At 44.8% G+C, this 143,261-nt stretch overlaps 3 protein-coding genes across 3 annotated transcripts; 2 read left to right on the top strand and 1 right to left on the bottom strand.

The window, feature by feature from the left end:
* Positions 1-345: 345 nt before the first annotated feature.
* Positions 346-10,687, top strand: KLF11 (Kruppel like factor 11). Its single transcript, XM_030448431.1, is given in 7 exon segments — positions 346-573; positions 2,969-3,095; positions 3,098-3,222; positions 4,322-4,838; positions 4,841-4,936; positions 4,939-5,328; positions 7,279-10,687. Coding segments are annotated over 7 exon segments (1,602 nt in total). The 5' UTR covers positions 346-531; the 3' UTR covers positions 7,584-10,687.
* A 5,690-nt stretch (positions 10,688-16,377) lies between these two features.
* CYS1 (cystin 1) lies at positions 16,378-32,252 on the bottom strand. The gene is made up of 3 exons (XM_030447580.1): positions 31,845-32,252; positions 23,070-23,119; positions 16,378-17,739 (listed from the first exon to the last, which is right to left on the bottom strand). The coding sequence occupies exons 1-3, from the start codon at positions 32,250-32,252 to the stop codon at positions 17,634-17,636; spliced, it is 564 nt and encodes a 187-aa protein (XP_030303440.1). The 3' UTR covers positions 16,378-17,633.
* Positions 32,253-59,205: 26,953 nt separating this feature from the next.
* Positions 59,206-64,682, top strand: RRM2 (ribonucleotide reductase regulatory subunit M2). The gene is made up of 10 exons (XM_030447666.1): positions 59,206-59,378; positions 59,461-59,538; positions 59,833-59,970; positions 60,132-60,248; positions 60,721-60,854; positions 61,863-61,957; positions 62,746-62,879; positions 63,296-63,400; positions 63,533-63,646; positions 64,025-64,682. The coding sequence occupies exons 1-10, from the start codon at positions 59,250-59,252 to the stop codon at positions 64,175-64,177; spliced, it is 1,197 nt and encodes a 398-aa protein (XP_030303526.1). The 5' UTR covers positions 59,206-59,249; the 3' UTR covers positions 64,178-64,682.
* The last annotated feature ends 78,579 nt before the right edge of the window (positions 64,683-143,261 follow it).

Below are 143,261 nucleotides of genomic sequence, written 5' to 3' on the forward strand. Positions count from 1 at the left end.
CCCGCCACACCCCGCGCGCACGGGCATTCCCGGCCGCCGCCCCGCCCCCGCCCGACCTTTCCCCCAGTTTCCAGTGCGCGCTCCCCCTCTCTCCTCGCCCCTCGCTCGGCCCCGCCCCCTCCCGGCCTTCCCGCCCGCCCGCCCAGCCTGCCCACGCGCCGCCCTTCCCCGCCGGCAAGCCCCCCGGCACGCCGCGATCACGCTCGGCCGCCGCCGCTCATTGGCCGGGCCTGGGGCTGCGGCGAGCGGTGATTGGCGGGAACCGCTCCCACACCCCCACACCCAACCTACCCCCCTCCCGCCCGCCTCGCCCCGCCCGCGCTGTCTGGCGCAGGGAGCGTCCCCTGGAGCGCTCACCCAGGCGCGGGCTGCTCGGCTGCCGGGCAAGGGGAGGAGGCGGGGGCGGTACCGGCTGCGGCTGCTGGTGGTGCCGGTGCTCCTGGTGCCGGTGGAGGAGCTGCTCTCTGCGTGCGCGAGCTGCTCCGGCTGCCGCTCCCCGGTCACACAGCCGCCGCCCGCCGGAGTCGTACCATGCACGGCTCGCCCTGCCCGGAGATGGGAGATGCGTCCGCGGTAAGCACCGGGCAGGAGGAGGGAGGAGGGGGCGATGACCCCCGTGCCGGGGGCAGCCGGCACCGGTCCGGCATGAGCACGTGCGCTGTGGGTGATCGGGCGCGGAGACCGTTACTGCCTGAGCGGGGGCGGCGGCGGGGGCCCCTCGGGACCGTTACACCCCCGGGGGGCGATGGGCGTCGGCGGCACCGTTACTCCCTCGGGCAGGGTGGTCGGTTGGGATCAATACCCGCCCCGCGGGGTGATGAGCCGGTGCCGTTCCCTCAGGAACGGGTGCTGCCCCGACCACCTGCGGGGGGGTGGGCGGCGGCGGCGGCCCTCCCGCAGTGCCATGCGGGGATGGCGGCAGTGTCAGGGCGGGAGTTGCCCTCCGCCTCCTCCTCTTGCCTTCCCGCCATCCGCTCCTCGGCGGCGCCGCCCGCCCGGGAGCATTCGCCGTGAGGCGTGGAGCGGGCGGGCGTGGCGGGCTCCTGCGGGCGGGAAGAGGCGCTGCCCGGGCTGGGGGGGGCAGCGCTGCCGGGACCGCCGTTGCCCGCCTGCCGGCGCACGTAGGGCCCCGTCAGCCGGCGGGGTGATGTGAGGACAGGCGGCCAGGCCGGTGAGCTATCTCCTTGGCAGCGCTCGCCTTGAGAAAGGGTTTTTTTTTTGGCTTGGTTTGTTGTTTTTTTTGGGAGATTTTTTGTGTGTGGGTGGGGGGTTTTTTGGGTGGTGTTTGTTTGGGGTTTTTTCAGCGAGAAATTTTTTTTTCATATTTCTTTAGGGGAAACTGCTGTCCTGAGACATAGGGCTGGAAAAAATAAATCATCTGGCTTGGCTGCCTGCAGTCACACTTTGAGGAACACTCGAAGGCTTTCACGCCTTAGTGGCAGAGCCCTGTCTGGTGTGGCTCCTGTTTGACAGGCATTCTTGGTCATGCTTTCAGAGAACATTGGTGCTGGCCCTCCTTCCTTTCCTTGCATTGTTTTAGGTGGAAATTCGTAGCTGTCTCTTTCAGAGCACTTCATAGAATTGCAGAATGGTTTGAGTTGGAAGAGACCTTAAAGTTCATCTAGTACGTAACCCCATTGCTGTGGGTGGGGACACTTCCCACTAGACCAGGTGCTCAGAGCTCCATCCAACCTGACCTTGAACAGTTTCCAGGCAGGGGACAGCCTTTCCTGGCTGTATGAATGTCCTCTCTAACCCCTGTCATAAAGAATTTCTTCTTTTTGTTCAGTTTCAACCTACTGCCTTTCAGTTTAAAAATTGCTCTAGAGTGATTTATCTCCTTCCTGCCCCCAGTCTTGTCATCTCTGTTTGTGGTACCTCTTGTTTTAGGGCCTCTGTGGAGTTCAGTATTGGCATTTTTGGGTCCATTATTTTATCCACAGGTTTGCCAGACATGTCCCTGTAGTGGAAATAATGTCACACAGCTTTGCATCTTTGTGGTTTTGTTGAGCCAGGATCATTCTATGTTACTTTACAAAGCTTGGTAACAAAACTCATTGACATGGGTGTGTGAGTGATGTCACCCAACAAAGCATAGTTCCCTCTAGGGCTTTAGGCCATGGTTAACAGTGTGGTGGTGCTTGCTGTTGCTTTTTTAGTTAAACCCTTTTGCTGCAGGTGTGTAACCACTCTGTATAACAGGATTAGGCTCAAGAATCTTGGTCCATGCCTCTGAATCCGGGCCTTAACAGTCTGTTGGCATCTCTAAAGTCTGGAAGAGTGAACACTTAGTTGAGACTGAGCTGGCACGTAAGCATAAACCAATAGTGTAATGTCCATTTTGGAGCCACTGCTCCACTGTCTGTCCTTTCACAGCGAAGCCAAGTGTTTTGTGTGCATGTGTGCACATGCACAGATTTTCTGTGATACTTGCAATAGGAAACATTGATGTGATTACATTTATCTTCATGTTCTGTGCATTTGGAGATACCTAGCACCTATGTAATATCATGCCTTTCTAAAGTACAATGTAAACAATTCTCACTGCACTTAAAGACTATTTTCCTTCCTTCCCCCACCCTGGTAAAAATAAGATTAAAATGGTTTTGCAAGGTGTGGTCCTCTGAATTGGTGATCATACCTTAAAGCATCTTTCTGTAAGATGCTGAAATCTGTCCTCTTAATGTGACCAGAATGAGATTAGTGCTGCATAACAGTTCTTTTGGGCCCAGGGAACAGTTTTATCTAAACCAGGTTGGAAGTAAGGATATTTTCCTCAAAAAAAAAAATAACAGGGGGAGGGAGATGATCTGTTGGGGGAGGGGAAGAGTGGATCTGGTTGGTAAAAGTCTTGCCAGGGGCTTGGGCTATGTTCCAGATGACCTTCATGGTGAGCAGACAGGTATGTGGGTGTTGCCGGCTTTGTATCCTGACTTGTCCTAATAGCCAGTAATCCAATTACATCTAGGTTGACATTGTGGATATCTATGAGTCTATCCGTGAGAGGCAGCGTCATGACAGCGAGAGGTCTACCTGCAGCACCTTGGAGCAGAATGACATTGAAGCTGTTGAAGCACTTGTTTGTATGAGCTCCTGGGTCAGAGATCACAGAAAGGTGACATGCTAAAGATAAGGCCACTTACGCCCTTCTCGGATTCTGGCGATTTCACAATGCATGCTGAGGCTACGTCTGAATTACCAAAGGACTATTTATCTACACTGGTAAGAAAAAACATTAATTCAAAATTATTATGCTTGAGGTTTGTGTGTTACATCTCTGCAATGTTTTAACCTGGCTGGAAAAGAGAGCTTGCTCGTGTAATCCTGTGTAGAATACCTGCAGTACATCCCGTGCTGTTTGTATACGTGTAGAACAGTCAGGTGGGCATGTTGAGTTTGGGTTTCTTGCAGTCTCTGGAATGGCAAGTATAGGGGTTTGATCCCTTGTTACATCCAGATGTGAAAGCCCTTGCTGACAGGTTATTTAATTTGACAGGTGTGCTGAGGGTGCTGTCTGATGATTGTTGTAGATTTCTTGAGTGCTTTGAGTAGCAATGGCAAAATGAGTCTCAAGTAGTTGCACTGACTTATCTCCAGGCACTGTATGAGAAGGACTCTTGACATTTGGCTTCTCTCTGATAATATACGAGAAAGTAGAGATTACCATGTTACTTCAGGAAGAAGGAGAATAACAGAGGAAAGAGGCTGAGACAGTATGGCAGCTGGTTGACGGACTTCTCTCATACTCCTGCTGCTCAGTGTGGCTTTGTTTCTTGAGCACACAAGAGACAGGCCTGAGTTTCCATGGTGAAGGAGAGGTGGTGACAGCAAGAAGAGCGTAGAGAAAAGAGGATAAGTAAGAAGGGAGAGAGCAGTTCCATGTTGTTTTAATCTCAGAAGTACAGCCAGCTGATGGGATGGTCATTGATAGAAGATCTAGGGCTTGTTTTAAGCTGTAAACTGAAATGCTAGAGTATTGTTATCTGTGCAAGTCTGAGTTCTGTGAACAGCAGAGTTCTTGTAGCCTCTTACAGCTGTGCACATTACTGAGAAGAAAGGAATGAGAAGGTTTGGGGTTTTTTTGTAACACAGTGAGTAGTCATGCAATGGTTTAGGCAGGTTTACACCTGCCTTCCTTTTATTAATACGCTTTTGAGCATATGCAGGATGGCCATCAGATGATGTATTCTTTAACCAGTTTGTCCCAAGAGGCAGGTTTAGAGATTCTAGAGAGGGGGTGTAGTTTTGTTTGTTCACAGTAAAGATAGTGAAAAATTGTAATATGAAATTACAGTGCTGTGTAATGTTTTCTTTTTTGCAGTGCATGACCCCTCCACACAGCCCTGACTTTGTTGAGATATCAGCTGCTATGCTCCTCTCCTCACAAGTCACTTACTCCAAACCAAGGACTGTCATGGCAAATGCAGCTGCCTGCTCAGTCACATCAGCGACCAGTGCCTCTCCCATAACCAAGCCATCTGTTATCAGCATGGAGCAGCAGTGCAGCCAGAAGCCCACAACGTCTGAATCCTTTGCCTCTCAGCCTTGCAGGGCCATGGCAACAAGCGTGATACGTCACACAGGTGATAGTTCTGCTTACCATCACATTCCTGCTGTGCAAGAGAAAACAAAGGTAACTTCAGGCTACAGCACTTCCATAGACTGGTGTGGAGCAGATGACCGAAGACATTCCAGACTGCCACAGGACACGTGTGCTGTGGATGATTTAGTTAACAAAGCCTCCCCAGTACATCAGCCTTATTCACATGACTCCAGTGATATTTTGACCAACAAAGGACAACAACCAGTCCGTCCTGTTTTGCCACAGACCCACTTACCAAGAATTGTGAGAATGACTTGCAAAAAAGAGCTACCCCAGTGACACCCACCCCAGTGACGTCTGCCCCTGTTTCAAGCCCCCAGGTTCTCTGTCAAATGATCCTTTAAACGGACAAAGCAGCATGATCAATGCCTATGTCAAGCCTTCAACTCCAACAGTCTCAACTCCCATGAAACCTATTTTACCGCAGACAGTCCCACTCTCTCAGCCTGTACTCATGGGACCTTCTGTGCCTCAGGGGACTGTCATGTTGGTTCTTCCACAGACTGCTGTTACACAGACACCACAGTGCCCACAAACAGTCATGACTGTTGGGAACACAAAGTTACTGCCCCTTGCCCCTGCTCCTGTGTTCATTGCTTCTGGTCAAAGCTGCACGCCCCAGATGGACTTTTCTAGAAGGAGGAATTATGTTTGCAACTTCCCTGGATGCAAGAAAACGTAATTTCAAAAGTTCCACCTCAAAGCCCATCTTCGCACTCACACTGGTGTGTATGACAGGACAGGTCCTTTGTCACTGGCTCTAGTTTACGTTGGGGTGCTGAAATGCAAATTTTTGGGGGGGAGGAGGTGGGAAAGGGAAAAGGCAGGTGATCAGGAAACTTCTGCTCATCTCAGGAAGGAATGCTCATTCTCTATGGACAAGCAAAACAGGACAGACTTTGTTCTGAGGCCTCAGCTGACCCCATAGTGTTAGTTGAATTTCACATGCTTTAGTTGGAGTGAAGCTTTGTCATCTATGTGTGTGTGTTTAGATTTGAGTGGCATCATGCCATTTGGACTAGATCAAAATGAATTGTGCAAGTCCCTTTTTTGGGGTCACAGAGAGGTCTGGTGTAAGCAAACCATAGTACTCACAGTTGGCAGAAAAGAGGGAAGGATAGGAACTGCACATTTGTGTAGTTCTGTCTAGGCCAGGTTGGAATGCTTTGGGCTACTGTGTTAGGAAGTGGAGCTGCTACAGGAGCATAGTAGTTTATTCAGTTACAGCACGGGAATTTCAATGGTAAATGAAAATTAGTTGTAATTAATACGAGATGATTTGCTCCATAAAATCTGGTCATGTGGGAACAGCATGCGTATGTTTTACTTACCCTTTTTCTGGCTCCGAGATCCTGAGATGCTGAGGGGCTAGCATAGTGGGAGATGGTACAGAACAGTTCCTTCAAAAGTTTGTCTAATTTTGTTTTTCCTTAGCTTTCCCCCCACCCTTCCTTGCCCCACAGACACTGTGGTTTAATGGATGTCAGTTTCTGTGGCAAGATTTGCATTATTTTGCAAGCATGTCTTTACAGTTCCTTTAGGAAAAGAGCTTAAACGCCTTATGAAGCTGATAATCCTTGTAAACAAGAGCTCAGAGGTAGAATGATGCTTCTACTTTTGGCTTGAGAGTAAGTGCTCCAGGCTGCTGAATTAACTTGGCACTGCAGGATAAACATAGTTGAGCACAGGTGCCTCACTTTGAGTTTGTGCTGCTGCTGATCCATAGGGTAGCTGTGTGTGTGTGTGTCCCTTTATCCTGATGCAGACTAGGACATCAGGGTGGTGAAGCACACTGACCCCTCGTTAGCCAGGATGTGTTACAGGATTGGGGGGCAGAGTAATTGAGCTTTCTTTCCCCATCTTTCTTTTCTCCCTGCATGCTCAGTAGGTAGGTGATATCACATACCACAAACTTAGAACTTTGCTCTCCATAGCTGAAATAAGAACGTTTCTGCAGGGCTTCATTTCTGCTGGACGCTTTTGTTCTGCTCTGGAATGTTACCATAAGTTTGGGTCATGTGATAGTTGTTTATCTTGAGATTTACAGTGTTTGTAGGCTGTAGGTCATGTTGTTTATGATAGATCTGATGTTAAGCAGGATGAGCAGAAACTGATGTGGACAGCTGTCCTGACTGCCATCATTCCTGGGCATGCAGAACATTCCTTTTTGGACCTCCAGCTGTGTGGGGCTGGTAGGGCTGCTGGCAGGACTGTCCAGTCCTCAGCAGTGCCCACTGGGGTGGTGTGTTTGTGTGTAGGTCTGGGTCACTGGAGCAGCAGGACTCCGAGGCTCGGTTCCGTACTTCATGTGGGCCCACAGTACCTGCTGAGGATGTGCAGCAGCCATAGAGCTATGGGCACACAGGGAGGGGGGGAAGAGGGGGCAAGGTTCTGCTTCTACTTCAGCCAGTGGATAACTTTATGAAGAATCTTTTTCTTTAAACTGGGGTTTCGGAAAATTAAAAAAAAATAGCCTTGATGAAACAACATTTAAAGAGATAAGAGGGAATAAACAAATTATACCTTTTTTTTTCTCTGAAACACAAGTTTAAGTTAACATTGCACTCGTGAGCAGTTCCGTGGAATTCATGAGTTTTTGCAAGGCAGCATTTTAGTTCTTGGATAAAACTGTAACGTGTCTTCTCAGAAGTTAATGATGCTTTTATGTCGTGCAGGAGAAAAGCCTTTCAGCTGCAATTGGGAAGGCTGTGACAAGAAGTTTGCCCGCTCAGATGAGCTCTCGCGCCACCGCAGGACTCACACCGGAGAGAAGAAGTTTGCGTGCCCCGTCTGTGAGCGTCGCTTCATGCGCAGCGACCACCTGACGAAGCACACCCGGCGCCATATGACCACGAAGAAGATCCCCAGCTGGCAGACAGAGGTTGGCAAACTCAACAGAATTGCCACAGCAGAGAAACCGAAAAGCAGCAACGCTCTGAGTATGCTCATCCCCGTCCCATCGTCAGTCTGTCAGGGCTAGGGAGAGATCACTGTACAAACTTTCTGAAAATCAGGAAGAGCTCTTGTTTCTTCAACAGGACTGATAATGGCTTACCCCCACGTTTGTGCATACTTTAGTTTCCTTGATGTCCTCTGTTTATAATGCTATGTGAAAAATCATAACTTTCTTTGTCCCTTCCCTATTTGTTTTTTCAATATTTGGGCAAATGCAATCACCAGCACTTCAGGAAAGCAGAACTCTTTGAAAACTATTTTGGCAATAGGTTAAAAAATGTCACTTGTAATCCTTGCTGTTAATATTTTGATGAACAGTAAAACAGGGTGATTTTTAATTTTTATACTAGTATTTTCTATACCAAATATATTTTGTATTTATTGATTTTGGTCTTTATGTGCAGGCAAATTACTTGACCTGCATTAGTAGGGGTGTGCAGGATGAGACCCAGAGTTTTGGAAACTCCTTTTCAGTAAACTTCTAGAATTGCATTCAGAGTGTTTTGTAAACTTGTAATATTTGATAACTTGCAGTGGTTGGGATGTTGACACTTGCAGATCCTCATTCCACAATGGACTGGTGCTGTTATACCCTTCTTATGCAGGTGACATTGAAGGTTTGAGATCCAAGTGTGTCATCATTTTTAAACCAAACCAAATGAGAATTTCTTTCAGAAAAAAGTTGAACATTTTATAAAATCATACCTTTTGCAAGTGGAAGCCACTGTCATTTTCAGTGGAAGTTTGACAGACTGGGCATTCCAAAGTCCACACTCTACTGGAGCAAAATTAGGAGGATGCAGACTGCTCCAATGGAGGTAGAAGCACAAACACTAGAAGTTTTTACACTAAAAATTACACTATGTTTAGTCCTACTAAGCCGGCATATCAAAATCTACAGAAAAAAATGTCAAAATGGCAAGATAACGCATGAATAATTAGCTGGGTCTCTGCTTATATTTTTTTTTAATACAGGAGAAATAGAAAAGTAAGGTTTCTTTATGTATTGTGGATGGTTGTGCACCTTAAAGGAAGTTGCTCAAGGTTTTCATTTAACTGTATCAAAGCACCAGAGGACGTATTAATCATGTCTTGACTTAAGAAATAGCCACCATGTCAACTTGATAATGCTCTTCATGTGGCCTTATACTTCACAGTACTTTGTATAAAATCACCCTTTTCTATTAAATGAGATACTGTCCCTGTTGAATGGATTTTCTTTTACACCAAGTGTAAATTTGGCTAAGCAGTGGAATCTCTGGCTGCAGGAGTGCTATGTTGTAATGGCATGAGTGCCAACACCAGGGAGTATGAACACCAGGGAGTGCCAACACCAGGGAGTGCTGGCAGCAGTGCAGCAGGACGTGCACACGTGGGGTGTAGGTGAGCTGACAGCAGAGCTGTTGTGCTGTGAAGCACCAGGTGTTCTGCTGGGAAACAGCTCAGCTGCCATCTGAGATACTCTTGAAACTTTTATTCCTTCTGGACTCTTCTCCCTTCAGCCACTCCCACACTGAAGCTTAGTTGAGCACTGAGGAGGACTTTTATTCCTGGATGTGTAAAATGTGGAAAATTAGGAAAGCGCTGTCTCTTGTACAAATTCTAAAATGCTGGTCTTGCTTCTCGGTGTGGGCACAGCACAGTTTCACCTATATACGTGCAGACTGGATCTCGGCTAGGATGCCCCTGAAATCAGCAGAGACCTCTGTCAGTTTAAAGCAGAACATGTTGTTATTTTTTACGTTTAAGTCTGGTTATAATTAACGGTATCAAGTTTTCAAACTGCACTAATTGGAGTATTGTGCAAAGTGTACTAAAGTTTCTGTGCCTGACCTTTAATGTGTCCACACCCTGTTCACTAGACACAGGCTGCAGTCCTGGTGACCCCTGTACCTGCTGGTGAGTGCGTGTGCAAAACCTCACTCTGTGCGTTCCAAAGGGCTCAGCTGGAACCCCTCTTCCCAGTTAAGTGGATGCTTGTAATGTTGTTCTGTATCAATACTCAGCTTTCCAAATCCATCTGGTGAAGAAAGACCATGCTGCTGGTTTGGGGGGGTTTGTGTGGTGCTTTTTTGTTTGTTTGTTTGTTTGTTTGCTTAGAAGTCCCTTCGAACAAGGACTTTGACTTTTGGGTGCCATTTTAGCATGCTTTTAACTGGGGGAAGAGCGTCCTGTTTCAGTCCACAGTAGCCAACTTAGTATGTAATTTTTTACTGACGTTTATGGTGTTCACCTAAGCAAAACAGTTTGGAAACTTGTGTAATAAATTAATAAGTTGTCGTGTTAGATTGCTGCAGTGTAGGGGGAGAAAGAGTGGACTGGAGGACATGGAATTTCAAATTGTTGAAATTTCAATTGTTGCTTATGTGTGTCGTGATGGGGAAAAGAAACAGCTCCATTTTCATAAGGCTCACTTACCTTGTGAGGCCTTGTAGCCCACTCCTGCAAAGTGTGTGCTGCCTCCCACCACCTGTGTCTGGGACATGCAGCTCTTCCTCCTGAGGATGTCCGTGACCAGTTGAGCTGCACTGTGGCTGCCTGAGCTCTATTTGTTCTTTCGATTCCTTCCTGCTGCGTGAGGATTATTTATGGATTAAGCATGACTGGGATAACTGCTCTCTTTGCACTTTACTGCCTGAACTCTTGTTCGGTCTTTTTATTTTGAGCCTATATTTTAGAGAAATGGAATGACATTTTTGTAGCTGTTTTTGACTTTTATTAAATAAAAAGTATGTAATGTGACTCATTTTAAATCATAAAAAATTGTGAATTTTTAGGTTTCATACATGACCATTCCAGAACTATGTAAATCCACCTGGATTAGGTTAGGTATCTAGGCCAGTTGAAGACTTTGGGGCTTGCTAGTTCACTTCCCTGTAAAGGCAGAACTTTTTGGGTCCTGTTGTAAATTGACCAGTACTTGTCCATTTATAGTTTTACACAATGCTTGTGTATTTTCTGGAATGTGTACACCACTGCCAGCATTGGGGTGTTTGCATGCTGTCTGAAAACAAAGAGTTGTGGGGTTTGTAACTGTTGTTTCTAGCGTGGCCACCAGAAGCTGTCAACAAAAGGGGATGGATTGAGTGCTGCTCTGTTAGTGTTACAGCTGTGCATGGCATGAATGCTGGAAATAAAGGAGAGTTGAGAATTTTGACTCAAGTTGGCTGCATTAGCCCTGATTCTTCTGTTCTGTGTACCTGTGCTCTTGTGAGGATGTGGCTCCAGCAGGCTGGGTGTCAGGCATCTCAGTTCTCAGCTGGGCAAGGGTTATCCAGCCATAGTGACAGTAGCAGCAGCTACTTTAAATTTGTAAGCATCTCTGTTCCCACACTGCAGGGTTTCTAGCTGGCTCATGTTTTAATGGAAGAGAAAGGGAAGAGAGGGTTTAGTACCTCCAGCTTTCTGTCACAGCCTTTCACTGCAAGGTGACTCAGTCTCTGCAGTCAGAGCCCTTGGATAGCAAACTGGGAGTGGTGATTCAAAACTGAAGAATATCACATTGTTCTTGCAAGAGCTTGGAAGATGAAAGGAGAAGAACCCATGGATGATCCTGCTTCCCCCTCAGGAGACCACCTGGAAGGGAAAGCTTTTAATGCTCTGGCACTTTGGCATGAACTCTTCAGCCCAAGGGCTCAGCAGATCTCCATAATACTTTTGACTCCTGGGGAAGATCTCCTACCTGCCTGTTCCCACTACTATTTCTCAAGGAAGGTTTTTCTGAGCATTACGTCATACCTTAAACAATATTTTTGGGTCAATTTTTATATTGTCTCCCTCACTTTGCTTATGTGAAACAGGACTATGGAATTCTCAGTTCTATGCTCATCTTTCTGTAGAGCCAAGCTGTCATCTGAACTATTACCTGCAGCCAGGAGTGTACTCGGTACATATCCTGGTGGGGCTGGAGCCTGGAACAGCTCCATCCTGTGAGAAAAGGCAGCTTGCACGTGAGGCAGCCTTCCTGGCTGCTCTGCTGAAACAGGCAACACATGAACTAAAGTCTTTCTACCTTGAAGCCCTTGTAAATACATGAAAACAAGCAATTTTTTAAAGAAAAAAATGGATGTGTGCTTAAATGGATCCATTGGCTTATTGCTACATTTGCAGTTGGTTGGGTCAGCATTGCTCTCCTGGCTGTGGTTGGGTCAGCACTGCTCTCCTGGCTGTGGTCACACAGCCAAACCTCCAGCTCAGAGACGGCTCCCTGTGCCCAGCTCACAGACCGATGAGCACTGATCCGCTTCTGGCTGGGATGCTGGGGGTGAAGCTGTTCTGAAACTGTGGTGCTGGGTGGGCAGAGGTGGTGTGTGCTGCTGGGCAGTTGCAGTTTGGATGTGCTCCTCTAGCTGAGGCTTCAGCTCTGGCTAACTCCATTTCCAGCTGTGAAAGCTGTGCTCAACATCCTGCATGTGATGGAGGTGGCACTTCATCTGCCATCTCTGGTGAGCCATATCCTGCCTCGGGGTTGCATCTGGTTTGAGTTCATCTGCTGGGATACATCTTGTAACTGGTTTTAAAGCTTCATCTGTGAGCCCACCTACCTGTTTACCTTACACTTATGTCTGGCAAAGCAGCTTGAGGCAGGCAGGCTATGGCCACAACAAGGCAAATTTCTTCCATCCATACAGAAAGAGTAAATCGTGACTCAAACCCTGGCAGCCTGCAGGCTCAGGAGATGGTGTCACAGTTCAGGAAGATGCTGCAAAACCTCAGCATGTCTGCTCGCTGTCCATGTGGGGTGTGGGATGACCTTCCCTGCAACCAGTGTGTTATCACTGAGGCATTTTCTTTCCAGTTTAGTTTTGTCCTCCTTCAAATGCAGGTTTTCTCAATTTCTGATTCAGTCTTAAAGCACAGGAGGAAATCTGGTGCCATTTCCATCCTGATACGTGCAGAAGACCGTGGACACATCTTGCAGGGCAGAAAACTGGAGGAAGCTGGAGCATACCCTTTCCTAGGAAACATTTTCCTAGATGAGAAGAATATGTTGGGTTTAGTTTCTCCTTTGTAGTGTCTGTGGAGTCCAGAGTCATTTCCTTTTGTTATTGTTGTCCAAATTAACCCACTTCACCTTGTGTAAATACTTGCTGTGTCCTGCGTCCAGAGTGAGGGAAGAAAAGGAACCAACCTTGCTGTGGATGCAGTCTATGCCAGGCAGCTGATCTCCAGCTCCCTGGCCATGTGTGCTCGGGAGCTCCAGCACACTCATGTGGCACAACTCCAGGGCTGTACCTCCTCCTGGACACTGGCTCCATTTCAGCTCCCAGGTGAGTGTGCAAGTACCTTGCCTGAAAGCTTCTGGGGGTTTGATCCTCAGAGTAAGGAGGGTAAAGAGCATTGCTGGGGTGGTGAAGGGAATGGGAAGGTGTGTAGATGACAGCAGGGTGCTAGACATGACATGCTGGGGAGCTCTTGCCAGGTTAGATGCTCTGCCCTCTGAGGTCTTGGCAATGGGATGGTGGGAGATACATTTGTACAGGAACCATCCTCACATCCACCAGGCAAAAGGACCAGCATTCAAGGTCCAAGGGCCAGAGATAATCTGTGAAAACCACCTATCCTGAGGAGCTATGGTGATGGTGACTTGCTGTTCTTCTTCTTTCCAGCCACCTCACCCAAGCATGGATCAAGTCACAGTTTTTTTCCCCACTCAAGTCTAACTACAGCTCCCAAATGAATTCTTGAAGCCTGTAGGAGATTTCACTGGACAGCTTCATGCTAGGTAAGACAACCTGGTTCTTAACTGCTCTGTCACTTTCCTGTTTCCTTAGTTTTGTTTTGGTAAAAAGCTCTGCCCGTTTTCTGGGCTACTGAAAAGAAAAAACTCTGCATCCTTTGCAGTGCTGACATAAAGACATCTACAAAGAAGTGGGGGAAAAGGACTCACAGTATTTGTTTGTACATGAAGAACCTGATTTGAGTGAAATCCAGGGTCTGGGTAAGTGTGCAAATCATTCCTGTAGTTATAGCTTTGTCAAGTTTGATTTTTTAAGATCTTGGGTTGATTAATTTTAAAAATACAGGTTTAATACTTTTAGCACCAGAACCTTTTGGTTGTATTCTTATTGTATGGCCAGGTAAGAAACCTCCAGAACTCACAAAGCTTGGAAGTGGTATCATCTGTTACTGCACTGAAGAGTAGTTTGTCACAATTAGCTGAAAAAATTACCCTCTTCAGTCAGCTCTCAGCAACTGTAGGTTTGAGGTATCTTTAGACAGCCAGCTGGCCAGCAAGGGCCTCATACTCCTTTGGACTGGTATTTAGTATCTGTCTTTGTGAGATGGATAAGGTAGAAATTTGGTTAATATGCGTGGTCTATTGTTCTGTTAACGAAGAATAATAGTTATCAGCTCAAAACCTGTACTCAGCTACCTTGTCATGCTGCCTGTATCAGAGAGGAGGGCAGTTTCTAAAATGATGAGCCCTGTTTAATTTGAGCAGAACTGTTTTGGGGAGAGGAAGAAGTACTGGCAAGACAAACTCCTGTTTGTCTTCCAAGTGTTTGTGTTTTGTTATAGAGGAATACAATGAAAAGAAAATAAACTTTCTTGTAATTCAGCCAGTGGAATGTCAGCATTCACTACCTGAGATGTGGTAAAGTGAGCTCTGTAGTGCAGCTGTCCTTTTTTTAAAAAAGAGCAATTAATTCAAGAAGTTCCCCTTGAAATTACTTGTGGAGCCAGGTGCTTCATTACAATTATTTACTTGCAGAAGATCTAATATCCTATTTTCCCTGATGGATCAAAAGTAGGGTTACACTGAGACCAGGTAATTAAAACTGTGCAGTTGTGCCTTCTGAGGTACCAACCTCACTGCCCCCCTCCTGGTTTTGGTGCATGGCTTGGCACAGGTTTGGTGCAGGTGGAGGAGCACAGTTCCTGAGAATTCCTGGGCAGACTGGGGAGCAGGCTGGGTACTGCCACCCATTCTGCATGGTGTTAGATTAAGAGCAATGGTGGTGAGTTGTTCTGTGCAGGCTGGCTCTACCTATTTGAGTCTCCTTCTCTGGAGACTTTCAAGACCCATCAACACATTCCTGAGTGACCTGCCTTAGTTTTGGTCCTGCTCTGGTAGAGAGGTTGGACTCAATTATGTTCAGAGGTCCTTTCCAACTCCTGACATTCTGTGATTCTGTGATTTGCATCCCAAGACTTCTTCCTCCTACCTTTTCCCTGGTGTCATGATGGTCCCAGCTGCATCACTCCCTTCTGAACCTTCCACTGTTCTTGTGGCTCCTCCTTTTCTCTCGGTGGTGCTGAGGAGGTTACCTGTGAAACCCATTAATTCCAGGTGCAGGAACCTACTTGTCCCTTGGCTATTTGAGAAGCTAATTTTTGTAAAGAAGCTTTGTCGTTTTCTGTGTTCAGTCAAGAGATTCATTGCAGCCTAACAAAAATATGTTCAGTTTGGACTTAACTTTTATAATCACTTTCTGCAAAACTGTTAATACTTTGGCTTTCCTGGAGGAGACCCTGAAATGTATTGTAGAGCTGTTACCTGAGCCAGACACCAAATGCAGCCTCTGAGAGAGAAATTCTGTGAGGGCAGCCAGGGCAGGAGCAGGAGGACCCTGGTGGGGAGGCAGAGCCCCTTTTTCCCCACCTGAGCTGCCAACTCAGCCTGGGCTGGGGGCAGCTGCCTTGGTGCCCTGCCCTGTGGTGTTGCAGTGGTTTGACAGCAGAGCAGCTTTTCATCTGGTTTGTTGTGTCACCAGAGGCCACCTAAAAGGATGGCAATACCTGATGGGAGAGGTGCAACCAAACTCTTTGAAGCAGCTCCCCAGGTGTGCCAATGAGACCCTGGGGTCCTTGGCACAAGGAAGGGCCTGGCAAAAAGAATGAAATCCAAGTTGAATGAAATACAAACCATCAGAGTGGTGTGGAGGGTATGGAGTATGGAGTACCGTGGTCACCTATTGTGCTGGAGTCAGCAGGTCTCCTGTGTTTCTCCTGCTCTCCATAAGCACGTTCTGCTCATCCCAGTAAGTCTCTAAGGGCTATTGCAAACCAATACAAGATCTGGGAGATCCAGCTGCTGACACTTGACACACTGCAGAGAAACTGTTCCTGCCACAGCTCAACAGTATTAGTAGGTCTAAAAATGACTACTCCTGCCAAAAAAATAATGTGCTATCATACAAAATTGGACTTTTTGTTAAGAGGGTTGGAGAACCTTTGCTCCAGAAGGAACATCTACTCTCTATACTGGCACTTTCTGGGCTAACATGGTGTCACAGAATGCTCTGGGTTGAGGATTCCTCTAGTTCTAAGCCCCCTGCCATGGTCAGGGACACCTTCCACTAGACCAGGCTGCCCAAAGCCCCATCCAGTCTGTCCTTGGACATTTCTAGGTAGGGGACAACCACAATTTCCCTGGGCAACCTGTTCCAGTGTCTCACCACCCTCACAGTAAATTATTTCTTCCTTATGGCCAATCTAAACCTACTGTCTTCCAGTTTAAAGCCATTACCCTTCATCCTATCTAAGTACCCCGGCTGGCTTGCTGTGAGCTCTTGCCTCTGAGCTCACGTAGCTTTGCAGGAGATCATCCCCCTTTCTGCTGCCCACCTCTGCAGGCTGCTTGGCAGCTCCTGAGCCCTCAGGCAGAGTACCATGGCCAGCCTTGCTGCAGGAAAGGTAACCAGAGCAGGAGAACACATGCCAGGAGTGTAACCTCATGTCTGCCTTGCAGCACTCCTCCTGCCATACTCCATTTTCCTTAGTCTCTGCAAGTATCATAAGAAAATTTGCCACATAAGCTGGAGAGCCTTTAAAAAACATTTGAAGCCTTTATTGAGGGCTACATAGTTTACAGATGTGTTTATTTCTGGTTGACATATACCAGAAATTAAAAAGAAGTTAAAATACAGCATGTTAAGAAGAATCCTGCTGTTTGATCTTATAAAGTCCACATGAAGATTTCATCTGATATCTTTTATGCTTCCACTGAAGACAGAAATAAGTTGACTTTCCTCTTCTGATAATAAACAGCTACTCATAACATATTAAGATGCAGGTAAAATAAAGGCAGAAACCCTAAAAATTCCAGGCTTCCCTGTCAGGGAGCACTGAAAGTACAGCTATCTCTGCAGAGCTGACTTTCTGTTTTACTTGCGGTCAGCTAGTGGTAAAAGGTAGTGATTGTCTCCTAGGTTATGGTAAAGGATAGCGATTTGTCTTCTAGGATACTTACAAGAAATAACTGGGAAAGCCAGGACTGATAGTTCTGAAAACTGATGGTGAACAGCTGCACTGCAATAGTGTTCAAGCCTCTCTCAAAATGAAATGATAGCTGCTGGCTGCAGTGAGGCAGCTCCAGGGATGTGTCTCCTGCTTTTGCTGGAGGATCCATGCCAAGGAGCCCCAGGTACCAATGCCAGGATCCTGCCCCAAAGGAATCATACAAATTCTATGCTCCCAAGAGCTTTCTTTTCTTAAGTGGTGGGATTTTAACTCTGGGAAGATGCTACATACTAACTGGATGGTGGTCTCACTCCTCTTTTCATCTTACAGTCCATACTTGGGGTGAGGACCATGTTTGAAAAGACAGTGTCAAATTCATACTTGGACCAGAGACTTGCACAGCTCAAGGAGTGAATTTAGCCCATTTTAAATGGCAGGAACATGAATTTCATGCAACATCCCCTAAAGTGAGAGCTGAATCAAATGATTTTGCTGCATTTTTTTCCCTAATAAGACAAAACAAGATCTTCCTTCAATACACCATGTCTCAACATTTCTATTCTAGTATGCCACTTTAATTTTAGCACGCCTTCATTTGTAAATACTATTTAGAGATGAGCTTCTAAATATTGATTCACAGGACGGATTGGTCCCTCTTCCAGTGGCACCCATCAGAAATCAACTGTTGGTGAGGATCTTCACCCTGTCACTCAAAACTTTCCCATTTGTGCTTCCTAAGCAGTCACACTGCTTCTTGTGCTCCACCTCTCTTTGTCACCCACCTCTCCTGTGCCATCCCACCATGTGAGGGGTCATTTTATCAGCAGCAGCTTTGCTCCAGCTGGACTTCCAGGAACGTGCTTGAAGTTCCTGTGGAATGTGGCTGTGCTCAGCGGCAGTACTCCCGTTCAATGCTTGCCATGAGCTCCTCCTCTGCATAATCATAGGAGATCGTGGTCTGCCCTGATGGCTTCTTGCTGTTCGTGTGTGGGCACCTACCAGGGAAGAGAATGCTGTATTGGAGTCATGAGAGAAACAAACTCTGAAGACATAAGATGACCCTTACTTCATATTTTTTTGTGAATGGAAAGATCGAGCTGCATGTGACTTGCCGAGACACTGATACTGTCAAGCCTGGTTCCCATACCACACAGGGACATCACTTGCTGACATTTGCTACCACTTGGCATCTATTTTAGTCTATGAGTTCATTACAGTACAGCCTTTACAATGCTTCAGACCAAGCTGTCACGACCTTTTGGTGAGTTAAGTTCAAGGCCTGGTTAAAGCATTACATAACCTTCACACTAGTCACTAGTTTTAAGGTTTTATGCAGAAAGAGATTTTTTTCTTTCATATCTGTAAGGGATTTGAATTTCAACCACAATATGAATGCAGCTACCTCAAACTGCTCTTATGACTTATTTTCACATCAGCACAACTCTCCCATGTGGGGAAACTGTTGTCTGATTCAGCAGGAGCTGGATGGGGTTTATTTGCATTACACATAGATGTGGTTTATGCTGGGTGCAAGGGACATCTGTCCCTACCTGCCTGAGGGAGAACAGTGAAAAGTCTTCTGCAACCTTTGACCACTGCAACTCACACTACCAAATACATCTACTTGACAGTCGTAGTGGATCAAGGGTTGGACTTGATGGTCTTACAGGTCCTTTCCAATCTGGATGATTCTATGAATCTATGCTCTTGCCCTCCAGGATTCAAGAGATGGGACATCAGTGTAGAAGAGAGTGCTGGTCCCTGACCTCCTTGTAGAGAACCAGGAGGTGAGTAAGCCAGGCTATCAGGTCAGTCATCTCTGGAATGTGGGACACCTGGCTCCAGGAGATGGAGGTAATGGTGAGGTGCAGAGATAAGTGGAGACTTAAGCTGGTAAATCCAAACTATAATATCACTTGTTATGCCATGTCAACTGAGAATGGTGGGCTTCCTTTGTGGACATCCACTGATGGAAAACAAATAAGGAATAAATAAATGGGTTTGTATGGCAGTTTGTTGCTTGCCAAAGAGGAGAGTGTTCATATCCAATAGCATGGCAGTAGCTGTGTCCCAGGCATGTTAGTTAGCATCAATTGACTTACCATTTCCATAGGGATGAGCTCTCTCTCATCCTTGGTCCTGCAGCTGGGGTGAATTTGGTCATTAGCATTCTCTAATGAAAAGCTTATGGACCTATCTATGAGATCAAATCTCGGGAGCTGCCCCAAAGCAGGTAAGTAAATGTAGAATCAGAATTGAATAAAAGAGTCCTGAAATGCTTTTCTGAGGAAACTTTGTCATACAGGGGAGGTGCTGTCTTTTCTCAGCTGTCTTTGATAGCCAAGGACTCTTCTCCCTGGGACCGGAAGCTCCCACAACCTCCCTCAGCCAGGCAGCAGCCAGCACCCTGATGCTGTGAAGCAAGGGGCACCAATACAACCTCTCCTCTGTTCTTACCTGTCCATGTCAGAATGGCTTCTGCCCAGTCCAGCTGCCCTGACCAAGCTGTGTCAATGCTGTGCCCCCAGCACATCAGAAATAGTTTGATGTTTTTCCTGGAGCTGCCTGATGACAAACTGGTGTGGCAGCTGGGTCATGTGAGTGTCCTACATTTATTTACACTGAACCATGCCCTTGATGGCAACTCCTCCTGGCAGTAAGTGGGATTTACAGTGAAGTCTTCTGCTTATTCCTTTTATTAATTTTCCTTCTGGTGGGCTGTGAGCAATCCAGTTTCTACCACAGTAAATGAGGGCAGGGAAGAAAGCTGGAAGTCCACGAGCTTGAACCATACAGCAGCAACTACAAAGTGAGAACTGGGAAAATGCAGAAATCTGACTTAAACACACAATATATTGGTTTAAACTCCACACTGTGAGAATCCTTAAACTCATTTTGTATTACGTGATGAATTAGAGGCAGAGCTCCTGGCAGCTTGCTAGCAGGCCCACAGAAGAGTCATTGTTTCTCTAAGCAGTTACATAACTTCCCTCTGTTAATTATTCTTGATTCTTTGGCTTGCATGATGACCTCCAAGCATGGAAGAAAGTCTCCAGGTAAAATTTTCACTCATTGAAACACAGATATGCATTTAAAAAGATGAAAGCAAACCCCACCTACCATGCACATCCCAGAATTAAGAGGAATAGAGAGGGCTCTGTTTCTTTCACAAGCAAGTTGCTGCTCTTGTTCTTTCTCTTGTAGTGGCAAAGTTCTGTATCATTTAATAAGGAAATAATTTTCTAAATGAAATGTTCCATGTGGCTAAAGGGATAAACTTCTCCATCCTGAGGACAGTGAGCAGAGGAACACCCTCCTTGGAGGCTTTCAAGAACTGATGGGACAAAGCTCTGAGCAACCTGTCCTGGGGCAGGAGGCAGGATGAGGGACCCCCTGAGGCCCTCCCAACCTCAGCCTTGATTTCAGTGGTGCAGCTCCACTGCCAGCTGCTCCTGCTGGCCCTTGAACTGGGAGGCTGTGGCAGGGAAAGCCTCAGGACAGGGTGTGGGCAGGACAGGAGCTGGTGGACCACAGGTCTGCTCCTGGGCCAGCAGGAGAGGAGGCTCCTTGGCTGCCTCAGCAACACACAGCCAGGGCTACAGATCAGGGCTTGCAATCCACGTGGGATCAAGCTGAGGGCTGTCAGACTTTCTGATTCAGAAAATAACAGATCAGCATGTGGAGGGGGGAAATTTTTCAAAGCCAGATATTCTGGAGGAAAAAACCTGGGAAGGAGAAATGCGGTTAGGGAGTGAGCTGAAGAGCACATAAGAGGGGCATTTGCAGTACAGAAAAAAAGGCCAATGCAACTCCATCAGGATTATTGTGCAGACTTCTGGGTATCTTATTACTAAAAAGTTATTAACAGCTTGGAGGGAGTTCAGAAAGCAGCAATAAAAGTGATTTAAGGAGCTAGAGCGTAGCAATTCAGGAAAGTGAGAGATGTGCTCCAATTCAGCTAAAGGCCTCTCTGTGTTTAAAGATTATTAAGGGAAGGAGAAATTTTAATTTTCTTTTTTTTAATGGGAAGACAATGAACTATGCAAAGAGGAGAAGGAAATGCAAAGGGCATCATTAGACTGAAAGTGAGCAAAAGTACCTCTGAGCAAGCTCCCAGTGGTGGGGATAGCTGGCAGTGCCAGGTCCCTGGAGCCAGGCAGCTGCTGATGTGGGGGAGAGCTGCCTGCAGGCTCTGGTGACAATGTCCCTGATGAGCAGCAAAGGCGACAATCTCTGCAGCAGAAACCTTAGTTAAGTGGCTGAAAACTAGGCTGGGGTAAATCTAGGCCACTGGTTTTTTATTGTTTTGCTAAGGCTGGGAAAGTCCAGGCTTAATCATTAAAATGCCTTCTGCAAGATCTTGCAGCTGAAAAATGGGTCAAAACAACGCCCCAGTCACAGTGACTGCCTTGGCAGCAGCTGTCCCATCATTACAGGGCTCCCAGGCTGTGTCATCCCACTCAGGCACCACCAGATGCTAGAGAGCAGCTCACAAAAGAATTGCAGGGGGAAAGAGAGGTAACACAGCAACATCAGGAATACATCCAGCTGTGTTCCTACATCCTTCAAAGGTGTTTATTAGGGTCTGGTTTAGGTGCTTATGTGGTGTCACACAGGAGTATTTGCAGCACAGGAGGTGCACGCCTACAGAACCTATCTGGTGTGAGTGCTCTCTTGGCAGATAGTCCCCATATCTAGTTGTTTTTTTTCTCTGTGCTTGACATTTATTTCTCTTTAATTGGCTTTATGGGAATTTCTTCAGTTAGAAACTCTATCAGGATGTTTGTAACATGAGTGTTTATCTAGAACAACTCTAGCTGCAGATAGGTAAAGGATGGGACACCCAAACACATGAACTACTGTTTCTGGGGCTTGATCTGATTTCTTCAAAATGCAATTTTGATATGTGCTTGACAATTAAAAAAAAAAACAAAAAAGAAAAGAAAAAAAAAAAAGAAAAAAAAAGAAAAAAAAAAAAAGAAAAAAAAAAAAAAAAAAAAGGAAAAAAAAAGAAAAAAAAAAAATTTGTAAGCAGTTCTAGTCAGCCAAAATTGCAGCCCTGATCATCAAGGGCAGTACAGACACTTCCCATGGGAGCTGCACTGTGGGGCTCTGCAGTGAGCATAAAGTAAATGTTACCTAAATGAAAATAAGCTTCTGCTCTGCCATCCCAAATCAGAAACCAGTCTGCTGTCCCAAGTCTTCCCTTTGTTTTTCAAAGAGGAAGGGAGAAGGATGGCCCTAGCAGGGGACAAGAGGGGTCAGGGAGAGCCTGGATCTGTGTAGCCTGGCTGTGTCAGGCTGGGTGTGCAGCCCCAGAGGACACTGCTCAGTTGCCAGCATAACCCAGAGCCCACCAAGGATGTCAGAAAGCCCAAGAGTGGTGACAGCCCCTGCAGGCAACCATAGGAGCTTTGCTGTTCAGAAAGCTGGGGACAGAATTGTTTCCTGAGCACTCCTGAAGCCAGCAGCCTCTCCAGGAGGGCTCTCTGCCAGCTGGGAGGGAGGAGGAGGCTGATGCTCGGGTGTCACATCCACCAGTGCTGCTCCCCATTAGTAGGTCACACAGCCTGAACTGCAGCTCAGCCTCCTCTCCAGTGCTGCAGGAGTGGCCGGAGGAGTCAGAGATTAACACTGGAGTCACTCCTTAGCATAAGAAAATATTTTAAGATAATTTTTCAAGCTTTTTTTGTTTCTTTTGTTTTTTTTTTTTAACACATATGTCAAACTGTTCCCTTTGCTCTCGGTCCATCCTTGGAGGCACAGTCTGCTTGGTAACTTTTGCTTGTGGAAGATGAAATCTGAGATTTATTTTTTTTATGATACCCCATGCAGTAGGTCCCCTCCATTCCCCTGTCCTTGAGGGAGGCTCATGTCTCTACCTGGTGCAGCATCGGAGTGCCTCATGCGTTTTCATTTATGATTCCTGGGGACCAAAGAGACTTTATTCTCCTTTTCTACATGCTGCACAGCCCACAGATGACCTGCAGGTGAAGCAGAGCCTGAGCTGCTCCCCAGCTTTTCACAAGTTCCTTCAAGATGCCATTGTGACAGGCAGGAATCTTAAATTCTGCACTGCTCATGACCAGGGATGAATCTCTATACTGTAGCAATATGGATTTTTTTCAGGCAACACAGCTCCTGTATTTTTTTTTTCAAATTGCAAAAGAAGTGAGAATATTTAGGGTTATAAACCATTTGAATCTATTCCCACCTCTTGTTTGCACAGCAGGAGGCATGCAGGAGTAGTTTTCCCCTTTATGACCCCTGCCTTCCATCTGCTTTCCCAGCCTGAAGATAAAACAAAGAGACTTGGGGTACTCACTGATGGTTGGCAGTGTTCTCTGGGTCTGGTGGGCTGCTGGTTGACAGAGCCTGGAAAAGAAGAACAGTCATGTATTTCAGTTCCCACACTGTAAAGTTGAGGGAGGTGACTCTGCCCCTCTGCTCTGCTTTGTTGAGACCCCACCTGGACTCCTGCATCCAGCTCTGGGCCCTCAGCACAAGGCAGACATTGATCTGTTGGAGTAGGACTGTGGAAACAGAGGGCTGGAACCCCTCTCCTATGGAGAAAAGCTGAGTGAGCTGGGGTTGTCCAGCTTGGAGAAAAGGTGCCAGGGACACCTTACTGTGACCTTTCAGTATATAAAGAGAGCTTATAAAAAAGAAGCACAGAGGCATTTTAGCAGTGCCTGTGAAGATAGGACAAGAGGAAATAGTTTTAAACTGAAAGAGTGGACACAAGAAAGTTTTTATGATGAGGGTGGTAAGACACTGGAAGAGGTTGCCCAGAGAAGCTGTGGAAGTGTTCAAGGCCAGGTTAGATGGGGCTCTGAGCAACCTGATCTGGTAGATGTCCTTATCCATGGCAGGAAGATTGGACTAGATGAGCTTCAAAAGTTCCTTCCCAGCCAAATAATTGTTTATTTCTACGAAAACTATCTCTGGCTGTAGTGAGCTAGGGCAGGGCTGGTTTAAACCCTCAGCCAACCTCTGTGGAGGCAATACAGGTACAAGAGACTCCCCTTTACTGACCACTGTTCTGCTGGTCCTTTTCAGAGTCTGGGGCATCTGGGTGGCTGTGGGCTATGGAACCAAAATCAACAATGTTAACTCATTAGTCAGAACCACAGAATGGTCAATGGGCATGGTTGGAAAAGGCCTCTAAGATCACTGTATCCAATCATCAACACCCCCCCCCCCCCCAAAAAAAAAACCCTCCAACAACAACAACAAAACCGAACAAACAAAACCCCAAAAAACATCATCATCAACAACAAAAATTATTACTATGCCCACTAGAACATGTTCTGAAGTGAAACCTCTCAGTTTTCCCATGAATTCACACGGCTCAGCCAGCTGACAAGTAGCAGCATGAAAATACCTGTGAAGGAAGGAAGTTACAGCAACATGGACTCAATTCTTTTCACTTGGCAGAGCTGCTCCCCTGAAAAGATCCATGTGGAGTGAAACATCCACCTTCCCTACCCTGAAAGCCCAAATGTCTCCAATGGGATACCAGGGGGACAACAAAAGCCAAACCTAATGGCATTTAAGATGAGAAGATGGTGGGACCTTGTGTGTGTTTGAGTCCTTTGTTGGACCAGTAATAAAATGAACCCCCTGCAGCCATGTGCTATTGAAAAGAAGGTAACTTTGATCTTCTTCCACTTCTTTACAGTACTCTCATGAGGAAAGGGAGGAGGACGGGCACAAGGGCTGTGGCTTTGCACAGAACTAGACTTATTTTGTCTTGTCATTATTTTTCCTGAGCTGCAGACTTGAAGCTGGTGGGACTCCTTCATGCAAGTTATCCTGGATCTCACCTCTACATCAGCTGTGACATGTTTCTGCAGGGCTGGATGGAATCAAGTGATTCCTCAGTAAGATCATGTATCCAGTCTTGAGCAGGCTCAGTCCTGTGCTGCCTTGAGTACCAGCAATGTATGGGACTGGTATTGGTGAGTGTGGGAGCTACGGAAGGGAGATACCCCCACATAGGCAACACTGGTACAGGGATGATGGCTTTATGAGCAGTTTTGCACTGATTTCAATCAATTGCTATCAATCAGGCTGGTATGTGCCATCTGCTGTATAGAAATATTCACCTGGCTGTCTGCCATTATTGCATGGCACTTAATTTTAATTTAGAAGAGATGTTTTCATTACACTTGTTCCTTATATGCTTCTCATGCAGATGGAGAGGAATTGAGGTTTAAACACAGTGCTCTCAGACACTGCTAGGCAGGTGGGTGTTTGGCACCAAACTGTTCAGCTCTTCCTTGCTTCCTGGGTGGGTTTTGTGGTGCCATGGTCACCTTTGGCTCCTGTGCTTGAGCTGGTGAGGAGGGCTGCAGCAACAACACCATCTTCATGGCACTGGGTCAACACCTCTTCCAGGACAGCCCTCAGTAGCTTCCATTTCTGGAACTAGGGAAAGGTGTCTGCTATCCACAGTCTTTCATGTCCTAGATATTTGCTTAAAATTACAAATTACAACTTTATGAAAGTCCTGTAACATCTTTGATACCTTTCCAAATGCAGTCCACATCCTTTCAGAAGAGGCTCTGTTCTTTGGTAACACTTTGTTTCCTCTGAAAGAGCCTGAACCATTCCAGCAACAGCTCCTGGGTCCAAGAGGAGACGAGGCCATGTGAGAAAGCTGACAGTGAAGGAAGAGAGTTTCTGCCTGCTTATTTAGCATTGTTTCTTGGCAGTCTCCCACGAGTGACATGAGCAAGCAGCAGTGCCAGGAGGATGCCATGCCAAGCTCCAAGGACTGACTCCTGCTGGGAGTGCACCCCACAACCCATCCCCACATCCTCACCATCACCCACCAGGCTACTGCTGCCACCCTTCTTTCCTTCCACCAGGTGAAGAACTGCATTCATCCTTGGCACCAAGAAGAACACAGTTCTCCAGGACTGATCCAATGCACAGTGAGAATGCAGCTCCCAGCACTTCTGGGCAGAGAATGGGTTTGGATCAGTTTAGAAGTGGGGGTGAATTGTACAGTAGGTTTTCTTTTTCTTTCCTTGTGGCTGACTCCTCCGTATTACGAGCTGTACGTGCTGTGTGGGTGGAAGACAGAATTAATTAGTCATAAGGATGGAGCAGCTCTGGTTAGGAAAATCTGCTTCTCCATGCAAAACCATCTCCCACCTTCTCCAGGGGATCTGTCAGCAACAACGCTTATTTCCCAAGAGAATTTGGCACTGGCACGGGTAGATCTCTACTGACATTTAATCCAGTGCATCAGGAAAAAACCTGGGAGGAAGCGAAAGCAAAAGGCTCCTCCAGCCTCTGCCTTTCCACCTCGATCAGAGCCTTCTTGCTCGGGGAGTGGCTCTGAATCCCTGCAGGGGAATGAGCCGTGGCGGTGCCCATGCGGCCGGGAGCAGGCGGGACAGGGAGCAGGGGCTGGGGCAGGCAGTGAGACATCACAGGACCTGACCCCACCCAGCCCGTGCCGACCGCTGTCATCTATGGGTTGCAAAATCAGCAGATAATTAGTATTAGCCCTTTATGTGGGTAGAAATTATGTGCACGTCAAGACACTTTAATATTATGGGTTCCTATCCTGCAGCTAAATAGGTAATTGCTGGCCTGGCTGGCCTGTGCCCTGTTAAGAGATAAATGAAGTCATCTTCTCCTTTCTGCAGCTTGCAGTCATCTTTTTATTACTCATCCAGACTGCAGCGTGTCTCCTTGTTTTCCATCCTGTTCCCAGCTTAGGAATCCCATGCTGGGGTCTGTTGTGCTACAAAGCCCCACTTCACCACCTTCTCCCAGTTCAGAGATTTGGCTAATAAGCTCACCCAGCATATACTGAGGTTTAATTTAAGGTAGGGAGATGTGAGGTGGAGTGGTTTGACAGCTGCTGCACACACACCTCTGCTGTCCTTTATGTCAGGGCACAGCTCCTGGGAGCAAGGTGGAGCAGAGGGCTGGAAGGAGCAGCCATGGCTGTCTCCTGCATGGATGAACCAGGGTTCCTGGAGTTCAGCTTCCCATTCCCCCAAGCCAGTGCAAGCTGTGGCTGGTGTTCTTCACGCCCTTACTCTCCTGGCTCCCTGCCTTCTCCCTCTGCCATCTCTAGCAGCTGCTGGTGAGAATCCCCTGCCTTGGGCCTGCAGGGTGATCAGGAGCTGGGCATCTTTTGGGGATTCCAACCTCTCCCCGGACTACCTTGAAACTGCTCAACCACAGCCTCAACTATAGTCTCAGCCGCAATGTCTCCAGTGTCTCTCTCAATTCAAGCTGCCTTTTGGGGATGGGTCCCTATGCCAACCCCAAGTCCTAGCATTATTTAGGAGACTGAAAATTGTCCCAGGCCAAAACCATGCCAGGGACTATCATAGCATCTCAACAGAGATGCCCAGCAGCTGTTGTGGTATGTTTTATCCTGAGATGAACATAGCCCTGAAATACAGTAGAACAGAAATATAGCCATATACATACACACCTATAGTAGAGATACAGACCCTGAGTGGTCCCATCACATACAAGGGAGTGTAGAGAGTGACTAAGCCACCAAAAACTTTCACACTGGAGCAATGTGGTGCCCTGCCAGTGCTGCTTTGCTGGGCTGTGGCTTCACAGCAGAGCTTTTCTGCAGAGTGTAAGGCAGTGCCTCCTACCCTGACTGCTGCTGCCAAACCCCTCCTCACAAACAACCTGTGAGCCAGAGCAGGGGCACAGTCTGAGCTTAAGTAAAAATCCCCCCTTTGGTGGGGAGGATGAGGATGTCAGCCAGGGCACATCCCAGGGGCAGTCTGCAGCAGAGCTGTGGATGGCTGAGCTGGTACAGCAAAAGGGCAGCACCCTCCAGCAAAGCCAGCAAATGATGTGGGTGCCTGGGTCAGTCACTGCTGCCAAAACCAGCCCCTCGTGAACCTGCAGCCAGAGTTACAACTGGCAAAGAAAATCAAGCTTCCTAAGCTGTCAGTAGATACCAGAGGGGTTGTGCAGCCCCAGCTGCATCACAGGCAAAGCACTCCCAGCCTTGCTCTGGTCTGCAGCAACATCCTCTGGCCAGAGAAGGAATTATGAACAGGTGGTGGAGGGGAAGTGGGCAGGCGTGCAGGGAGTTCCCACTCTTCTCCTCTCCTGCCAACTAAAACTTCAGTTCCCAGCTATTTTGCACGTGCCCTGTGCTTAGTTTTTAGATCAGGAATGGTTTCAGGGCAAAAGCGACCCATGCTCTGCTGATTGATGTTGGGGAAAAAATACCTAGTTCAGCAGTTTTCCAAGTCCAGCTGCAAGACAGCTGTTCTGGGAGGTGATACTGTGTGAAGGGACAGCACAGCTCACTGCTCATTGGGCTCTGGTGACATTTCAGATGTTTTTAAAAAGACAGAGAAGAAAAAGTGAAAGAAAGGGAGATCTTTTGCTCAGCAACCACCAGATCCACACCTGGACACTAACTGCAGAATATGAAATAATTTGATTTTTGACATTTCTTGTAGCTGTTTGGAGTTCAAGGAGGCTCAGATGTTCAGCTGGAACCTGAACCTGGACCTTTTCTGTAGCACTGCTCATTGCACAACCACAGGAGAATGCCTTGACTCAAGGGCATTTTTGACCACTAACACAAACAGGAAAAAAATGCTGAAACACATTCTTAACAGTACTGAGTTAGAAAGATTTAATTTCTGTTGCTGGAAGCATATTTTAACAAGAGTAGAAAAATAAATCTGAGTTCCTAAAAGAAACTAATGGGGTATAACATCAAATGTCCCCACAGGACCCCTACATGCTTGCAGCTAGGACCAGCCAGCCACAGGCAGAGCTTTGAACACTTGGGTGCTTTGAAAGTGTATACCTCTAGAGGATGGTTAGTACACCCTCTACCTGTGTTCTTCCTGTGCTGCAGCTGGGGTGATCAGCTTACTGTAAGCACAGTCTCCAGGCAGGAGGAGTGACGGCGCCGTGGAAAAAGCTGTTAAAAGCAAGACTCTAACATGTCTGTGTGGTTTTTCCATTTCAGAAAACCAATAGGGAAATGCCTGCAGCTGCAGCCTCTCCCCTGGTTTCCACAGAGAGCTGCCACCCTTCTCTGTGCTGTGGCAGAATATGCAAAACCACAAATACTTTTTCTGCACTGAGCAGGAATGACAAAAAAACCATGTACAGCCATCTGGAATAGAGAGCAAACCTGCAGACAGACATTTGGTGCTGATAAAGGGGCACTGGGGTCTGCTCTGAGCTAAATTCAGGTTTCTCATCAGGATTTGATCCCCAGCCACTCCTCTCCACCAGCTCTTGCCAATCGTTGCTGCCAGCTTGCTGCTGGATGAAAAAGTGTATTTGGTTCAGATGGGAAACCACAACATGCTCATCATGCCCAGGAGAAACCCAACCACAACAGCAGAGAGCTGTATCCTGCTTGCAGGCAACCACTGTCTTCTGACCAGTGGCAAACCTCTCCTCCCATTGGCCAGAGCCTTGACTGGCTATTTCTCATCAGACTTTTCTACTATATCTCCTTATTGCCTTTCCTCCTCCCTGCTCATCTTTCGCTCATTAGCTCTGCTCAAATAATCCATCCTCTCTTCTCTGAAGTTTTTTTGCCTGTTCTCCAGACAGCACAGCTGAATGGTGCACAGCAAGGAACTTCCTACCACAAGACGGAAGTTAAAAATGCCTGGCTGAGAAGCCAGCACAAATGAGAGAAAATTCCCTCAAAATCTCTAGCAAGAAACCAGTGATACAACAGAGCTGGTATCCCTTTCCAAAAATTTCCCCCCACCAGCCTCATGGGAAGGGTGGGACTGCAGTTTGCACAATGATCTAAAAGACTAAACTGCATCCAGTAAACACACAAAACCTGGTGCTGCAGACAGTTTCCTCTCCTTTTCTCAAGCTAATCACATTTTAAGACTCAAGGAGACAGAATGGTAAGCCCATGACTGCTGTCTCAACTGGACTATGGCCACCTCAGGTTCAGGTAAAGAAAGTGTTACCAAAGAGAGCTTCAACTTTGCCCTGAAAATACCTTAGACATCTCTTGTATATTTTTTACATCTTTGAAAAATACTGGTAATTCTCTGACATATTTCAAACAACCTCTCTGGGTGCAACCAAAAACATGAACTTCCTTCCCAAACAACAGACAGCAGCAGGTAGAAGAGGAAGCACACCAGGGGTTCTGCATCACCTTCACCTCATGGGTGGCATAGCTGTGTCTGCACCCACTTGGTCACACTGGGTGACAGAGGCCCCAGATGCCTGCTTCTGGCTGAATTTTGAGGACCCTCACAGACACCTCTGTGCTGCAAGGCTTGATGGTGTTCCCACCCTTGGTTTGCATTGAGTGTGACCATGACCTAGTGCAGTGGAGGTGGTGATATGGGTACCTCACCATCATTTCTGCCAGAGGAGAAGGCTTGCAGTGGGAAACTAGGCACATCTTAAATTCTTTATCCTTTCTGGTTTGCCCTTTGTCATTAGTTCAATAGTATCTACAGCCACGGTATACTTTCTCTCTTCTGATTTTCATAGCTCTGTTGCCTTTCTGATACATAATCAGTCAGAATATATATCACTTCAGAATTAAAATACCATTGTATCCACAGGAAAATTCACAGCCAATATAGTTATTTTTAAGGATTCATCCATGACATCCACATGTAGAAACAGAGGGAAAATGGACATCAGCAGCCTCTAGTCCCATAAATATTAAACAGGAGCAGCCAGGAGGACTGATCACCAGTGAGTCACTCAGAGGAGAAAGTGGTGCTCAGCTGAGCTCCTATTTATACCACAGGAGGCTTTAGAGTTAAAAGAGCAAGGAAGAAGTATGACAATACCAGATTACTTTTTTTTTTTCCCTTTCCAAATTTGTAAAGCTTGTCTAAAAAAAGGGTTCTCATACTGAACCCTTCCAAGTTTCCTAATAGCAAAATTTATTTCCCATTAAAGTTATCCTTACCCTATGGAAATGCAGTTTGGCAATGGAAACATTACACTACTACAGAGCAAAACTGAGGCATGCAAGCCAGAAAGTCCTGGGTCCTAAATATTAATTTCTATTTTTAAATTTATTACTTTAGTCTGACAACTTTTGTGCGTTTACACAGAGCAGCATTTATTTAACAAACAGCACATAACTTCCAAAGCTGCGATAAGATGAAAGAAGCTGGTGATTTTTGGCCTCATCACCAGAAGATATAAATGCTGCTGTTATTTTTGGACAGGAAAAAAAAAAAACAACTTCTCGTCAGATAAATCCACTATTTGTTACACAGCAAGATACTAAAATGCTTCTTTAGGAAGAGCTGGACTGCAGCTGCAGCAGATTGGCAAGCACTAAATGGCAGCTCTACATTCACATTTAAAACTTCTGTTTACAAGACTGAACCAGAGAAAAGCATGAGCTGCATTTTATAAAGTTAAGCTATTTTCATAAGGGAGGAACAGAATTTTTCAGCCCTTTTTGGGGACCATGCACCAGAGAGAGAAAACGCAAGGAGCAGAAGCAAATGGTGATGGAGCCTGGTTTGCCAGCTAAGATAAAAGAATTGTAGAATCGTTTCGCTTGGAAAAGATCTTTGAGGTCAAGTCCAACCATTAACCCAGCACTGCCAATTCGACCATTAAACCATGTCCCTAAGCACTGCATCTACCCAGCTTTTACCACATCTACCCCCGTGTTGGGGGTTCCATCACCTCCCTGGGCGGCCTGTTGCAGTGCCTGATAGCCCTTCCCGTGAAGACATTTTTCTTATATCCAACTTTTCCGTAATATCCAATCTAAGCTTCCCCTGGCACATGAGGCCAATTCCTCTTGTCCTATCGCTCGCTACTTGGGAGAGAGCCCGACCCCCGCCTCGCTACAGCCTCTCTCAAGTAGTTGTAGAGAGCAATAAGGTCTCTCCTCGGTCGCCTTTTCTCCAGGCCGAACAACCCCAGTACCCTCAGCCGCTTTTCCCAAGATTCGTTCTCCAGACCCTGTACCAGAGGGGCGAGAGCTTGGTGCCGGTTGCCTTCGGAGGAAGCGATGCCCGCAGCCCTCAGCCTCGGCTGTGGAAGCGCTCTTCCGTCCAGCGGGGACCCCCTGTCTCCGGGGTGTCCCGGCGGGGCCGGGGCGGGCACTTACCGCCTGCTGGGGCGGGATCCCCCCGTGCTCCCCCGCAGCCTCCCCGCAGCGCCCGCAGTCCCGGGGCGGGGGGATGCTGCCTGCAGCCGGGGCCGTGCGGCCGGGGGCGGGCAGCGCCGCCGCCTCCTCGCCCTCGGTCAGCACCGTCTCCAGCAGCTGCCAGTTCTCCGCCGCTGCCGCTCCGCCCGCGGGCACCGCTCGCCTCTCCGCTGCCGCCCCCGCCGCCGCCGCTCCCCGCCGCCGGCTGCTGCCGCTGCCCATGGCCGCGCCGGTGCCGCAGCCCCGGGGCTCTGCGGGCGGGGGGGGGGCAGGGGGGCAGCGCTCCCGGGACCGCCGCCTCTCTCCCGGCTCCGCCGCCTCTCGCGTCCGGGGCGGGCGTGGCTCTTGGCCGCTCCCCGGGGCCTGCATCTCCCGGAACCCTGTAGGAGGGGGAAGAATCCCACCCAGCAGAGGCCCAAAGGCCAAAGGAAGGATCGGGTGATGCAGGGGAGGGATGCGCGGACGGGTCTAACCGGACTTTTCAAGCCCCTCAGAGCGAGCAGGCTGCCTCGCTCCACTTGTCCTTCCAAAACCTTCCAATTACGCTGTTATCCCAGGCTGCCCCAGCCTCCTGTTGCTTACGCACATCTCCCGGAGCTGTAGGGGAACATTGTCATCTTTAGGGACCACACAGCAAGCCAGCAATCCGGAGCTAAAACCATGCACACCATCCTCAGACAGATCTTTGCAAACCTTTGGAGAATAAGGCAGCTGGGAGGATGTAATTTGGGGTACATCTTGAGCACTGAGTATTATTTCTGGATTTGGGAAGCATTTCCACTATGTCATTAACCAGCAAAAGGAGCAAAATTTCAGGAAGCCCTCATGCAAAGGAGGGGACAGCTGGGCATCTCCTCAGCCCATCCCCATGTCAGGAGTCACTTTCTGCTTCCCAGCATCCCATTGAAACCATTAAGCAGACACCATAACCATCTTCAACTGCTTCCTTCTGTCTTTGCTTCCAACAATATTTATGCAATTGTGGAACACTCTGGGAGGGATTGCTCCAATTAAAATGTGGCAAAGCTGTCATTTCCCCCCTGGGGATGAGAGCAGGGTGGCTGTTTGGTTTCTGTCCCCTACCTGTAGTAGTGGGTGAGTGGGAGGGAGGGGGCTCCCTCAGGGCTGCTGCTCCCCTCTTTCCAAACCAGAGGCTGATAAAAGCAGGAGGGGCAGAGCTGTGACTCCCCTCACTGCTTCTCATTGCTGAATGCAGTGATTGCATCATTCATTCTGCTGGTTCTTCCAAAACCACCCAGATAAAGCCCAAGAGCTCATAATGGAGGAGCAAGAGCAGAGAAGGCAATGAGTGGTCAGATAGTTTCCAGAAGGATATTCTGCAGGCAGAGGAGTTCAGATGGCAGTTTGGGTGTGCAGTGTTACATTCAGGGCCTGGTTCCAAGGAAGAGGAGGTGACTGAGAAAATGTGCTGGATCTGAGATAGGTCTTGGAGGGAGTGATGGGGACAGGATACTGAGGGGGAGATGGGGGAGCTGAATGTGAAGTTAAATAGCTCCAAACAAAATATGCAACATATGAAATGGCAGAAGGATGCAAGGTGAGGAACTGCTATCATTCTGCTCTGATCTGGCAGAACATGCCTTATGGAGACCTTCTTCTGGGCAGGGAGGCCAAGGCTATGTCTGCATAGACCATCAAGAGGTTAAAGGTAGTCTCCCTGTCCACCCTGTGGCTCCAGGAACTGGCACATCTCATGTGCATTGGTGCAATGGGCTGCTCCTACAGGAGGAGAGAGGAAGGACAGGAGAAGACTTTTGACCTTGGCTCTGCCAACTGCACCAAGGTAGGCAAGTCCCAGGTTTTAACTCAAACTTCTTGCTTGAATTAGCCCAAAGTACATAATTTCATCCTGGGAAAGAACATTCCTGTAGTCATATTGTTTTTTGGATGTGTTTCTGAAAGCAGAGGAGGCAAGCTGGGGTTTTGGGCTGGACAGAGGAGATGTCATCAGCCTCCAGAGGCCATGATAGGGCTCATGGGGACACAGGGCTCTCTCTGCTGCCTTTTCCTCAAGTGTTTTCTCAGGCTGCAAGAGGTGGCACTTCTGAGTCCCCTCCAGCGTGGGCTCCTGGGGGACTGCAAGTTGAAGTTCACCAGGGTGGCAAATCCCTCCCCAGGGGGAAAAGATCTGCAGGCATCAGGGACAAGAGCATTCCCAGCAATAAGTGAGGAAATTCCTCCTCCTCCTCCATCCTTGCAGGCTGTCTCTGAAGGACTGGAGCCTCCTGAAAGTTTTCTGGCTGCCCCCATGGAAACAGTTCATTCCAGGGCAGTTCCTCAGATTTGCTTGGAAGGGATGCATAGGCTTGCTGTCAAAATGAGCCAGATGCCTTGTGTTTTGAAGCAGCTTGTTGCTGGAGCCAGGAAGATGTTTGAGCAGTGGTGACCCCAAATGCTGCTGTGGCTTAGCAGTGACACTGAAGGAGTCACTGCCATACTTGTCTGCTGCAAAGACTTAAGGATTGCTGAGAATTAAAGAGAAGATTTTACAAAAGCTAAAGCACGTGACTTCTCTGGGAAATCAAAGAAAATCAGCTATCAGATTCCTCTTCATAATGGACTGATGGCTTTTAACACCATTTCCCAGCAGGGCTAGTGGATAATACCTTGGCTGATCTTCAAGAGCAAGGGTTGGAAGTGTGCAGTGCAAGTGCCAAGTCTGGCATGTGGAGCAGTTTTGGATGGCCCCCAGCCAGGCTGGCAAGGAGCCAGGAGCCTTTTCATCCAAAGTGCAGTGCTGAGAGAGCCAACAGCATCAGCTCTCAATTTCTCCTGAGTCCTGTGGGAGCCCAGGAGCTCTTCTGGAGGATGATGCAGAAGTTGCCTGGTAGGTGGCCTCTTCTGACTCCTCCTGTGCTGGAACTCTCAGCTTCTGCTCTGGGAAAGAAAAGGACATATGCTGTATGTGGAAGGTTGCCTACCTCTGTCAGACATCACTCTTCAAACCTGGCAGTCAATAAAAGAATTCATTATCAATATGTATAAAAATATGCATGTATTCATGCTTATACACACACCGATACTTATACATATTAACACCAAAGTCTTACCCAAACCATCATGTTTATCTGAGGCATACAGGATTATTTTAAGTCTTATTTTAAGACCTTTTTTGCTTCTTCATGAGTCTTTGCCCTCTGGCTTCAACCCCTGAAGCAACCCCCAGGACACAGGACAGATATTGGTGGCTTTAGCCAGTGCAAGGACCAGCACAGTGCATCCCCCATGCTTGGCAGCATTAATGTGAGGAGGGAGTGGGGAGGAATGAGGACAGAAAAGGACACACTCTCTCCCCCCGGACAGGTTGTCTTGGCAGAAGAAACTCTCCATCAGGGTCCCAGCACTTGGGAGGGGTGTTGTTCAGGCTGTTCACCCTGTGAGTCATGATGAGCAGCTGTGGCCCTACCAGTAGTTGTTGTGGGAGCACCAGAGAGCAAACATACCAGGAGTTTCCCTGCTGGGTAAAATAACAGGCTCCCTCTGATAGAGTAACCAAAACAGAACCTGGGGAGCTCTTTTTTTTTCAGGTTTTTGTTCCCACTAGAAATTCTCTAGTCTATTTGCAGTTAGTTCATTGAAAGAGCTGATCTTGTAACAATAAATACCACACCACATGTTTTTATCATCACAGGTTTTATCTTCTTTCTTAATGCTTGCTATATTTTCAGCAGGTTTCTAATAGAAATAGACAAGGTCCCTTGGCATAGGAGCTCTGGAAAGCTACAGGGTTTTTGGGTTTTCTTTTTGTGATCATCTACATTAACCACAAAGAAGATTATAATTCAAAGTTAAAGCACAGCATATCAGAATGAAGCTCTCCCACTTGCTCACTAACTACAAGGGTGGTTTCTCCTGTGTTGTCCAGACATTCCAAGGTCCCCCCACAGGGTGTCCATTTCCCTGGGATGTGGCATGGATAGATGATGTGAATTCCCAGTTGTCCCTCACGGTGGCACAGATGCTGGCCAGCTACCAGGACCTGGACAGTCCTGTCTTGCACCATGAATTGGGTGTTTGGAGTGAGCCTTGAGATCTCAGTACAGATTTTTACAGGGCATTTGTTGGAAGCTGCTCAGGGAATGCTGATTAGAAGTTTATTTACATTTCAAAATATCTTACGTGGGTTTTGCCATGCTCTAAGGAGAAAGTAATAAAATCTGGTCTCCATGAAGCAAGGGAGGAAAAACCTTCATCTTCCCCACTGCAAACTGCTGGACTGGTGTTACCCTTCAGTGAACAAGTTTAGTTATTAATCTGCTTTTCTAGCATTAACTTGTGTGTTGCAAAGGCAACATGCACATTGCTCAGATCAGAGACAAAAGGTATCATCTGGATTTCCAAACATTTTCCCAGATGTTGTCTTCACCTGGATTTTCAATTTTCTTCAGTTTTAACCCCCAAATCCTGCAAGATTTAATTTCTTTCTAATTTTGACAGCTCTTCAGGCCTTTGCTTTGATGTGGAGACCTCATGTCCTGTGAGTCTGAGCCACATCCTGACCTGATGTGTTGTGAAATAGAGCGTGGGGAAAAAGCCAGGCTTGAGAACAGAGCACAGAGCCAGCATCCATCTGCCTGGGGACACGAAGGGGGAGTGGAGGGAAGGAGCTGACTTTGCTGCCACAAGCTGTTCAAAGAAAAACAATTGCAAGAGAGAAGCCAGTGAGACACAAAGAGGAAAGGTCCAAGAGACTGAAGTGGAAAGTTGTGGTTAGGAGTTAATCCTCCTAAACCAGCTCCATCTCAGTTGCTGCTCAGGGTGCTGCCACCTGTGGAGCACTCCTTTCACTGGATGGAAAGGAAAGGTGGGTGCTTTGCAGCAGGGGAGAACAGGTCCCTTACTGGAGAGCTGTCCTACAGCAGGATGGGGCAAGACTGCAGTGGGGAAACCACAGCTACAGGAAGGATGGAGATTGCCCCTGTGTAATTAGTGAAGCTGGGATTTTGGCCCAGAGTTTGACTCATCTAATTACAAAAAAAAAAAAAAAACCAACAAAAAAACCTGCTGAGAACAGATGTTTAAATATAAAAGCATCTTTTTTAGGAGTGTCCTTTCAACACATTTTGTATTTTACTGCACCCCAAGCATTGTCAGTAAACAATTTTTTCCTTTCTGCTTCCCACATTTTAAGGGAAGGGTTCTGCTTTGTTCAAAAACAAGAGAACAAAGACCCAGGAGTTATATTCCCTGTGTTTCACCACGTTGCCTGTGTGCAATCTTTCCTTGGGGACTGCAGAGTCTCACGGTGTGTGAGTGCTCCCAAAAGCAGCAGCTGCAGCTGCCTCCTGCCAGGGCATCTCTGTGTGCTGGAGAGGCAGCTGTGACACAGCTGGATATGATGATATGTCCCACATGAGCAGCTTGTGTGCTCACAAGACAAACTTGCTTTTGAGTCCCTGTGAAAGGTTCAGACTATGTCCAGAAGATGAAAAAAGCCAAAATCCCACTGCCATCCACAGCAGGGGAGGGATGGTCTTCAGCATCCTGCCAGTGAGACACAGCACCACCCAGACAAGTTGGTAATGATGCATTCCCAGAAGTGATTTGCACCTCATATTTCAAGTTAGTGACCACACGATGGATGTATATATCAAGGCTGAGAGACAATTCAAGCTATCTATGTGGTGTTCATACCTCATCAGTAGCACAAATGCCCCACAGGCCCCACTTGGCTTCTTCAAGTTTGGCTTAGCTTCCACTGGGCATGACTCCTTTTACCCTGGCTCCTGACCCTGCTGGCCTCTCCAAACAGGGATGCCCTGTGGACCCCATGATCCTGCCCCATTCCAGGTGGGCTACCTGCTGGGCCTCTTGCTGTGGCCGTGTCCTCTGGTTTTGTTCTGTTGCTTGAGGTCAGACTTTGTGGGTAACCCTTAGAAATGGCTGCTTCTAGTTCTGCTGGATAAACACAAAGCTGTAGGGAAGCAGAAAAGTTTCACAGAAATCTTTTGAGTTTATGAAGCTAATTGGCAAAAGATGAACCTCCCCTTCCCAGCAGAAACTTTGTTCTTGTTCCAGTTCTGTGAGATTGTTGCTTATCCTCAGTGTGGACAAGGTTGCACAGTCAGTCTCTGCAGACTGACTGACTTCAGAAAACCTAACATCCCCAGCATCTTGCAGGCCATGGAGTTTCAGCTGAGCAAGGTTCTATATCCCAGGGTTCAGCAGAGTCAAATACACTGTAGGGTTGCAAAGTCCTGGGGTGACAGTAGGCAAGGTACAGGTGAGCAGGTAGGTGACACCGGTCCTGGCTTCTGATAGCAGAAGCTATTTTGCTGCCTGAGCAGCATCTGATTCTCCAGTGGTTTCTGCCCTGTCCTGGGAGAAGGCACCAGGATGCAGGAGCACTTCTATAGAGTCATAGAATTATATTGGTTGGAAAAGACTTTTAATATGGTTGAGCCCAATCTTTAACCCAGCATTGGCAATCCCCCACTAAACCATGCCTCTCAACACCACATCTACACATCTTTTAAATGCCTCCAGGGATGGTGAGTGCCTCACTTCCAGGCAGTCTCTCCTCTTACACCTCCATCTCTGCTTTCTGTTCCAGCTTGGTAGCCTGGAGCCCTGAAAATGAGGTGATGGGAGATCAAGAACAAGCATTGACTACTGTGACTTGAGACACTGTTAGTTCTGCTGGCCTCCATCCCTATACCCTTTCTCACTTCTGAACAGGGGCTCTTGTTATTAATAAATATTCTGCTATTCAGCTCTATGGAGCTGGGGTCAAGCCCTGTTTGTGCAGAGAAGCTGCTAGAGTGGGACCACCAAATATAGATGCAACCAAGCTGGTTTAACTTGCACAGAGGGATAAAAATAGCTGTGGTTAATGTCTTTCCAGCAGGTCATGAAACTGGTATTCAGACACACATCTGAGCTCTAGGAGCTGACCAGATGACCCCTTGGCAGCAGGGCCATGCTAACTGTGCCCTTAGCCTGCTTCAGCCTTGTGCCAAGTCTGTGTCTCTCAGAGGAGCCAGGCTAAAAGCACACACTTGGGTAATGTCAGGTTTTATAGCTCAGGCCATGGAATAACTTGCTGAGTGGCTGTAAGGGGATCCTGCCTGGTCCTTCATGGTATGCGTGACCTACCCTGGTGCCAGCAAACCTGTGTCTCCTAGAGAGCAGATGAGGCAGACAACCGAACTAAATGATAACGCTCACATCTTTTCCTTACTGAAAACCTCAGGTTCTTTGCTCAGGGTTACTTCCAATACTCATTTGTAAGACTGCTAATTACTCCCTTGAATATCCATGGGTCTGCTGAAGACATGACCTGGCAGTGCTTCTGAAGGACAGTGAGAATCAGGCTGTGGTCACCAGCCTGGAAGTTCTCTGGGCAAGTGTGAACCTGAGGAGCACAGGACCTCACTCCCGGGCTGCCCTCTGGGATGTTCAAGCTACAGCTAAGACTGGGCAAGTAGATCAGGGAGGGAAATAATGGGCTGGAGTGAGGGGAGTGAGGGGGAAATAGGAGGAGAGCACCAAAGCCTGATTTCTTGAATGATGGTAATCATGGGCCTGGAGCAGGCAGTAACCACAAGGTCCTTCCCAGACCTTTCCTGTGACCCTGTACCAAGTTTGTCAGTGTGGCATAAAGCTAAAGCTGCCAGGTCCTGATGGAAAAGACCTCCCCACTGGGAGATGGGGACACAATTGATGTGCATCCCTGATGCCTGCAGTGTCCACTCGTGGCTTGGACCAGCCCCACACAGGACCACAGTCCCAGCCAAGCAGGCTGAGGCAGCAGTGGGTTCTGAACCTCAGCTCTCTCCCAGTTCAAAGGAGCTCAATGCTATGCTGTGGGTCAGGTTCATTTCTAACAACTCCTGCAGGAAAGTGTGGCAAATCCTGAATTCCAAACTGTGTGGAAAGTGCAGGAATGCAAAGTGTGGGGAAGATCCTGCAGGTCATCTACCATTGTGGGAGAAGCACTGGCTTGCAAGGAAAGCCATAATCCAGTTTTCAGGAAGGCACTGCTGGCTGGGTCCAGCACCACATCAGCTCCAGTGGGAGCTGGAAATGTTCCCTCTGTGCCCACCCTGGCACCAGTGAACAGGGACAGGAACAAGAATGCTCAGCAGAACAAATCACCACTCAAGGTTTGACTCTGGACACGAGATCTGGGCTGCATGCTCAAGCCAGGGCTTGCTGGTGGACTTGAGTTCAATGCCTGTTCTTCTATGAAGTTTTAAGCATCAAAGGGTGGAACTGGAGGGAGAAATGTGCTCTGCAGACAACAGAAAGCTGGAGGTAGATAGTCATGTTTGTAAATGATGGCCTTAGTGGATTTGTCACCTGTGTGTCACTGAAGATTGAAAACCTGAGCAGAAGAATGGGGGAGATAGAGTACTTGATGACAGCAGACCCCAGGGAGCAAAGATGGTCTGCACAGAAAAGTAATTTCAGACAAAACTATGGGACGCAGACGACACTAAGCTGGGGGGGAGTGTGGATCAGCTGGAAGGCAGGAGGGCTCTGCAGAGGGACCTGGACAGACTGGAGAGTTGGGCTGATTCAAACTGGATGAGGTTCAACACAGCCAAGTGCTGGGTCCTGCACTTTGGCCACAACAACCCCATGCAGCACTACAGGCTGGGCACAGAGTGGTTGGAGAGCAGCCAGATAGAGAGGGACCTTGGAGTTTGGATTGATAGGAAGCTGAACATGAGCCAGCAGTGTGCTCAGGTGGCCAAGAAGGCCAATGGCATCCTGGCCTGTATCAGGAACAGCGTCGCCAGCAGGTCCAAGGAAGTGATTCTGCCCCTGTACTCAGCCCTGGTGAGGCCACACCTCGAGTACTGTGTCCAGTTCTGGGCCCCTCAGTTTAAGAAGGATGTAGAGGTCCTGGAACAGGTCCAAAGGAGGGCAACCAGGCTGGTGAAAGGACTCTAGCACAGGCCCTATGAGGAGAGGCTGAGAGAGCTGGGGCTGTTCAGCCTGGAGAAGAGGAGGCTCAGAGGAGACCTCATCACTCTCTACAACTACCTGAAAGGAGGCTGTAGCCAGGTGGGGGTTGGTCTCTTTTCCCAGATGACTTTCAACAAGACAAGAGGGCATGGTCTTAAGTTGTGCCAGGGGAAGTTTAGGTTAGATATTAGAAAGAATTTCTTTACGGAGAGGGTGATCAGGCATTGGAATGGGCTGCCCAGGGAAGTAGTGGATTCTCCGTCCCTGGAGATATTTAAAAAGAGACTGGATGTGGCACTCACTGCCATGGTCTAGCAACCACAACGGTGGTAAAAGGGTTGGACTCAATGATCTCTGAGGTCCCTTCCAACCCAGCCAACTCTATGATACTCTATGAAAGTACATATTCTGGGATCTGTGAAATTACTTACTCATTACCCTTAATTTCACACATTATTTTCTTCTACTGTTAATCTGCTTTTCTATAAGCCTGAAAGGTTTATTACCATGATGTCAGGCATGACCTTAAATGAACTTCTAAGGCCTGTAATTAAAAAACCTGTATACAATCCCACCTGGACATCATCTCTGCAAAAATCCTTCTGTTTCTTACTGTAGGGCTCCAGTCCCTGTTTAGCCAGCTCCAAGGTGGTATGAAATGTCCAGATGAGTTTTCAGCAACATGTCAGGAGTACTTGCAGTCAAGTCTGTGTTTCTAAAACACAGGGAGAGCTTCACAGAAGGAGGCCAAGTGCCTGAGGTATTTCTAGGGATTAGTACTCAAATGACATCTGACAGCAATCAAAAGGAGGCATGGTTTTGCCCAAGAGATATCAAAAGATCTGTTTGCTGAAGGCTTTTAGTGATCTCCATTAGCAGATGGTGTGGGAGCTCGTTGTCACATCTGCTCTTCATATCAGCTGCCTTGACCCCAGGAGAGACCAATGCACAGACCTGGGTCAGTGAAGTGTTGCAACCAAAGACATCCACAGTTAGAACTCAGGTCTCACAATAAATGGCACAGCTTTGGATGTCTCTGTTGACCAGTCCTGAAAAATTTACTGGTTTAATTCTAGAAGGCATCAAATAATTTGTCTTTCTTCCACTCCTAAGTTCAGATAGCCATCTGAACCAGGCTTGTTTTCAATGAAGGCAGAACATTTTTTTTAATTTTTTTTTTTTTTTTTTTTTTTAATAACGGAGCAAATGGCACTCCCTGTATCAGAGACAGTTAAACCAAGTTGACTTGAAGCCACTGAGTCACGAGCAAGTCAAACTTTTGCCTAGTACCTGCTGCTTCTGAGACATGTCAGGGCACCTGTAAGAGCAGAGCATACTTATGTGGGAATAATAGGTTGCTTAATAACAGGAATTTTTTTGCTGAGCTTTGTGAAATGCCCCATACACAGCTTGGGTATTAAAGGTCTGGAGACACTGCTGTAGCATGTGATGCTAATTATTACAAAATGAAGCTGTAAACACATGGTTTCCCTGCAGAAGCATTGGGAAACAACAGATAATGAAGCTTCCCTGCCCCTGCTGGGGTGGATGGGCTTCCTCCACCCTGCAAAGGGCAAAACAGAGAGCAGAGGTGGTTTGCTGGCTGCTCCCACATCCCCAGAAGAGCTTAGTGCTAAGTCTCCTAATAATGTGGCTAGGTTTTTGTTTTGATAAACAAAAATTAGGGTTTTTAAAATTACAATGATTATTATTAAATTTCTGATTAAATAGACTTATTTAATTAAAAGTTTTTTGGTTTTTTTGGTTTTTGGTTTTGTTTTTTTTTTGTCATTTGGGTTTTTTGTTTTTGTTTTTTTTGTTTGGTTTTTTGTTTTGGTTTTTGTTGTTGTTGTTTGTGTTTTTTTGTTTGGTTGGCTCTTTTGTTTGTTTCTTTTTCCCCTTTTTTTCTAAAACCTCAGCTACAAAGGCCATAGAAGAGGCATCTCACACTCCTGAGCCAGCAGTGGGCTGTACACCTTATGACTAGACGGCAAGTTTTTGCTTTACACAGCTCTAGATTGGTAATGGTTGGTGAATGTCCACAGTGTTTCTGCAGGATCTCTCACCTGGGTTTAGTTACAGGCAGATCAGTTATGTCTCAGCTAAATGCACAAGGTAAATGGATTTTGCACAAGGTAAATGGATTTAACTGCAAAGGTTTCAAAGCAGTGGCAATGTGGCATTTGTGCTGCTGTAATATGGCTTCCCATAGAGCAAGGCAAGGCTTCATCAACCTCTGGCCCTCACAAACCAAGTGCTTTCAGTCTGCTGGAAGAGAAAAAATGTGAGAAAAGTGGTTAGGCCTGGCAGGGCTGTTCTATTTCTGGTAACACAGGGCTCCGAGCAAGAGAAGGTAAGGTGAGGTTTTAATTGCAAAATGCTAACGCTGAGGCAGGCTGCAGTTTTTTCCAAGTGTGAGTGGTTTTTATGCTACAGATTAGGGTGCAGGGCTGATGATGAGTACAACCATTAGCACACTAACTGCGGCCGTTTCATCTCCAGGATCTCATTTGACACCTCAGTGTAATAAGGTTGGAAATAATAAATTGTGTGCTGTAAAACCTTGCGTGTGGACTGACTTTGTGCTGACAGTGGTGCATTTCCCAGTCTAATGCCATGCTGCTTTCAGCTGAGTCAGTCCACAGCACCAGTACAAGTCTTCACTCCCAGCTGGCAGGAGCTCAGCAGCTGTTTGGCTGATGGTAGCAGATCTTCATCCTCTCTTTTCTTCTAAGGGGTCCCCAAAGGACTTTTACCTTAGAGGTGTGAGCCTCAGCCTGTTGTGGCAGTAGGCTTGTTTGACTTTTGCAGACCTATTGAAGTAGTACAAAAACTCTTGGGGTCCATGGAAAACATGCAGTGAAAAAACTTCTCACATCTACCAATGTATTTTACTGTCGTTGAAAAACTATTTAAGCCACCATCTTTGCTTTTGCTCTTTCACCTTAAACTTATGCTGTGCCTAAGATGGAGAATCCCCTGATCTTGAGCTGTATTTATGCCCATTTAACATTCCTCATTCCTTGTTTTCCTGGACAGCCAAGCTTAGAGAAATAACTAGGATCAACCTTTTTTTTTTTTTCCCACTCAAACCACCTTGTGGTAAGGCAGGATGAGAACTGAACTGAGACTTACCAGCTCTGATGTCACGGAAAAATAGTTGGAGCCAATTCCAGTTGTTTGGTAACAGGCAAAAAGAAGGCAAATATTTTATTATATTAAACCCCCAAAGTCCTCTTCGGAGTGTATAAAAAGACTGGATGGCTAAGTGTTAGTTGGGAGTGTCTGTATTTTATTTTATTATTAAAGTTGCTGGATTTCTGATTGTTATTGTTATTGTTTTTCTTTACAAAACTTGTCTTTAACCCAAGGTGTCAGCAAGGTGACAAGACTGGGCTGTATTCTTCATTCTGCTGTTGATCTGTTCTGTGAATGAACGCATCTTTATTTCTTTCAGGCAGGTACTCCATGTATAGCACCCACCCACCCAGCATCTTGGGTCTTCCTGTGCCCACTGAAGATGTGGTTTGAGCCATGCAGCTGTTGGTCATGGAAGTGACCTGAGCAGCATCCATGACCTGACTCTGGTGATTGGGGGTGTGCATCTGCCAGAGCATGATGCCAAAAGTACAAGCAGATACTCCAAGCACCGAGCTCAGTTGTGTGCTTGTGTCCATCCCCACATGTCTGAGGGGTGATGCCTTCTCCACACACCCAGGAGTAACTTTCTGGTCCCTGGGTTACTCGATGGTGTGACTGGCACAGGATGGACAGAATGACAGATGGACACCTGGGCTCATTGCCTCAGCCACTCTCTCTGCCTGCTTTTTGCAGTGTTTCCAGCTCTTCCTTGCAAGAGCAAACTGAAAGAGGACATAATCAATGATCTACCACCCCCACAGACAGAGAAGTCCTAAACCGAGGCTGCAAATCCATGCTGGGAAACCCCATCACATTCCTGCAGTGCTTTGGATGCCTCTGCAGCAGGACTGCTTACAAATCCTGTAATCCATTAACATTGACTGCTTTAATATTGTACCCAGGTTACCTGGATTTTATTAGCTACAAGAAGGATGACTTTCAGGGTGTGCTGCTGTTCCAGGTGTATCCTTAAGCTGTAGTTTTCAGGCGTCAGGGGAGCAAAGCCCCTTTTTAGGTTGGATTTCATAACATTTTATAAATGAGAAGTGAATGTGTATCATCTGAAGGGATATGAGAACTTCTTAGTGGAGAAGTTGAGAACTTTGATTTGCTATTTAACAACATTGCTTTCTTTAGATTTTTTGTGGTATTCTGATTTCCATATGGATTTCAGGCAGGGCTATTTACTAGTCTCTATTTTAAACATTTTTAATCATACTGAAATAATGTCATAGAAATCTACACTGTGCTACAAACCCAGGCTGGTACCAACAGGTACCAGCCATGAAGTCTTATGAAAGACTTCATAATGTGGAGGGTAACTGGCAGCAGAGGTTTGCTTTGGGAGGAAGGAGAGTATGATTTCAGCTTCTCTTTCTTGGCTTGTTTTTTTTTAAGATTTGTTTTTACTCTGGTTCTGGAAGAACGTCCCATAAAGAGGTTATTTAAGTTTGAAACAAGGTTTCTTTAGCTGACCTGGCAAAACTTTCCCCGAGCTCTTGTTTAACATGAACTAGACTCATAACCAGACTTTTGAAGGCATTTTAAGTAGAGCAGTAATCATCCTGAAAGGACTGTGAGTGGAAGACCCTCCGCCCTCCCCCTGGTGAATAAAAACCGCAGCCATTTAATGCTGTGAGAGAGCAGTGAGCTTCTCTGGATTAGAGAATTGTTTTTTCTAGCTTGCTGCCTAGAAGTTAATTCAGTTTTATGTCCAAAAAAACCCAACAAACAACTCCCAACTTCACCGTGTTTTTTCTCTCTGTAAATCCAAACTGACAGGAGTCTTTTTTTTTTTCACAATGCTAAATGTAAATCAACCATAACTGGTTGTACAATGTTATAATAGATTGAGTAGGCTCAAGCAAACAGCAATAAAGAGCTATCTAAAAATATGATAAAATGTCCCTGCTGGAAGCCTGTGAAAAGGAGATAACACAGAGCAGGGAAACATTTGTTCAATTTGTTGAAAGAAGTCACTGTTTTCTGTCACCTCTGCATTATGGTGATTCATATGAGAACATCTCAAACAGTGAACATCCAAAGTGTGTTACCTTTGGGAGTCAGGAGCAGACTCCACGGGTGCAGCTCTCAGAGCTGACACTACACGGTCTGAAACAAAGATGTACATGGAAACTGGCCACTGCTTCAGCCCACTCCAGACACAGAGAGGTGGTGGAAACCTGATCATAACAATGGGGTGTGCCTGGGAAACCCTCTATTTACACCAGAACACATCAGTGATGGTACTCAGGGTGGCTGTTGCCCAGCATTGCTCTGAACACAGTTTGTATCTCAAGACAAGGGATGGAGAGGGATGCAGAGCTCAGTGACACCTCTGCCCTCTCCACGGGGTTCTGGTCCCCTGGGGGTTAACACCACTGCTGACTGCTTCTGTTGGGCAGTTTGGCTGTAGCCATACAGTTTTGAAGGCTGGCTTTGCCTTCCTCTTCCTCTTTTAACCCCTTGGGGATGCTGTAGCTGCAGCCTGGGAAGTGGCAGGTTATGGAAGATGAGGTTTTCAATTTGCAAGGTCCCTGTCCAGCCCTGCCAGAGCCCCCAGGGGGACAGCCATGGCCTCGGTGCTGCGTACTAAATCCCCTGATAGTGGGACATTGTCTGAAATTACAGAAGCAGCTCAGAGGTTTGCAGCCTGCCTGCTGCTCCCAGCATGGGCTTTGCTGTGGGCACATCCGCTCTTTGTGCACCACACACAGTGGGGATCTGCCTCCTCCTGCCTCAGCTGCAACACCCAGGGCTGGTGTTAGTCCCTGCCCTAAATTTATCTGGCTTAGACTAATCAATAGACAGGGAGCTGATTGTATCCACGTCATGATGGCTGTGAAAGGCTTTCCAGGCTGGGTCCTGCAGTCCTTGTTCAAACGAAGCTGTGAAACCAAGGAAGAGAGTCTAGAGCTTGGCCAAGCACCTGCACCAGCATTGCTTGGCTTCTGCAGGACTGCACTGCCCCTCAAATCTCTACAAGAAGATCAGTGAGCCTGCAGGAGATCTAATGAGGAATGGGGATGAGGATAAGGGACTGAGATACCTGCTTGGAGACGCCGGTTCTCTGGACTTATGCTGGGCTAGATGTAACACCCCAACATAGCATTAATGGTGGCAGCTATGTCCTCAGTAGGTTTATCACACTCCAGCCACTTCATGGAGAAACGGACAAAGAGCGAAAACTCCCTCAGGAATATCTGATGAGAGAGGTATTTATTTGCTCTCCTGCTCTTGGACACTGTATTGTCCCAAGGTTTTTTTTTCCCTCCCATTGGTTCAAGGTTGGACTGTTGTGAGAGGCTTTTCAAAGAGCCCCCCAGAGCTTTTGCAGTGTTTTCTAGAGATGACCACATTCATCTCATCACCTCTGGAAGCTGGCGATGAGCTGTAGCTTTCAGGGGGACACCAAGTCATTTTCTGAAATCTGGACTCATCCCACGAAATTAGAATCAAAACCCCAGCTCACTGGAGGCTGAGTAAGGGCTGGTGGAGGGAGGTGTCCATGGCTGCTCTGTGCTCCTCCATGGTCAAGGTAGGCAGCCAAACACTTTTTCTGGTGTGACAGCAGGATGGTGGTTACTCTTTACATCATCAGGTACTTGTATTAATGCCCAGCTGCTAAATATGTCTGGGTTTGCTGTATTTCTGTTCTGCCTCATCAGAGCAGATGATGGCTGTTCATGTCTGTGGTAAATGGGAATAGGGCCAGCTAAGCATCACTGAGAGAGGTAATAAACTTCTCCTGAGCTGTGGTTGCTCCTCCAGTGCTTGCTAAGCAAACTCAATGCAGCTTTCTTCCCACTTAAAACTTTACATGCTTTACGGCTGCAGTCAGTTGGATGGACTTGAAAAATGAAGCAGCTGTGGGCCTTCCAAAGTAATGGATTATGCTCCTCATGATCCCTGACTTCCCTTGGAGGTAATGCTGGCCTTGATGCATTTTTGCTTGATGCAAATCAAAGATGTGTTTTTTAATGCTGAGCCAACTGACAAATAGAGGCTGAACAGGGACTCAGCATTAGACTCCTGCCAGCTGATGTGAGCCACCTCCCAAAGCCCCCCTCTGTGTGCTCTGATGCAGATTATTTTGTCACAAAGGTGCTGCCACCAGCACAGCCCCAAGCTCTGCTCCAGGAGCAGAGTGCAGATGCCTGAGCTGCCAAACAGTCGGACAAGAAAAGCTGATTCCCCACTAGCACTGCAAGAAAGGACACATGGAACCAAGATTGTGTTTTTATTAGTGCCTCCATTTGAAAGCAGCATGAGCACGTTAGCAAAAGGCACATTTTCCTCTTAGCAGTCGTGGGAGCAGAAAATGCTTGGCTGGAGATTAATGTATATTTTCCCTAGTGTATATTTTCCCTAATCACCAGCATTACTGTGGGAAACAAAAGTCTGCACTTTGCTCTCATTTGACCAGGATCATTCCTCTCAGCATTTCAGTGCTCATGTGAGTATGTCTTTGTTTGGCCTTTAACTAATTCATAGAATCATAAAATGTTAGGGGTTATAAGGGACCTCTAGAGATTAACTCCAACCCCCCAGCCAAAGCAGGATCTCCTAGGACAGGCCACACAGGAACACATCCAGGCAGGTATTGAAAGACTCCAGAGAAGGAGACTCCACAGCCTCTCTGGGCAGCCTGTTCCAGTGGTCCTTTACCCTGACAGTAAAGAAGTTTCTCCTCACATTGAGGTGGAACTTCTTATGCTCCAACTTAAACCCATTATTCCTTGTGCTATTACTGGGCACCAGTGAAAAGAGATTGGCCTCATTTTCTTGACACTCACCCCTCAGATGTTTATATACATTAATAAGACACCCTCTTATCCTTCTTTTCCCAAGGCTAAAGAGCCCCAGTTCTCTCAGTCTTCACAGAAGAGATGTTCAGGTCCCTTAATCATCCTCATAGCTCTCCACTGGACTCTCTCCAGTAGGTCCCTGTCTCTCCTGAACTGGGGAGCCCAAAACTGGATATAGTATTCCAGGTATGGCCTCACCAGGCCAGAATAGAGGGGGAGGAGAACCTCCCTAGATCCGCTGGACACACTTTTCCTGATGCACCCTAGGATACCATTGCCCTTCTTGGTCACAAGGGCACATTGTTCACCCATGGAGAATTCCTTGTGATGGCAGGGACCTGGGAAACTGGTGATGGCTGTTATCCTTTCTGCTTTCTTCCTGTAGCACATCTTTCTCTGAGCTTTGGGGTTATTGCTGTAGATTATTTACAGGCTATTGAGAAGGGTTCTGTAGAATTAGTGTGATGGGACACATAGGGCATGACCACTGCCTTGTATTCCACATGTGCCAAGCAAATGGCTTTGAATTTACAAGATAGGACCAGGCTCAGGGAAGGTGCAAGTGCTTGTGCTGAGATGCAGCATCACAGCAGGCCCAGGACAAGGATGGGATGGAAGGACCTTCAGCCTCAGCAGTCCCATGCCCTGAGATCCTGTCCAGCCTCCAGGAGATGTGAAGGGTGTGCATCCCCACACTTGCTCTGGCTTTGCTGATGCAGGACTCTGCTCCCTTGTGGTTTAACCCCACAAAGGAATTGGCTGAGCTCTGTCTCCTGGGATATTTTAGCTACATTACCAGTTTCTTGCTTTCCCTAACCATCTTCTTATCTCCCACATAGCTGTAGGTGTGATAAAAGGGAATCACTTTGGAACAAAAATCCCAGTCCCCAGACCAGATACCACATGTCACCCTGTCTCATAGACTCCCAGAACTTGCTGGCAGATTTCTCCCAGGTGCTCTGGCAAGCATCCTATTGCAGGCTGTGATCTGGTTGAGGAAAATAAGGGTTAGGACTGCAAGAAAGGACTATCAAAACTTGGTTAGAAAGAAAAAAACCCTGGCAGTGGTCCTCTGGGACCTCTTGCCACAGGAAGCAGGCTGGTCTTGCAGGAGTGGGATGGGCAGAGCTGTCAGCAATTTTCTGTTTGGTGTCTTACCACATTCTGAAATATTTCCTGCTCCCTCAGTAACTGACAGTGTTGTTACCTGTGAAGGAAACAGCTGAAAAAACTCCAGACCCTCACGTTTTAATAAATATTCATATTCTGATGTTCCAGGGGGGAGGGAAGGGCTGCAACAGGAGCAGCCACATAGTGCCTGTTTAAAGGTGGTGAGACTGAAAACTCAACTGGGACAGAAAGACTGCAGCTTGCACCCCTTTTGGCCCATCAGCTGGGAGCTGGGGGAGTGGAAGAAGATGCTATGAAGAACTTAAGTGTAGGGATGTGCACATTTAACCCAGTGCTTACCTCCATCTGGGGCATTTCCCTTGCAAAGTGCTTTGATGATTGCCAGCATGAGCTGGGAGAGCATGTTCTGCCCGGGGGCAAGGGCAGCTGCTGGCAAGGCTATTGTAGGATTATTTCTCAAAAAAAAGACATCAGGGCACGTGAATGTCAGGGACACCAGAAGAGAGGTGAGGAGCTTTTACAAACTTGGGCAATTTTTTTTTTTTTTCCCTAAGAGATGAAAGATTTTTTATTATTTGCTTTTCTTACTCTCCGTGCTATGTGACCGGATGCAGCACCCAACAAAACCCCGCCACAGGCGCTGTACATCTCCCCCCGGAGCTGCCTGCCTGTGCCCCCCGCCTGCTTCCATCCCCCGGAGACCCTCAGAGGCAGCTGCAGGCAGCTCCCGAAGCCCTGACACTGAGCTCCGGAGAGCTTTGGGGATGAGCTCTGCCTGCGAGGGGCTCGGAGTGATCAGCAAACACCGCACCTCTGGTGCTCAGGGCTGTGTCCTCGGCAGCGGGGCTCCAGCGGACTTCTCAAGCCTGGTGCTGATGCTGCGGATGTTTGCAGGGACTCCGTGGGGTCTGCAGGGGGCAACGCAGCCTCGGGTGGCGGTGGGAGGCAGTGGGTGGGTGTGTGGGTGGGAGGCGGTGGGAGGCAGTGAGTGGGTGGGTGTGTGGGTGGGAGGTGGTGGGAGGCAGAGCCTTCGGGGCCTATCCCGCGGCGGGAGCGGAGGGAGGGCTGCGGGCTGCGGGCTGCGGGCTCCCCCTCCTGTCACTGCCCGGAGGACATGGCACAGGGAAACGCTGGAAACCTGCTGGGGAAAACTTGTCTCTGTTACAGAATCACAGAATGGTTTAGGTTGGAAAGGATCTTAAAAATTATCCAGCTCACACCCCTCTGCACGGGGGGACACCTCCCACTAGACCAGGTTGCTCTGAGCCCCATCCAGCCTGGCCCTGAACATCTCCAGGGAAGGGGCATCCACAACTTCCCTGAGCAAACTGTTGCAGTGTCTCACTACCCTTATAAAGAATTTCTTCTACCAGAATCTTCTTCTGGTAAAGAGCCTCTCTCAATCTTTCTTATAAGCCCCCCTTGTACTTTGAAAGATCACAACAGGGTCTCCCTGAAGTCTTCTCTTCTCTAGGCTGAACAACCCCAACTCTTTCAGCCTTTCTCCATAGCAGAGGTGCTCCAGCTTTCTGTCCTTTTGCTGCACTTTTGTTTGTTTTTTTAAACAGTGTTCAGGTGCCTGAGTTTAAAAATGGGTGATCTGAACCAGCAAAAACATCTCTGGGTTGTTTTGCTTGATAAAAGCACAATTATTTCACGTGGTGTCTGAGATCTGGAAGACTAAAATGCCTTCATTCAAGCTTCCAAAAAAATTTACCCTGGACTCTTCAGAGCCCTGAGCCAGGGCTGTGATTGCTGCCTGTCCTTGCTGCTTTCTAGCCAAGTGTCTGATCTCTGTGTTCTGGTCTCTTCTGCTCCTGTTCCCCAGCCCATGCATGGCTGCTCTGCTAACCCATGGGAAGACTTGCTCCCCTTCCAGGCAGTGGACTGCCAGGAAGGATCATGGCGCAATTGGACTGGATTAAAAAGTCAGTGCAGTTCCTCTGCATCCACTCTCCTTCCCCTGTGCAGCTTTGCTGCTCCGAGTTCTGTGTCTGTGTTCATTAACTTTGGAGCCAAACATTACTGAGCTCTGCAAAGAAGGAATTACAGACAGGCTAACAGCTGTAGAGCAGTCTTATCCCTTTTTTTGATTGTGATCTTGGGAAACCACTTCAAGCCCAGTCTGTCATTTACCTGTGTCCTCACTGCATGGAGATGAAAGCATCAGGTCTCATGAAAAGGGATGTGTATCTGGGATGTCAGGATACTGCCAGGGAAGGGATGGTGTCATGCGTGGGTATGTGCTGCCTTTCAAAGCCGCTTTTGTGATGGGGTCTGAAGCACTGGGCTCCAGATTTGAGGCAGTTTGGGGAAAATGAAGCGGGAAGTGGATGAAGTAGCCTGGTGATCAGCAGGACAAGTTCAGACATAAGCCACAGGGACAAGGTGGGGAGGGGGAAGGATCCTAGGGAAAAGAGGGTGTACATTGTCCTGTCATGAGGAATTCATGTGGCAGCACTGGAGAAAAGGGAATAGATGGGAAGTTAAAACTAAGGCTGAAAAGGACCACAAAATGAATGAAGAAGAGCTGGTGACAGCCACAGGGAAGGCAAATATTGCAGGAAACTGAACAAGATGCAATTCTGTAATGCAGTGTACGCAAAGAAGGGTCCTATAATGTCTTGCTGTATTCATCTGTGATTGATCTAGGATTCTTACAAAGAAGCTTTCCCAGTACCTGCTAAGAAGGAAACACCAGTAGTAATTCAGCCCCAGAAACCTATCTGTTAACAAAACAAAATAATCCCTCTTCCCAAAGATTAGTGAAGGAAAGGAGGAGCAAATGGATCTATTTAAGGGTTTTAGAAGGACGGGAGTATGGGAAATGCTGTATCCTTTAAAGAAATTATTTGTGTCTCAGTTTCACTGAAAATTCTAGAGGTCAATGAGATGTGGCATTATGTGGTGGAGCAGGTATAGTAGGTCTCTTGGCTAAGAGTTGTCTCCTGGCTTGTATTTTTTTCGGCTAAAGTTACGTGAGAGCAGCTTGTTTTGCTGAAACAAAATGTCAGCGATTGATTTATGGACATTTTAGTTTTTAAAACTTCATCTTGAAGATTTTTTCCACCTTTTCTTCAACTGGGTGTATCATCAGGCACAGCTGGGAGGAACTAAGTTCCTGGCACGCCCTTGAGCTTGCTGTGCAATGAATGAGCATCTTGAGGGGTTCCAAACAAAAGGACAAATAAAATAATCTATCCTAATCCTTTTACACTTGGTGAAATTCACTACTAACTGCTGAGCAAATCATAATGTGCCTGAATAAAACTGTCACGTGAGGTCTTGAAATCATGACCAGGAACTGAGGAATCTATCATGTCTCCAGGAAAGCTGATTCAATGTGTAAGTACCACTGATGAGAAATATTGCCTTGCTGAAACCCACTTTCTGGTTACTGCTCAAAGCTTTAAGAATTTATTAGTTTGGTTTTTTTCCCCATCAGTTGATTACAGCAGCATTTGGTCATGGTGGTTATCAAATTGTTCCTCAACTTTCTCTCAGAATAAGGCATCTTTGTTCAGCGTCCTGCTCCAGGGCAGGTTTTGGAAACCTCCACTCTGCCCTGGGGTTGTCATCTGAAGTGCTCCCACCTTGTCCCCTTTCATCCCTTTGCTGCTGGAACTGGGCACATTGAGTGTGTTAAGTCTGAGATAATGACAGCACATGCAGGTATCCAGATGCAGGTCTGCCTCTCTATGTCAGGTGGCTTGACTCAGTTGCCTGAATAGGGACATTGATGCCATTTGAAAGGCTCTTCAGGGTGACTGAGATGTGTGGCTGGCAGGGGTGACATGAGATATGAAAGACCTTTACAGATCAGCAAGGACAGACAGGATGCTTTAGGATGTCTCAGGTATCCTTAGTGCCTACACTCCTCACCCACATGTAGACACCTGCCTTTGGGTGGCTGAATCTTGAACTGAGCCCTCCAGGGGCTGCCTCATGGATGCTCTCCCAGGACATGCATGAGGGAGCAGTGCTGCCTCCATGGGTGACCTTTCTTGTGTGACCTCTTTGTGTGACCTGGTTTGTCCCCTGATCATGAGTTAGCCTGGGAGGCTGCTGATGGAGCTGCTATGGATCACCATCCAGGAGCCCTCTCTGCAGGGGCAGTACAGCATTTCAAAGGCCTGATCTTCAGTTTTCTTCCCCAGTGTGTGCTCTTGCAGTTAGGAACATTAACAGCAAGGACAGAGTAAGACAGGCAGCTTTTACACTCATTATTCACCACCCACCACATCTACCATGTGAAAACTTTCCAGACAATCTCAGGACACTGAGCTGATAATGATATGCCCCTACAATGACTTCTGAAATCTATCAGTTAACCAGTTTTAAGTCTTTCAGTGTCACGAAACCGTAAATCAAATGTGCCCTTATAAAGCAAGGGAGTCAGTTTGATCAGTGTGTCTGTGATGCTGAAAGGATATAATGTATGACTGTCTTTTTTTAATCTCTTATATTCCCATACAGGCCTCTGTGTAATTTAATCAGACTTGCATCAATTTATCCACCTGTGGTTATCCCTTTGAATGTAAGTGGAGTATAAAACCACTTTTCTCTGTTTACGTGGTCCCCTGGATACTGTGGGCACTTGCTTCTATCTTCCTAATTTCCCTTTTACCTCTTTTTCCCCTGGTTACAATTGCCATTGTCAATTATGTCCTTCATACATATGTGTGTGCCTATCTCATCTTTCACTTGAACATATTCATAATCTTACTGCCGTTTGCACACAGGGACTGTCCAGGTAAGCAGACCCTTGCACCTTGTCCTATTACCATGGGCTCTCAGCTAGACCCCGCAATTAAATTTGCCCTGGCAGAGCAATAGGACACAGTATGGAAAGAAATTGCTTTTTCCAGTACCTTTTTCGGAATAATTGCAGTTGAGCCCTGACAAATACTGAACTTTCTCAGGCTCTGCAGAGAAGTGTCTGTTTGGCAGATGCCTCTAGAAAAATGTGCAATGCTAAATCTCTCTGTTTTCTCTGTCCTGCTGGAAAAATCTCAGCCTGCTCAGCCTGTGCAGAAGCAATAAGTGAGATGCATCAGAAACGCTGCTGAGCAAACACCCTGCTCAAGGTGAACAACATGATCCTTCCCAGAAACAAGGGGCCTGGGGCTGTTCCTCTCAGAGGCAGATTTGGGCGAGTAAGTGCTGAGGAATGTAACCCTGAGGAAGGTTCCCTGAACTACTGGTCCACAGTGACTGACAGGCTGCCACAGAAGGAATGACCTGTAATTTTCCATGTGTGGCAAGAGATCAGACATATTCTCTGTGATCAGAGTACAGGAGACAAGACCAAAGCCTGCTTGTGGCAAGCCACTGCTGGGCCAAAAGTCTTCTGCTGATGCCATTACCTTCTGCTGCAGGAAACAGGAAGGTGGTGTGGGCAGGAGTGAAGAGTGGTGACCTTTCTGAACACACATGTGATTGCAGTGCCAGGTCTCACTACTCCAACTCCACAATGTGCTCATAGATCCTGAGGAAGACACCAAAATCAGAGATGCTTTTGCACATTACTGACTGCTGGTGACCGGTAAGTGGAGCTCATTGGAAAGCTCAGTTTTTCCAGCTCTTGGAAGTCTTTTAGAGCTGATTCCTCTACCTGGCACTTGTGGGACTCTGTCTGGAGCTCTGTGCTCAGCTTCAGAAACAGCAATGTCCAATTCCACCATTATAACCCCATATATGGTCATGTATTACCTGCAGATTCTGCCCTGAGAATTGTAAATGGTCTGTAAAGACCATTCTGTGTTGAATAGACAAGAAATGGGGTTTAAAAAAAACTAAAGACAGTGGAGATGCTAAGCATGTGAGCATTTTTCTTTTCAGCAGCTGCTCATTACCTCCAGCGACTGGAGCAGGTTGCTGATGATGGGTGCCCTCAGCCCCACAAATAAATTGGCTATGTCAGCAAACGTAATATCCATCTAGAATCAGGCTAATAAAGATTTTGTTTTGTTTTGTTTTGTTTTGCTCAGGATTTTTTGTGCCTTGGCTCAGCAAGGAGAGCCCTGAAGTGCAGTTTTTGCAGAGTCCTCCCTCCAGTTCTAAACCCTGCAGCAAGTGGTGGCAAACCTATAAACAGAGAGCCAAACTATATGGGCAATTTTTTTTTGTTCAAATCATTCAAGTTTTGGTCTAGGCCTTACAGCCTGGATTGGTTCTGGTGGGTTGTGGAGCATCCTTCTCCTCAGCACAGCTGGGTGAGTGTGAAAGGAAATGCTGAGGGTAACCAGCAAACCTATTGGAGAAGGTGGCTGCTGAGATCACAGCTTGTGACTTTGTACTGGCTCACAGTCTCCTCCTGTTCATCCACCCTGTCTCAGCTTCTATTTAGAGTATTTAGATTTCTTTTTGCTGCATGTGAAACTCAGGTTTTGGGATGTGCAGGCCTAAGCAGTGACCCTCCAGCACCATGCTTTTAACAAAGATCAGACCTTCCAGACTAATCAACAGGTAAAGATTTTGGGATTTGGCAAAGTTGAACGTGGCTGGATTAGGCCATGCAAAGATATCACCTCCCTCAAATCAGGGGAAAACTATCAGCAAGTGCTGTGTCCTCAGCTAGTGATGAGTTAACCTGTGTCTGCCATGTAGTTACACTCACCAACTTTTATCAGTTGGACCAGTTACTGCAGCAACAACATGGAGTCATTGCCTACGCATCAAGTAGATAATTTGCTTTAAAATGGAAGAAAACCAGTTCTCTAAGCTAGGAAGACCCTGCCCTGAGCATTACCCAGTGCTACCAGGCAGGTCAGCTGAGAGCCAAGGCTGTATCCATCATGACAAAGCAGACAGTGTGGGGGCTGTGAGCTGTGCCTGGTGGGAAGGGGCTTTGCAGTGCTGGCACCGAGGTACCACAACAGCAGGAACTGGGGCAGAAGCTGTGGCTGAGCTCCCCCTGCGGCTGATGAGACATAGCAGGGTGCTGGGGTCACTCCTCTGGCTGGGACCCTGGGGTGGGCAGTCTGGAGACCTGTATGAGCAGCACACTGACACAGCACCCCACACCCGCCTCACCCAGTGCCCCGGGCTTCTCTTCCTTCCACCTTCCTGAGTGCCTAAATTCCTGTAAATAATGAAGGTGTGCAACTAATTAGAACTAGGGGACAGGCTGGGTTTTTTTAAGCCCACAGTAGCCCACTCTGGGCCAGAAGAGCAGAGCACCCTTTCCCACACCCCAAGAGGGCTGGAGCCCTTCAAAGCAGGACAGCAGCCTGTTGCCTTCAACCCAGCTCTGGCAAAGGAGCTGGCTTGAAAATGCTGGTCCCAAACTGCAGTTCTGCCATGGGATGTGTTCCTCATTAGCTCCTCATGCTTACTTTCCTCCATGACACCACTGGTAGGTATGCAGCTAAGTAATGCCCACAACATGTAAACCTTAGGGATGTGCCTCAACAAACAAATGTAATTGGGGTCAGCTGCTGTAATGGGGAAATTTGGTGCTAACACATTCACAAATACTATTTTCTGCAGCTGCAGCAGCACGGAGCTGCAATGAATTTCCTCACAGGCCCTCTCTCTCAGCTCTGCCAGGTGTTTTCTCCCCCTGCAGAGCCATTGTTCCCAGGGCAGAGCTTGGATTCCCTGCCATGGGTTTCTGAGAAGCGTGTCTGAGCTGCAGAGATAGCATGGCCATGGCATCACCTTGGCAAGAGCCCAGGGCTTGTGGGCTGGTGGCTCTGGGCTCCTTTATTGGGAGTGGGAATGAGGGTGGGGATGGTGCTGCTGTAGCTCTGCCAACCCCCCCAGCAGCAAGCAGGAGATAGCGGGACACTACATGGGTGCTGCCTGCCACTCCTGCCCCTGGGACACACTTCCCTGTGGCAGGGCAAGAGCGTGTCCATGTCTGTCCAGGCTGCCCACTTGCATGGGGCTTTGTGGTGTTACAGTCCTGGAATGGAGATGTATATTTAGATTTGTATATTGGGAAGAAGAAGGGCCAGAAGGCCCTACAGAACATCTCCTGGGTGGGTTCCTGCATCAGTCTGATGCCCTAAATAGGACCACAAGCCTGATCTCTGCCCTGGACGTTTCTGGTATGTCCCAGCTGGGGAGAGCTCAGACCCAGATTTCTGATCTCAACACTGAACTGCTGAAAGGAACAATCAATTTACAGTGTCACAAAGTGCTTCCAGAGGGGAGTACTCTTGCTTTTGTAGCAAACCTACTCATTAAAGCAGTCAATTCAACACAGTTCCACTACACAGTTCAAAGGACAGCACTGACTCTGAGGGGAGTCAATAGTCTTCTGCTGTTCTCCTGCCTTACGTGCTTCTCTTCCCAGCAAGTGTGGTGCAGTGCAGGGTCTCACTGTCCTGGTTCCTGGGAGTGTGTGCTCAGATGACAGTGACAATGTGGAGTCATTCAAGGACAGTGCATCCCACACAGCAGAAGAGCCTCCACGTCTCCTGAAGCTTGTGGTTTCATTAGAAATGCTTCAGGGAAAGCATTTTGAAAGGCACAGGCCCTCTGTGGAGTTGGAGGAGGAAAACAATACTGTTCAAAAGCAATTGGATGAAAATAAAATAAATGCTGAAGAGATTCACCTCCTCTTCATACCCGTGTTCTCTCTTTTTTGTGCTATTTATTTAAATGCATAGAGCCAGGTGGCACAGGGAATGTTTGCCCAGGAAGCCAGTTTCTGTTTCCAGATCCAGAAATCAGTGTTGAAAGTGAAAACGAATCAGTAGGTAAGAGAGGGGGGGAGATTAAGGCAGGGATGGGATGGGATGGGATGGGATGGGATGGGATGGGATGGGATGGGATGGGATGGCATGGCATGGCATGGCATGGCATGGCATGGTATGGCATGGGGGCAGTATGGCTTTTCTGGAGTTCTACCTTAAACCCAATTTATGGCTATCCCTGTGCCTGGAAACAAGTTTTCCACTTTCCTATTGTACCCCAAACCGTTTAAAAGCTCGAGCCCCTCTCTTTACAACAGACCACGCGTGCCGCAGTGAGAAGGCTGCGCTGGAGCCTGTTCTGTCCCCACCCGTGACCCCGCAGCCCCCCACGCCCCTCAGAGGATTCCGCGCCAGAACTCAGGCCAGGGAAAGGGCGTGGCCAGGGGCGTGGCCTCGCCGCTCTCCCTCCTTTTCCTCCGCTCCGCTGGCGCCAAAGCGGTGGGCGGGCGCTTCCCCCTCCACAATAGGAGGAGGGGCCTTGGCGGGCGCGCCAGCCAATGGGAATGCGGGGGCGGGAGCAGAGGGGGCTGTGATTGGCCAGATGGGAGTTCTGGCGCCAAGTTCGAAGCGGATATAAAGGGCGGCGCGGAGGCTGAGTGCTCCCGCCACTGCTCTCTGCCTGTGCCACTGTTGCTGCCACCGCCGCCATGCTCTCCTCCCGCACCCCGCTCGCCGCCCGCCACGACCAGCCCTGCCTGTTGCCCATGAAGAGCCAGGCGCCCGTGATGGGCCTGTCTCCTCTGAAGAACCTGGCGCTGAACGACAAGGAGAACACGGTGAGTGCCATCCCATCCCTCTCTGCCTCTCTCGCCCGGGAGCGCCGCAGCGGTTTCACTCTGCCCCTCTCCCTCCCCGTAGCCGCCCGCGTTCACCAGCGCTCGTGTCCTGGCCAGCAAGACTGCCCGCAAGATCTTCCAGGACGGGGATGGGAAGCCGGTGAGTGCGGAATTACAGGGCACCGCGACCGCCCTTTATCCCTTTCCCCCGCGGCTCCTGCCCCCTCCCCCCTCCCCCCCCGCCGCCCCTTTCCCCACGGGTGCTCTCACCCTTCTTCCGCTAAGAAGGCCACCCGTGTCCGTCTGTTCGTCCTTGTCTCCTGCTGCTCCCAGGTCCTTCTAACTAGGGGGACTGCGACCCGGCTGACTGCCGCCCTCACCTTCCCGCCAAAGCTCCCCCCCCCCCATTCGCGGCGCGATCCCGCCGCCGAGCTCCATCCGATCTGCTCTCTAGGTGTCCCGGGGCGCTGAGGAGGAGGAGGAGCCGCTGCTACGGGACAATCCCCGCCGCTTTGTCATCTTCCCCATCCAGTATCACGACATCTGGCAGATGTACAAGAAGGCTGAGGCTTCCTTCTGGACGGCGGAGGAGGTGAGGGAGGGGGCGGATGAGCCCCCGGCTCTGCGGCTGCTCCAGCTCGCAGTTCCCGGGCGGTGCATGGAGCAGCCTCGGGCTCTGTATGGCTTCGTATTTGAACCCCGCGTCTGCTGGCAATGATTGAATACCTTCTTTTTTTTCTTGCAATGTTTTAGGTGGACCTTTCCAAAGACATCCAGCACTGGGAGTCCCTGAAGCCTGAGGAGAAATACTTCATTTCTCATGTCCTTGCCTTCTTTGCTGCCAGCGATGGCATCGTCAATGAAAACTTGGTGAGAAAAAATAGTCATGGCAAAATCATAAAATGGTTTGGGTTGGAAGTAACCTTAATGACCATATAATTTCCAGTATCCTGAACACTTTCAAGGAGGGGGTACTCTGTGATTCTAAGAAACTGGGGTTGCTTTTATAACCTAAGTTAGCCCATTCCCCCACGGGGCACAGAACACTGCCTTACAGTAAAACTTGGCTGGCTTAGATCTTCTTGCTCTGCTTCTTACCCTCTCAGTGCTCTTTTAATGGAATCTAAGTAAAATGAAGGTGTTTTCATTTTTTTGGGACCTAAGAACAACTCTAACTTGAAGCTGTGAGAGGCATACTGCTCTTCAAATTGTGCTAAATTGCCCACGTTTGAAATTATTCTAAAGAGAATTCTATGGGCTGGGAAAGAGCTGTGATAGCATCAGTGCCTCAAACTTGAAATTTAGTTATAAACGCTTCTGCAAACATATTTATTTCCTCTAGGTGGAGCGATTTAGTCAAGAAGTACAAGTCACAGAAGCGCGTTGTTTCTATGGCTTCCAGATTGCCATGGAAAACATACATTCAGAAATGTACAGTCTTCTTATTGACACCTACATCAAAGATCCTAAAGAGAGGTTTGTATTGCTGGGTGAGGAAGGGTTTGAAACTCGTTAAGTGTTATTTAAGTGATGCATATCAGTCACTCTGACTTTAAAGGCTAATTTTGGGATTTAACTAGATTTACATAAAATACTGCTGTTGCTTAAAAACAGCTTCGGAGCATCCTGCTCTTCTGAAGTGTATGAGCAAGAACCTAGTTTAAGGGTGAAACTGAAGCCACTTGATATGGAAATAAAAAAAACTGTAAAAGATAACAGAGCTGTCAAATAAGGGCTTAAGTTGTAGTAAGCTCTCATGGATGGCCGTGCCACCTAGTTCAATGCTATATAGGAAAGTTCATCAGAAAATGATCCTACTTTTACTAAACTGTAACCTCTAAAAACCCAGTGCATTTATTTAACAACTAGCACTTCTACATTGTATGTGTTGTCCCTAATTACCTAAATGGTCTTTTGGGAGAGTGAGCATGTTGCATTTGTCAAAAGGTCTTTTGGTATGGATAAAAAAATATAACCAAAATGTATAATATGGAATCAATTAAAGAATGGTATCTTAAAACTAAACAAAGATATTTGAGTAGTCTAAGCTTTGAGTTATTCTGATGTCTTGTCAGACCAACATCCTGTTGAGAGAAGTGTTGTGTGGCATAGCAATGCTCTTTGCAGTCGACAGGTATTTTGCTGCTACTTTGTAGAAAGCCAGCCATGACACACATTCTGATATGCTTAATTCCAGAAGTGTTTTAGGAAGAGTTGCTGCCTTGAGCTTTGGTCCCTTGCTAATTGAGAGTGGAGGTTGGTTAAGTTTAGAAAGCTTTGCTCAAGTACAATATTTGATGAAAGACAAATCCCCTTGGTGTTTTGGGAATTTGTGTGAACAGGTGTTGATGAGTAGGAAGGTGATAGGAAGGCGACTTAAATATAAAGTGAAGTTGCAAAGCACTTGTAAGCATACAAGACACATCTATGGCTATGAATACTTTAACTGTGATGTCCAATTCTAATGAACCTTATCCTTCTCAGGGAATTCCTATTTAATGCCATTGAAACATTACCATGTGTTAAAAAGAAGGCTGACTGGGCCATGCGTTGGATTGGGGACAGAAAAGCAACATATGGTGAGTACATTTATTGGAAGCAAAGTGAAATTCCTCCCCTAATAAAAAAAAGGAATCACCTTTTCTCCAGACTTCACAGTTCCATGGAGCTGATTGTTGTCACAGAGGGGAGAGTACATGCACCCTGGTATTAAGGTATTGGTATACTTCTGGAGAACAAAGCAATTTTCATTTTGCAGATGAGCTACTAGTAGGAATCTGTAAAACTGCTGGCATTTTGAATAATGGTAGCTCATGTGACAATCTTGTATACCTGGCTCTATTCTATGACCAGCTGTAAATTGCTGTCATGTGTCCAGAACATGCTGGCCATCTGTCTTCAGCAGACATGTACAGTTGGAGGATTTAGCTCCTCTGCCTTACTCATTCTTTAAGTCTTGCTTCAAAGATAGGATGAGATGATACAGATCATTATTTCACTAGTACTGAAATATTCATGGCCAAAGTTCCTTAATCGAAGGTGAGCTGACACTGCCGTAAATCAGCTGCTAAAACCACTGCCCTCTTGCAGTGTGCAATGCTCTAGAAAATGGTGTTGATGGTCAACCTGGGGGAGAGACCTTTGGCTTTAGATACCTAGTAACTACTTTTGTTTTAAGGTTTGAAGGTTTTGCATACTGACCAGAAGCCTTTGCTGTAATAATTTTTAAGGATGGGCTTATAGCACCTTCGAGCAGAAACTTTAATCTCCTTGGAAGACGCTGCACTTCACTGGTCTATTTGCAACTTCTGGCTACTAATCCTGTGTAGTTTTCTGTGTCATATTACTATCAATCTTTTCTTAACAGGAGAACGAGTAGTAGCTTTTGCAGCAGTGGAAGGAATCTTCTTTTCTGGCTCTTTTGCATCAATTTTTTGGCTGAAGAAAAGAGGATTGATGCCTGGACTGACTTTTTCTAATGAACTCATCAGTAGAGATGAGGTATGAATCAAATTCTAGAAGTTAGGATGGTAATATACCATAGTAGCTCTAAGAAATTATATTCATTTAGAACCTTTATTTTAAATCAGGAGTATGTTTAGAAAGTCTTTAAAGCTCACTAAAGTGTGTATAAACATGCCATCGTGATCTTGCAGTAGAGCATGAATGAATCCAGCATTTTACTTCTGAAGCGGTTTAAGGGTTCTCACAAACTCAGTACATCTTGCCATTTGGAGCAAGTGCAGCTGCCCCTGACTTGCCCTGTGCTGCCTTTTGGTTGGGCAGAAATTTGTAGATAACACTTAGTGTGGCAAGGGCAAAAAGTTGCCTAGATACCGGGCTTTTTATTCTGTGCCTCTGCTTTGAGGGCCCTTTTAACTCTGTTCTTGAAATATTTTTCTGAAACTTCTTTCCAGGGCTTGCACTGTGATTTTGCCTGCCTCATGTTCAAGCACTTGATACACAAACCATCAGAGGAGAGAGTAAAGGAAATTGTTATGAATGCTGTTATCATAGAACAGGTAATTGCCTGCTCCTTGTTTAGGAACTTGATCGCAATTAGATAGAAAGCTGGGGAGCTGTTGGGTATAAAATTAACAGACAGTACAGAGTGAATACAGTTTCTGTACATAAAGTGCTTCTATTATCTGCAGGAATTCTTGACTGAGGCGCTGCCTGTGAAGCTGATTGGCATGAACTGCACTTTAATGAAACAGTACATAGAGTTTGTAGCAGACAGGCTTATGTTGGAACTGGGATTTAACAAGGTAAGGCTCTAATACACTGAATCTTTCATGGGGAAAAGATAATTTAAAGTTTAATTTTCTCCAGAAATCCAAATTCTAAAATGACTGCAGCAATGCTGGTATAAACAATCTAGCAGCCCTGCTGGCAGGTCCTGTTCGGAGACCTACAGAAGGAAAAACAAAAGCATGCTATGGAAAAACTGAGTGGTGCTGTGATTCTGTTGACTGGAGCTAAAAGACAGGAACAAATACAGCAGAGGAGGCTTGGGGCAGATTTTTGTTCAGTCTGCAGTAAGCCTGCTGAGACTGTCATTAATACTCCTTCCAGCTGATTTCTAATGCTCACAAGTATTCAAGATGTGGGTGCCTGTAGTGACTGGAATTTCCTTTGCATTTCAGATATACAAAGCTGAGAATCCTTTTGACTTCATGGAAAACATCTCTCTGGAAGGCAAAACCAATTTCTTTGAGAAAAGAGTAGGTGAATATCAGAGGATGGGAGTCATGTCCAAGCCCACAGACAACTCTTTCACCCTGGATGCAGAATTTTAAATGAACAGGCCATATGAGTTAAGTGTGTATGCTCCCCTGCTTACAGGGAAACATGAAATACAATGAGTCAGTGTGACTTGATTCTTGTACTGAAATCCCACTCTTAAAGTGTGGTGATATTGGTACTTTCCAGGAAGCTAGCGTAGCTCCAGCATTTAAAATCCCTTATTAGACTTTGCTAATGGTGTTGATTCATAGAATGCTTAGATGTATTACAACATATGCTACTCCATTTTGTGGAAGATACAGGCACCTTCCTTCTACAAGATGGGAGGTTATGGGCAGTGACCATTAGCTTCTGTTCTCACAAACACAGCAACAGTTGAGAAATCCTACTCTTAACATTTGCTGAATACTTTGCAGAAAACTCTGGAGGCAACTACATGACCTCACTGCTTTTTTAGCAGGTTTTAAGTTTACCTTTTATACTATTGTTTTAATAGTTTGTACATAAACCTGGCACTTTAATGTTGAAAATAAAGACCTGTCTTGTAATAATTGAGAATATGAAAATGAGTGCAACAACTTTTGCAACCTGAGGTTTCATGACTTGTGCTTCTTTCTGGGTATGTATATTGAAATGGTACTGTGAATCAACCTATTGATTTTAAAATCTATCAGAACAGGAAGAAACTTGGTTGGAAAGGTAAAGAACTTAAATTGGATTTTCTGGCTTCTGAAAAGTAATGTGCAGCTGGCATTTGGACTGAAATTGCTTTTTCTTTTATGTCTAAGAACAGTATTTCATCTAAGAGTAATAAAGAGATGGTTGGAGTGAGCACTGTACTGACAAAGTTATGTGCTAATTTCCTTCTGAAATGCAGACTAGAAATGGAAATGCATGTTATGGAGGAAATAGCTGCTTAGATGTGGTTGGTAGATGTCAAGTGATGTTATTCTTTGCTCTCTGACTTTTAGATCAGCTGTGCTAAATATGGTGTTCCTGGGTAAATCCAGCCAATTCAGACTGGAGCAGTATTCTTAGCTTCTGCATCACACAGTTCTGTTGTTGTTTTAATGCATAACAGTAGTGAAAACCAAGTATGGGCCACACTAAACACAGAGCAACAGGAAGAAAGTATGCTTAGTGAAAATTTGAAGGGCACATGTGTAGCTGATAAGGAAAAAAACAACACAACTTCAGTATTTCCTTGATAGATAAGAATCATGGGGTTTGCTTTTCTCTGTCTTTTGAAGTACAATACATATGGAACTTTAAGAGATGATTGATGCCTTGGTATACAATTAACTGACCCTAATGGTCTTTGCTCTTGATGGCATTGGAGATGATGGTGCTAGACTGCTCTCCCCTGGGTCTGAAACTGCGGGATGTGCACATTTCCAAGGCCATCCAAAGGAGAAAAATAAATAATTTAAAAATCTTAAGCCTGAAAGACTGGAATTCAAAGTGGAAGATACAAGACTTAACAGATGGCTCTCTAATGTCCCTGTAGCATTGATGTTGGTAACAGGTCAGTAATTGCAGTGATCTGAAGAGTGTATTGGCAACTGCTACAAGGGCATGCTGGATGCTAGACAATTTTTAGGCACTGAAACAATGCTTGATTTAAAGTTAGGTTCCTGGCTAAATACCAGTTTTGCTTTTATCAGAAAATGGCACTGCTTTTTTGTTGACTTTGTAGCAAGAAAAATTTCAGAGTTAAATCTGACAAAACATCAGATTTCATTGCACAGGGCTGTGTTTAGAGCATTAAAGACAATAGAGAAATCAAGGGCCAAGATTTAGCCACCATTCAATTTGTATCCAAATCTGTTAATTTATATACTTGTAAATGTAGAAAAAGGGTAAGACTCTGAATCTAAGTAGGGTCTAGCTATATCATAGCTATTTCTTACCATTTGATTCTTGGTATGTGCCATGGATCAATGCATGGAAATCATTAGGATGGAACACTAATTTGTTACCCTTAATTCTGGATGGATGATATGAACTGTAATTGTATTTTTGAAATATAAAGAGATTGCTTGGAATGAATGTGTGATGGCCAAGTAATCACTTGTAATGGCAGGCAAGAAGAATGTCCCTTTAAACCAAGCATTGCTCTTGTATGGTAATAGATACTGTAGATGTGGACACATTAGAGATAGATTAGACAGGAATTAGAAGTGATTCAACAAAACAGTAAGACATTGTGGCTGGTATTAATCTTGGTGCCACTGATGTCTAAATGCCTGCTTAGTTTTGGTTTATGTATTTGCTTCAATGCAAATTGGTTTTTAACTTTATAGTCTGGAAAAAAGCTATCCATCTGGTCCCACCAATTTTAATTCTCAGTTTTCACAAAGACTTAAATCCCTTGCTGCCTAGTTTGCATAGATCATGTCCAAGCCTTGATAAAATACTTATTTACTGAAAACCGATTACTTTCCAATTTGACTGAGATCCCAGTTGTTTTGATGCTTGATCCTCTTAAGCACTGTGGAGTTTTTATTCTAAAAAAAAACAATACTCAAAAATAAAGTAAAAATGAGTGACCCTTCAGGGTGTGTTTTGCAATGAAGTTTGGGGAACCAAGAGATATTTGAAATGATGAAAGTGCTGGGGTTTTTTTGTTGTTTTTTTTTAATCTACATATGAATCAACAGCTGTCTAGTAGAGGTTTGGCACAGTAATTACCACAAGTGAAAAGTGATTAGGCTGGCAGAGGAAAAAAATACTAAAGGATCCACTGGATATATTTGGTGGTGCAATACTGTCTGTTAATCTATACAGGACTGATCCTTAGCTCTCACATTTTTTATTGTTAAAATGAATTGCTTTTAAGAGCGGATAAAATGGAAGAACAGTAAGCTCAAGCATAGTTTCTCTCATGTTTATGTCCTACTGTAATTTCTTAAAAACAATTAATAGCATGGGGTCAGGAAAGCTTCCAGAATTCTGACATTTTGACTTGAAACTCAAGTTGCATGTCAGGCATAGAAAACCTTATGCTATGTGAAGGAGTAAGAGCGGCAACCTAATGTCAGCCTTGTCCTCAGGAAGCAGCTGCAACATTAGAGGGTAACGACAAAAAGAAAATCCCCAGATTTCACAACTTTCCTGGAGTGATTACAACAATTTTGTGCCCAGAAGAGGTCAGAGAACAGTTGCTGCTGATGCCTGCAGCAGGGCAGAGCCAGCCCGGGGGTCTGGGGGTGTATGAGCAGTGCTGCGGGGAGAGCAGCCTCACACTGCCTGGCAGAAAGCTGGGAATCAATGGAGCTCTGCTTGTTCCCTGCCTGCCTTTCAGCCTGCTAGGGAAAATTTGATTGCCAGCTGTTGATTACCTCTTGGTGCTTTGTGCCTAGTGACTTTTAAGAAGTAAATGCTTTCAGAAAGGGTTTGAGATTTATGGAGAGCCAAGTCTTCTGTCCTGTTTACTGATGGGCAGCTCTTTTTTGCTTCTCCTGGGAGTATTACTGGCATTCTGTGAGTACAGACAGTTTGGTTTCTGTGGTAAAAGTATTTGCTTTAAGTATTTGCTGAAAGATGAAGTTAACAGGAGAAAAGTCTGTGTGTCAGATCCTTGTGTTAGTGGTTCGACTTTTAAATTGATCATTCCAATGATAATACTGCTACTTTCTGATCCTGCAGGGAAATGGAGGGAAAAGCAGATTGGTTCAGGCCCAATCGGTACCAACCAGGCCTTGGTTCACTCACCCTCACTGAGGGACAGGGGGGACAAAATCTACTCAAAGGCTCATTAATTGAGATGGGGACAGGGAGATTTTCACTCTTTAATTACTGTAACAGGCAAAAACCAGATGGACTCGATTTGTGAAGAAGGAATTTGTTTATCAGGAGAAAAAGAAAACCTGACGAGATCTGAATACCTCCCTGTGCCCCCCTTCCTGGGCCCGGTTGCCTCAGTGCTGCCTCCCCCTCAGGGCACAGGGGATGGGCAGGGAGGGTTTAGTGTCATTTCACCTCATTCCTGCTGCTCCTTCCTCCTCACAGTCTCCCCCCACTCCAGCGTGGAGTCCCTCAGGGGGAAGAGTCCTTCCTGAACTCTGACACAACTCCCTTTCCCCAGATGCAGTCCCTCAGGAAAAGACTGCTTTGGGAACAGTCATCTGGCAGATTGTCCTCTGCAGCTGCAGATCCTCATCTGCCCTGCCATGGTCCTTCACAGGCTGCAAAACCACATCTGTCCCACCATGGTTCCTTAGGGACTGCTCCACTATGCTCCTCCATGGACTGCAGGGGAACAGTCTGCCATCTCACTACAGGCTGTGTGTGAGGATATCTGCTTGGTCACCTTTTCCCTCTTCATCCTCGCTGACCTGGATGTTTCTGTTTTGGCATTGCTCTCATGCCCTCTGCAGAGCTGGTTTTGTTTGTTCGGGTTTTTTGCAGGTGCATTTTCTTTTCTTAAATATGTTACAGAGGTACATCCAGCTTCCCCTATCTGCTCAGCCTTGGGCAGAGGTGGGGCCAGGACTGGAGATGGGAGCTTCCAACTTCTCACAGGAGACACCCCTGTGCCACCCCTCCTGCTTCCACAACACCACTGCATTAGCCCAAGACAACTTTTTATCCCTTTAGAGTGTATTGTGGACTTCAAGGGTGAGATCTTGGACTGCTGATCAGAAAAATGGTGGTGTTTTACCATCTGCCCTTAGCAGTGCGAACATGGCATGGGATGAAAAAGGAATACCAGTTTTCATTCCTATGTCTGGGTGTGCAGAGAAATACAGAGAAACCTGCATTCCCTTTGTGATCCAGAGGTAAGAAAAAATCAGCAGTAAACCCCAGGGTGTCGACTGGCCTCCAGAGCTTTGGCTTTGACTCCTGACTTTAGGTTTCTCCCATGCCACACTGTGCTTTTGAAGAGTGAACTTAAGAAGAATGGGCTGTCTTAAAGCCTTCCCTGCTGTGGATGCTTATCTTCTGTCTCTAAGTACAAATTGAGATGTGTCAAAGGAATTTGAAATGAGCACTGTCCTGCTTGTAGTAATTTTTTTAAAATTTCAGCTATATAGAGAAAAACACCCTAGTGGAATGTCTTTTAATTTCTTTCCCATATCCAAATCCATTTTCTGCTTCTCTGGCTGTAATACAATGTGCAGATAGTTCCACAGGCAATGTTGCTTTGTCCATCAGATGAAGATTACAGTGAGTTATGAGGAGATGCATAAGCCATGCAGCACTTGGGAGCATTTGCCTGATGCTGAGCATTTGTGTGCTGAGGTTCTTCCTTTGGCTTAAGGGTGAAGACTGGTGTTAGATACACACTGGAGGTTCTGAGATGCAGACTGGGGAAAAAAGCATCCCAGGGCAGTTTCTGCTACCAGTTACTGGTAAGTAATTTGTATTTCCAAGTATTGTAGGTTTTACCTGGAAGTAAGGGGATAGTTTGCAATTCTTAGACATCCAAGTCTCGGAAGTGCTGAGCTTCCAAAAAGGTTGAGCTGTGTGTGTCTGTTGCCTTTTGGTTAGGGAGTGCTGCTGCTACTGTTACAGACTTGTATTTTGAAGTGCTGCCCACACAATCCAGGATGACTTGGATGGTCCTAGCAGTGTGGTAGAGTTAATTTTTTGCTAGATGCTAATTTTAATGAGTATCTAGCAAATGGATTGTCAGATAACTAAGCTAGCTCATGGCATCCAACTGAACTGAGAGATAACTAAGCCAGCCTGCTAGTTCAGTAATTTAAAGACTGAGATGTTTGCCCCCAGAGGAAGGTGCTTGCAGGTATTTTTTGCAGATGGACTAGTATATAGGCAAATGAGTTCTTGGAGTGTCAGTATGTCCTGGATGTATCTTCAGATCCCTGGCTCCGAAGATGCTGCTTGGGCTAGAGCACTAGAGAACAGTGGAGAGACTCATTTGCCTCAAAGCTCTCTTTGGTGCTCATGTGCATCTTTGATCACTTGAACATTTTAATTTCATATTTTGCTGGCCTTCTCTGTCACCTTTAGCCACATTGTCAGGTATTTTTCTATGTGCCTGGGTATGGAGCTGCCTATTTGCTTGCCTTTTACCCAGTTGTCAGAATCCACCTGGATGTTACCCCAGTGACTGAGCTCAGGGGCAGTTGCAAGCTCTTGTAGATCTAGGTCGGGCAACAGCAAACACCAGCCCTGCTTTTCCTGTATCATCTAGCATCCTTCTGCAGCCATGTGTGCTGCTCTACTGCCAGGGACTGCCACAAGTCTGCCCTGTTGGCCAAGGCCTTCCTGCTTCCCTTTGGAAGATGTTGCCTTATTGAAATTATTTTGTCAGAAAATGCTGTTTCAGAATTTATCTCTGGAGTACTCAACCAGGAAAATCCTGATGTAATTCAAAATCAAGATGAAGCATTTGGCTTCAGCAGTGTTTCTTGTGGTGACTTTATCACTTCTTTTGTGTTCTTTTATGTAATGATTTTGTTTTGATATGATCTAGGAGCTTTCAGAAACAGTACTTGTGTCAGTACTTCAGAGCTGATCTCCATTCTCCCAGACCTGGATCTTTGCTCTGAGAAACACTGAAATGTGTTTTCCCAGGTCAGGATACAAATAGCAGTTTTGAGTTGCCACCTGCTTTAATCTCAGTTCTGTTCATAGCAGAGAATATGCTGACATCTGGATTTCCATTCACCTCTGTCTCTCCTTGCTATTTCATTGAATTATTTGTTTCCTCGAATTTATTTTCAGGGTGATTCTAACGTGACATCCCCACCCCTCCCTAAGGAAACCTTAACTCCCTACATTTATCTGCCTTAAAAGTCAACATTAAGCAGACAGCAGTGACTTTGCAGGGAAACTGTGAAGCAAAAAGTCATCAATAGGTGAATGTGAGAAGCAGGTTTTGAGGCAAAGTGTGTTAGGAATGAGTAATTCACACAGTATTGTTAGCTGGGCCAAGCATTCATTTTTTGCCTTGGCTGTAACTTTTTGTGATGCCACTTAAACACAATCTCAGCTATAAGAAGTTAGTGTAGTGTAATTGACTCATAAATATTAATTGTATATTGGTGCTTTAAGCACAATGCACTGTAGGTTTATTGAAGACTTAGCAATAACTTGGCTTTTTCAGTTTCTGCTTCTGAAAATGGTATCCCATTCTATTGCTAAAACTATTACAGATGCTCTCTATAATACTGTAAATATCCAGATATGCAGACTTCAGAAAAGTTATTCCAATCTGGGCTTGTTGCTGTGGATGAGCTAAGACTGTCAAACCTTAAGCAACTGAGCAGGATTATTTTTTAACAAACATTTTCATAAAATGGTTATCCCTTTTCAAGTTGAAAAGCTATTTACTATGCTAAGTAGGTTAATTTCATGCAAAGTTTTTAAATCTTGCCACCTTTTCATTATTTACCTGTGCTACTACATTTCTAACTACTAAATCCTTGGGATTATATATGAAATACTAGGATGACTTGGCTGCTTTTAAATTAATTAAAGCAGAAATGTTTCAAATAAAATGTTAAATATTGCTGTGTAGATATTAAAGAAGCAGATGAGATTTCACCACTTATATCCTCACATTACATGCAAGCCCAGATTGAGACACATTTAAATATGCTTATACACTCTGAGGGCAGCTCTTCAGGCTCCTCGGGGGGGGAGTCAACTTTGTGCCATCGAGGGAAAGTTCTTCAACATGATGAAGTAATTTTGCTGGAAGGAGCCATTTAGGAATGGGCTTTCTACAAGTGCTCCTCATGGAACTGGTCCTGGCTGTCCTGTTGAGGTGAACAGGCAGGGCTTGGTTGCCAGGGTGCCCCCTGGTTCTGGAGGACATCCTCAGGCAGATGGGTGCTCCCCTGACCTGCCACCTCTTGTCTGGAAGTGACTGTTCCTCTGCTAACTCAAATATTATTTCTCTTGGAGTTAGGCCCTTGCCACAGCACTTAATCTAAAAGTTTATTTTGGAGTAATTTGTGCCGGATGGCGTGTTAGCTATTGCAGCACTACATCTGGCTGTCACCAGGGGGGTTCCTTGGTCAAGAAAGCAGCTACTGTTCCAGCAGTTCAGGGAACAGGGCCGAGCACCGGCTGTTCATGAAGTGCCAGGTGACTGTCACATCTGGGGGGCTGCCTGGGCTTTCCTTCCATTTGTGAACAGAAGTATGGTCTGTATTCGTTTTGCTTTCTGGGTGCAGGACAAGAGGTTACATGTGTAAATCCTACTCTGCACAAGGTTTTGAAGCAGATTTTCTCCTTCACTGTGCTCTCCTTTGCTGTGCCTTTTAGGGCAACTGCCTGTTCTGCAGCATGGGTTTTTCTCTTGTAATATCACAGATGTGGGACTATGTGAGAGAGCATTTTAACTGCTTAATTCACTTAATTCACTGTGCAACACTACAGCTGAGGATGGGAATGATTTTCTAGTAGATGTGCCATGTTAGTGAATGCCAGAATTCTGTTAGTGCTCTCTTGCATCCACTACCCTGGGGGTCCCTTTCTGAACTATGCTGAGCTCTTTTTTTTTGGATGCTGGAGCTGTAGCAAGAAAGAGTATAGGTCCTGTGGGGAAGGACTTGCCAAGATGCAACAACCAAGTTCCCTCAGCAGGGGAGAGATCCTAATGTCTGTTAAACTTCTTCCTTCAGGAATCAGTCATGTATCTCCATCTACCGTGCAGCAGATAAAAATGATCCAAGCAAAATAGTGGATTTAATGGGATGAATGGGAAGGTGTTATGAGAACTGTGAGGGGAGTCTTTGTTTTCTGCTGATCATAGAACTGTTTTCAGCTTGTGGTAATGTCAGTCCAGAAATAATTTGTATCAGGTGCAATCACACAGTGAAGTGAGGATGAGGTATTAATGATGGGTTTAGTAGGTCTGAGCATTGGTGGATACCCTCCTGCTGCTGGACAAAGCACTAGGTGATATTTAACCCAGATAGAAGAAGGTTCTCATTTCCAGTGGCTTCACCTGAAGGGTGCATCTGAATTGCTGAGAAAACCATGGATTGCTGTGTTGGTAGTTAATTTAAAATGGGCTATAAAAAATATTCTATAAGCTGAGATCTTCTGAACAACTGCATGGGGTTCCCTGTGGTGTGGTTACTGAAATAGCTTTGAGGAGCAAGCCTGTTTCCAGTACAGGTGCCAGTATAGGGTGATGCTGGAGATGTGGCTTCTGGAAAGGGCTGGAATCAGCTGCAGTGTGATGTCCAACCTCAACTCTTCCTACTGCAGCCCCACCTCACCTGGGCACAGCAGCATCAGACTCTGAATGTGGTGTGTACCTACATCCACCCACAAGGACTCCAGCAGCCAGCAAGTGTGGTTCAGAGCTGCCACAAATTGCCTGGCTGTGAAAACAGAGTTTTATCTGGCTTAGGTGAGCATTTTAAACCATTTTATTTGGAGTCAGTTGTGCCTTGCTCATCACATATTAAAAACATAAAAGGTTTATCTTGCATCCTACACATGCAAATGGGCAAAATCCAACTAAAAGTGCCATGGTAACAAGCTGGAGCAATAGAGGCTGCAGTGCTGCAGGTGCTGAGCCTACAGCTGCCCTAGGTAATCGCTGCGCTTTGTTGACAAAGCATGGGGTTCTGAGTCTTGCTCTAAATATTTGCCAGAAAGTTTGCTTGGGAATGGTGAATATTATAACACAAGACAGCTAAAAATAGAGCTCTCACTGGTAATTTTTCGGTCTTTACTTTCACAGTATGAGATGTGATTTTCAGAAGAGCTGTACATCTGTGTCCCATCCCCCCCCAACTCAATCACAGCGCCTTTGCAAATCAGGCCCTTTGTGCCTCAAAATCAAGGTCTTAAATGAAATAGAAGAGAGTGATGAAAATAATATAGACCTTGAAGTCATACTAGCAAGGGTTCTATTATAGGAGTTGTCATTCTCCAGAGCCTGGAAAGGATGTCTCGCCTTCGTGCAGGACTAAGCTTTTCAAGTTGTTTGTGCCAATGAGAGACAAGAGACTCATTAAGAGGAACAAGTTGGCTACTGTGAACCATAAATTACTTGATCCTGCCCTTACTGAAGTGAATGGCATGACTCTGTTGCCCCTACGAGGGTGAGAGCAGGCTGTGAGGCTCTTTCAAACTCTACCCTAATTAACTAACAGCTGCCTTAATGTTTCCCAGAAGGTCAGGGTGATCTGTTATGTGCTGAAGGAGCACGCTTGGTCCAGCAGCTTTGCAAATCCTGTTGGAGACCCCCTGAGAGGAGAGTTAAAAGCATTTCCTTTTAAATTTAATTTATTTATTCATTTTTTTTAAAGGGCCTTTTTTGCCTTGGGAGAGCCAACAGCCTTGTGGTAAGGAGGCTGCTTCTCAGTTTGTGCTAGAAGCTTTGCTGAGGCAGAGGGGAAGCTTAGTGTTATTTTGCTGTGTCCTGGTGTTGGACAATCTGTCTTCCTGTGCATCCATTGACATCTTTTCCCACTGGGTCTGGGGACAAGGGCCCTGTTCTCATGGGGCAGGGTCAGTCTTTGAGCTGGAAAGAGATGTTAGCACTCTTAAATTTTTCACTTTCTGAAGTGATAACTGCAGTTCCTCAGAGTCAGGAGCCAAGCAAGTGGTGAGCGAACTTCAGGCAATTAAGGTTCGAAGGCATTTCTCTGCGTGTTGATGTTTATTTTAATGGTATTTCAGTAACTATATATACTCACTCTTTCAAAATAATGTTTTTTTTTAAATTTAGTTATACCTTAAGGTTGAAAGAAGGGGGTTTTTTTTGCCTAGTTATGACAACAGCTGGAGACAGAAGAAGAATTGCCAGTGCCTTCAGAGGAACCTTGATATTTCTAACAGGAAGCTTATAATTAAACTGAATCACCATCATCTCACTGGTGTTACTCAGACCCATGTGTCCAAAATATATTAGCATTTTCTTGCATCTGTGGCTCCCTCCACAGATTGCTAACACTTGTTTTTTTGTCAGCTCTACTTGAGGAGTGGAAGCAACAGGTCAGCCTGGAAGCACGATGCTATCTGTCCTTAGCTGAGGTTTCAGTGTTGCTACAGCCCCTCTGCATAACAAATACTTTGGGTTGCAGATTCCTGAATAGGTGAATTGTTCTTTTTGGGAAGCCTGTAAGAATCCCCCCCAGCCCTTCTGGTGTCTTCTAGACCTTTTCTCAAAAATTAGGCACTTGTTGCTAAGTCTTCACTTTTCAAGAGGCTTCCTGTACTGTCTCCAAGAAGAGTAATTTCCCACAAAGCAGCCACACTTCCTTAGTCTTGATCTTAATTAGGACAAGTATATGACAAATAACATTGCCCTTAAAAACTTAATGAATAATTTCCCCAAACAGTTGTTAATTATCACATAAACCCACTGTCCTCAGTCTTCATTGACATGGTACAGAAGATGAGTCTTTTTTTTAAACATCAGACCATCAAAGGAATATTTTTTTATCTTGGGCAAAGAGCTGCTGACATGGAGCAGGTACATGTGGCATGACAAGCAAATGCCACACGTGAGTTTTCCTGGGATTAGTTTCATGTAAACTTCCATGCATACAGCAGAAACATTTGTATCTGGGCTGGTAACCCCAGGCTCCCTTCAGAGCTGATGAAGGAAAAAGGGGAACTCATCTGGTCAGTGTCAGATACCAGCTTCCAGAGGGACAGAACATTCCTGAAAAGTCCTTATTTCTTTCCCTGGATGGTACTGGTGATTTTGGTGTATAACTCCTGTATCAGTATTTAAATTTGCTCAGGCAAATTCCAGCTTTACAGTGCTGGAATCACAATCTCCCTGATACATCTGAAACTTGTGGGCTTTGTAGATTGGATTCTTGGTGCTGTCTGGCTGCTGGTTCCTCACATCATGTTGGGGTCCAGCCTTCTCTAATTCAGCTTCTGTGTCTCACATAACCTTTTCCAGACCTTTCCTGAGCAAGCACTCTGCTGCTTAATCCTTGGGGTTCTGATTGCTGAAGGGTGATGAGCCTAAGGGCAGATTACATTGATAGGCTGGACTGTGAGTGGCAGGCAGGAATGGTGCAAGGCCCTATAGCCAAATCCAGCCCTGCCCATCTGTCAGAGATGGTCTTCAGAGACTTCCAGGCCATTGTTGAGCCCTTTGCAAGGCTGCTTGTTGTCCTGGGCTGGGAGCTGTTGCAGCCTGGTTTCAGCAAAGGTTCTTAGAGAGGCACAGAGAAGGCATTAATCTGACAGCTGTTTGGGTAGGGGAAGTGCTTTGGCAGGGATGTTGAGCTCAGTGATCTTCAGAGGTCCCTTGCAACCCCTGTCATCCTGTGATCTGTGAGAGCACCATAATGCCTACTGAGACCCACAGTCATCTGGCCTCTCTGCATCAATTCACCTGTCACTCAAGTTCCCGAGTGTCTGTCTCCCAAATCCACCTCTTTTGATACTGATCTTGCCTGTTATGATTTTTGATTTGCATTTTTATTTCCTCCTTGTGCGACCTGCTTTCCTCTTGTCTCTTCCCTGTGCTTGGTCCCTCCCACCTTGCCCTGATGTACTGCTTGATGGTGGTATCAAGGCAGCTGAAATGAAGGGTGCAAGCAGTGTGGTGTTCATATTGATTTTTTTTCTGTTTGATGCTTGTGTCTGCAGAATGGGGCCAAAAAGGGAGAGGAAAGGAGTGTTGGAACATCTCTGCCTAGGTGGGTGCAGGCAGTTCTGATCTCGTGCAGAATGGATTCTCAAGCTCTGTCTGCTTTTGTGCTGGCTGGTTATAGGAAGCAAAGCTCTCTGAACAAAACCTTTCTCCTGGAAGAGCATATGAGAGAGGCAGACTAAAATCTAGGTCATGCTTAATCTGTCAAAGATTAACTTGCTGAGTGGATCTTCATAAGCACATGATGGATGTGAGGAGCATGTAATGAAATCAAATGAAAGTAGTAGTCATTATGGATGTATAGAAACAATTTATTTACATGTTAGCTTATGGATTTACTAACATGGAAACATTTATGTATTTTGTGATTACTATTAACTCTTTATGTGAAGACAGAACCTTAATATAAACATTCCTGCTATCTAACAGTGGTCTGCTGCTTACAGAGAAATGTTTTGTGTTTTCTTGCTCTAATGATGCTGTACTGTCTGTCTGTCATTCTCTGCTTTTGCTGCTGATTTTTTTTCACTCTTCACTCACTTCTATGACAAGACCTCAAACAGAGAATCCCCTCTGTTCCTTGACTGCTAATGTATTTGACAAGTCCTTGGAGGAAAGAAACTCTGAAACTTGTGATATTTTTTCTTTCCACTGACAGGATCAGTGATAAAGATGAGGACTGTCCCTCTCATACCATCTGCTGCTCAGAGATGCACTCTTTTCCAAAACTGGGCTTCCTTTCTGCTACACCACACTTCAGAGCTAGACCTGAGAGAACTGGTGACCATTACTTAGGCTCCATGTTTGCAGGGATGCCCAGGCTTGCCTGGGACTGTGGGACAGCATCTTCCAAGAAGCATTGCAGGTGAAGACTGAGCTTTTTGGGAAATGTTGTTCTGGGCAGCCTGATGTGTGGAGGGCGTAGCAATTTGCTGACAATGCTGAGAATCTAAAATATAAGATACAGCAAATTTATTACCAGTCTCTTCTTTGCAACAACTTTTTGCATTGTAAAGCAATGAAGCAAATTATTAGATCTGTGAAGAAACAGCATGGTGATGCACAGTCTTCCCTCAGGTGGGAGTTAAAAAAGCAATCAAACACATCTTTTTCTGTCTTGCAAAATGAACATGCTTCCTTCATGGATTAAGGGGACAAGCTGGCCTGGCTGTGCTCTGCTATAGCTGCTTGGCAACACCAGGGTGCCTCAGCATGGGGGGAAAGCTCAGTCTGCTGAAAAATTTGCAATCAGCAAAAGGGACTAGAAATTACTCCCCATCATGCATGCTTTGTCCACCTGCTACAAAGCAGCCAGCCAAAGGCTAATCCCTGCTGGAGCCTCAGCCTGAGCCTCAAATCCATCCTTCCTACCTGCTAGATTTCTTCTAAGTTCACAGGGCTGGTTAGGACAGCACTGAGGAGCTGATACCTGCCTCTGCTGCTTCCCTGCATGAAGTGTCTCCTCGTGCTCCCCTGCCAGCCCTCCTCATGGTGCTGTGCTCTCTATGGATTTTATTTTCTGCCTCTCAAATTTATTCTTGCTCAGGCTCAATAACTGAGTGTTTAGTGGGCCATGGGAGAACCTCTGAACGTACATCCATGCTGTAGTTCTGAGGGTGGTTGGCTTACAGCTTGTGGGCAATTTGAATGAGTGGGGAGACCAAGGCTGACTGATGCTGGAACTGCCAAGTCCTTTGAAGGCTTTCCTCTTCTTCTGCAGCTTTGAAGAAGCTTGAAGGTTTTCTTCTTCTGCCTCCAGCACCCCAGTGCTGTGGCCTTTGGGAGATGCTGCCTCCCTCCTCCCTATCCCTGCTCTTTGGCTTCTAAGGCATGTAATGTGTATTTTGAGACTTGGCTGCCTGGAAGCAGGAGTTTTTCAGGGTGAGGGAAGCCAGCTGCTCCTGCTGAGGTGATGTGAGCATGAGTTCCCAGCTGGGAAGTCGAGGTGTCTGAATGAGCCCAGCCCTGAAGGACTCTGGAGCCTGGGATTCATTTAAGCAACTAAATTCTGATGCGAGCTCAAGTCCCAGAGGCAGCTGAAGGAATTGGACCAGGCTCTTCCATGTTCCAAATAAAGCTCCCAGCTACTGCTGCATAAGAGGCTCTTCTTCCCCAACCTCTGGCTGGTAAGGGTAGGAACATTTATGGTCTGTGTCCTAATGCCTAGTGCTTGTCTTTGGAGCCTTCCATGTGTGGTCAGTCAGTGCATCATTATACCCCTATAGTGACATTAGCTTTAGAAAACCATGCTCAGTAGGACATGCAACATATTTCACATTGCTGCAACTTTCCCCAGCTCTCTTGCAGTAGAGCCTTGCTCTTCGTCCTGTCTCTTCCTCACCACAGCAAATGACCCCCTTGCAAAGCCCCCCTGATGCTGCAGTGTGACAGAAAATTAAAGCAGAATTAATTGCAAGACCATTTTCTGTTGTTGTTACTGAAATGAACAGAAGCACCTGGAAATTAGGTGGAGGAATGGATAAAACCAAACAAAATTGAAGAATCACTAAAAATACTGAGGTCTTCTGGAGTGCTTTAGTAATGAGATTAACAGTGAAATTTATTAAAAGATGTAAAAGGCAAATTAGGTTAGAAGACAAATAGCTCCTGATCTTTCTCTATATTTTACTGAGTTTGCCTTTGAGACTTGCAGGGAGGAGAGAGAGCTACAGTGAATGAAATATGCAGAATATAAACAAACACAGGTCATGTTTTATTCAGTTTAAGGATAGAGGCAAGATTTAAATTACTCAGGCTTGGATTCTGAATCTGGGAGCTATAGGTTCCAAGAATGGCATAATCTAATGCTATATGGTCACTTAATGATATTTAAGCACTTGCTGTTCACAGGCAGTATTTCTTAATTGTGTTGCAGGGGTAATTTAATTCAAATTATCCCAATCATCTTCATCAAGATAAGGTCAAATCCTAAGGTGGGAAAAATCTTAATATTTTTGTCATTATGTAGATAGAAAAAAGAATCTGTTTTAGAATGTGTAAGGTTTAGCAAGCATTCAAGCCTGAGTGGTGTGATAAAGCATTAACAGAATGAAATGGGTTTTAGGTATATAAATATGATGTTTGTTAAAAAATTACCAGCAGTGCAATTAAAATTTTAGCAGCTACCTCTTAATGATCACTTTTCCTTGCTGTCTGTAGAGATTGGGCATTTTTCTTTTTGGGTGCTCACTAACTCTTTCATTTAATGCTCTAGAGCTTGTTAAATTCATGGAGCCTTTGTGATGATTCAGGAGTTGCCTCAGGTTGCACTTAACCAATGATCTATGGTGGCATGGTTGGTGTCCACACATCACTCTTAGGTTTATGCTCATCTCTTCACCTGGAGAATGGTGTACAGGAGGAAGTCCAAAACATGGTTTGCCAGCCATCCTCCTCCTGTCCTCCTCCCAGCAGGCAAGGGTAGCATTAATGCCCTCTTGGTTTTGAGGCTGCACTGTTCTCACTGGCAAAGGTTCCATCTGCACTCTGGTGCCTTCTGTTAATCCTCCTCACTTCCTTAAAGCCTCTGTGCTTGTGTGTCCAGGGGAGATGTGTTTCTACTGAAAAGTCTTGGATTATGCTTAGGACAGGTCTGCATGGGGAGGGAGGATACTTTTGTAGTAACAGCTCTATATGGAGTAGCAGCAGGTCACAGCTATGTCCCAAGCACAGTTATAATTTCACAGGTTTACTTTTGTGTGCTCTGGGATGCTTTCAGAGTACATACCACCAGTGCTGAACAACACACAGTTCTCTGAGCTCTCACATGGATGTGTGATCCCCATAGCCTCGCTGGGTATCTGGAGAATGGCTTTCTTAAGATGCCATGACCTTCTTCTTGGCCTTTGCATGGTTGTTGATGACTTTAAAATTAAGTCTTGTCAGAACCAGGGGGACCAGGTGTCTCTCCTTGTTGCACCTCTGGTCAGGGGACATGCCAGGAAGTTGGATATTTGCCTGTGAGATGCTGTGTAACTGAAGGGCTTTGGCTTCTGCAGCACCAGGAGAATATGAGCAAAGCTTCCTCTTTGTCTGACCCATCAAGCTTTTTGTGCTGAGACCAAACTCCTTCCACACAATTTATCAGGGAAGTTTTTTGCTCATACACTGTACATCAGTGTCATCCTCACCTCCCCATTGCTCTGTGACCTCACATGTTGGACATGGCCCTGGCTGGTGAGTGGTGGATGTGGTAGAGGAGTGGGCTGCAGGTTCATGCTGATGATGGGGCTGTTGTGTCCATGCCAGCCACAGCCCTTCAAGCAGACAAGGTCTCTGGTGCAGCTGGACTGGTGGGTGCTTAATTCTTTTCCAGGCTTTGTGAATTTCCTTTTCTTTCTTTGAAGAGAAGCTCAGATCCTGATTATGTGTGCTGCATTTCAGACAGGTATGCTCACAGTTGTCACTAGCTGCAGAGAAGAAACTGTGTCCTTATTAAATGAAAAAGAGATTAAAAAAAATGAAATGAACATGTACATGACTCCACTAGTTCAAATTAAAACCCAGACAAAGGACTTTTCACTTTTTGTCTGACTGACTTGGGGGGGGCAGGGAAATAAAAAGTTACTCTAATTCTGTTCTGAGAAACATCACTGACTGTACAAATGCCACATTGCACTAAGACCTGTAAATCACACTTCATTTCATAATTAAAAAATGAGTTTAATTGGGTCCATCACTGCTGCAGCAGAACCTGGCACAGGCAGGTATGATCCAAGGGTTTCAGTCTCCTGGCTGTAATCTGCCACCTCTACCTCATGCTTTCCTTTTTGAAGCTGGACTCATCAAGGGAATAGGCTAACATGCAACCATTACTGAGAAATGATTGATTGCAAAGAAACCCAGGAAAGCATGTTTTCTCTGTGCTAAACCAGAATTTTGAATTTAAGTCCAGGCATAAACTACTGCTACAGTAGGATGCTGAAGAAACAGGTGGGCTTTCTGATTCTTGGTCTCTTTGGAGACATTGCATTTCTATCATTTGCTTTAATGAGGCCTTGGATTCCATGGCATCAGTTATAAAATGTATTTTTGAGTATATCTATCCTGGAAAATTTTAGAAGTGTATTTTCTGCTTTGGTGCATCTCTCTTCAGCAGGAAAGAAGTTCTGTTGTGTGGACAATATGCAGAAGAGTGCTTTCAAATTTTACTGGCAGAAGTTAGGCATTTTTGGTTTAGGCTGACAGTAGGCACTTCAAATAAAACAACACTGACTGTTTTGCCATCTCTGGCTGTATTTTTTTGGCTTCTTCCCTGATTAAAGTAATGAATGTTGATTTAGTTATCTTGCTGTCAATAGCAAGCCACTTGCGTGAGAATGAATATTGGCAGGAGCTGTTAGATGGAGATTGGAGACTTTTCTAGTGTCAAACAAGAGATAAAAGGGTTTGTGGACCAAGCACTGTCCAAGTAGCTGGTGCCCCCATGCTGACTGCCTGCAGCCCACCCTCCAGGATCCCTGCAGCTCAGAACATCAGGTGTGGGCACTGAGCCAAGCTGAGCTTCTCCTCCAGTGCTGTTGCCTTCTTTCTGCTCATACTCCTTGTGCATGTTTTTTGATTTCTTTCCAATGAGTAAGGAAATGAGTGAGCCTGCTGGTGAGGTCAGGTTTCTTTGGTCAGTGCTGGCACTGAGAAACTGGGCAGTGGCTTTCCTTGCAAACCTGCAGCCCAACAGGCAAAATGAGCATCCCTTCCAGGTCCCTTGGAAGTTCCATCTCACGTGTCTACCTCACAGTTCTGATCAGCAAGGGAAAGCACATCCTCATGTGGAGCTTAGGTTTAGGATATGCTAATGGAGATGAAAAATCAAAGCAGCCATGAGTCTGTTTTCCTCCAGGCATGGGGTGCCATTCTGTACCTGGGTGCAGCCATAGAGGTCAGACCTCCAAAGGAACTGCAGAAGATACCCCTGGTCCCAGGGGTGACCTTGAAGACAGGGGCCTTGTCCCTTGTTGTTAAGGAGTCCTTCATCTATTGTGCCTTAAGTCTTGCTGCTGATTTATACTTTTGGCTTTGCTACCAGAGAGGACAACTCGTAGCTTGGTATCTACTTTTTTACATTTTTAAAGGGAATTACTGAGTCTCCTCAACCTCACCTTAGAGGTAAGCCTCTCCCCCCTTATCTGCTGTCCTGGTTTGGGCCTGGATAAAGCTAGTTTTCTGAGCTTAATTTCCTGAAATTAACAGCAAATTTCTCAGTCAGTGAGACTTCTAGGACTGGTAACACTTGATGTTTATAGTTACAGCTAGAGACTGGTGTGCAGAGCCAAGAACACTGCTCAGTTCTGAGGAACATCTTATCCTCCAGAAAGAGAAAAGGGAATAAAGAGGTCACACCTGCAACCCTGCTTTAGGGAGGAGTGGACAAGACAAATGACCAAAACTGACCAGAGGATTCCATCCCATACATGTCACACTCAGTATAAATTTGAGGGATCATGAGAGTCAAACCCCTTTGCCTTCACCCTTTACCTTTTCTTCATGTGTCTTCACTCTTTGCTTTGGCATCCTGGGAGGATTCCATTGCTTTGTCTGCCTGTGGTCCTGATCTGTTCCAGCCTGAATCCATGTGTTCCTGGATCCGTGTGTTCCTGCCTCCAGCTCCTGACTCCAGGAGTCGAGCCTGGACTTTCCCAGGGCTGTGCTGCAGCCCCAGTGGTGACGTGAGCATTACTGGGGGGAGGGGAAAGGAACATGGTGTCATTTTTCTGTATATTTGTACATATTTAATATATTTTCCTTTTTTTATCATTACTGTTTCATTAAAGCTGTGTATTTAGTTTCCAGCCTGTAAGTCTCCCTTATTCTCTCTCTTTATCAGGGAGGGGAGAAGGATTATTAGAGAGCATCTGTCATTTGGTTAATTTCTGGCCCAGCATTAAACCATGACACCTGCCTGGCCACCAGCCTTTCCTCAAAGGCCATGGTTTCATGGCCACTGATCATGCTTTTTGGTCTCTGTGGGTTGGTCCACACTGCATGCCCAAGGCTACACTTGGTTTTCCTGATGAGATCTTTCCTTCCTGATGAGCTTTTGGTTCCTGGGTGGTACCTACCTGCAGCCCTCCCAGGTGTTTTTTCTGCACAGTGTGGATTCACATAGTGTTTGTCAGGCATTGCTGATTTGTGGTCATGCCCTCACCCTTTTCTATTTACTTGTTGCTTTACCATCTCCCTCTCATCCTGTATTTATCCAGTGTCCTCTTAAATAGCATCCAATTTGTTTTCAGCTTCAGTTGTCTGATTGTGTTTTTTTTTGTTTGATGGTTTGCTGGTTTTCTTTCCTTTCTTTCTCATCTAAAAATATAAGCTATATGGCCTGAAAATATATGGTTATACTTTATGTAAGGGAAGAATAACACTTTAAGTGTCACTCTTACCTTTCAACAGATCTAGATAGCTGCCTGTCTTTTCTGAGGCTGCCTGAAATTGCTGTTAACCCCGTGGAATATTCCATCAGAACGGTGCCAATTTCCTTCCACAAACTCTCAGAATAGCTGCATTATAATACTGGGTAATTAAGTTGCACTTCTATTGCCCTTTTAACCAAGGGTGCCATAACCTTGCTGTAAACTGAAAATTCATAAGGAAAGTTTACACCTGTGTCCTGGCCTGGTGAGGTGATGCAGTGATAATGGGGACCAGCAGTGTCCCCTGGGGCGTGTGCCATAAATGCTGCTGTGGTGGTAGAGATCAGTGCAGATGGATCAACTGGGCTGTGTATTGCTCTAAAAGGGAAAATGTTGGCTCTGTGAACTCCTGGGTCTTGAATTTCTGCAGTGACAAATACCTGTTTCACTGTGAAGCTGAGCTCAGTGTCAGAAGTGACTTCCCAGTCATCTGGTGCTATATAGCATGTGCTGTATTTTCCTGCTTTTCTTCCTTTGTAGATGTGCTTTATTCAGATGATTTACCTGAGAACCTGAGCTGATGCAGTGATCCGGGGTTCCACAGCCCAAGAAGAGCTGTTTGCTACCCAAAGGTGGGAGCAGAGAAAAAGGCATGGACTAGGGAGCTGCACAGCCCCTGTACCAACATCCACTCTGGGCAGCATGGGACTTGCCAGGGGCTGTGGTACCCCTGCTGAGGGTCTTGCAGACAAGATACTGAGGTGTGTTTGGAGATGAAGCCATGCTGACTGGGGTCTCGTTGTCCCTGGGAGGGCAGTAAGGCAGGTGTGGATGTCTCCTGCAGGAGAGGACAGCAGCAGAAGCAGATGAAAAGATGGGTGCTGTGAAGTGCAAGGAGCTGGGTGTCCATGGTGGCTTCTTTCTTGGTGTCTCAAGGCCTTTAGCAGTATTGGCTATTCCCTGATGTCTCCAATATCATCAGTGGAGACAGACAGGTGGAGTTTCTGAGCCTCAAGAGACATCCCATGTGTGCTTTTGAGGCCAGCATGCTCAGTGCAGCCTTGGGGTGGGGGAGAGATGTGGTGGATGGAAAGGTGGCAGCTCCCTCTCTGATAATTTCAGAGATAAGCAGATAATTTCTGCTTAATTCCTACCTCAGTTTCTTGAGCACGTGCATTTCCCAGGGCTGTGAAGGGACTTAACTGTTATGAAGATTAAAACCGATACAGAAACAGCAAGGGTTAGAGTGATGTGTCTGCTCAGCAGAATGTGGAGTCTGGCAGGAGGCACAGAAACGGCAGTTTTAATTATAAATGAATTTATAATGCAATTTTCACTTAATATGTCTGCACAATATTTTTCCGTGGGAACTTCCAGGATGCTGTGCTGAACAAATTGAGTGCAGCTTTCACTAAGTTTTACTACGTTGCACTAAACAATTGCATTTGTAATTCAGCAAATTCTTGCTCAGTGAATAAATTTGGGCAGTCAAGTGAATATACACCCATAGACACTTTTTGCTTGAAATTTAGGTTCCATTAATAAATGTGAGTAAAAGACAAAAATTAAAAAAAACATAGGTTATTTCAATAATTGGAACAGTAATGACTCAAATTTAATTGCATATTTTTGAGTTAATCATTCATGTGAAACTTTCTAAAGAAAGCCTCAGAGCCAGACACCAAGTTACAGTAGTAGGTTGCCTTTTGCAAGAGACACTGCCTGGAAATAGCAGGAGAGGAGAAGTTAGCTCATAATTTCAGGTTTCTGGACTTCCCACTGAGTCATTGAATTCCAGGTAAGAAGATCAATAAAGTCTAGTTCCTTGCCTCTGAATTGAAATCCAATTCTGGTTGCAGTTTCAAATGATGGCTTTTTAATTTGGGGGGAGGTGGGTGTGCTCACAACTTCATGACCGATCAAATGGCAGATCTTACGATCAAGCATCATTCCAGAGGTCATTCAGTTGAGGTCAGGGCCTCTTTGCAGACTGCTTTAGTAGCCATCAAGCCATCAACCTGCAGAGAAGCACTTCATGTTTGCTGATTGTGTTAATTTTTTTTGTTTTTTTACATGGGTGTAAGGTGAAAAAAGGTGCTGTATATTTTCTTCTGATGTCTTTTCTTTGACCCTTCCCCTCTCAGAAAGTGAAGCTGTAACAGAGGGAATATGGGAGAGATGCTTTATCCAGATGATCTTTCAAGAGCTGGTATAATGCCTGCAGGATATGGTGATTTTTTTTGTTGAATCTACTGTGAGTTTTAGCTGGGAACGAGATGTTTCTCATGCTGCTGGAAAAAGCTGATATGTTTAATTATAAGAAGGAAGTGAACAAAAAAATGAGGAAACAACCTCACCGGTTTATCACATTGGATTAAGCAGTGAAGCAGACAGGGAGAAACAAGTGCTTAAATATTGCTCAGGGAGCAGTTTAGTCAGTAAATAACTCCATCATCTGTAGGCATTTGTGAGCAGCTGATGTTTATTTGGGTTTACTAGGCAAGTTGGAAGCCCAGGGTAGGATAAACTTTGTCCTGTGGACATGGAGCTGGGACTTGTGTGTGTATCATGGCTTCTCCAGCCCCTCTGTGACTGGGAATCCTTCCTCTGTTCCCCTTTGCAGAAGGTGAAAACAGTGGCAATTGCTCAACTATTCAGAAGCTACAAAACTCTGTAGAGATCTAAATCCTCAAATTTTATAAGGAAAATAGCCAGGCAGTGTCAGGCCAAAGTGCAGCAATAATATGAGTTGCAGTGGTTGGGCAGTGCCTGGCAGAACCCTGATTATCAAGTGCCAAGGACACTACATCTGCAAAGTGGCTGATGCTGAGACTGTCTTCTTGGTGATGTCTCTGTATCTTACACTGTGTCCAGACTCTGGTCCCACCAGAAACTGCTGCCATGCTTTAGTGCTGGCTGTCAGGCTGTGCTGAATACATCATCCTCAGAGTACCAAATGCTTGTGACACAATGCAGATTTTTATGTTGGCTTAAGTCTTAATTTGCTGACTCCTACATGCAGAGACTGAGGGGTGGGAGCAGCAAAACCTGGACAAGACTCCAGGAAGCTTCTAACTAGAATGCTTTTGTTTTCTGCCTTGTACTTTCCACTTCTTTCTCTGTAACCCATCAGTCTCTTCACAATAGTCATAAACTGGTTTGGAACCATTGCAATAACTGCTTGTGTTTTGAAATTATCTGGCAATGTGGCACCAAGATTTACTGCAAATCTGTGCATTTGAGTTGTATCAGATCTTAGTGACTTTGATGAAAACCTCCATGTAATAGGTAGGAAGATTAAGGAAGGACTGTATATATTAAACTGCTGTGCTGAAAAATCTTGCCCAGATCAGGCCTGGATATTCCAAGTCAGTGCTCCTGGGATTGCTCCCAACCAGGGAGCTGCATGCTGGAGCTCAGAGGGGAAAAATTTAAAAGTCTTCTATATTCTGCTGTTTCACTGACCAAAGTGTTCTGCTCTGGGTTAGGTCCACCCCAGGCTCTCCTGGGGTTTAAACGATGTTAAGTCATTCAGGAGCTGTGATAGGTCCTAGGTACTTTTCATGAAAATAGCCAACACCATCAGTCTGCAAATCAGATTTATTTAGTTTAAACAGGTGATGCAGATAGTGGGGAGACAGAACAAGGGACACACCTTCAAATTCATCCACCTGTCCTATATCTCTGATAAATCTCCCTCTGGAAGAACCTTTAAAAATCCCTGCCTTGTAAAGTGAGGAACTTTTGGGGAAAGAGCTGATTTGGGGAGCAGAGAACCATTAGTTTCTTTTGTGAATTGTGAGGTATTTCTGAGGCCTCCCCTGAATGTTTTGATGTAGATGATTTGTATCAGGTGCTCGTCTCTTAGACAGGATTGTAGAAGCCAGATCCTGATCTGCAGAGTCCACAGCTGTGAGAGCTGCAAAAATTGATGGTTAAATTGCTTGTTTTTAGAGGAAGGCAAACAGAGTGGCATGTATGAAATACTTCTTATAAGAGCAATGCTGAAGTCTCCTTGACAAACTTGGAACCTTGTAATCATCTTGTGTATCAAGCCCCTTTGAGCTGATTTTATTTGGAAACCTCCCCCATTCCTGAACTGTACAGCTCTTTGGATGCTTTCCTGGCTGGATGCAGCAATTGTCTTTTGATTGCTCAGTCAATAGGCAGCCAAAACAGAGCTTACCCAGTGCTGGATGTTAACAAGTGTAGAGGCTGATCTTGCAAGCTCTCCTAATTGAATTCTGCTTAAAACACAGCAATCAGTCATCTGGTAGGATTAGACCTATAAATTACCCCCGTGTCTTCCTGTGTAACTGCCCATGGACTGTCACACAGCTATGAAAGTGTCCTGCAAAGTGATGCCCTTTGCAGATGACTCTGCAATGTGAGAGAAGGGCCTGTAGCTGACATGTTACCTGAATAGATGAACTCCAGGGTTTTATGTCCTTCATGAAGAAGTCTGGGTGAGTTCAATGGGAATGAAAGCAGCAGTGAAACTGTAAAAGGCATTATTTAAATTCTGCAGCAGTTTTGTCCTCTGTATGTGGTCTCTGGATCATCCTAAAGAAGAACTAGTTCTCAGTCAAAATCTAGTAAGTATTATGAATAAGATGTGATATATAACTTCTATGGGCACAGTCCTGAAGGCAGCTGGTAGCTCTCCTGCAGGATCATGGGAGCCTGGAGTGGAAGGTGGATGGATGCCTCCACAGCCTGCAGGGATTTGCAGAGCAGCAGCTTCTGGTTTGAAGATTTAATTTGACGCTATGCAAATCCAAGAAATCAAAGCTTTGACTTCCTCTCCCTTTTAAACACACTGTAGTGATTCTGCTAATGCACAAAGCTGAACACCTAAAGGGCCTCTAGGACATGAATCTATTAGGTTTTAGGTTTCCTTGGAGGAGAGACTGTCCTTTTGTTATCTCAGACAGTGCCTGTTTTCTTCTTTGCCCCAAAGGGAGGGTGACTGGTATGAGAATGCAGACTTCAAGTTTCTGTCCATAGAGTGTGACCCGATTTCAGTGAAGTTTTCAGTTTGCAGGTTTGACTTCCTAAAAATTATTTTCATTACTTATTCAACAAAATACCTTATCTGGAAAATTCATCATGTGTCAGGTTCTGTCAGAACCACCTACACAAAAATTGTTAGGTTTTCCTAATATAATAAGAACTAGGTAGAAACATCTGAGCATTTACTTAAAAGCTGATAGTCTGGCATATTTAAAAATTAAGATTCCTGTTCCTCTAATTTTAGCATCCAGAACTGCTGCCCAGGAGCTCACAGGAGGCCATGTCATTTCCTTGCAGTCTCTAGGTCATACTGCCTGGTTTTTATAATTGGTACCAAGCTGGGCATCTAGAAGCATCCAAGTACTGGGTCTGAAAATCCCCACAAAAGTTCATTCTCATAATGCATTTGTTTTTCATATAAATATTCTTACCCAAAGTAGCACTGATGAGAAAACTGACGGGGGAACAGAGCTTTTTTGGTCTTGCTTGTAATTAAACACAGCAACATGGTTGGCACAGTGAAGTGCAATCCACTTCTTTAATCCATTCAGGTTTTAAATCTATTTTGGTGTAAATCAATGAAAGCCAAACAAATTGTGTTTAATGAACAGTGTGCAACACAAGTATTATGGTGTGTTGCATATGAGAGCCCTGTGGGGTAGAGATGATGTGCTTCTTGCTGTCATTTGGTTCCTTTTACAACCCTGGTCTTCTCCCAGAAGTTTCAAGCTTCGAGTTCTGGACCTTCCCACCTCATTTCATGTATGATTGTACAGCAGCTTTGGGTGGTCAGGATGAACTGTCTCAGGGGAAAAGAAAAACCAAGACAGAACATTTATTATTATTTTTAAAGGTAACCCAGATTACTTGACCATGTTTAGGGACTGATTACATGAGGTCCTAAACCAGTGGATTGCTGGCAACAGTCATCTTCAGGGAGCATAAGGAATGCTGTTGAGTGGAGGGTTGTGTTGGCTGGAGGTGGTTGTGTTCACTGTGAGAGCATGAGTGGGGTGCTGAGACCTGGTGAGATGCTCTCCCTGTGGACTGGATCTGGGTTCCGGTTCCCTTGAAGGTTTGTACCCCCTGGCACCGCCACTGCTGCAGGTGGTGGATGGGGGTGGGTGATGGCTGGGACAGCAGCTCTGTGCTGCTGCTGCTGCTGCTGACCTTGACCAGGCCCCCTGGTCTGACATAATCAGGTGGTTGTTGTCTGGAGTAGATTTTGACCTTCCTTTGGACTGCTCTGCTTGCTGAGGAAGTACAAGTAATCTGGTGAACAGCTGGGAACTGTAATCTCTGCTGCCAGGGCCATTAGGGCTAGCAGAGGACAATTCTGAATTGCTTTAAAAGCCAGTTGGTGCTCTACCTGTGTTAAATTCCCTGCTTCTCTCCCTTTTAGTTTATTTTTTTTTTGCTTCCTGAGCTTTCCTTCCTCACTTCAACACCTTTTTTATGTTATTCCTCAAGTAAAACATCTCTTTTGTTTATAGACTGCACTGCACTTCTTCTGGGGTTTGGAAGGAAGCACGGGAGCATTGTTGGGAGAGCATTTCTCCCTAAGCCAAGTAGTTTTCCAGCAAAGGAAACTTATCAAAGGAGCTTATTAAACTTATTAAAGGAGCTTATTCTTCTGTGATTACCAGACTACTTATTCTACTTAAGAGCATATACAAACCTGAGCATCTCTCTTAATGAGACCCTCCTGTACCTACTGTGAGACTGCTTTCTGTTACTTTTGAGTGCCTCTCTTGGTGAGAATGTGGATGCTGCAGTGCCATTTTGGGGTGGATGAACTGCAGCACTTTCCACTCACTGGATATAGCCATTCCTTATCTACATCTGCTGTGGAAAGTTTCTGGGATCTTTGTGTTGATTTCCTCAGAAGGATGGAAACTCGGGACAACCCAGGATGTTTCTTGCCACAATGTTAGATGGCAGAATAGCAGCAGGAGCATAGCAGAGGTAGGGTTTTTTTCCTCATGAAGAAGACCTGTGGGATTATCTGAGCAGAGCAGCATTACTGCTTTATCTAAGAGTGAGATTTAGAAACAGGATTTGGGTAATAAATGCAGGCTTCATGGTAGTTATTAAAGCAAACACCAGAGTAATGAAGGGTAAGCCTGCTGCATTTATTCATGGATAAGAAGGTAACAGAGCAACAAAGAAATACTTTGTCAGAAGAAAACAGCTCCTGCTGTGAGTGCTGTTTAATTGCAGTTGCCTCTGGGGAGCTGGACCCTATCTGTGAGGTACTACATGGGCATGGGAGAAAGAGCCTGTGACCTTTTTCCCATATTAAAGACTCAAGTCACTACAACATAATAAGTTGCTGCTCCTTATCCTCTGGTACTTCTCCAAGTATTTGCTTTATCCATAGCAAACATGGACTAATTTGGGTTAGTTTAGAGGGTCATCTGAAGTCTGACTCACATGTCCCAGAGGCTGGGAGTGCACACACAGACTATCACTGGGACCTAGAGGAGTCCTGTGAAGCACAGCAATTGAATCATGACTCTAATACCTATTTTAAGATAACAGGCAGGCCAGCATAACAAAAGAAGGATACATGGCAAAAGTGATACTATTAAATTAACAGTAGCTGTCAGATCCATTCCAGGAGAGTCCCTCTGCCCTGGGATACATGAGGCTGTAAAGGAGAGGGAACTCTGTGTCTAAGAGGAAGTACAGGAGAAGAAGAACGTAAAAAAGCCAATTAAAATAATTTATGCTTTTGATATAACATGTTGGAAGGAAGGATCCACCAGGTAGGTGCCAGATGGATAATGGTGCTGCCATACTAAGGCATTCAGAAAAATTCTGAGCGAACAAGGGCCATATAGTACTACTGAAGCCAGCAGTCACCAGGTCATGGTGGAACTATGGCTTCCTTAGAAGCTGGTTTGGATTTTGTCTGTGACTGCCTCAGCTTGGGTGGTGGTAAATTTTACAGCAGGTTTAGGAAAAGCATTTTAACTAGAAAGGGAGTAAAGCACTAGTACACCACCTGGGAAAGTTATAAACAGTCATCACCAGTGGTTTTGAGAACAAGTTATGTGAACCTGTGCCAGGGACAGGATCCTTTGCTCTCTGTCTTAGAAACCTTGCTTCTCTATCACTTAGATGATTTTTTCAGGACCTTTTCAGTGACTGATTCAGATAAAAGAGTAAACTATAATGAATATCTTTTTTCTTCCTGTAATTAGGAAACTAAACCATCAGCCATGAGAGATCCAGGAAGACAACCCCAAACAAGGCAAGCTTTTTGTTGCCCTGAGTTCATTCCTGCTGTGTGGAATGCTGAGTAGCAGAACCAGAAATGGTGGTGGTCCCTACCCACAGGTTGGGGTTAGGTTAAGGAGGAAGCTTTGAGATGAGGTTTAGGCAATGTTTTGACTACTGATGCAGCAAAATGTGTATCTGCCTTTGTAAAGCTTGCTCCAAGCCATTGCCTCTGGTTCACCAGCCTGCACAGGGGTGGAGGAGTGGAACATCTTTAGGTTTATTTCACTTCCATGGAGTTGCAGGTTAGGTGGGACTGTGGGAAGGGGTTTCTGGGCAGGTCCCACATGTACACCCTCTAAATGGGCTGTGACTGGGTACACCATAAATTTAGGTTGTTCTTAACAGGGAGTCATCGTAGTAAATCCACTGGTTAATGGGTTAGTGGGACTATGTATGAGCTTCTTCAGAGCTTCTGCCTCCTGGCTCCTCTTTCAACCTTGATTCCTAGGCCAAGTGATGGATCTGATTTGAGTGTTGTAACATCTGTCAGGAAGGAAGGACTGAGTTCAAGCCCAGGTTTTCTTCTGGGTCACAGTAGATGATGCACAATCATATTGCTACAGCCTTTAAACTGGTAAGAAATTCCAAGATTTCTAAGAACTAGTTGATAGAAATTAGTAAAACCCTGGCATCTGTTAAAAATGTTTTGTGCAGCTCTTACTGTGGTGTTTTTTGCTTTGTGGCAGTGGCTCTGTCATAAGCTAAAGCATCAATTTGCCAGATGCTGTGTAAACAATAAAACAAAAGGTCTTGCAACAAAGGTTTCTTTGTAAAGATAGGTGTGCTTTGGAGAGATACAGAAGCCATTATTTGATATAATATGTCTTTCAAGCACTCAATTTAACTCTCAGGTGCATATGTAGATCTTTCTGAAGTAGGCTGTTAAACTGATACTTTTAATAAGGTCAACAGTCTTATTGTAATGTGGTAGAGCAGTATGAATGAATAATGCTCACATGAAATGGACTTAATTTTCTTGTCATGTCATAGGTCATAGTCACTTAGGTTTGTTCAGTTTAATTTCACCAAAAAAAATTATACTAGAAGGCATCATGGAAGGGAACTGATTGTCTTGGAAACTGAAAGAGGTTGTGTGGGAAAGTAAATCTGTGAAATTCAGTCCTGGATTGAAACCTGGGGTAAACAAAGATCAGATGTAGAATGTTGTCTTACCTCATTTGAGGCAGTCCTACTTCTTGTCCTAGCCCTTCTGAAGGTATCTCTAGTGGAGTCAAGATCAGTAGATCAGGATGGCTGTAACATCATCAGTGAGGGGGTTCTGACAGTCTCAGTCTTGTCTGCTTTTGAAAGCAGCTGCTCCAGTCTCAGCAAAATATTCAAAATTCTTGAGGGATGTTCAGCCTTGAGGTTTGATGGAAATGACTGAGAGGACATGAAGAAAGAATATCCAGGATGGCTGGGATGGATGCTCACTAAATGCCTCCTCCAAATGTGGAGAGTGCCAGGGGTGAGGGAAAGCCTACAGCCATCACTGCTGCCTTGTCTACTTCAGAGTCCTACCTAGAGATGTCCCCACAGACCTGTCAAAGCTAAGAATAATATCTGGGCTCCTCCACACTTTTGTCCTGTCTTATGGGTATTTCAGTCTCCCTCTGCTATGTCTTAATAAACTTAATTTTGTCTGAAAGGAGTGAGAAGACTAAAGATGATTTCAATGTGAAGATTGACCTCTCTAGGGTCAGCATGGTCAGAGAACCAGAGGACCAGATCCCAGAATATTGCTTCAGTTGCTGTCTCCTGTCTTCTGAGAGGGAGGAAGAGACATGAGCCAAAAAGCTTCCTTTGAATTATCTTGAACTTTGAAGGTGTGAAGATTTTGATGTATTTATGTAAAGGCTTCAGTTCTAGGAACTGAATTAATACTGTGTTTTTCTGTTGCCTTCAGCCAGTCACCTTGTTACTAAGTTACCTTGTTCTACTTGAGCAGGATTTGTGTTTACGTGTAGATCAATTTTAATGAAGCTGGTGCATTGTACTGACCCCTTGGTGGTTGTCACTCACCCTCACTGCATTTCAATGTGTTGCTGCTTAGGGATAAGGCTGATTAACTGATCTCTAGCTGCTCTTCAGCATTTCTGTATCATCCAGCAAAGTCTGTTACAAATATTTCTCTCCTCTCAAGGACTGTCAGCTGTAGCAGCTGGTATGAAGAGAGAAAAGCATGCAGAGGAGGTATGCTGGGCATCTGTGGTTTCTTACAAGTCTCTTTCTCTGACAAAGATGAAAAAACTGATTTCTCTCTCCATTTTAGTGCTGCTCTTCGAGTTGAAATGGAGAAATCAATGATGGAATTGGAGAAATGCTCTTATCCATTTGTGATTTGACCTTGTGCTAGTCCCACTAACCCATTAACCAGAGGATTTACTAAAATGCCTCCTTTGAATTGCCGAAATCACATTTAAAATGGTAGCTTGATTGTCTCCTTTGTCCCTTCCCTGTTGCCCCCCTCCCTTGGACTCTGTCGCTGTCTGCCAATGTGTGACTGCCTGTCTGAGGTGAGCCCCAGCTGAGACCCTATTGGGAAACCCTAAATAACAGGCAGGAAAAAATGGCTTTGGAGAGGCAGCTCCTTAAATCAGCTGGTGGCAGCAGTACCAGAGCTCTGCCCCATACAGGCATCTCCTCTTGCTGCTGCTCCCTTGGTCTGAGCCTCTCTCATGGCTGCCCTGAATGGGTGCTCTGGGGGGAGGGCTCTGTGGCAGTGCCACACTGGATGCTGCAGGGAGCTGGGACATGAGCTCAGCTCAGGCACCAGGGCTGGAAGTGCAGGATGAGCACAGGCTGTCTCTGTGGGGTGGGAGTACCAGCATGGGACTGCCTGTCTGTTCAAGGTCAGGTTCTTAATGCAGGTGCCCCAGTGCAGGTGTCTGGGGCAAGACTCATAGAACCACCATTGTTTGGGTTGGAAGGGACCTTAAAGAGCATCTGATTCCAATCCCCTACATGAGCAGGGTCACCTCCAACTGGACCAGGTTGGTCCAACTTGGTCTTGAACACATCCAGGAATGAGGCATCCACAGCTTCCCTAAGCAGCCTGTTCCAGTGCCTGACCACCCTCACACTGAAGATTTCCTTTCAAATATCCAAGATTAATCTGTCCTCTTGCATTTGTCCTCTTGCCATTACCCCTTGTCCTATTGCTACCTGCCCTTGTAAAAACTCCCTCCCCAGCTTTCCTGTAGGCCCCCTTCAGGTACTGGAAGGCTGCTATAAGGTGGCCTTGGAACTTTCTCTTCTCCAGGTTGAACAACCCTAATTTTCCCAGCCTCTCTTCATAGAAGAGGTACAGCAGCCTTCTGCTCATCTTTGCGCCCTCTCTGGACTCACTCCAACAGCTCTGTGTTCTCCTTGTGCTGGGAGCTCCAGAGATGGACACAGGGCTCCAGAGGGGGTCTCACAAGAGCAGAGGGGGAGAATCACCTCCTTTGACCTTCTGGCCACACTTCTTTTGATGCAGCCTTGATACCAAAAAGCACAACAGACACGGGGTGGGATTGGTGCCCATGGCCAATGCCACAGGAGGGTTTGTGTGAAGGGAGACTGGGGCTGTCTGGTTTGAAAAGGATCTGAGCAAAAAAGGCTGGGAGAGCAGTGTGGAGATACTGCATTGTGGTGCCAGAGACCAGCTGGGTGTCCTTTGTTCTCCCTCCTCACCCAAGAACCAGGGAAATACAGTGAAAATGGAGGTTAATGAATCCAACAGGAAGGAGGTGTTAGTTACTGTGTGCCTTCAGTGAGGCCAGGAGCTTAAAGTTATAAAAAAGCAGAAGCAGACACCTACAGGTGTGATGAGACAAAGACAGAATGAAGTTTGTGTGTCTCCTGTTTCATAGGAAATGCCAGTGAGGCCACATGCTCCCCTCTGCAGAGGGTCAGTCAGTCTTGGTTCAACAAATGGTGGGTCAGACACCACCCTGGGGGCAGAGACAGGCAGGGGTTCTGCGTTTGTTTCACTGCTGAAAGACAGATGAATGCATTCAACTGTGATACTTGGATAGGTGAAAGTCTAGCAGAGAGCTTTCTCTGGAGGTGCAGGGCCACTGGAGTCTTACAGGGAAAACCAGACCTCAAAAGTGTTTAAAATGCATCACTCCTTTTAACGCTTCCATCAAGGTTCTTTTTCCACAGCAGCCTTTTAGTGGCCACCATGGCACCTGAAGCTGATTGTGTCTGCAACCTGGCTGAGGGTGGCAGCTTTTGTGATGGGCATTGGTCTGCAGAACCTGTGTTGGCTACTGGATCTGGCTCTTACATCTCTCAAAGCACTTTCAAACCCTTAAAAATCAATGCAATTATTTGGACACTTACTTTTTGAGGCAGATGGACAGACAGAGGCTGCTGCAGCCCTGGCCCCTTGCTTGAGGCTCAGTGCAGGGGAATCTCCCTTCTCAGAGATGCTCAGTTGGAGGAATGGTGTGCTCCCTGCCCTGCTCCATGCTGGGATCACACAGAGGACCAAGTGGAGGGTTTGACACAACATCCTCTGGCCATCCCTGGGCAGACAAGGAGCAAGCTGGTCTCCTCCTCACCTGCAGTGGGTGCTGATGGCACGGGGGGATGGGACACAGCTGTTTTTGACTGATAAAATGTTAGGTTTTGAAACGTAGATTAATGTAAAAACATTCAGGCTATTAGGTTGTAACAGAGCCTATTTCTCCTGCTTCAGTTTTCTCTATTTTCCTTTATCTTTTCTACCTTTTTAGTCTGAGTGTGCAGGGTTCTGGAAGCCACAGAAAGCTTTGGGTCTATGTTGGGGCTGTGTTAGCAGCTGTGGGAAGGAAACCTTGCCCCAGCCTGTCCCTCTGGCAAGCCACCTCTGGCAGCCATCCCCTGCAGGCATCTCCAACAGATGGGCAGTGTCTGAACAGCAGCTTTGTGGTAATTGAATTAAAAATCAGCACAGTTTCGTAGAAAAAACAGGCTTTCTTAGCTCTGCAACTAGCTTCTTTTTTTCCTTTGTCCTCCCTTCATAATTTGCACTTTGCTGTTAGAAAAGAGTAGAAAAAACTTTTTTTAAAGAAAATATATTTCCTTTTTGAAGTAAAGGAAAAACATTTCCACTACTTTGAGTGGTGTGATTTAGCCATTCCAGAAAACTTTTTAGCATTCTTTTCAACTGTAATATTTTTATTGAGTTGAGCCAGGAAAGAGTAATTTTAGTTCTATCCCTTGATGAATCTGCTGATGTTGTTCCCATTATTTTCTCTCCTTGATAGAGGCGATTGACATGTGATTTTCTGCCCTGGGAAGCCTCAGTTGCCACCAAGGGCCACCGTCTGATGGGATGTCACACTGCTCAGTGCTTGTTAAGCTCCTGTGACTGGCAGCATCTGTGCATTTGAAATAGCATCTCTAAATCCATCCAGGATACAGAAGTACCCTAAAAATTGTAGCTTTTGTGTGTGTATGTACTGTATGTTTTATTTATAAAGCTTTTAGAGATAGCAGCTTGTTCTCTAATTTATTTTGGGTTGGTGAGGGGGAGGAAATCTCATTGGCAAGATAGGGAATTCACAATCTGAATGTAAAAGGAATGTGAAAAATAAAGAGAAATTTTAAAAAAGTCCAAGGTTGTGGGACATATTTGCATGAATAATAATGCTTCCCAAATGATAAAGGATTGTGTGTCATCCATTTGTAGAACTGCAGAAGCTGCCATGATAAAACAATACGTCAAATTTTAAGCAGCATGGAGCCTGTGTGTGTCACTCATCAGAAACAATTAAAAAAGAGGAATAATTGCCAGCCTGCTAAGTGAAAAGTGACAATGCCACACTCAGCTTTCTTTTGCACAAGGGACAGTTGCTCTGGACTCCCAGTTAAGGGCCTGCCTATGTTTGATGGGAAACCAGGAAGGCAGAGATGGGACAAGCTTTGCAAAGTTTGAAGAACCAAACCTGTGCTATTCTGAACCAGTGTTTAAGACTCCCTCACATATTTCCAGGGGCTTGATCGTGACTGGTGCTGCTGGTATTTGTTCCCTGCTGGGTGTATGGAGTTGACACAGTACTAAACTGTCAGCTGCTTTTGAGCCACAAACCCACTGTTTCTCTAGAGCAGCCCTGTACATCTCACCAGGACTGTGGTTTTTGGTCTTCCCAGCGGGACAGAGCAGTCTCTTGCTTTTGGAGAGTTTGCAGGTCTAGCAGAGGAAGAGATGCTTGAAGGCCTGGCCCCGGTTTTGGGGAACCTTTACTGGCAACATGGCTTTTGGGCAGCACAGAGATGGATCGGGACATGTCAGAGTAGACCTGAGCCTACCTTGAGGAAGGAGAGAATTATGGACTTGTTGATCCTCTGGGATTGCTGCCATTTCTGTACTGCACCACGGTATGACCCTTACTGTCTGAAGATGGAACTGGTGTTAGAGATGCAACAAATGGGTCAGTTTCTACAACTGCTGGAAAGGCAGCAGAACCTCCTTTCCTTATTCAGCCCCAGCCTGTTTCTCTCTGCTATATTTGTTTCCAGTTGCTACCATGTGTTAGTGCTAAAATAAGAACTAATTGCTCTCTACTCATGAGCTAATAACAGGCCACTCACTAGATGCAGATCATAGCCAAATGCATATTAGCCATTCCATATTGCACTTGGTGCAAGTACTTTACTGGAGGAAACAAAAATTTCTATGAAATTTCTTGAATAACCCTTTTGGGGTTCTTGTCAGAGGTCCTTTGACCCAGGTGTTCGTTGCTCCTAAGTCTTTCTGTGCAAGGCTAACTGTGGACAAGACTGTCATTGAATGTTATTTTCTTCTCATGTGTGTTCTTTCTAGATTCAGAGTTGCCTCTGGAGTTTCTTGTGTTTGGCAGACAGTGCCCACAGTGCTTCTGGACTCTGCTGGGACACAAAAATACAACAGGTGAGGGTGCATGATGATTGCCACTGGAGATTAGGCTGACAGTGTCAGTGTCAGTAACCTTGTCCTGTGAAGGCTTCACATCACTGAAATATATTCTAGGCAGGAAAGCATCAGCTGGGCATCTGAGCTGTTTACTTACATCTTGCCTGGAATTGTGAGGAAGGAAATGGAACTGGTAGTGAAGACCGAGCCAGTTGCACATCCTTTGGTCCTTTTGCCTTTCAGGTGTTGCCACTGTAGCTGAGAAGATGCTGCTGCTGTCCAAAAACTGGCAGCAGCATCTTGCTCTACTGGACTGTGAGAAGCATTCCAATCCTAGGGCAGGATGGCTCCTTTGGATCCATCCCCACAACAAGCCCACTGCACATATATGACTCTGGAGTGCTGGCTGGCCTGATGGGAGTGCCAGCAATTTTCCTCACAGAGCTTATCAGCCCAAGATCTGGCTTTAAGTGTACAAGTGAAAACATCTCAAATGTAGACGGAGCCATTAGCTTTAAAGGTCAACATTGAAGCTGTCTGTATACACAGTACAGAGGCTCCCTGTGTTAGGAAGTTCTTGTAAAATTAGACTGTGAAAAAAACAAGCATTAGTGTGGGAGAAAATGGATTTGCTGGACTGTGCTCAACAAAACAGTAGAGCTGGGACTTGCATCTGAGCAGTACCAAGCTATCCTGGGGCCTGGCATCACGTGCTGTCAGGCTGCTCTTCATCTGCCACCCCTACATGTCCTTTCTCCTTGTGTGCAGCATGTACTGGGACTTTCCTGAGTCCTCCGGGCTCTGAGTGCCATAGGGTCTGTGTGGATCATGTGCAGCAGTTTGGGGCATGTGCTCATGTCAACTGCCTGACTCAGGTGGCAATTGCTCTCATTTTAGTGGAGGGTCCTTTTGGTCTTGCTCATGATTTTTGGGGACTGCTGAGCATGGGTGCAGCTGTGATTTGGCCAAGGGCTGTGAAGTGTCAGGGCCTTCCTGGGTCAGCTTCATGGAGGGGAGCTCTTTGGGCTGATCCTGGCTGTCCATACTGTGGCTGTGTATCTCCTCTGTGCATGGCTGAACTGTTCTACACAAGATTTTAGGCTGGCTTCCTATGGAAATGAAGCTTAGAGTTGCAGTCTGCTTTCCTGGTTGGGGACAAGCAGTCCTGTGTGCATACAAAAACCATTTCCAGCAAAATTGTACAGAGGGGAAATGATCTCAAAGATGCAATGTCCTCTCAGGGGTAGGGATGGGGAGAATCCCTCTGGTATGCTCCCATGAGGGTAAGGCTGCTCTGAGAGCTCAGCCCTGTTAGATAGCCAGGAGTCCATGTGCCAGGGTGTGGTTATGAATTTCCCAGCCTTGCAGCAAACTTCTGCTTGAACTTGCATGTTGTTAAGCCATGAGGGAATCCTGCCATAGCATAGTAACCAAACTCCACTGGTTGTGGGATTTTGCTTTGCATGGTTTTTGGTTTTCTTTTCATGCTTGCATGAGAGAAGTCAAACTGGCAGTGACTGTGTGCTGGATGCTGGCAGGGCTCAGGCTGCTGGTGCTGGGGCAGCCCACAGGCAAGAGCTGGCCCTGCCTTGGGGAGCTCTGGGCAGAGGCAGCAGCAGGGGTCATGAGGGGGGTGTGCCTGATAGAGGTGCCAGAAGTCTTAGATGAGAGCCCATGTCCAGGTTCAGTAAGCTCAGGATGCATTGCCAGATACAATAATTTTATTTCCCCCACCTCACCTTAGAAAAGACTTTTCTCATTTGCTTCTCTCTCCTTTCTGCTCTCATTAGTCGTAGGTTTGTGCCATCAACTCTAATGAGCCAGATTAAATATCCCTTTTCCTTCTTGGAAAAAATCGTTTTTCTTTTGCAAAGCACTTATCATTTCCATGATCTTGAGTACAGAAGATTTACATCTGCATAACCCAAGGGGATATGAAACTGCAAACATGGTGAGCTGGAGAGGGAAGAGGGCATGGTGGGTCACCCAGGAGACCATGCTGGGTGTGCAATCACCTTCTCAAACTAGCCAGAGCACACAACAGAGGCTACACAAGCCTCATGCTTTTATGCTGGCTTCAGGAAAAAACACTCCTGGTCTAAATTTAGCATGGTTTGGGCAGGTAGTACCCAGCTCCATTTTTGAGTTGGGATTATTTTACTTCTGGGAATTCACTGATGTGTTCACATCAGAGCCCTAAAGCCAGATTTACTGAATTGACAGAGCAGGGTCTTCATCAATATCACAGAAGAGGATTACAGAATAAATCACACTGATACTTTCAAAATTTTATTCCTTGTTACTGTGTGACTTCAATAAACTCAGACATTGGAAAACTGAGCTTTTTATGAAAAAAAAAGTCAGAACTATAAGAACTTTAAGGGTTTTTTTTTCTGAAATAAAGGCTGGAGGCAAGAGGAAGGGAAAGTCATAAAATACTGACAAGCTCTGCTTTTAATGCTGATGCAATATCCCCTGCACAGCTCTATAAATGATATTTTCATAGAATTTTTGAAAGTCTTGACTTCAGAAAGTCTTGTGGCCCATTGGGAGTAACCGTGCTTTATCCAACAGAAGAACCCTAATGGGCATGTTTCTCCTCTTCATGTTGCCAGTGATCTTTAGGATCAGATGCTATGAAATGCTGGTCTGGGGCCTCCAAGGAGTGGTGGCTGAAGCTGGGGCTGGGTGTTTGGGGTGGAGAGCAGAGCACCTGCTCCAGGCACATTCATTCTCTGGGATCTGGTGACTCATTGGAGCCTTGTGGGGGACAGGGGGACCCTCACTGCAGACTGAGTGACCTGTGCTTTGCTGCAAGAAGAGTACAGTGGGAGAAAAGCTGAGAGCCAGCTCTCATCATGCCTTGAAGTGTCATAAATATTTTCTTCATGTTTGGGTAGAGGAGCGTTTGGAGCAGTATTTATTCATGAGGCTCTGCTGATCCTCTGTAGTTTTCTATGTGTAGATTCCACAGCAGGCATGTCAGGGAACACAGAACATATTTTTTAAATTTCATGGAGATCAAACAAAGTCACATTTGAAACACTGTGTGAAGATGAAGGTTTTTCAAATTTAAAGAGCTGGATTTGGTGTGGGTCTTTGTGTCATGTCATCTCTCAATGTTTTCATGTCAGCAGAAAACACAAGAGCAAGGCTCCCTGACCTTGAAAAGAAATGCCCGAGGCAAAGACTCCTTCATGCAATTTTTAATACTCTTCCTACTGACTTTTTTTTTTTTCAAACTGCTGTAGCACAGTACAGGTTTGAACTAATGAATGTCACACTCATATGGGGCAGTTCCAAAAATGAAAGACCTTGAGTGACTGAACTCTATTATTGCACTATACAAAGATGTTATCAACATCACCTATATTTCTGACTTTCAAGTGTCTTGCTATCTTCTAGTTAGTCTGTCTGATGCGTGAGAGACACACTCTAGATCTAGTTTCAAACCTACTGCTTAAAACTTTACTCAAAAGAAAAAGTCATAAAAGGGAGCATTATATGCTGACTATTTTTTCATTAATTTCATTTGCCTTATTTCTTTTATTTAAAGCAGTACTGCTAAAGGTTCTTCTCAGCAGTAATGTTCCTTCCTAATACTGGGGAAAGGGGGTGATTTTCTCCAGATCCCCTTTGAAGGATGTTTTTTCAGCAGATCTCTGGAAAACATGGATGAGATTGCCATTGTGGCACAACCTTGGGTGTGTTTTGTACCTTTAGCAAGGTACCTCAGTCATACTACTTCTTTCCTGGAGGAGAAAGACCTTTCAGACATCCTCCACAGTGGATGCATTCCCTGGCTGAGGGGGGCAGCAGGGTCCAGTTCTTGGACCATATAGATTTTGCGGGTCCTCCTCTCATGACATGTTCAACCCAGGCACAACAATTTGATATGATGAGCTGATCAGGTAGGGATTTATTGTTATCAAGGCAGGTGTTAGGGATGGAGTTTGGTCCCTCCTGAAGTTAGAGATAAAATAGTCTCTGATTTGAATGAAGATTGGTTTCTCTCTTTTTGTTTTGGGCAGGAATGTGAGGAGGTAGGGTTCACCTTTCAAATCTAGCAGGCTCACCGTAAAAGGCAGTGGACTGGGACTAGGCAGATACAGTCCTGATTCTGCCACTGGCTTTCTGGGGCACTGAAATAAAGTCACAGTACTGGTTTTTCCTTTATTTGTGATTTTCTTTCAAGACTGTTCCACTGGTGTGTCTCTTTTTCAGTCTTATGTAGTGCCTGGTCGTTTCTTTGTCTCGCAGTCAATTTATTCTCTGTAATAAATTTGATTTCCTTCTCCATATCCCTTCCCCTGCCACTTCTCAGGTTAGTAAAGCTTTTCATGATTTTCGTATGGCACTTAAAATGCTGGAATACACATCCTGCCTGAAATGAATGGGGTGTTTATAGAAATGGATAGAGAACAGCATTTTCTGATGAAAAATGACTTTATTTCAGTGGGGAACATGAGTAGGTATTTTGGGGAGCTGCAGTGTGATCCTTGTATGCTTGTGCCAGTGGAGGTGTGGGCTTGCAGCATGCAGTGAAATGTCTGATCTGGTGGAGATGCTTCTGTGGCAGAGTTTCAGAGCTCTGTGGTTTGAGTTCACTGCAGCTGTTTCACCTGCAGGGTTCAACAATGTGCACAGATTACAAAACCACACTTTTATACTACAGAAGAATGAGATCTGAGGAGTTCTGCCTATTTGGCAGACATGTGGATGACACAGGACAGTAACACCAGCAACACCAAAGATTTCATAGTCATGAATCTCCCCTCTCCTTGGGAGAAGAGATGTTTAAGCTACTTTAGGAAGTGAAAGCAGTGGGCAGCTCATTGGTGTTGCTTAGGCAGCTGTAGTGATCCTCCCATGCTGGGACTGATTAATCTCTGGTCTTCTATAATACAGCCTGAGAAGCAGTGAGTGGGTGTTTTAGGATATGCATGGCCTTTTGGTTGACAGAGGAGATGGATCTTAGCAGAAAGCTGCACCCAGAGCCTAATGGTGTTCCTGGAGCCTAACAGCCTAACTGTTAACAGCCTAACTGTTCCTGGAGGTGCTGGTGGAGTCTGGCCCAGGGTCTGCAGCCCATGACCAGGTCCCTCAATCCCCCTGGTCTCCAGCTTCTGCAGCAGGAGCCAGGGAAACTGCTTTCTGCTTAAGCTGCTAGGAAATAATGTTACTTCTTCCTCTTTTTAGTGCTGTCAGTCATCTAAAAAGGCTATTTCAATAAAATCCCTGTGCTGTGGGACTAGTGAACTCAATTTCTTGTTCAGGGCTGTTGTCATGCTGGGGCCCTGAGCCTCTGCTTCATGGTCTTGTTCCTCCTGACCAGCAGCATTTCTTCTGCCATGGAGAAATGAAAGGGCCTTGGATTGTTCTTGACAGCATCTCCTGTAGCAGCCAATGGGTGATGTGACAGTCCTGTTTTCTTTGTGTTGCTTCCTGGCACAAGTTCCCAGGGAGGTCTGGCATGGTTGAGAAGTTTTCCACCAACTATGCCCTGAAACTGTTTGCAGTTGGAGCTGGAAAAATTAATTAAAACAGTCAATCAAGCCACCTATGTAAATTGGAACTTTTTAGTGGTTGGCAAGGTGTTGGGGTTTTTTTGTGATGTGAGTCCTGGGCTCTCAGTTCCCTTTCATTTTCCTTCGCTGTAGTCTTTCTACACCCTCCTACCCCAGTCCCACATCAGTAGCAGTCCAGCCTGGAGGAGGCTGCAATTACTTAGGCAGAACTGGTACAAAAAATGGAGGTCATGGCTTATGAGGAAATGCTGGGAAGAGGTACCTGTTCCCTGTAGACCACAACACCAAGGACATGTTCCTGTCCCTCACTTTGATGGAAAACTTGCAGTTATTGTCTTGGTCCTCACTGATTGCACCAGGGTTACTGTTTCCATTCCAGTGCTCCCAGTAACCTACAGTTTGGAGGGATCTGCCCACAGCCATAAAGTTCCTCTTGTTTTACTGTCTCCCAACAGCAAAGTTCTCTAAAGACAAAGTAGAAAATACTGGAAAAAAAAAAAAAAGCACAAAATCTAGTTTGATTATATCTTTCCTTTTGTAGAGTTTTCCCCTGAAATAGGTCTGGTAAAAAAAGTGATCTTACCTTGTGTGAGCTACTGTTTTGAGTAGAAAGTATAATCCAACAAAGAGGAAAAAACATCCAATAATCTTCTTTTAAAATAGACACACAGACTGGTTGTGCCTGGGTTATTTTAGGCTGTGTTTTTCAACACATTTTGCAATGGCAGAAGAAAATGCAGTCTATAATTCTGTGAAGATTGTTTTCATCAGAACATTTCTCATTTATTTGAAATTTATCAAGAAGAAATACAGCCTTTCTTTCCTTCATTAAATGAAAGTCCAGGCTAGAAATACATAATATTGTCAGAAGCAAAGAAAGATTCGATGGTTATATGACTTTTTTATCAGAAAAAATTGTTTTCCAGTAAACAAAATACCACCAACATTTTTTTTATAAGAAAGGAAATATATTAAATACTCTCACTTTATAAATTCCTGCAATTGCAAATGTATTTTCTTCACCAAACTGTCTATACTAAGAATTTGGTTATCTCAGCTGTACTCCCTCATGTCTCAGCTTTCCAGTCAAGATGCTCAGCAGTCCTGAAATTAGTACTTAGTAGCCTTAGCAGTCCTGAAATTACAATAAGTTATAAAATTTTACAATTTTAAAGTACTTCTTCCATAGAGGAAGGTCAACCTTTTATTTGTTCTGTGGAGAGAGTTAAGAGCAAAGTTCTTTGAAGGGTAGAGAAACTCATCACTGAACCAATACTGAGTTTTTCCTGAGTGCAAGTGGTCATGCCCCAGTTGGACACATTTTGTACAAGCAGGAGGAAAATCCAACAAGTAGCTGCATATTCTGTGTACTTGGTAAGTGGCTGCTTTTCAAACAAACCAAAATAATAATGTGAAAAGATTATTTGGATTGTTAAAGAGAAACAGTATTTTTCTCAATGATAAAAATGAGTCTGGTAACAAAGTATTTCTGATTGAGAGGTGGTGTGAAAACTTCTGTAAACAAATCAATATTTAATAAGGGTGGAAGGGAAGTTGACGGAAGTAACTAGATGGGCATTAGGAAATGCAGCCAGTTGTTGAGGAAAGATAAAAACAGCACTTAAAAGAAAAAAATCTAATGAGGCTAAGGAGTTGGCTGCCCTACACAAATAACATTTATGTCTTAAAACCCGAGGAAATGACACATCCATAAAATATCTGTTATCAGTCTGCAGCAGTTATCAGCAGATATGATTTGTTCTTGGCCCAGAGTTTGTCCAGTTTTATATCCATGGACATGATGTCTTAGGCACCTGTCTGAGATGAATCTCCTGCTGCAGGTGCCTGTTCCTCTTCACTGCTGGTGAGAGGAGCTCTCAGTGACATGTCAGACTAATGCTGGAGAAAGCTGAGATTAATACCCCTTTTACAGCATTGAGAGAATTCTTGGTCTGTTACGAGTTTGGATTAAAACCCATCAGGTTTTAGGGGGAAATAATGATGATGCTCACCTTGGGTTTCTTGATTTATTTTGCTTTATCTGTGTTTCTTGGGTTTCTTCCATAGGTGGGAAGTACAGGAACATCCTTTATGATAACAAGAAGTAAAAGCAAGGGTTCTCCCTTCAACATTTAGACCTACAACTTGAAGCTTTATGGAAAAATTTCTGTGGCCCCTGTATTAAATTGCAATGCAACTGTAATGTCTCTCTCCTCACCTACAGTGAGCATGTCCAAAGGGTGCTCAAGGCATGGAGGAACTCAGCCTAATATTAGCTGTCATGTCTACCCTTGTGGGACAAGGGAGATCACAGGGCTTTACATATTGGAGTGCTTCAGCAGTAGGATGAAGTCCTCTATAGAAAAGATGACACCACAGGTGGACATCCAGCTGCCAGCCACAGTGTTAGATTGCAGCAGCATCTGCTATGAGCCAAGCAACTGTGCTAACTGTGCCATGCTCCAGGACTCAGAGGTGTAGCAGGGAAGTCTGTGCTGTCATGGAAGATGCACCTGTGCCTTTCTCTTACCTAAAACTGGCTAGAACATCAAAGACAATAAATATAGCAATAAGCTGCTCACCTCATGGTCATTGTTATGGAGCTGCATTTAGGACCGGAGGGCTAGGAGAGATATTTGACTCATGAACAGGTATTTTGAAACTGAAAAGGAGGATCTCTAGAAACTAGATGTAAGTTATGGCATTCAGGTCAAGAGTAAGGCCCCTAATTTTAGGTGTCTTCATGTACACTTGGTATCTAAACTCACATTATAGTCAATAGGGATCAGGTCAGTGGAGCCTAGAGAATGATATTGCTCACTCTAAAGCAGGGTAAGCTGACTGCTCAGATGAATCACTCCTTCAGGCAAACAGACTACATTGGCTAGGGATGGGTTGCAGTGTCCTAAACATGGGCACCTTTCACCATTTCAGAGTTCCTAGGAGGTCCCAGGGGGTCTCTAGAAGAACACAGGTTTCTGCAGACACTGTGGCATACCCACCATTCCTCTGCAGACACCCTGAAGTCCCTCAAATGGCACTCAGGCACTAATAATTGGAGGACCAAAATGATCCCTAGAACTCCACTGACTATGATGGGAAACAGCATAAATATAAACATCTAAAATTTAGGCTTCTTAATCTGAAATTCAATCATAACCGAGGTCTCACCAGTGCCATTCAGTGATGGACACACTATGACTGATGTGTTTAAATGAAATATTTTTCCACTCTTGTCAGGTCCAGTCCTGACTGCTAGATGCTTTTCAGATGTAAGGTGGCAAAGGGAAGGTCCTTCTTCTATGCCTTGGACAGGCAGGGAAGCATGAACTCTGACTACCTGGCTTACCCTGGCAGATGCTGGGGGATTGGCTCTCAGTAGCTCTGTTGGGCTGTGCCCCCCTCTCCCCCTTGCCCTGGTGAACACCTCACAGCTTGACACAAGGGCTGGATGGGCCAAGTACAGCGTGTGGGGCAGTGAAAGGGTTGCTCTGTGGGAGCCATCATCTGAAATCCCTTCTTTCCTGAGTTGCCTTAGGGCAGCAAATCTTGTTTTTTTCCCACAAACTAGCCTTTTGCTTAGTAGCTGTAACTCAGATGCTTTATTAGGCTTCAGAAGTGCTCTTAGCTTCCCAGAAAATAATTTTGTGGGGTTAGTGCTGCTGTGTTCACTCTCCCACTGAAGCTGTCATTAAAGCACCCATGAGAGGACCCCTCACCCCAGCTGCCTTTCTGGGCTCTGCTTGTGAGACAAATACTCTCCAAGACGAGCTCTCTGTTTTTTCTTTTTTTTTCTTTCTTTTCCCTTCTTCCTGGCTGCACACTGGGCTTTGACTCACTAAGATGCTGCTGCAGTGCCTTTTGTCTACATTTTTCACTTCTCTGCTTTGGACAAGTGTGTGTGTGGGAGGTAGAAATATTTTTAAAAATTCACCAGTATTCAGCTTCCTTCAAATTTATATTACTGCATGTAAAACAAACTCCCCAAACATGTCTTTCTAGGCTTCTGCTTTGATTCCCAGAGTTTTGATTTAATCTTAAAATATTTAATCATTTCCTTGGCAAATGACACTGAAATTGGACAGATGGTTTAAACTTAGCTCTCTTCTCTGGAGAAAAGCTGCTCAATTAAAACAACTGTAGCTCTCACACATTCAATTCATCCTTATCAGCCTGTCCCAATTAATCCTCTAAATGCAATGTTACATAACGTGGGATCCTCTCTCCCTCATTTACTTTTCCATCCTGTCATTATTTCCTCTGTTTGCGTACCTGCACCTCAGTGCTGAGAGTCAGGAAAGCTGTGGCATGGGGAGAGGTGTGTGAAATTTCCCAGTCAGGAACAAAAAGGAGGGATGTGCAGAAGCCATCACTCTCAGTCACTCACCCTTTTATTCTCTGATGTTATTTTTGTCCATGGACAAATGATCTTTGCAAATCCTTAAAACAGCAGAATGAAATTTCTGTTATGCTGTTGTCTGTCTAGCTACATAATAATCCCTTTCTCTTGCTAGTGCTTGGCTTAAATGGAGCTTGCTTGTGAACATTCATTTCTCTGTGTGTGCTGGGGGAGTGCAGGCTGTTCAGCTGCAGAAAGGAGAGAATCAGAGCTGGGCTAAAAGAGACAGGAGGAAGTGGCCATCATAAATCCCACTGGAGACTGGGAGATCTGGCACTGGCAGTCTTGCCTCTGGGGTGCTCCTTGCATTGCTTCCCATTGCTGCAGTGTTAAGAACAATAATTTGGATTTAATAGGCCTGGATGTGATTCAGGCAGTGAGTGAAGGTGAAGTTCTGACTTGAGGAGCACTGGCCCATGTCCTGTGATCCCAAGGATGGGTGAGGAGTAGATCTGGGAACCTGCACACACACACTGGGTCTCCTGGCTCACTGCTGCCTGTTGTTCTGTCTGTATGTTGGAACTGACACATCCTTGGGTCAGCTGGGTTCAGGTAGTTGGTGGTGGCTGCCCCCTGGCAGTGTCAAGGTGGTTCTCTAGAGCCTGTAGGCAGGCTCAGACTGCATCTTTTAACATCATTGCCACATAACCAGAGCCCAGGGAAGAGCAAAATTCATGCTTAGGATGGATTTCTTTGATCTGCCTTCAGATTGTAGTGGAGGAGACTACATTCAGCCAGCAACTTTGGCCACAGATGTTGCAGGCTAGGGACCACGTAGTTGCCTGCTACTGGTCCAGAGGTGATCTGTAGGCAAAAAAGTTAAACATGAAGAACTTTGAAGCTAGTCCTGCTTTGAGTAGAAGGTTGGACTGAGGATCTCTGTGTCCCTTCCAGCTTGAGTTTTTCCATGATTCTGCAGACAGAAAATGCAAAATGCAATTATCCCTTTAATATTTATGTTAGCAAAGGCACTCATCAGGAAATGCCAAACAAGTTCCACGGGATTTTTCCTCTAACTAAATGAATAGAATGAGACAATCTGCATTAAATATTTATTTAAACACTGTTCTAGAGTAATGTTGTTTTATTTTGTTTTTCCTGAATAATTTGTTAGGCTGTTAACTGTACTGAAAAACTGCCTGTATGGAGGTGGGGAAACCCTCTAGAATCTTCTTTGGGTTCTACAGTAATTAAACCAAGTTTCTGATAGTTTCTGGAGCAGATATTTTTTTTTTTGTGTGTGCAGCACGTTTTCATTTTATTTTAGTAGAGAATGTATTTGAATGCTCAGGCATGAAAGCAGAATATTCTGTTTGAAACTGAAGGAATTTGTGGGACCTACTGAAAAATAGCAATATGCAGAGCTCTCAGTCACTATACCAAAAAGAAAAACTTACCTAATAATCCTGCAAATCAGAAAGAGAAGCAGTTTATTGACAGGGCAGGGTTTCCTCACTGCTGTTTTTTTTTTTCCAGCGCCACACCCAAGGCAGTAATTAAATTTGGAAGGTAATGGAAGAATGTTTACCTGAGAAATTGTTCCAGTGTTCCATTCTCCAGGAATACTTAATGGGTATTCAGGGAAATTTCACTACCTCTTGATTCCTTCCCATTATTTCCAGTTTTATTTCTGTGTACCACATAATAAATCATTAATATTCATAGATAACATATACTTGAAGAAAAAAAAATGAAAACCAAAGCAAATCTTCATGGCTGAAGACATCTGTAAGCTTTTCCAGGGGTTCTCTTACTTGGGAGGGCCTAATCCCTGATCTCTCCATAAATCCAATTAGTTGCAACTATGCATAGAGTATTTTTCTTTGCAGTAAAAAATCCAATGCTATCATGTTTAGGTAATATGTTAGTAGGAAAGGTATCTTTGCCATTTAAAAAGAGGAATTGTAAAAATAGGAATTAAGTACTGATTTAATTATTATCATTCTTGTGGATTTTTCTCCTCTTTTGGCAAGATTCTTTTGATCTAAATTTTCCCTGCTGGAGTTCCTATGACAGGGCTGAATCAAAACACCTACTTTTTGTGTCTCAGTCTCCCCAGCTGTAGAAAAATTACATTCAGGCCATGAAATGGTGCTGGGAAACTAATTTGGTTTAGATTCACTGAGGGCCCTGGGTTCCAGTCACAATGGGTTTTGAAGAGATGAAGTCTTCTTGTTGCTATCGGAACAACCAGCTTACAAATATTTGTAAATAAATGAATGGAAATGCAAACTCACATAAGACTCTGATTGTTTTTTTCTAAGCAGTCAGCTCCGAATGCCCCTAATTTGTGGAAATTAATTATGAAACACAACCATATGTCCCTGTAATTACAAGAAAATAGATGGAAGCTGAGGAGACCGGCTGCATCCCGTGCATGAATAAATCTCCTCATCAAATATGCTGACTGTAATTCCTCCATGAAGGAATTACATCCAGCCACACACCCATGGGCTCCCTCTGTGGCATCCTGCATACTGCTGGATGTTGGGGTACCATGAAACTACATCCTCTGGGAAAGAATTTACAATAATAAGCTGCTGAGAGTGCAGTTCAGAAACGGAGGAGTGAGACTGCATTTTTGGTGGTGGCTGAAGTGAGTACTGATTTTTGATGGCCTCACTCTCTGTCTTTTTACAGTGACTCTGAGTGGCTCTCATGCCATTAGCATTAGCAGGGATTGCCCCCAAGATGCTTTTTCCCTGTCCCCATTGCCAGGCATCAGGAGAGAGTAGGAGAGAGTCACCCATGTAGCTGTGAAGTTGGTCCAGAGGTGCTCATGCTGAGCAGGGGCAGTGCTGGCTTGGCATGGAGGTGGCCTCATGGAGAGCAGGGCTGGCAGCCACGCAGGCCAGGGCTGCCAGGGTATCCTGGAATTTTGTTACTCATTATCTTTAGGCTTTCTGCAGTCAATATCAATGAAGAAATGCATGCCTGACTCAGCCATTGTATTTGAGGATTAATTTGTTTACTTCTGTGGGTTTATAGCTCCTGTTTCCCACTGATGGGGCTGGAACAGAGCTCTGTCATGGTCTTGGTGAAGGTCACATAGTGATTGAAGGATTTGCCACTGTATGAGAGGTACTTGCTTTTGACTACTTCTTTGCAGTGCTGGGAGAGCAGTGTGGATATGATCTTCAAAGTCCAAGACAACAAGAAAGCCTAAATACTAATCCTGACCTGATGAGCAGTGTCTGTGACACTCTTCCAGACATTCCTGTGATCTCTGGGAAATAATCTCTTGTTATTGAACTTCTGTCATCATCCTGCCTGCTGCCTGTCTTCATCAGTTGGTGCTTTCAGTTAAATGACGGGCAGGCAAAAAAGAGAGGAATAAACCTGAAGGTGCATTGCTCCTGGCAGCCTCAGTATTGCAGTATCCTCTTCAGCACTGTCATTACCTTGCAGAGAGCCTTTGTTTTTAGAGATATTTCCTCTGACATGATGTGATCTAAAAACTATCACTAAAACTCTGAAATTGCTTTGCACGTCTTCTGTGTGGCCATCTGTCCATCAAAGAGGCAGCTCAATAAATTGGTGTGTAGCTGAACACAAAAGTATTCACAAGTCTTACACCCAATAATTTTATTTTAAAAAACCACATGCATCAAGCTCAATTCCCTTCCTACCATTTTTCCCCATTGAAGGCTCTTTTTTTTAAATGTACAGCATCAGCTATAATGTGAGCTTTACTGATGAGATTAATATTTACACACATATATTCTGGTTGGTTTGTTTCTTGTTTGTTTTAAGAATTTGACTATAATTAAATGACTGCTGTCATCCATCTTGCATCTCCAAGAGAGAGTGGGCAAACACTAGAATGGATTTTCTAGAGAGGTGGTCAATGCCCAAAGCCTGTCAGTGCTTAAGAGACATTTGAACAATGACCTTAATAACAATCTTGAACTTTTCATCAGCACTGAACTGGTCAGGCAGTTGGACCAGATGATAATTTCAGGTCCCTTCCAACTGAAATATTCTCTATCTGATCTGTTCTTATTCTCTTCTACTGTACTGTACTGTACTGTACTGTACTATACTTCATTCCATGCTATTCTACTTTATTCTATTCTATTCTATTCTATTCTATTCTATTCTATTCTATTCTACTCTACTCTATTCTATTCTTTTCTGTTCCACCAAATATACCAAACAGATGTAAAACTAAACATGTCTAAGATGTACAAACTTGAGGCCCAGAATTAAGTATTCCAAGTGTAATATAAAACATTGTGGGAACAAAAAAAACCTGCAGCCTGATAGTGCTTGACTAAGCCAAGAAAATACTTGGTATTAGTATTAAAAAGCAGCAGCAGGTTCTTTTCCTTATGACTTCCTCCAAACTTCATGACAACACATTTTTCCCTTTTCTATCCCTCCAGTGTCCTAGGTGCCCCCTGTGGTAACCTCTGGCATTTTGTATCCTGGGAGCAAGGCATTTCACATTGTGTGTCAAATAGCAATTTGGATTTCTCCGATAGCAAATTGAAAAATTCAGCTGACAAGCTCAATACCTGTGACTTAAATGTGTGACAAATGCTGACTTGAACAGTCATTTCAAGTAACTTGTCAAGATATTGAATTTCTTGGGTCAATTTGAAAATGAGAGAAAAAGCCATTAATATCTATTAATGTAAAACTAGCATTGACAAAGCTGTATGCCTCTAAACAGGAAGGCATAGGGCTGATATGTCTGGAAATAGCTTGCAATGACTAGAGCAATACTGAATGTGAATACTGAATGTATAGACTTTGAGGTTTTGTTGTGGTTTTTTTTTTCATTTTATACATTTGATGTGGTATGTGTTTTATTTGTAGAAGCATCACGTGAAATTCTCAACCTCAGATTAAAGCTACACAGACTTGCCAGCAGTCAGTATTGATTCCTGTATTTAAACTTACTGTTGAAGAATGATGGAGTTAGAGGATGGGCACGGTATGATGCAAACTCATCAGCTTAACTGCAACCCACTGAAATGGTGAGTACTGCCAGACATTACAAAATTGTGAAATCTGGCTGTCCTTAATTGGGGTGAAAAGTCAAATTTTGAAATGTTTTGTGGAATAGAAAAGCTGAAATATTTCTGGTGGGAAACATCAGACAGATTTCTTGAAATGTAGCATTTCGGTGGTGTCAAACTGTTCCATGGATGTCAAGCAATTTCACCTAATAAGGTGAAAATGTATTCCATCCTATCCTGCCCTCTCCTTTGTCAGTGCAGTGGAAAGAGGAAAGGGCAGCTGGAAATGAAAACAAGACAACGAATCTTGATTTTGAATCGTTCAGAAACTTTTTTCCATGGAAATATCACATGGGAGCTCTTCCTGGGAAACAGCACTCCTTTATACAGTGCCTTCCCCCATGCAGTTTAACAATGGCAGATAAAATGCATCATGTCCTCAGTGACTGCTCATCTCTACCAGCACTTTTCTCATCCTCATCTCTCCTCCTGTCCCATGACATCGACTCATCCCATGGGAGAGGTCCACGGCTACCTTGCCTCTGCATCTGGAGCTGTGGTTGGGCTTTGCTGGGATGGCTCCACCAGGTCATGGAACTGCTGTGCTGGACAGGCAGATCCACCTTTTGACAAAAGGGGCATTTTTCTACTGAAAGTGTTTATAGCCTAAAAAGAGCCAAGGACTCTGTTAGCCCATCCCATGAACCTGGTTAAATATGGCAATATGTCTTTGGAGAGACTTGTTGCCTGGGGTTGCTGCTTTCTGCTGGTTTGGGGTGGACCTTTCTGGGAGGAATGCTTCTGCCTGGTGGCAGCTATGTTTGTGTCCTCTTTGGAATGTGGTTGGGCAGCATGGAGGTGTCACACCTCTTCTGGAGATTTCTGCAGCTTTAGGTAGGCTGTTAGAGCAGCTTATGGGGCTATCCTGCAGCCTGTGGCCAACAGAATAAGACAGTCACTTGAGCAGCAGATCTAACAACTGAGAAGACTCCAGTGGCAGCATCTCCTTCTGGTACTCTTTTCAGCCAACACAGCTATAGGGGGAAGGGTGGTCAGTTTTTTATTGTGAAGTAGATTTAAAGTTATGCAGAGAACAAACAGGACCTGGTGGGATTCCTGTATGTGCTTCTGTACCTAACTTGGATACCAATGGAAGTTAATCTCAACATGACACTGGAAATCCTACCAGCTGCCATCCCACACCTTCAGGAGTCAAATCATGAAAACACAGTCATTGCAATTGACCCAGGCTCCCACTGGGCACGGTGTGTTCCTGGCGTTGGAGGTTGGTCCTGCGTTTGTTTTCCTCCTTTGGTTCTTCTTGGCTAAAGATAAAAGATCTGAAGTGGATTTATCTCTAGCTGTGTGTGTAGGCATGGACTACCACTTGGCTATGGAATTTACCATGAGAGCCATTCAAGTGTTTTAATTGCAACGTTAGTCGTGTGGAATTTGGAACATTGTCTTTTTAATGAATTGCATTTAGAAGGACAAATTAGTATTCCAAGAGGGTGCTGTTTGTGTGTGTGCCTGCCACACGACTTACTGCCAACAAAGCACAACAGTCACATCTGTCCAAGATATTAATCATTCTTCAGTGAGAGAAAATACCTCATTTTAATTGCTGTGCCGTTCTACACGTCCCATTAATTGGCTTTCCTTAAGCCCCAAGAGCAAGAGTGGTGCTGTGTGGTATGGAGCTCGCAGACTGGGCACAGATATCTGCTGAGGCAAAGGCCACACTGGGAGTGATGGCCACCCAAAAGCAGGCTGGGGATGGAGGTTGAGGAGAGGAATTGAAGCTCCACTCCACAGACAAGAACAGGACAAAGAGAGGTTTTTGTAGACTTGATCCATTCTGGTTAGCTGAACATTTAAATGTGGTTGAGGTAGGGATCATATTAGCAGGGTAGTGGAGCATCTGGGATTTGTGATGTGGCTGTTTTAGGGGGAAGGAGCAGAAATCATCCTGTTCTCTCTCATACTGTGGTGTTTATAAAGTATTTGGGTCTAATGCTGGCCTAAGCCTCTCTCTTCTGCTTTGGTGGTATGGAATAAATGGAAAGCACAGGGGTTGGAAGGAGTCTGGATGGCTGCAGTCCTTGCTCTTTTTGACTTCAATGCAGCTTTCCCCTCCACAAGGGGTTTACAGGGCTGCACCAGAGTCAACTGATATGACTCTACATAACTGCTGTTTATCAATCTTCCTGAAAGCACAGATGTTGGTGATTTTAAGGAAAAACATTTTTGCTATACATGGTATTAGCTGAGCATATGTGATCATTTAATAAATAATGGAAGATGTGTTCAGAGGGAGAGAACTGCAGTGTCAGTGACTTGCTTGGCTGTTATGATAGCTCTGTGTTTCAATCTCAAATTCAGTAGTAATAATCCGGATAGTTTTTCTGCACTTAGAGCAAAGATCTACTTTTTATTATTTCAAGAGCTGTTTGTTTGGCAGGGGATGGACTCCATTGGCAGATGATTTAAAAGCTCTGATCAAAAGTGTGGTGAACTCCCTGGCTTTCCCTGGATTTTTGGCAACCCTCCAGCTGAGCAAGGAAGAGGGGTCTTAGGGCAAGGATGGAGAAGTGCTGGTGATGCTCCCAGCTGCTAAGAAGGACATGAGTGGGTTTGGCTAGGTCACACATGCCTGTCAGAAGCATTAGCCCCATCCCAGGGATGAGCTTAGGGTATGGATAGAGCAGCTCCAGAATTAACAAGTCAGTGGGTGAGTTGGGGTACTCCCTGCACTAGAACCTTCCCTGCCTGGGCTGGCTCGAGAAGGAGGGTATTAATATTAATACAGCATTTATTTCTCTTGTGTCCTTGACATTCAAAAAAATGAATGCATAATAATACTGGGGTCAAGGTAGGCCAGTCCTGCCATTTCAAAGAGAACAGGAGATGAAGACAGAATACCTTTCCTCAGTGAGTTCAACATTTCCATAAGAATATTTCTAACTTATACCTTTTTTCCCTCTGTGTAATTTCTAGGTGTTGCTACATGTATCTGCACACACAGACATACACACAAACATGTACCTATGGATATGCACATACACTGCCATAGCTCAAGACAGTATTGTGCCTGAACCTGCAGTTCTACTCTTGAACACAGAGGAGTGCATATTTCTTTCTGTTCCTTGATGAAGAAGCAGTCATGAACAAAACCCTAAACCTGGCTGAAAGATCTTCAAATGATAGATTTCTTTCCTCCAGAGAAATGAAAGTTTAATTTCGGCTGAACAATTCTCCACACATTTGGGTTCCCAATGATCCATTTGTAGCTTATCAATTACTTTTCTTATTTCCCTTCTGTGGAGATGTGGAACTCATTTCCTGCTGGAGGGTTACTGGAATGACAGTGTGCAGGTGCTTGAGATATAGCATAAATATATTATGGTTTCTATGTCTCATTTATTATGTAAATATGCATAGACTCTGTGCAGATGAAACAGCTTGATATCTCAGCAGGGTCATGCATTGGCTGGCAGTCATTTGTGGGGTTGCTTAATAATGCAAGTCAAGCAGTGACCATAGAAGCTGTGGCTGCAAAGAGGGCGTCTGCCCTGCAGGATCTGAAGGACACAGGGCTCTTCTCATAATTTTGTTTTGATGGCATTTAATGGTACTTGCAAGTAGGAATGCACAGGAAAGGATGCAAGAGCTCTGTTATTGCAAGGGCTGGTAATGGCATTTTAAGCTTGCTGTTCTTGGAGAGGCCTTTTATTTCCTGATTTTCTATAGCAGACCTCATCTAGGAGACTTTATTGCTCTTTTAACCCACCTCAAAGGAGGCTGTAGTGAGATGTTGGTATCTTCTCCAAGTAACAAGTGATAGGATGAGAGAAAATGGCCTCAGGTCTTGCCAGGAGAAGTTTAGATTGGATATCGGGAAAAATGTATTCACTAAAAGGGTCCTCAAACATTAGAACAAGCTGCTCAGGGAAGTGGTTGGGTCCCTATCCTTGGAAGTATTTAAAAGATGTGTAGATGTGGTGCTTAGGGACATGGCTTAGTGGTGGACTTGGCAGCACGTTATGTTAATGATCGGACTTAATAATCTAAAAGGTCTTTTTCCAACCAAAAAGATTCTATGATTATATGATCCTGCCTACTAAACACAGAGGATTAACAGAACATTTGGGCACCTCAGTTCAGTGCCTGGAGTAGGGTGGGGGCATTTGAACAGCTATCTGCTGCAGGACCTTTAAGGTGTTTTTATTGAGGAGGTGACCCTTCTCAGTTTCTGTTGGCTGTATTTTGTGAGAGAGATTCTTCGCTGTTCTGGCAACTGAACCCAAAGAAATGCTAACAGCAGCCAGAAGACTTTGGAGAACAAATCTGTGTTATTTATCCTGAGATCACTGCTTTGGATGGGCTGTGTCTGCCAGTCCCATGTATCCTGCAGCCATGGTATCATGAAAGAGTCACTGCTGTATCTAGAGGAGGACATCAGACTTGATTATGATTTTACAAGCAGGAAGCCTCACAAATGTCATTAATTAAAAAAGAGAAAAGGAGAAAAACACTTTGTATTTTGGTTCATGTGCTTCATGATATTGTGCCCAGGAGGCTAAGGGGAAGCATCCTGTTCTCCATCCTAAGTGGTGCTCAGGTCCCACAGAAGCCCTGGCTTAGAGTGCTGGAGGCAGCTCTGGTCTGGATGCTCATACAGCTCTGTGGATGAGTTTGATTTATAATGACTGTGTTTGCAGGAAATGTTTACACCACCACAGCTGGATTCCCAGCCATTTTGGGATAGGTGCAGCAGTAAACCAGGCATTCTGTGAGAGTTCCTCTTTGCACAGGGATTTTTGCACAATGGACACAGCTCAAAATGGCCCTCCTGCTTTTTTTCTTTCCAAAGCTCTCAGTTCTGCATTCTGCAACACCCAACAAAAACAGCTGAGGCAAATCTGCCACTGCTGCTCACTTCACAACCATTTGCAAAACAGATCTGAGCCTGAACAGTTGTTTCACAAAATGAGGCTCAATGTGCAAATGAAAACCAGAAAACAAACAAACAAAATGCAGCACATTGTTGCTCCCCGTGCCTCTCCACAAGACTGTCTTGAGGAGAGATGTTTGTTTGGCCTTTCCTCAACAGACACAGAGGTGCCAGCTGCTTTCTCAGTTGACAGAGCAGCAAAGCCTGGGAGAGGCTCATTCTGCCATTGCTGTCATGAGTGGCAAAGTGCACCCCGTGAGGGCTGAGTTTAGCATCATTATAACTAACTCCTGGAATTTTTTCCTCTGCTTGCATTTGACAAGATGCTAAGAGATTAAGCTGTGTACATGCCTAGAACTTTGAACGTGTCCATAAATAAATGAATATTTCTCTGCAAAGAAAATACCTTCTGGACATCAAGGATTACAATACAGCAAGGGGATGCTCTCAATATGCACAAGAAGGGGAGGAAGGGGGCACGTGATCAGCAGATGGGGAATTGTTATTACAATCACCTTATCTCCCTTATACTTCAGGAAAAAAAAAAGTTTCCAATGAATTCCTCCCATCTTGCATGACATGGAACAGTAGTATCTGCCAGAACAAAACACTGCACAACCTAATGACCATTCTCTTGAAAATACCACTATAAAAAATTCCAGCACCTGCGAGCAGTTCATAAAGTCCTGGTACAGGCTGACCTAAAAATTCAAATTAAAAATAGTTTTTTTGTCTATTTACTTTGACTGAAAGGCTGATTCACAGCCGTTGGTTTGGAAACTGGCTGATTTTTCAGATCTTTTAGTTAATGGACCAAACCTAAAAATAGTCAAATGACTGTTTTAGTCAATTGGCTCAAGCCATGAGCTCCCTTGGACAGCCTTGGTCTTGGGTAAAATAATTTTTGTTCCTCTTTTCTAGTACCTGATTGAGATGGAGTTTTCTGAGGGATATTCCTCAAACCAGGAGAGTCAGGTACAGCTTAAATGCACCACCCTTCTGCAGCACCCTGCCCTTGTGGCCTGGATGTTGAAAACAACAAATTAAATGGGTGTAGGAATGAGAGGGAATGTACTGGTTTCTGGTGGATCACACCCAACCCAGCAATATGGCTGCATGTTACAACATCCTTTCTGGTTTTCTCTCTATGGCAGAAGCACGTGGGCAATGCAGAGCAAACAAAAGGGCTGAAAGCTGCAGTGCCAGGTGAGTCTGTACAGAAACAGCCTGACCTGGAAGAAAGTGGCAGTAAAACTGGTGCATCAGTGTGTGAACCTGAAGCAGGAGCTTGTATGGGCAGGTCTCAGCCTCTCTCTGTGCCTCAGCTTCCCAACATGGGACTGTGCTGGCTGAGATGGCTTGATCAGCTCCTGAAGCTCTTCACTTGCTACTGTTTACCTGCTTTTAATGAGCTTCTCCTCTGTGAAGCATGCCTTCTAAGTAAAACTGCAATTTTCATTTGAATGCTCTTTGTGATGTGGGAATTTGCTGAGATAGGATAAAAATTGTTCTTTAATTTCCCTTGGATCAAACTGAAATAAAAAGCAGAAAATTAAGCAAAAGAAATTCCCTTACCTTTATAGTTCACCAGTACTCTGCTCTTCTTGGGCACACCTGGAAGCATTAAAATTCAGGAGAAGAAGCCTGTTCTTGTGATACTGTTGTATAGGAAGAACATTTACGTGGCTGGTGTATGGAAAAGTTACCATTTCCACTTTGGTTTTCAATGCAAGAAGTATCTGAACATGGATTGTCAGTGAGTTTGTGCATTTTGAAAATGTTTGTGTTGGGAGAGGAGTGTGTACAAATGCAATTTTAAAAATGAAAACCAGAATTATTCATGAGTTTATAATAGTCATTCATAGCCTCACATCTAGATCTAGTGCTTCTCTGGTGGCCTTCTTCTACTATTACTGTGTGCTAGCTTTCTATTAATAATGCATACATTAAAAGTGCTTTTTCTATTGTCTGAGTCTTTTCCATGCAGTGGAAAACTGATGACAGACAGTTCATGCCTGCTCTTGTAGATCTTTTTGCCTCATGGCAGAGAATTGCCCGGGCTTCCCTGTGCTGCTCCGTACCCTCAGGGCTTAATAGATGAGGGGAGGATGACTGTCCCCTTGGCTGCCACCAGTCTCAAAGGGCCTCTCAGTGGGACAGGAGGGGATTTGAAGGGAATGGAAGGTAATTTCAATATTTTAACTGCACACAGCACAGGAGAAGAAAACTGCTGATGGAGTCAGCAGGCAAGCCTTTCACCCAGCCCTGCCACCACCAGCAGGATTTTGGTGTCAAGAGAGTGAATAGGAAAACAATGAATGCACTTCAGTCATTGCTGGTGGTCTCGCTTGTGTTGCTATATTATTCTCCTGGTTCAGAGCATCCCTGTGCTGTAGAATTTCTCTGTTATCAGATTAGCTCTGTTATCAGATTAACTTTTGTGACACAGTTGGTTTTGAAAAAAAGATTTTGTTTGCTACAGAATATTGCAACTTTGGGGAGAAATATAAAAGCCTGAAATATTTCAAACCCAAATTATACATTTTCACAACTAACAAGCCAGGGCAATAAACTCCAGTCCCCCTCTATGCAATGGGATAGACATCTTCCTTTCCTGGGAAGATGTGTGATGTATCCTGGGATTGCAACAGATCCAGATTTTAACTTCCATATGTCAAAGTAGTGCCACCACAGTGACCAGGAGAGCCAGACTCTTCTACTTGGCAGAAACAAGAGCACGGGGCACAAAAGTTAGAAACACTAAAAAAATAATTAATTTGAATGCATGAAACCTTCTTTCCTGGTGGACTGGTCAAATATTGGCACAAGGATGCCCAGAGAGGTTATGGAGTCTCCAGCCTTGGAGATACCCAAAACCCAGACTGTAGCATGGTCTTTTGAAACCTGCTCTAGCTGACCTCTGTAGAGGTCCCTTTCCAACCCAAACTATTCAGTGATTCTGTGGTATCTTAATAGTGAAACTTCTGCTTGCATTCTGATATAAAAAAATGCTTCCAGGGAATGATTAAGTGAAAAACTAGAAAATACAAATAAAAAAGAAATCCTTAAAGTGCCCCAAAATATATTTGTCCAATATTCAACCCATTGAAAGATACCTCTTAGCTTTAATGTTTTTTAAATTACCACCTTGCAGATAGCTGAGATCCTCATCTGAAAGCAGTGGCTTCCAAAAAATTGTTTTTTGTGTTGTTTGCACTATGATAAATAGGGACTGACATCCCTCCACCTGCAAGAAAGATGCTTTATTCCACAGATAGAATGTCTGTCTTGGTTATTTTCAGAGAGCAGCACAGGGCAGATATGTATATGCAAAGCTTAATGAGACAAAGGAATTTTTCTGATTATTTGTCAAGCCACACCTTGTTTCTAACACTTTATAAATTAAATAAAACTGTCACTGAGATGGGGTAAATTGCTCAAAGTTCCTGGGAAACTATACTACTGGCAACCCTGGCTTTGCACATTCTGACCCACCCTTGCTGAAGTTCTCCTGTTTGTCTGCATTGAGCAGTGCCCAGGTCCCTCCTGGGCAGCTTCTTTGGGTACTGCAACTTTAAACTCAGAGGTGGATGCCACGTTTTTTCTCTCAACCTAGACTGCAGATGAGATATATATAGCCCATCTAAAGTTAATTTATACATTGCCTTTATAACTGCTACCTACACAAGAGGAGTCTTCTTATCCCCCACTCCCCTTATTTCAGTCTGTGCTTATAACACACCTTGGATCATCAGCAGTCACATCTTTTTAATATCTCAGTAATCAGTTGTTCCATCACCAGCCCAGGGAGGCTCTGAAGCAGTTGTTCTCATTTGCCTGAGTGTTCTTTCCCTGCAAGTTATTTACATATCCAAGGAGCAAGGATCAGGCACCAACTATGGTGACAATCCAGGCACTAATTCTTAAGCTCACTCTTGCTAGTGTAACTTTTGGAGGAACATGGGCATCCTGCTCTGGGCATAAGACAGCCCTATGTTTACTGGATTGCAGAAGACAAGTCTCACATTTCAGTTCTGTGGGCCTGACTCATGGGGCTAAAACCCCTTGCACTGCCAGAATGGAGCAGCAGAAACAGTGCAAGTCCATGGAAATTAAGAGCAGGATATTTAGAAGTACCCAAGTCCTGCTTTCAAGAGGTGACTGATCAGCATTAACTCTCGTTATCACTCAGTCTCTGGTATCCTTAGAGATGTGTAGAATGTCCTTTGAAAATGGACCTTAGGCAGTGAAAAACAAATATATTGTTGAACATACTGCCTTGGATCCCCCAAAGAAGAGACACCCCTTTATTTACCTGCCTAGTGTGCAAGTCAGCAAGTCAGTGCACACTAAATATCTTTACAGGAAAGAATTTTTTAGCACCGTTGAGTTCAATCTCCAGTGCCAATGAGTTTTCTTAATGGGTATCCATAGAATATGTTCTGAAGATGAAACTTGGGTGTCTCTGGTTTTAAAATTTGACCCAATACATCATAATATGAGAAGTGTTGCAATATATTTCTCCTTTAAAAAAAAGCCACACTATATTTTAAGCCATTAATCTTCCTCCTCCATTATCTCACAACCCAAAACCATAGTTTGAGGCTGTTTTAAAAACCCATCCCACTATTTCGTGCTTGCTTTCAACCTGTAAACATCACATTTCTACTTTCCAACTGTTATGTACATAACCTTCATGAAGGCTGCAAGGTACTTGCATTTGAGGGGCAGCAGAGCCAGCTGGTTCATCTCACAAATAGCATCTCTACACCTACATCTGTTTGATAATTATTTTATACTCATACATAAAAATATACCCAACTTCTTTCTCTGTTATTGATAAGATGGCATAAGCAGCTATAAACATTCACCAAAGCTAAAATAATTTTTTTGCTAATGTAACTGGGAAAAGAGAATAACTTTCAGACAATGTCATGGTCATTCATGTCTCTGGATCAGGTTTTAAGTCAATGAGAGCTGAGGCGCTGATCTTTTCTGCAGAGCCTTTGGTTACAATTCCTTGTGTCAAAAGCTGTCCTGACTCCGTTGGACTTTGAATCCTCAGAGTGAATATCCTCAGAGGCTTTGGTGAGCTTTGGGGGAGACCCCCACTTCTGGCATCTCAGGTGCTGCTGGGTGCACCATGTGGTCCCTGGGCATAGGTCCGTTTGCCTCCCTTACGCAAATGGTTGCATCAGTTAATCGTCTGAGATTGTAAATCCAAGTGTGCCTCTGTCCCAATAGGCATGTGGGGTTTGAGTCCTTCCCCTGCTCCATGCTGGGGGTGCATCTCACTTCAGGAATGGACTTCTGGGGGCCATGAGACAGGCGAGTTCCTTGGTCTGTATGGGCAGGCCCTGCTGCTCTGGTCCTGGTGGTGCAGAACAGGACATGAATGCAAGACAGGGAGAGGGCTCTGTCCAGAGGGACTGATGCCAATTGGTCTTCAGCTGCCTCCTTGGGGGCTTGTGTGGCTTCAGGGAGCACCAGGTAGATAGAAAAGTGCTTGCTCTTCACAGGGCTGCTTGGTCTTCTGTTTCAAATAAGAGTGATCAAGCAAATGACGGGTATCTCTCTAGCACCAAGTCACCTGAAAGGACTGACCCATCTAATGAATGTCCTATGATGAATCCCACTGTTTCCATAGAGATCCTCAATTTTATATCTCGGTGATGCCAAAGGAATCAGAAATAGCTGGGTTATATTATTGTGCATTGCATGCTTTTTATTACCTGATAAAACTTAAAGTTACAGTTGATGTTTCTGTGTCTCAGCAGTGAATTTCTCATGGCCTGGCTGGGACAGGGCAGTTCCCAAGACACTGATCCTTGTGATGAGGTAGCTTCTGTCTCTCACACCAGAAAGGTCTGCAATTAGCTTGGAAAACTGGCACCTTAACAACTACTCTGAGTGTCTCAGAGTCTGGAACTGCCTACTCCTGTAGATACAACACCTCATGGTGAGGTTCCATGTGACAGTTCTACCTGATTCTTTCCACCATGCTGCATGGACACACTGCTGATAAGCTGCTTTGGGTGGCATCCTCTGGAGAAGAATGGTTAAAAAACACCCTCTTACTCCATGTCTGGGAGGTGTGGACCTTTTCTGGCCGCAACAAAGTCCTGCCAGATACTTAGGGCTTGAGTGCTCTGTGGAACTGTCTGACCAAGAATTGACTCACGTTAATATCTGCCTTGATGTAGTCAATAAGTCAGATAAACTCATATGGTTGCCTAGAAAAGCTGGGAGGGAGCTAACCTAGCTGGCAAGTTAAAGAAAACTTCTGCAACTGGAACTGCTGCCAGCCAGCTGGCCAAACCCTAGGAAAATTGCACAAAACAACAAACTTGTCCTTTATTAATAAATGCCAGTCATAGCTAGATAGTGAGACAGAAGCTTGCTTAGCTGTTGCTCATGTTTCCACTTGAAAGCGACAGACTTCTTTCTCTGGCCATGAATATAAGGTTAAAGCATTCAATCAAATGTCTGTCTTTATTTTCCCTGATTTAGGGCCAATAGTAACTTTGCTCAGATCTAACCAATTAAAGGTGCTGCACAGGGAGCAGGAGAATGGGAACTGGAGCAATCCAGAACCCAAGGCAGCTCCTTGTCTCTGACAGAATTCTGCAGATGCAAATGAGGTGGACTGGAATCCTTCCTCCCATCTTCCTCCTCTTCCTCACTAGCTCCAGGTGAAGGATGAATAAAATTAAAATAAAATAAATTTAAAAACCCACCCCCCAAAAAGCTACATTTACAAAACCCAAGAAGTGTTGTCCTACTTCCTTCCATCTTTTGCCTTTACCCCAGCTCAGACTGGGTTGAATTCAGGTGGTAGAGGCAAAAATAGGAACTTAAAAAAGAAAATGGGCATTTTGAATTTTCCTTGCTATGGAAAAATCTGATATTCTGAGAGAAACTTTTATGCAAATTTTTTTCCTATTAATTATGAAGAAAGGAATTAATCTTTTTTTCCCTGTTGCTAATAAGTATTTCAGAAATTTCTTATATTAATTATAAACTCTAGAAGCATAACCTTCATTTGCTTAAATGTCATTTACATTCAGAATTTTGTTTTGCCCCCCACACATAAGAGATAGGTCAGGAAGCAAAAAATGCCTTTATACCATGTGCAGTGCAACATCTTCTCTACCAAATAGCTACTTTAAGACACTAAATTATATTATTTAAAGCTAAATAATGCTATTATTATTATTATTATAAATAAGCTATTTAATAATATTCTTAGTAGCATTTTCTCCCAGCCATGTTATTTTATGTGTTTTTCTATTGGAAATAGAACTCAGCTTAGTCCAAATGAGAACTGGAAATGTTGTCACAACATTAGTAAGACACATGAGGGCAAAAGATGTAGTAGAAGTATGTGGTTTGTTTGGAGCATGAGATATCCAAGGTTTGGATAATTTGACAGTTGTTCTCTTCTGTCTAAGCTCTTGTGGTTTTCTCAGTCCTTGCTGTCAGATTTCAAGACCTCAGTGCACACTGGAGTTCAGGCACAGATTTATGGAGGATATTACCAAGCTGAAATAGAATCAGTTGGAAAATGTTTGTGCTGTGATATTTACAAAACACGGAAAATCTCAAAGGCTCAAGAACTGTCATGCCAACCCCAGAGTTTTAATCAAAACCATCTCTGAGTTAATTGATCCACTGCTGCGTTTTCCATGTGTTCTTCTTGTAAATTAGTCTGCCATCACCATAAAGTCATATAATCGAATGATACAGAGATAGCACCTTTCTGAAATCATCCAATAATAAGAAAATGTTACAGCAAAGTGAATCTTAGCATTCACAGAGGTCACTGACTCTGCCATTTGTGTGTCTTGGATTTTCAGACCTAAAAAATGGAGCAGTACGTGATGACATTCTTTATAGTGCCTCAGGGACAAACTTTAAATGATTGCTCTGCCTGTGATATGGTGACCATTAGAGCTGGTTGGAAAAAGATTTTTTTCCCCCTCATGAAATTTCTAGTTGAGACTTTTTTTTTAGCATTTATGTGGTCTCAACTAATTATTTTTCACTGGAAAACATTAAGAGGAGATTTTCAAGGACACTCATCATGGAAATTGCAGCTCTAGATGTAAACAATGTATTCAGCTGAATGGCAGAGGATTCTGGTGTAAACATCTAGTGCATGCTCAGATGAATGTGCATAGATTTTTGAGGTTGTAGGAGGTAATATTTGCTATTATTGTTAATTATATACTGACTTTATGGTGTGTAGTCCTGTAATCTACCAGTTAACAAGGAAGATGTCATACATCAGTAAAGCAAAGGTAGGAATAATTTATGTGCTTCTTTTTTCATGTTAATGAACTTTGTTGTTTCTGTGAGTGTGAGTGGGATTTGTGGAATGCTACATGAGACAACGGGCAGGAGTGGTGGGTTCACATCACCCCAGAAAGGCACAAGAAGTAACTGGGCTGAATCCCTCTCAGGATGGTGATTTGGAGTAGACTTCTTTGGGACCTATTCCCAAAATAAGCTTTGGCTTCTGCCTCCCTTTGCAGCACCAAAGTCTCTTCCATTAACCACCAAGAGGAATTTAGCAAAATGATTCATCCAACTGAGCTGGTGAAGTCAGGTTGCACATGTTGACTGGATGGCTCACTATGTGAAGGATTACAAAGTGAAGCAGCATAAAATGATTATTGGAAAAGAGAAGCACGACAGGGTCACTGTTGGTGGAAATCCCACATTACAACAGTAAATGGACAATCCTGCCATTGTACTGTGACACAGGGTGATGACAGTGACCAGACAGTGGGATTAGGCAAAGGGTGAATGACAGTGACCAGAAGTGGTAAGTGAGTGAAGATTAGGTATGCTGTAAAATTTAGGACAGGTAATAAAAGTAGAATTTGTCTATTTAAGTAAGGATCAGTTCAACACCAAAGCAAGGGACATTTGAATGTAATACAATGGTTCTTGCAACAGCTGGACCTAGGATGAACAAGGAAACCATCAGCCTGGATTTACTCTTCAGTGGTGCACAGGGACTTACCTGAGAGTCATCAGTGGGAGAGATAATTATAGCAGCAACCCCAATATAATAATGCTAACATTGTGGTACAAGACAGCTGGTCAAATTAAGTCAGCATACAGATATTGAATTCCAAAACAGGGAATAACAATAAAAGGCAGTAATTAGTCAAAAAACACACAAAACAAGCCAAAAGAAAAAACCTTAAAAGCTAGAAGCCCAGGTGAAACGTATGCCAAAAAGAAAAAAGAAAAAAGTGGTTCAAAGAAACACAGAATGGTCAATAAACAGTCAAGTTTGACCCTCAGAAGAAAAATTTAAGTGTCCAAGAACAGATTTATTTTCCAAATTAGGGTAACATAGTAAGTGAGATTAAATGTAAACAGGAAAATAAAAACAGGAAAAAGAATTGGGAAACACCTCACAAAAGAAGCTGAAACCAAGAATAAAAAAATAATTACATCTAAAGAAGGGTAAGGAAATAGTGGGAAAATATAAAAGGGACCTTGCTGACAAATGGGACTTCAGGGATAGATAGGCTCAGCAGAACAGCTCAATGAATTCTTGATAAACTCATTGCCGGAGTTCTTGAAGACATTCCCACACTGGATACATACCATAGGGTCCATGGGTCGGAGGAATGAAATCAATGTGAAGTAAATACATGGAAAATATTAGATGAAATTGATTAATTAGATAATTCCCAACAGCCCAAGAGACTGTAGAGGGATTCATGGGGAGTGATGAACCTGTGAATCTTACTCCCATCCCTTATAAGACAGTGGACTTCATAATAAAGAATAGGTTTTCTGCACACTCCTGATCTTGGAAAGAGTTGTTGTGCTTACTGGGAAGGCAACCCTGCCCTACCATCCCTGCTGTTTTTGGAAGGTGTCAGGAAGCATGTGGGTAGAAGTCATCAGTAGATATCATGTATTTGGTTGGATGGCTACATGGATGAACTCTAAATAAGGAGAGAGCAGCGCTAAGTGGTCATTTTCCAGGATGGAGATGAGTGATGAAGGCAGTAGTTAAACTATTCATCAGATCCATAAGCAAATAGGGATATTCAGTAGGGCAGGGCTTTAAAGTGTAAAATCCCTGATGTAACTTTTGTGGATGCTGGGAGTAGTACAAAGAGAACAGATCAGAGAAAGTCACCAGACCTGCATGCTCTCCCTAAACACCATGACTATTGGGGTTATTTGTCCTATTCAGCCTGATCCCTCTTTTGTTCCCATGTACTGCCTAGAGACAGACACACCAGGAATATGGCCTTGCAGCATACCAGGGCCTACCTGGGCTTTTGAAGACCCTTTCAACTACTGAGGTGGGCACCTTCTTGTTTGGGGAGAAAATATGGTGGAGAACAAGGCTATGGCTTCAGTTCCTAAGCTGGAAGTATTGATGAGTTTGAGAGGAGGTGATCTCTTTCACTGGCTGAGGTTCAGTCCTGGGATGTTGCATGTTGTAGAGAAGTGGGATGCTAGGAGGCTTGTGTGCCACAGGCAGAACCAAGAATGCCAGGAATTCAGAAATACTGGAGCGAGGAGCACAGCAGAGGGCTGTGGTGGGGGGAATGCAGACACAGTGACCTCCTGGGTGATGAGCAGGGTTGCTTGGTGCCACAGATGGACAAGCACTAAATTATAGATCCACACAGCTTCTGCTGGATGAACAAAGCAGGAGCGTGAAGTGTCTGAAATTTTTGTATTTGTGTAGCAAACACTGTGTGTGTCTGACAGAGACTCGTTAGAGAAATGCCAACTTGCTTGTGAGCCGTATGCCATCACCAGCCTCTTCTGCTCATTTACTGCTCAGGCAGGCAGCGCTGGGAGAGGAACTCACACAGCTCACCCTTAACTGTACCTAATGACAAATTTATAAGCCTGCAATGCTTGGTTTTTCTCATCTGAGGGGGGGAAACAGTACGGTTGAACTGACATTTATCTATTGCTCTTTGCTGCAGTTTGGAGGCTAGGCTAGCAAATCTGAGCATGCTGATAAGGGGTTTTCAGCTGATATCATCTGTTTGGTATGTGTGCTGACATCTCCAGAGAAAGGGCTGCAAGGCTTTAATAGAATAGTCCGGTGAAATCATGTAGATTTATTTTCTTGGTATGCACTGAATTCCTCCAGCTGGAGGTAGATTGTCTATTTTTCTTAATTTAAGGCAAATGGGGGAGAGAGACATGTGAGATTCTAGTTAGAAACTGCAGACATGTATAAATTAAGATGTTATGTAAACTAATAATTAATCAATTTTTGAAAGTTTGGAAACGCAGTTTCATGGATCAAGAAGACTCATAGGTAATTTTAGGACATACATGAGGATCATACAAAAAGTGATCCTTTTTTTAGCAGAGAATGGATAAATGCTTTTTAGCAAATAAGTAAAAAAATTATTAATGTAAGTATAGATGTACTCTTTGACATTCAGCTATTGAAATGGATTCCTTCTGTTTGCATTACATGAATACAGTTTCTAGCAGTAGATTTTTCAATATTGTTCAAGCTAGCTGTGGGTTTGTTGTTTGAGACTCGTTTCTTTTTGCTATGTATTTGAAATGCACCCATTGGACTCCTAATTGGAGAACAGCTGAGCCCCCTGTTTGAGGTCACACGTCTCTTGTCCCTTGGCAACGACTGCACTGTGGTTTTTCGATGAGCTTCCTTTCTTAATTGTATCAGAACAAGCTGCATGTGGCTCTGCAATATATGGAATTATTGTATTAGTGGAAAGCACTGGGCTGTGCATTTGGTATCAGTAAAAGGGTCAGCCTAGGGTAGGAAAGGGCTGTAACATTTTGTTTTCAAATACTTTCTAATGATTTATTCTAAAGAAAAACAAGCGAGTGTCCTGTGTAACTTGCATTCAAATTATCAGAGGAAAAGGCCCAAGCAACCACTGATCTTAGATGTTCCAGTAAATCAGATTCATTGTCAATAATGAGGTTTTTTTAAAGGAAGCACTATGGAGATTTTACAGAAGAAACAGCACAAGTAAACAAATCAGTTTAGTGGTCTTAAGCTTCACATTCCATCTGACTGAAACCTGTTGAAGCCCAGACCAGAGTCCCAGCGGGACCACTTTAGCTTATCAAGACCCTCCATGAGAATAAAACGCAAATGGGAATTTATTTTGTCTTTTGAGTTCATATGTTGTATATAAGTATTAAATATCTGCTTGGGCTTCCAGGTCATCTTCATTATCTACCCCACCACCTTCCTTCTCCCTCCAGAGCAGCTATCCCCAGGTATGTCTTTCTTCCATGCAATGCTGCATCCCAAGTTCATGGAAAGCAACAACTGTGTGCAGAGAATATAAACCAGCCCAGGCCATGGCAAGGTCTGAGGTCCTGATCTCTTAATAATTTCTACCAGTAGGTTGTCTGAAATGTCCACACAATCTAATTTTCCTGCCATTGAAGCCCACTTATGGGAAGCTGATTCATAGCCCATCTGTATTTCACCCCGAAATTGTGTGCAGCTTAGAGGGGCTCCTGGACCTTACTGTTCATAGCATGTAGAGCTTCCCAATGACTCTGGCATTGTTTGGGTCAGGAGCCTTGTTTGAAAAGCACACTGCTGTGAAAGGCACTTCACTGTGATCAGAAAGGTGGTGTCAGAGGGAGAGTCATCTGCAGGTGTAGATAAGTCCTCTTTTAGAAAGGAGGTGGCAGCAATAGCCCTGCTGGGTATGTTATCAGAACTTAGCATTTATGTACAAAAGTAATCTGAAATAGTGCTGAATGCTATAAAGGAGGAAATCATGGAGTGAAAGAAAACCAGAAGGACTTACTCATTAGTGCCACAATTAATACAATGCACAAATGTTAAGATGGTTTGAGGGACCTTCATATAGCTGGGAAATGCATCTCCATAATGCCCATTTGTCAGATATTTGAAAGATGGGATGCCTAAGTAGCTGTGTTGAAGTCAGGGTCAGACCATTTTAGTGGTGATGGTCTGAATAGCATTAATAATGCAGAATATATCCTCAACTGAGAGAGACTGCATCTTTGAAAACACATCTCTCCAAATAAGATCTTTTCCCAAAATGAGGGACTTCAGCTTCTGTTTCCATATCAGAGAAGTTTTGTAAAATTTCTGCTTGTCAAGAAATGGTTTAGCTAAAATTATGAGCAATGCTTTGGAATTCTAGAATATTTATTTTTCAAGGCAAAGGGAAGATGGTGATTACACATGTACAGTTTTTTTCAATTGATCTTATAATTCTCCTACCACAAAGATGAAGATAAGCATTTTGTTGCAGCTGTAAGACAGATGTGTGCTGTGAATCTTCAAGTAAGTCAGATTAAAAATATGCCTTTACCTAAACCATAGAGCTTGGCCCTCAAAGCATTTAAATCAGTGGAATTAAAAGCTGTGCAGTCCAGCTGACAGCACATTACAAGGAAATTCCTGGCATCTAGTCCTTCCTTCCTATAGTTATCTTTATTATTGTATCCTTTGTATTTAGTAATACTCTGGATACCACAAATCTGCTCCACTATAGGCATTTTTAGATAATGTTTTTGCAACTCATATGACACCATTCCCATAGAAGGAAGACTCCATTATTTAGAATTATCAGATTTCCCAAAGGCTTGCGGATGTACAAGAAATACTCCAGAATACACCTTCAAGGATGCCCTGCTTTATAACCAGAATTATTTTAAAGGGATATTTTGGTAGCAGCAAGAAGCCCTAGTGAAAAGGCTAAGACTCTCTTGTGCAAGAAGCTGCTGGTTGCAGTCACTATAATCATAGGACAATCCCAGCCACAAGTGCACAATGCAAGGGCTCATCTACACTTGCTATCAGTAAAGGGGGTATCCAATTACATTGTCACCTCAGCAGCTCAGCTGCCTGTGGTGGCAGGGCAGGCACAATCTGTAAAACCCACCCAGGTTTTTCTCCCCAGAATATCTGGGGATTCAGCAGAAGAATTTAGGAATGGCAGTATTTAGACAACCTGAGTTTTCAAGTTGAGTGTCTGAGATTTGCAGGCATTGAATTGGAAAGTAGCCTCCAAGACCCCTAAGAAGATGATGCTGAGAGAGGATGCTCTAAATACCCATGTAGGTTACTGATAGGTTCTGCTCTGAAGAGCCTCGGAGGCCAAGAAAGAGAAAAACCAGAGCCACCCATCCATGTGTGATCCTTCCTGTAGTCCTTTGTTAAACTTGGTGCCAACAGCTTGCCAGAGGCTCATAGTAGGCCTGTAAGAGATGAAAAAGCAACACACAAAAATCCAGGCAGATTTTTTTACTAGTGCCAAACAACTAGTACCTGCTTATGAGCTTCTTTCTCTTCTCTCCCCATTTCTTCTACAGTAAGTAATGGGAGAAGAATGCAACTATAGCTCTCTTGCCCATGCAATACAAATATTTCCCTTGAACTGTCACTGTTTTCAACGTGTGCTCAGCACTAGGGCATCCTGCAAGCTGCTGAGGGTACTGTATGATTGTTCTCCTCATTGGACTCTGATGCTGACCAGTCCCATGACTGGTCAAAATGTCAGTGACTGCATCTCTTCAGTGGCTTTTGCCAGCAATGACCCTGTGAACAGATGATGCTCAGAAACAGGAGATGTGAGATGACTATCTGGGTGTGGGAATATGAATGGCTTTTTCTATCACACAGTGTTTGGAAATGTCAGCTGTAATTGAAACTTAATCTTCCACCAAGTTTCAGCTGGCTGCTATTTGCAGACAATGTGAATGTTGCATTTTAGTAAATGGCATCTGAACTAAAAGGTTCTGTTGATTTATCCTATTCTCTTCCCCCAAAGGACACTGGCAGCCAGGGTGTGGTTTCCTAGATTAATTTGACTTTCATGAATCCAATACTTCCTGGTTATCCAAGTACAATTTAAAAAAAAATATCCTGGATAGCAAAAAACCCCCCACATCTCATAAACTATGACCTGCTGCAGCAGGCTCTGCAATACTGCTGCTACTTGGGAACTGGTACAGCTGAAATGAAGGAGCTAAAAGATTAATCAAAACTCATGTCTGCAGCTAGCTGGTGGTTATTACACAAAATCAAGGAGCAAGGAAATTTATCCAGCATAATCAGCATTTATGCAACTCTTAACTGTGTGAGAAATAAATTGTGTTTTCAAAGGGAGACCTACCACCAGAAAAGCTTCCTCTTGATGCTCTCAGGCACATGGTGTGATCCTGGGGGTGCTCTACACAGGGAAAAGAGTTGGACTTGGTGATCCTGATGGGTCGCTTCCAGCTTAGTATATTCTATGATTCTGTTCTATGACTCTGTGATACTCCATGCTGAAGGTTTTATTCATGCATGGTCACTGATAAGGATAGGGATTCCTCCTTCCCCTCCTTCCACCTGCCACCCCTGCAAACTTCACCTTATTAGTTTAGGGGGCCAGGATGGTGTCTGTGCCAGGGAGAGCAGATCCTGGTTGGTGTGAACGCATTTCACCCTCTATAGCAGGACTGCACGAGCACGGTGATTTGGACTTTTCAGTTATCAGTTTTGAAGTCAATTGCAAGCATGAGTTGTTCAAATGAAAAAGATTTTCTGCTAAGTTGAACAAACTGTGTGAAGCCCATGAAGGTTCCATACACTGTGGCAAAACCAGTAGATGAAGTAGGGTCCTTCTGTCAGGTTTGAAAATAACCAGCCTCTTGTCCCACATGCTTTCTGCCACGCTGGAAGTGCTTTTGGAGAATACACAGGGCAGGAGTACACAGTGCCCACACTGAACCAAAAAAAGGGAGAAGTTCAGCAAAGCCCTGGTGGGTTTTGGCTCTGCCACCTCAACTTCTCACTGACTGAGTTTGTGGAGAGTAACTTCTCTCCACAGCTATCAGTGCTCCATGCAAAGTTGGTTTGGTAGAGCACTGGCAAGGCTGGACCTCAGACTGGGCTGGGAATGAGCATCAGCTCACAGCAGAGATGAGTGCCATATGTCTTGGACTTGCAGGAGTACCCAGCTGAACAGATATTTATATTTGCCTTTGAAGTCAGCAGCTGCAGTCTGGAATGCATCCAGGAAGGAGATCTGTGAAACAAGAAGACATTTATCTTTATGAAGAAAATCCCAGTGTTAAACAAACTAATCTTCTTGAAAGTGATATGGCTTCTTTTTGGTAAATTTGATGCAGGAATCCCTGATAAAATATCCATTTCAAATATGCATCATACCAATAGTTTTGAGTTAAGCTTTCAAAACTGGTCTCTAAGTTAAGCCTGCAGAAGGATGCACTGACACACAATGGCTTCCAAATAATAATTGAAGCATGAGCCTTGTTTTTAACTCACTTGAGAATTCAGCTGTATTCAGACATTCCTTATTATGCTGGATTTCATAGTTTATTTAATAAGGAAATAAGGAAGTAAAAGACAACAGCCAAAACCATCATTCTACACTATAAATCCATGGGATGCTGTGTATGTCCTGGTCACTCTGTTTTGAACAAATGTGCAGTAAAACACAAGAAGTTTCCAAGAAAAGTGTTAACTAGGAATGTGAAACAGCTTCTATAGCAGGAAACACTTAATAGACTAGATTTTCAACACCAAAAAGAGATGACTGAACGGTGATGTCAGATGCTCAGAGGAGGTGACTAAAGGATAACTACTCACTGTTTTTTGATAATACAGGTGTTATTAGCAGAAAATTTCAAACAAGAAAAATGAAGAACTTTTCATGCACAAACATTTTTAAATCATGGAAGTTGTGAAAAAAATATTGTGGTGGTAAAAAGCAAAGAGGGACTGGAAGATACAGTCAGTTGTCTCAGTCAAGCACAATAGTCAGGTGTCTCCCCCAAGCCAAGAAGTCTCCCTTCTGTTTATTGCTGAAGGAGCTGGAAGGTTAGGAATAGTGTGACTTTCTCACATTTCTTATAACTGCTTTTTGCTGGTCAGTATCAGAGACAAAGGTGGCCTTTCTGCCTCTCCTTTCATAATAATATCTGTCTTTAACTGTATTTTGAGTACCATCCAAGGATCTTGGCATGGTTCCCACCATTCTGCACTCTATCACAGCCTCAGACAAACCTGTCCATCTGCTTTCCAGGGCTTCCTGGATAGATCTCTATGCTCAGCCTAAAAGCATCTTGGGTGACTGACATTTGCTCAGGTGTGTATAGGTGTGCTTGTTCTCCAAAGGAGGTCACCACAAGGGTTTTGGTGGTCCAGGGTTGGTCAAAGAGCCATCAGAACTGACCCCAGAGAAGCCTAAGTAGAGAAATGAGATTGTGCAATTGAACTGTGATTTGGGGTGATGAAAGCTACCTTAATGGTAAGGTCTGGCACTGTGAGGTATTCCAGCAGGGACTTCACATGTGGAGAATTAATGACATTGTACTTACATCATAAATTATAATCATCCTAACTGCTAGGACATGTATTATGCTGGTGATTGCACTTATCACTACTGCTGCCAAAACTGAGCCACTCTGTAGCCATGCAGACAAGTGTGAGGAGTTCAAGTGAGGAGCAGGTTAGAAGACACCTCACTTGCGTCTTAGGGATGGGCACCCTCCTAGGATGAAGAGTGAGCTGGGTTGCTGGACTCTGCTTTGGCTGTGGCTACATCTGAACAAACAAATAAATGGGCCAGAAATTGTTTGTTTTTTGTTGAGGACAACTGGCACCTTACAGGCTTTCATCCCTACTACTGTAGTCTCTTGCTCTCCAAAACGTGGTCCCTGCACCCACTGTGGCCCAGTCAACCTTAAGCTGTGCTTGGGTCCTGTTTGAGAAAATGCTAATTGCCCTGATCTGAAGCTGTGCCAGGGAAATCACAGCAAGATTTGCTGGTGAGACATGGTCTGGCCACATGTAGTGTGCAGGGTTAGTCAACAGCCCTTAGAGACTTCCTCTTCGGGGGCTCTGCAGAGGAAGGAGGCCTCAGCTCCCCAGCTGCCCACCTCTACCCTAGAGGAGGCAAAGTGGAGATGAGTCCTGCTGGGGCTGCCTGACTGCCCACCCCCTGCCTGTGGCATCTCACAAGTTCCCTGACCTGCTGGGCTGTGGTATGGCAGGATTTTGTCTCCCAGCTCTGTGCAGCTGAGAGTGCAGGGCTCCCTGCACTTCCCCCCATCTTCAGCAGCACCCACCCTTCTCTGCTGGCTCCAGAAGACTCCAAAGGGATCTATCAGGCTGCCTGAAGTCCTCCTTTTCCCTCCTCTTCTGGGCCAGATGCCTGAGATTGCTGTGGAGCTTTGCCCCAAATTACTCACCTAAATGAGACTCACTGGAGCCTGTCCAATGTGCCTGTTGTAATGGGTGGTTTTATTGCCTCAGCTACAATTGGCTTGGAATGTTCTTTGTTTATAGCAAAAATTGATCCTGTTTTGTTACAACTGAATTAGTGGCAGCTGGAATACTGGAATATCTAAGCTCTAATTTTCCTTCAAACTGATAAATTTTATATCTTCCATTGCTCATGTGTAAGAACCTCCCCCCCCTTTTTTTTTTTTTTTTTTTTTTTTCCCCTTTTTTTCCCTTTTTTTTTTCCTTCTTCTTCCTTTTCCCTCCCTGCTACCATCTAACTTTTGGAAATGTATTTCTAGTGTGCAGTGCACAGTAAGAGGCCATCAAATGCACTATGGTCCAGGAAAAGTCTTTTTGACTTAAAAAGATTGTTTGATAGTGTGCTTCTTTAGACAAAGACTAGCAAGTGCTTTACAAATATTACTCCAAGATAATTCAGCTTTCATAAGAAAGGTAAAGGGAAGTGTTCCCGGATGCCACGTGAACAAGAGAGGCCTTCTGTGCTTATTACTGCTGGCAAGGGCAACTTGTATGCACAAAGAGTATGTTCTTGAAGGGGACCAGAGGCATGGTCTATACAAAGTGTGCCCACTTGGGCTCACCAAGCTCTGCAGGATACTTAGAGTTTCTGTGAGATGAAGGAAAATCTCCAAATAACAAACCCCTGGAATTTGGAATAGAGTATTTTAACACTGGCTTCCAATGTAATGGTCACAAGAAAGCAAAGTGAACAATCCAGCTAAATAATGTGGCATTTTCAAACATACTTCTGGGCTGTGTTCAGCTCCTCCACAATTCTCCAGCAATCCCAGATTCAAACACTTGGTTAAGCTCCTCACCTGCCTCTGGCTGTCTGTATGGTGATGGAAAGAGAGGGGCTTTCCCAATGTGAGCTATGTCTTGGGAGAGCTGGATCATGCTATGGAGCTCTTGGTTTCCCTCCTCTCATCAGAGAAGGCAACTAATCCCCTGATACAGGTGGGATAAGCCTGGGCCCAGCCATCCCTGTGGGCTTGTGGGGAGCTGTTTTGCCTTTCTTGCCTCCATTTCTCTGCCTTAAAAATTCATCTTAATGAAAGATATTTGCTGTACAATTCGGCCTTGAAAATCAATATGGAGAGAGCTTAGACAAAGAGAATATGGTTTAAACGACAGACTGTTTTTAGACTAGTTGCTGATATTTCCAGTAATGAGGGATATTCACTTTAACTCAGGGAGGGTCAGCTGCAGATCTGACTTTAAGAAGTTTGAAGAATCTGAACTGATTCTTTCTCCTATGCAGTCATAAACCACTTGTTTTTCTAGGCTGGAGCAGGAAACGAGTAGAAGCCAATGACAACACAAACCAGCCCCCAGTTTCCATCAGTTATAGGGAATGAGCAGGTATCATATATTTCCTGCTCTTTGATCATTTTGCTTTGAATGCTTCATAGCAAAAAAATCCTTAAAAGCTTGTTGAAGGTTTTTGCTGTGTGATATGATATACCAAGACAGGAATGCTGCTATGGTCTTCTCTGCTTAAAGTAAAATATTAGACAAAGCAGCTGTTCTGGTGGCTGCTATTGTGAGTTTAAAAAACATTGTGTTGACTACTTTGACATCTTATACTTTTTCAATTATATTTTGTTTGCAGCAACAGGATTAATAAGCCTCATGGAAAAGAGCTTTTTTTTAAAGCAGTAAGTTCAAGTGCATACCCCAAGCTTTATTGAAAATGCCCTTTTCAACTTTGGAGATGTTGCAGTTTTCTGGCAGAATCCTTTATACTGGTCTGTTTGTCTGAGCTCCTTGGACACTTTTCCACCAGAAAGCCAAGCTGTCATTTCCGACACCTGTACAAGTGTCTCCAGTCTTCAAGAAAGCCAGACCTTTTGTGCACATCGTGGCTGGCTGCCCAAGGCAAATGTCACTGCCTGGCCTGTTGATGTGAGGAAGAGGACAAACAATTTGGCAACAGTCTTTGTTTAAGCCCCTGCACTGAGCTCTTTAAAATATGGGGCTTTTATTCTATAATAACATTGTAAAAATAGCCTAAGTGAACTTAGAAGCCTGAGAGACAAGGTCCAACCTTGAAAATGGTGTTTAGTCGGGAAATCAAACCTAACCTAAAAATGTCCATCTTTTGTGGTTGGAAGGTAACTGATTGCTCTGGTTCCAGTTCCTGAAAACCTGGCCAAATGCTCTTTAAAAGTTGGTCACAGATGGAAAAAAAGTTTAGTCCACGCTGGGGGAAGTGATGGTAGGTGGGGAATTTTTACATCTTGACTAAAGGATTTAACCTTGAGCACCTAATTGCAGTCTGGGAAAGAAAGGTCTCCTGCAGAAGGTGTGCTGGCTCTTGTTCTGAAAGGGTTCTGCTGAGAAGATATATTCCTCCTCCACTACCACAAGGAACCCAGCTTGGTTAATTGGGCTGATGATTTTTGTTGGGCTCCCTTCTTGGTCCTGCAGCATTTATGTTCTAGTTACTTTGCAACAGGGTTTCTTATTTCTCTTGCAGCTGGGATTAAACCAAAATGAAAGAAATGGTACCTTGAAAAATTGAAGGCTAGGACTGATTTTGAAAAATGAGTCCTTTGCATTTTTAAGAGACCTTTTTTATTCAAGTTTAATGAAGGTAAAGGAAGAGCTCTGAAAAATGCAGCCAACCATGACAAAATATATAAAGCCCTAGAGAAGTCGTGCTTGCATGTTGGAATCCCACTGTATAGCAGTGTATAGAAACACACATGGGAAAAGGAGCAATTTATCATTATTGACAGGTCAGAGAGAATAGGTTTAACCTCTTCAGAGCTGATGGTGAGCTATTGAAGCCAAGTCTTTAACTCTTTCTCCACTTCTACCAGACAGCATGGTTGCATTGCTCTTGGCTGGCTCCTTCAGTGCCACTCATATTCACTGCTGCTGAGTGGCACCACTTGCTGCACAGGATGAGCAGAGAAGGTACTTGTGGTGCTGGGTTCCTAAAGTGATGGTGCTGGGAGTTGGGGCTCCCCCTTCTTCTCCTGCCCCTGTCACGTGGGCAGACTTTTGCTGGCCTGGATTTCATCTGGTCAGAAAAAACTGGCATTGGTAATGACTGGATCTGTAATGTGTAAATCTCCCTGAGGTGAAAGAAAAGTGTGCTGGGCATGTGATATCTGCATGAAGGTGTTTGAATATGAATCCCACTCTGTGTAGTTGAGATCTGTAATGCTAAACCCAAGGCTGCATGAGATGAGCTTGGTCTCACCTGCCTTGAGGTGCTCAGTTCATGTATCCTGTGTCTTACTGCAGCAGGCATCTGTGCACAGGCAGCTCAGTGAAGACCTGGATGTCTCTATCTGGGCTGATCCTGACTTACAGACTGATTTACTCCAAAGTTCCCCGGTGGGTGCATGGAATGAGGTGAGTTTCCCTCCATTGACTGCAAAGAGTTTTTGGTGCCTACTGCAGGAGACACTGCATTTGGCCAGTTGCAACAAACCTATGAGCAATCCCTGGTCCTTGCTGGGATGGATCACTGTGCTCCTGGGATCTGTCTGGAACAGAGAAAGTCCTGGAGGGCAGCCTGTGCCAGAGGTGCCTTTCACTGCCTGCTGTGGCTTTGTCTTTCAGAGGCTGGGGAAGCTGTCTCTCTTGTGACTGACTGTAATAATAAAAGCCCAGAACCAGCAAAATGGTGGGATTGATGTGATATGAGTGAAAAGACCCTGGAGTATGTCCCCTAAAAACAGTTTGGGTCCCATGCAGAGAGCCAGGCACCTTTCCAGACAGCTTGCTTTGGGAAAGCTGTGCTGCTGCTCCCATGGCGAGAGGCACAGGGTTTCCAACAAAACACTGGAGCATGTGCTTCATTTTAAAACTGTGAGCTGTCCTGATGACCCCTGGGCCAGATGGGCTGAGGTGGAAGTGCTAGCACATCTCCTTCTTTCCTGTATGTATTGTTCCCCCATGTGGAAATCTTGCTCATGGGGTGGGGTTTCAAGGTGGTCCTGCATTTGCACAGGTTTCAGGCTCTGCAACCCACTCCATCTCTGCAACAAATCTCCAGGTGCAGTGCACACTTTTTGCATTGCTTGAGGGACACAAGCAATAGTGTCACTAATATCACCCTGCTGCTGGAGGCTGCAGAGGTCAGTCTGGGGTATGTCTAGGAATCTGAGGGGGAATTTCTGCAGATGTGACCCCTGCCAGAGGCACGATGCTGCATGAAGCAGCCAGCAGGGTTCCTGGGCATCCTGCGGTGTGTTGCAGTTATAGTTTAATGCTCTTCATCATTAAGCCCTTTGCACCTGAGGTCTGGATGTGGTTTTTGCTTTGGCATGTGTTAAATCCCTTTTAAACTGAGGCTTAAATGTCCCTTTACAAAACACATAAACTTAGCAGCTCGTGTCTGGCTCACGTCAGGCTCCCCCTGTGACTAAGATCTGGGTGTTCGCTGAAACTCTTATTTGGAAAGTTATCTTCATAAGGAAATGTAGGATTTCCTCTATTCCTGTGTGCATTTCTCACCGAGTAACACCATTGTTTATACAACTTATGCTCCATTTCCCACCGTGATCTTATCAAGTTTCCAGGGGGAGGGAGAGGAAGCAGTCAGGCACAGCAGCACAGCACTACAGCCCTAGCACAAGGCCTGAGCAGCACAATGTCATTCTGAAAAATGCCCTGGCTCCCAGCAAGATTTTCACTATTGATAACCCTGCATAATGAGCTGTGAGAAGTCATCACAGAGAATTCTAAGCATGACATTGCTTCCAGAGGAGTGGGAGCCTTCTTGTTCGCATGCCCTGAACTCCCATCACCGCGTAGTGCTGCTTGTACAGACACTCCTGGAAAATGTGGTTTGCACCTGGACTAGAGTGTTGTTTCAGCATGAAACCAGAGCTAATAGTGGTGAAAAATAGTATTAGTGCAACTGAGTTGTTGTAGTCTGGTGTTTTGAGGTTTCTGGGGTAAAAATTAGGAAGAGTGAAACTTGCCAGGGATTTTTTTTCTAAATAAGAGGGAAGGAGAAAACAGAAAATGAAAGCTGAATTACAGACCTAAAAACAAAACAAAATTTTGCTTCAAAATGTGTTTAAATGAGATTTAAAGCCCAGATATTTTTCATCTGAGCTTTTTTTTATTGAAGTTAACAGTTTCCATAGGACCTCCTTCAAGTCTTCATCACAGAAGATACAGTTTTGTTACTGAAATTTTTGGTAGGGGCATCATGATATTCATGGTCATTACCTTTACTACCAAACAGCAGTATGTGCCTCTCTGCATATAGTTTTGATGCTATTACTGAGTGTATGATACAAGGATGTATGTATTCTGTATTCAGATTAACTGTAAAGATACACATTTTCAATGTTACCGTTTTCTAAATTATTTAATTTACTACAATTTACTACAATTTAATTTACCTACATGCAGGTCTTTCTTTTGCCATTACCAGCTATACTTTCAGGGCTGGTGTTAGAAGAATAAATTTTATTAATATAACACTGTAGTTTGGCTTTCCTAACAACTTTAAGAGCAACTAATAAGAATTCATTTTGCTGGGCATACTGACTGATCGTAGGCTATGGTCCTACGAGGGGAATTTCAGTTTATGATTAGCTGGAAAATATAATCTATCTTCAAGAATCAAAATAATTTACTATTCTATTAAGTTAAGGAGTTTTTAGGAGCAGGACTGGTTTTGGATACTCTCTATGGTTACATCCCTACTACTAAATAAAACAGAGCCAAGGACTGATCTTTGGGTGGGAGGCCAAGGAGCACAAACTGGTTCGTGTCTGTTTTGCTCCCTCCGGAGCAGACTGGCTTCATCTCCACTAAACAGCACTTGGCCCTGGCTCTCCACTGGGCCCCATGAGGAGCATACTGGCCATAAAAATATAATTATTATTTTTACTGCGTTTTTCCAGTTCCACTTGTCTAAAGGAAAATGAGTAAAGCAGTGCAGCCCACCACAGGAGTG

This window comes from Calypte anna, chromosome 3 (assembly GCF_003957555.1).
Source record: "Calypte anna isolate BGI_N300 chromosome 3, bCalAnn1_v1.p, whole genome shotgun sequence".
NCBI lineage: Eukaryota > Metazoa > Chordata > Aves > Apodiformes > Trochilidae > Calypte > Calypte anna.

What these genes read in the sequence shown, in the direction of transcription:
- CYS1 (XM_030447580.1), bottom strand. Translation starts at nt 32,252, where the DNA reads ATGCAGGCCCCGGGGAGCGGCCAAGAGCCACGCCCGCCCCGGACGCGA. An exon ending in GGATCCCGCCCCAGCAGGCG is followed by an intron (nt 23,120 to 31,844) that starts GTAAGTGCCCGC and finishes CTTCTTTTCCAG; the next exon opens with GCTCTGTCAACCAGCAGCCC. An exon ending in GAGAACACTGCCAACCATCA is followed by an intron (nt 17,740 to 23,069) that starts GTGAGTACCCCA and finishes CTTCCCTGGTAG; the next exon opens with GTGCCCACACACGAACAGCA.
- RRM2 (XM_030447666.1), top strand. Translation starts at nt 59,250, where the DNA reads ATGCTCTCCTCCCGCACCCCGCTCGCCGCCCGCCACGACCAGCCCTGC. An exon ending in ATGCTGTTATCATAGAACAG is followed by an intron (nt 63,401 to 63,532) that starts GTAATTGCCTGC and finishes TATTATCTGCAG; the next exon opens with GAATTCTTGACTGAGGCGCT. An exon ending in TGGAACTGGGATTTAACAAG is followed by an intron (nt 63,647 to 64,024) that starts GTAAGGCTCTAA and finishes TTTGCATTTCAG; the next exon opens with ATATACAAAGCTGAGAATCC.